The 119,225-nt window shown below is 38.3% G+C and overlaps 2 protein-coding genes across 2 annotated transcripts; both read left to right on the forward strand.

Moving 5' to 3' along the window:
- The first annotated feature begins 2,043 nt into the window (after window positions 1-2,043).
- On the forward strand, window positions 2,044-60,888 carry NIBAN1 (niban apoptosis regulator 1). The gene is made up of 14 exons (XM_063298420.1): window positions 2,044-2,253; window positions 29,536-29,666; window positions 30,990-31,121; window positions 33,588-33,702; window positions 34,377-34,544; window positions 48,861-48,976; window positions 49,460-49,564; window positions 50,154-50,316; window positions 53,449-53,636; window positions 54,296-54,457; window positions 55,333-55,443; window positions 56,487-56,594; window positions 57,774-57,885; window positions 58,309-60,888. Exons 1-14 carry the CDS (start codon window positions 2,199-2,201, stop codon window positions 59,628-59,630), a joined length of 2,988 nt encoding a protein of 995 aa, XP_063154490.1. The 5' UTR covers window positions 2,044-2,198; the 3' UTR covers window positions 59,631-60,888.
- Window positions 60,889-68,181: 7,293 nt separating this feature from the next.
- Window positions 68,182-110,168, forward strand: EDEM3 (ER degradation enhancing alpha-mannosidase like protein 3). The gene is made up of 20 exons (XM_063298421.1): window positions 68,182-68,515; window positions 71,470-71,515; window positions 75,822-75,922; window positions 80,358-80,397; window positions 81,115-81,227; window positions 81,664-81,817; window positions 82,423-82,557; window positions 88,121-88,226; window positions 88,821-88,918; window positions 90,053-90,178; window positions 91,199-91,282; window positions 92,706-92,789; window positions 93,782-93,906; window positions 94,496-94,661; window positions 94,955-95,109; window positions 96,368-96,521; window positions 96,994-97,188; window positions 99,853-100,018; window positions 100,982-101,167; window positions 106,360-110,168. The coding sequence occupies exons 1-20, from the start codon at window positions 68,352-68,354 to the stop codon at window positions 106,734-106,736; spliced, it is 2,775 nt and encodes a 924-aa protein (XP_063154491.1). The 5' UTR covers window positions 68,182-68,351; the 3' UTR covers window positions 106,737-110,168.
- The last annotated feature ends 9,057 nt before the right edge of the window (window positions 110,169-119,225 follow it).

Consider the following 119,225-nt stretch of genomic DNA (forward strand, 5'->3'; position numbering starts at 1 on the left):
AATATGAAGTTATTTCTGATATTGGTGCGTATTCTACTTCGGGTCTTATTTTGTTAAATAAATAAATCCAAAAAACTATAAAAATTGTACTGCCAAATTTAGTGGCATGATGGTGGGGATTCTGAGGGCTACAGAAACAGACCTGAGGGTCCCATGAAGCCCAGAAGTTACCCACCATAGATCTAATCCATAACATCATCCTACTATAGGTTGAACTGGGCTTGTGTTTTCACTCAGTATTAACTCACTTTGTAACCCACCAACAAATGGACTTGGCTAAACAACTGCCTCAAAATAAATAAGTAAATCCACAAAAGTATTCTTTGGGAAGTCTTACTCATTTATTTAAAACATTTATGTCACAGAATGTAAAAGTTGGAAGGAACCTGAGATATCATCAAGTCCAACCTTCTGCCCACAGCAGGAATGCACTACTAGAGTATCTCCAACAGAAGCTCATCCAGTCTATTTAATGGCTTCCATTGTAAGAAAATCCTCTTTCACTCCAAGCTGTCAATGTCCTTCCTAAAATGCCCAGAACTGTTTGCAATATTTTGCAGGATAGAAAGAATGATGGATTCTGTTGAACTAGGCACTATGCTTCTCTTGACGCAGCCACAGATTGAATCTGTTGGGGTTTTTTCCCAACTGTATTGCATCCATACATCTTATAGCCCTCAAGAAGATAATCAACTAAGCAAAAATGTGGTATCATAACATGTACTATATGGCTACGTACCTATTCTCTGCCAGAAGGCTTGCATAAGCGTGCCAGGCAACACTGCACAAGAGCATTTCTAGTGGAAAAACATTACGAAGCGGTATCAGCAATGCTGCTGCCGTAGCCAGAATACAGGGCTGAGATGTTAGACTCCAAAGAGCACCTGTTAAGTAAGTTTAAAAGCTGGACAATGTGGTCTTATAATTAGTCACTTATGGGTAGTCTCTTTTTAAAAACGTATTACTTCTCAGTAAATTTCAAGTATTAAAATTAAAAAGTTGGTTTAGAATGAAATCAACTCTTTCAGTGGTTTTTGTAACCACCCTTTCGTTGGTACCATTGCTTGTAAGAGTTAACTGATACACAGTGCTTCTGGGGCTGAGATGAGGACATCGTTTGAAGTGGCCACCCGATGATATTGGAACAGAAATGGCTATCTTCAAAGCAGAAACAGGCCCTGCCACGTGAGCTTTATTTTCTCAGTTCTAGTGGAAGGTCAGCAAATAATCTGCTTCACGAACTGTTGTTGAACTTACTGCCCATCCCTTCTCTTATTCCACATCAGCAGAGAAACACTGGCTGTGTTCATGTGACATGCTTGCCCATCTCACAGGGGTGACTCTGAGTGGTGTACAAGGACCCAAACACAAAACCCATAGCATACAACCCACAGCAGTTACAGTACCACGGTTGACTCAATCAGCCCAACTTTTGGGGTGGACTCCATAAAACAACTGACACATTGTTCAGTGTTGTGCAAACAACTCCATGCTTAGTAGGACATGGGCCAAGCTATCTTAGGAGACCAAATGACCAGTGATGAACTCCACTGTCATCTCCCAGTGACAGTTGCTTTAAGTAGGCAAGCCCTGGCAGAAGAGTTTTTCTGACGCACATTAGAGACGAGATTTGAACCAGGGAGTTGATCTTCCTGAATAGAGCTCAGGTGATCAGCGGACATATGCTCCATCACCACACCAGCCTTCCTTTCTTTAACTGCAACTAAGACAAGCAGCTCCTGTTTATTTTTCGCTGGCTGGCGATGAAGTAATAAAAGCCCTCTCCCCGCCCATCTCTCAGGAGGGCTCTGAATTTAGTTCAGCAATTTGCAGAAGAAGGCAAAGAAGAGGGAGTTGGAATCAGGAATCCAGAAGAAAGCTCGCTTCTGTGCTTCGTTTGCTCTGAGCGAGGATTCGTCGCTCGGAGCCGGACGCTTTCGGCGGCCTGATCCTTTGCCAGGAGGAGCGGGGAAGGAGGTGCCTGAACGGGCGGTGCCCTGTGGCTGGAGGAAGTTTTGCAGTTGGGCAGATTTAGAAAGAGGAGCGCCTGAGGGTGAGTAGCTGCTTGCGAGAGCGGCGCAAGGAGAGGAAGGGTCGAACACGAAATCCTCTGTCCAGCTCCTGGCGATACCTCCACCTACCCGCGCATCGGTTCCTCCCTTCACCGGCCCGTCGCTGTCGCCCCGATCGCCGGCACGATGGGCGGATCAGGCTCCAGTTTGCTGGACGAGAGCAAATGCACCTACATCCGAGGTACAGTGTCAAGCGTCCCTTAACTCGGCGCGCGTTGCACGGGCGAGTTCGGATGCCGAAGCTGGGGCAGAAGGAACCTTGCCAGGCTGTCGGGAAAGGGGCGGACGCGCTCGTGGAGTGCCTGCTTCGGGGAGCGAGGGGTTACGCGCGGGGAAATTTTGCGAAACTGTCGCTCCGTGCTTGGGAACAGGGCCCGGTGCCGACGTTGGGCGCCTGCGAACTTGCGAAGCGCTTTCAAACGCCTTAACTGCACTCCGAGCAGAACGCGTGTATGCCTGAACAGCTCCTATTGTCACCGTGAGGGAACGGTGTCGTAGATCACCTGCAATTCAACCAAACAGCTGCTGCCCTTCGATTTCATATGCGAAAGACGCGAAAACTGGAATCAGGCACTACACGTGGCGGCTGAGCTGTAACTCGGCGCGTGAAGTTGAGAATAATCCTCTTTGGATTCCGTGGGACTGGTTTCAAGTCACCACAGACAGGATGGGGCCTGGGTTGTTGAAGGGCTGACGTGCCCTTCAGCAACACGTCCGTTGCATATTAGAATGGAATGCCCTTGTAAGCTACTGGGTAGTTTTGTACTCGTAGTAACAATGGTCACACATGTCTTTAAAGGATTTGCGCAGTTAGAAGGATAAAAGGTAGAGTTGGTTGCCTGGAAAAGGGCTGCTGGTTTTACTGGAAACTGCTGAGTGGGAAATAATATTTAGGTGGCTGCAGCAGCTGGGGAAGAACAGGAGAATGGGAGTTGTGCTACACGTGGGGGGGGGGTATATGTAGCCCTTACTTGTCATGTTCTCCCTAAGACGGAAGAGTAGCTCCTGGTTCCCTGACAGAACGAATGGGCTGTTGCTCAGCCATACGATAAAGTTCCCAAACTTTTCAAAGGCGATTTTAGAAACTTTTGTCAGGGTTCCAAATTTATAGGGCTGTTTTGTTGATTATTCAGTTAGATGAATCTGCTCCTTCTGTTGCTATCATCTAAAAAGATATCCCATAGGCTGTTAAAAACATAATACAGTATACATAAAAACATTGGGAGAAGCAAAAAGGATTGGGTGGAGGAAAAGACAGGTCTTAAGTGGCTCTGGATGCAGGAATACCACCACAGCCCTCGGAGTTGCTCTTTGAGTGAGATGGGCGGTGACTAAATTTGAAATGTAAATAAAATAAATATGCTCCCAGTTGCAGCCAATCAGCCAAGGAGTTTGAGTAAAGTGGTAACTTTAGAAAAAATGTCAGAAGTGGCAAAAATGCCATTGCTCCATGATTTCTATCCTGTGACTTTATTGGAACTGATCAAGTACATGCAGCGGTTATAATTAGTATTAGATTTTATGCGGTTCAAACCCTTCTACTGGGAATTGAGCTTGTAGGTATATTGTGCTTTATACAATGCACCTAGCTTTATGAGTATTGTGTAAACCCACAGAATATACTAAAAGTGTCCACCTCCCAGGGAGGTGGAAACATGCAACCTCTAGTATGAGCGCATGGCATAACATAATAGCTCTATATCTCTACTGTAGTCTGAGAGCTCAAATGAAGATGGTGTATAACACTCAGATTATTCTATGACATAACAGTATCAGAGTTGGAGTCTCTGATAGATACTAAAATACAGGAGACTGAATGAATGAATCCCACTGATTGATTTGCTGAAACTCAGATCATTTTAAAGAACTGAACTTCTCATAATTTACAGTATGTCTCATAGGTCTAGTCCATAAAGAGCCTTAGAGTAGGGATTTGAGATATAACATCAACAAAATAAATTCTGTTACAAAGCAGATACCTGCAGAGCATACTAAACTCAACAAAGCACTTAAAACTATTATTGCAAAATTAGTTCTAGACAGAGATACCCAAACTAGTTTTCTAAGATTAATGACAGTCCGGAAGACCTCCTTTGGCAAGGGCCTTCCATAAAACAGCTGTTACCAAACAACAGTTTATTTTTGTTCTATGCCTAGCTACTGAGAGAGATCTTTGAATCTGTGGAGATGCATATGTGAAAGATAACACTCCTTTTATTTGTACATTTTAGAATTACTGTAATTTCAGTGCACACACTGCTTGAAAAACTTATTTACAGCTGTCCTTTAAATTTGACCAGATTGAAGGTAAGTCTTCTTAAGAGACCCAGAAAGGTCCATGCCATGGGTATTAAATCTGGTTTTGGGGTGACTAGCCAGGGGCTGCACTGCAAAACATAGGGGATCAGACAGAAACAATGTTATTTCATTTTTCATAATTAATTGACTGTCATAGGTAAACAGGAGTGTGGTCAGGCTTGTGAATGATAGTGATGGTTCCCCTGGCTCAAAACTGCCAAAGGATTTGGGGTGAGACTTTAAAAGCACGCCAGCTATTCAATGCAGAATAAGTAAATGATTTAAATTGCAAGGCTGGAATCCTAATGTTACTTATACGTTTGCCAGGTCTGAACTCCTAGGAAAAAGATTTTGACTCTGAGCACCTTGTTAAAAAAAAATATATCAGAATATCTTTGATAAAAGATAAATTCCATGCAAGAGACTATGAAGAGCAGGGTTGAAAAAAATAAAACCTTCATATAAAATGACTGAAATACACAATTTCAATCTGTGCTTCTATTTGGAGCATTGTGTACAATAGCTGGTTGTTCCAAGATGAAGGGTGTCCTGCAATTGGAAAAAGACAATTAAAATTATGAGTTTCCTCCATAGAAAACAAAACAAACTAGTATTTCAGGCTTCTTAGTTCAGGGAAGGGAAAAAAGGAGATGAAGAGGAATTATATGAAATGATGAATGGTGTGAAGAAAGGGAAGACAAGTTTTTAACCCTTCCATAATCACAATGGGAGGCCACCCAATTAAACTCAGAAGATTCAAGATTACAAAGTCTTTTTTTTTCCCTTTATACAAGCAAATAAACATGTACAATTATTTGCCACAAGATGTGGTGGTGATCCTTAAATTGGGTAGATTTAGAAAAGAATCCAACAAATGTACTGGTAATATTTCTACTGCCAGTAATTATCCACGCTAGCTATGGAAAGGCTCCATATTTGGAAGTAGCATCCCATTTCTTGTCAGCTGCTTGGAGAAGCTGTGAAGGGAAATGGTGTAAGAATGTTAAATAGGTTCTAGACTGTTGGGTTCATGGTGTTGTCTGAGCTTGCCTTTCTGTTTTGCAGATGTTTCATGACGAGGGTAGGAGCATCTGATGATGCACTAATGATGTTCCCTGAAGCAAGCTCAGACAACACCAAGAACCCAACAATTCAATCCCGAGTTACATATATTCACCACTATTAGAGATGTCTGGCGGAAGACTCTGGAAGACTGCTGGATACAATAGGGCTTTTCAGCTTTCCTTGCATGCTCTTCTTTATGCTATCAATTATGCCACTTGTATCAGTTATGTGAAAAGGGCAGATCTGAATAATTTGTTATTTTGCATAGTTCTGCTTATACTGCTTTGGGGGGAATCATTGGAGGGGCATGTACCATTCAGGACAATGAAATATTATTTGGCAATTATTGGTAATGTTTCAGGATTCTGAGATCTCATTTCCAAGCATTATTTTATAATCATAGGGTGTCAAAGTTTGATTTGTAAAAAGAAAGGAAGTGCTTCCCCCAAACCTGCATTTTGTATTCGGTATCTTTGTCCTAGACAAAGACTTTTTGGACTGCTAGTGCTTTAGGCTGGCAAACAGGATTTTTAGGGACTAACCTGGAGTCTTCCTTTTAGTATTTTATTGTATCCTTCTGTTCCTATTCTGATATTTATAGGGCAGCGATACAAATGTGTAGGCCCAGATGTCAGTACAGGGGAAAGACAAGCTCTTGCACAGGGAAGATAATAGATCATATGCGGTAACCAGTCCATCATGTGATTTTTGGCAGCTCTAAAGACATAGTCTTAGGGACAATTTTTTTACAGCTATTTAAATCTCTCCCTGAGTTTGAGGTCCCATTGAGTTGACTCCTACTTCACCGCAATCTCTTTGAATCCAGTAGATTTAAATAGGACTGATAACCCTGTGCTTCTCTCAGCAAAAAACTGCTCAACTTTTCCTGAATTATGCCCTTCTACTTGCTAGCCATTATTAAATTAATGGACAGTGATACTTGCCAGTCTGACCTTTTCCTAACTCTGTGTGGTGTAACATCAACAATTAGATGTTTTCAGCTACTAATTGGCAGACGTAGTTGAACCTCAAGTCATTTCTTAAGAGCTACAGTGAAGCCATAGTAAGAATAGTTTTTCCTCATATTTAACACTGTTCTGAATAGGTTCTGTAATACATAGATTTGTGATTAAAACATGTCAATTCACTCAATAGCCATGCTCCCTGCACTGAAGAGTACACAATACTAGCTGAGGCATTTGATATTTATGCCTTGCGTAGATCAGAATCCCACAATGCAGAGAATGCTTAAATGTGTTTTCCCCTTTACACATCTAAGCTTCATATGCTGTGACTGAGAAAATAAAGGAGGCCCCAGTGAAGTATATTCTGGCATCCAGGACTACCAGGTTGTTACCAAGTTAGGCTATCTGTTTCTTTAAATTGTCTATAGCACTGCTTAGATGAGTTCCAGGTTATTTTGCCCTTAAGCAAAGGGATGTGATGTTACATAATCTTGGCAAAGATACAAAGCTGATCATTGTTTGAAAGAAATGTCAACTATTTTGGCCATCAAAAGCAGAGCTCTGTTGTCTGTAAACCCAATATGGCGGAGATACTTATCAGAAATCTGGAGAAAGTATCCATCAGTATGACCTACCATGTGTGTAGAAGTCAATCACACACAATTTGGATTTGCTCTTAAATGGGTGCTTAGAATAGTACCTGAAATTAGTACCACTTCATTCTGAGTAAATCCATTTATATTCATGTGAGAAAGAATGCTTCCCAGAACATCGAGTATGGTAAATTAACTCTTGAGCCATAGTTTTTGTGATTGTTGTATCATTCCTATGGTGAAAATCCATGCAGAGTACTGCTGGGGGAAACAAAACCTTTTCAATCTGTTGCCTAAATTCTTTCTAGTCTTAGGAAGCAAAGCTCTGCAACTGAAAATATTTTGAACCCAAGATCTTTCTGCCTTCTGATGTGTAACACATTATACCTTTTCAGCTTTGATTGAGGGCTGAGTTTGTTTTGGCATTCTGAGTTTCAGAGATGAATATATTTGACAGTGAAGAATAATGTATAATATTAGGTCTTTTTTTTAAAATCCGTTCAATCGTGTCCGATTCTTGGAGACTGCCTGGACGAGTCCTTGCAGTTTTCTTGGAAGGTTTTTCAGGAGTGGTGTGCCATGGCTCCTTCCTAGGGCTGAGAGAAAGTGACTGGCCCAAGGTCACCCAGCTGGCTTTGTGCCTAAGGTGGGACTAGAACTCAGTTTCCTGGTTTCTAGGCTGGTACCTTCACCACTACACCAAACTGGCTTTCTTAGATCCTTAAGTATTTGCAAAAGCAGAAAAATAAAAAATGGTGGAAATGCCCTATTACCACAAACATGCTGGTGGAAATAGAGTTTTTACCCCCACATCCATCTAATGCAAAACTCATTCTTACCTTGAGTCACCTCTCAGGTGTCCCCCCTATTTGGCTTTACTGTATTGCTACCTTTCAGCTCATTTCTCCTTTAGCCAGCCCTTCCTCCACAGGTGCTGCTTGTATTTGCTGGAAAGGAAAGTGAGGCATACTTCCATGGATGGTGTGAGCAGTCATCTCTCAACAGGTGGTGCCTGAAATCCTGTTTCCACAAAGGCTGGGTTCGCACATGGAGCTAAGCCATTGTTTAACCATCACTTATTAACCTATGATTGACAGGTTCACAGAGCATACTAAGACAGATTGTTTCATAGACCACAGTGGTTTGATCTGCACAAAATGCTAAGCCAAAACTGCACAGATTGCACCACGGCTTAGAGCAGTACCTGAATGAAGTCAAAGATTACTCTGTGCGACACTGAGTTCCATTCCACTGCTGAAACTATTCATAGAGTTGCATTGCAGAACTCTGATTGGTTTTCATTTGAAGCCTTGAATCAACAGGGAATTTAGAGAAAACAGTATGTACTATCTTTAATCGTGTCAGTTCTTTTTTAAAATAATTGTTGTCAATCTCTCCTGAACAGAAAAATCAATCCTGCTCTAGGAGCCAGGAGCCTGTACTGGTCTCTGCTATGATATTGGGATTTGTGACTGTGACGTGTCTCTCTGCTTGAAACACAAAGGCTGACTTGGTCTCCAAGCAGATTGTCCCATCACAGTGAGGGCTATTCTAATTTTTAAAAATTATACCAGAAATGTTCTGTTTTAGTAGATCTTTATATTGCAGATAGGAGAAGAAGTTTGTTGCTGAAAGAAAAAAGAACAATGTACCTGATCTTATTAATGCATTATCAGAAAACTTAATGCTTTCTGGAGCAAGCTATAACTCTCCTGTAATATAGACTTTGGAGGAAACCACAATCCTTAAATTATAACAGCAGATAAAATGTTAGGGTAGGGAGAAGCACTTTTCTGCTCTTTTAAGGTGCATCTCTCCTGAGTGTTGTATCTGTAGAAAATTCTCAGAAAAAATTACATCTAGCAGAAAGAGCTAGCTTTATTCCATTTTTACTTCTGTTGCCAAATTTTAGCAAAAAGTACTTTTTCTGGATAAATACTGGACAAGAAGTAGAAGCAAAGGGCTGCACCTTCTCTTTTAATTGTTAGTATTCCATGGTGGTTCATGTAAAAAAAATCGACCTGATTGATGGATCATTAAATAAAATTTCCAAAGACTTTTTTTTAATGCAGTTTGAAAATTAGGGGTTATAGGATGCATCTGGGATGATGGGGAAGAAATTTGCAAACCAAAGTTTTTCTTCCCATGGGCAATTTTAACTTGCAGCCTCATTTATTTTAGAAATCGTGCATTGAGGCTATCCCTGGGATTGTCAACTACTTATTGAAATGGCCTATAAGACTAAAGAAGTAAATGAATAATTAAATTATTCTGAAGAAGGCAAAAGTAATTCAAGATAGAATTATGAGAGCTGTGGGGCTTGGTTTGCTCTGAAATCTTAATACAAGGACTGCAGTTTTCTTGAGGAAGTCAGGACTATAATTAGATGTATCCATAATACTGAATGGGTGTGACTCCAAATAAATTCATGTAGATTAGTATATTGAAGTTGTGAAATAACTGAATTAACATATTCAGCAAAATGAACAAAAAAGGCTGACTATTGGGAAAAACAACATTGGCAAATTGACCTAAAAATATCAGAAGAATGGAATAAACTTTTTGCAGCTTGAAACATGTTATATTGAAGTAGAGTTTTACAAAAACATAACTGTGCATTGGAAGAAGTGGAAAAATGATTGGATTTACAAGAATATTTAACGTTAATTTGTGTAGGGTGTTTTGGACTGAGAGGTTGGTCGGCATTATGCAGCCTCACAAACCCATCATTAAAAATATATTTAGGAGTGGTCTATTCTCACGTTAACATTGAGACAGATGTTGCTCAACTTTTGTTAACTTCTGTGGCTATCCCATTGACAGCCACTCTGTAAATTATGATCAGAATCATTACTGCTGAGATTCAGAATTCAGAGAACTGGGCTGAAGCTCTGAACTCAGACTACAAATAGCAGGTTCACCTCCAAATGATAGATGTATTGAGAGCAGTGTATTAAAACCCAAGTCCTAAACAGAGCAGTTCAAGAATAATTGACTTGCTGTTTGTCTGCATACAAAATGAGACCATTTTATATAGTTTGCTTACCATGAAGTCTGCCCTCAGGCCATGGATCAAATTATGTTTAAGAAAGAACATCTTGGACAGAATTGATAATCATGGAGGTGGTAGTGGATGTAGGTCTGGTTACTTTTAACTATGGTGTAGTTTTTCTCAACCTTGGCAACTTTAAGATGTGTGGACTTCAACTCCCAGAATTCCCCAGCCAGGAATTCTGGGAGTTGAAGTCCACACATCTTGAAGTTGCCAAGGTTGAGAAACACTGGTCTAGCATGTCATCCAAACCCAAACTAAGGCTCACTTAAAGCTATGCATCTACTACTCCTTCCCCCAACAGAAGTAAGGGTAGCCCCAAGAGGATCTGTTTCTGCAGCTGTGTTTCCATTGCTTGTGCCTTGCTTTCCCACCCTACTTGTGATGATGCTGGTGGTGGTTGCTTGCAAAATAATAACAATAGTACAGGAAGAGCCAGCTGGTGCAAACACAGCAGGGATAGCTGGCTTAGAACCTTTTGAAATGGGTTGGTTCTAAGGATCCAGCATGTTAACTCATTCTCTCAAATGGGTCTCAGACTCAGCATTAGAAGTTAATATTTCAAATTGTGGAGCCCCTCATGCTCCTCATAGTTGCAGCTGGTACCTTCAGAATTCTGTGTCTAGTCTTAATGGTTATGGCCAGGACATTATGTGCAAAACAGAAAATAAAAAGTAACCCCATTATGTGGAATCTCTCCCTCTTCCATAGCTTGTTTTCTTCACCTCTCATCCAAGTAGATGTCTTGCCTTCATCACATTTAGTTGGTTGTCAGGAGACTGAGAAAATTGCCCTATAGGTCAGAAGTTGTCCATCTTCCATATAGAAGAGTATTTTTAAAGAGCCATACACAATATTGTTTTCTACAATTATATTCAGATTTGCAAAATAGCATGCAGAACTAATTATAGATAACTGAAAGCATGGTTTACTTACTTAGTCTACCGATTTGCAGTGAGTTTAAGACCTTTAGTAGATTCATGGACCCTTCTTGACTGCAGTGCACTATATAGAGAGGGTAATAGTATGCCTGCACACATTCACACATGCAGAACTATTCTGCTTTAAGTGAATAGGGTCCCTTGTCTTGAAGAAGCATGCAATCTTTTTAAATTAATGTCTTAATAAATCAGTGTGTAAGGAGTAATGGTTAAGAAATTAGATTAAAAATAGGTAGACCCAACTTCAAGTCTGCTTTCAGTTACAGAAGCTTACTGTGACCAGTCACTCTCAACCTACTTTACAAGATTGATTTTGTGGGAACTAAAAGAAGGGAAACCCCAGTATAAGCTGCCTTGTGTTACTAGAGTAAGATGGGATAGAACTCTAACAAATAAATACACCCTTCCATGGCAAATGCTGTCTGTCTGTAATCATTGAATGTGATAATATTACAGGAACAATTCCAGGAGATAACAGAATTTCATATAACCTATTTATTGATTGGGCATTCATGTCCACTAGAAATCAAATTAGATGGAATTCAGCCTATTGATTTCACTGGGATCTCTTCTGTTCCACACAACTTGTGAATAACTCCTGGTGAAAACTGCAAAAATTTGAATTGATTTGACAAACATTTTGAGAATTATGGTTGAATGCAGCACAGTTATCATGGCCTGATTTTAACCAGCTCCTGCAATAATATTTACTGTAATTAAATGATGACGTTATACAGACTACATAAATTGCTGTGGATGTTGCAAAATTAACAGATGTGTAAAATTATGGTAAAATTCATGTAACTATAACTATCTTTTTCAGATCCCTTGAGGGGAAACAGATTTGTCCATTATTTTAGGTGAATGACCAAATGGGAAATTGGTACATTGCATTCCAAGTCCCCTAAATTGGGAACTGAAAGGCTGGATTAAGACATCATGCTAAGCAATGAGCTGTCCTAACCCTGGTTTGTTAAATAAGAAAGTGGTTAGGTTTACATTTTACTGTAAGCCATAATATGTACTAGAAAACCCCTAAATTAAGTTCATTTTCACTAGAGCTCCCATTGTGCAGATACAGAAAGCCTGAAGATCTGCATGTCTACACATTGCATGGAAATAATTTGAGACCTGGCATTCTTTTCCCTGACCTTGGAAACTCTGGAGGGCACACATTTTACATACAGTAGCACACCTGTTTGTTGCAGTGCATGAACATTTTCTATAGCAAACACTGGGGAATGGATTGTGATTTCAACAGGGCAGATCTGTTAAAATATGTGGTTCTACACCTTGTTCCAGCTCATGCAGTATAAGTAAAAGACATGTAGCCTTAAACACCCAAACTCACTGGGACTCTTGATTAGGTTAGTGAACCTTGAAGCCTTTAGCTTATAGGTCTTTACTGATGAAAGGTGCCTGTCCCCACATTAATACGTACTGAGGTTCACAACTTTTTACGAACCATCTTCATGGTGTTGGCTCTGGTGGCCAGCTGGTAGCCAATAGGTTCTTAGAATTCAAAGACAGTAGGCTCAGACTAGGGTGAAATGCAAAAAAGAACTTTATTGAATAAATATTATGGAGAAAAACATATACCAATACATGTCCTTTCAGCTTGCCTGGAAGCCCAAAGTAATGTCAGTGGACAGAGCCCCTTGAGTCAGGTGACAGTTGCATGTTTTCTTCCTGGGTCTTTAGGTCTACCCCAGGACTCCTCTTTAACTTACTGTTATAAGTAGCAATGCAGATAAAGGGCTCAGAGGCAAGAGGGATTCACAATACGATGCAATACACAGAGTTTGTTAAGTAACTATTTCTAAGGAATTTACAATACAAAGCTTGCTAAATTAAACTTAATTTGCAATAGTTTTTTAGATTATTTATATTCTCTGGGCAGAAGGAGAATGTGGACCACACTGCTAGCTAAATAAAAATCACCTGAATTTTCAGGTTATCATAAAATGTTACGAGATTTCAGTGAAAAGTGGCATTCTAATGTGAACTGTCATGCAGGAATGGTGAACTCTTCTGTGATTTATCAGCTTCTTAAGATTTTAGCTTATTTTTAAGTTAATTTTTATTTAATTTGGAGAGCTAGTGGGGATTGCCTAGGAGTGTCCTGGGTTCCGTGTTGATGATCTCTGATACAAAAGAACCAACGTAAGACTAAGCACTTCCATTCCACAGCAAACAGAATGGCTTCATAAAGTATGGAGATCCTGAATCTGTTCTCTACTTATATATTCCTCTTATAATGTTGTTTTCTTCCTGTTTCTTTTTGTTGCCTAGCTGTGTAAGGGGAAATGTGAAGTGTTTTCATATATGCTCTAACCATATCAACCATGATTCATTTCAAAAACTGTGCTTGGATACAAGTTGGTTTCCAAACGTACCCCCGCATGAGTTAAAGTTGTTATTCAGTAACTTGCATTTTTAGATCTTGTGGCCTAAAAATTATTAAGGTCTTCTTGCTTTCTTCTTTGCATGCCTTATATTTTAGTAACAGGAAATGTGGTCAACTGAAACATTCTGTTTTTCCTGTAAGATTCAACATTAGCAGGTGTTAGTTATATTGATATAAAGGCATCCAACTGCTTAACAAAGGCTATACCCTAAGGAATGGTACTAATTCGATGATAGTATTTTCAGATTCAAAAGTGCTTTTGATCCCATCTTTCTGCACTGAAATTTATTACAGAGCAACCAAATGAAAGCCATCCAGTATAACCAGGTCACTAAAAACCACTCTAGAAGTTATCCTAGAAAATGTATGCAGTACCAATCTCATATTTGCAAAATTAAAGGAATGTGCATGCATATATTCTTAGCCCTAGATCCAAAACAAACAAATGCCTAGTGTGGCCAAGCCACTAAAGCTTTGGACACTTACATTATTGTATAGCAGTACAAGAGCTAAACTAGGTATGATGCTGAATGCATCTTCTGATTTAATATGGAATGTGTATAAGTTGCTGTATCGGTCAGCATGATAATTAGGGTAAGCCATTGGGACCATTGGAAGCTTTTGTGCCAAAGCAAATGATGATGCCAAAAGAAAGAATGACTGGAGGAAAAGAAGAATATCTGACTTGATAGAACAGTTTAGTGGATCCTTCAATCTGGTTATGCTATGCTTTAAATTACCCCCACATTATATTCTTTTAGAAAATAGTGATAACCCAATACTGACACACTGAGCTGCCACTTTGGTAGTTTTTTTCCTCTCTAATTATGAAACAAATCAGGTTGTAATTGCTAAAAGAAATTTGAGAGGACATAAAAACACTCACGACCCTTACATTGTTTATTTGGCCTTCATTTTCCTGACATAGGATTATTTACATTTCAGACTTATTCTTTGGACGAGTGCTTTCAGAATCCATGCTCTGTGGCTGGTTTTCAATTTCTGTTATAAAAGTGAGCACGACAGTGAACTGTTCTTTAGCTGATATTATATCAACTTGGATCTAATTTCCATTTCCTAAGATGCTTTACCGGGCATGTTTTTAGAGTTATGGATGTGAAATCCAGATTTATGAGTTAAGGCTTTATCTGTGATCACCATTTAATTTACTTATATGAGAATGGAAATGTGCAAACCAGTATAGTTCTCCCTGAAAACAAAACAAAAAACCCCCACAACCCAATGACTTTTCCAGCTGTTTTGGCTAAGGCTGTTTTCCTGTTACAATAACAGTGGAATGTGAAGAGTCTAAAACTGTATCATTATGGTTATTAGAATTTTTTTCCTTAGTACATTTTGTTATGTGAAATATCTAGAATGTTGGAAATAAGAGCATAAGAAAACAGGCTGCCACAGAGTTCCTCCAATGAGGATATGAGACATGGTTTAAATAGTAAGATTTATTAAGCACTATTTGTAGCTGTGTTACAATAGATTTTAGCAGTGCTGTTGCTGCTTTTCCTTGATTATCACTGCTGATGAATGTTTCTTGCTTAGTGTATTGAAAGAACCTAAAGCAAGCAGCAAGCAATCATTAAGGTTTTTCAGCTCATGTGGCCACTTTTGGAGAGTGTCACAATAACCCAGAGTCCTTGAGAATCTAAGCATAGAGAACAAAGCTGAGAACAAAGGAGCTACAGACTCTAGATTGCCAGAAGAACAAACTAGGGAACCAGGCTCATATGTTACACTAAGCAAACCAGAGATGGGCAGTCCTCATTTCTTTACCTGCCCAAATGCACATGTTTCCTCAGTACTGCCTATCAGAGCTAAACTGTCAGAGTTAACTTCATCTCTGCCTTCTGTGGTCAACGATATGAACTATCTCTAATAGGGCAAACCAAATTAAGAAATGTACAGCACAATTTTAATGCAAGTTTGCTCAGAGTTAAATGTCAGTCATTTGGGCTCAACCTTTATAAAGGCTGGGGAGTGAACTAAAATTCTAAAAAAAGACAGTAGTAGTTAAGATCAGCTAAATCACCCACATGTATTTTCTTCTCTTATCCTCATTTGTACTTGCTGAAGACCCAAGATCTCATTTTAATCACAGCATTGATTCAGAATTTGCCTGACATAAAACTCTGGTCCAACTATGTGATGCTATTATGCAGAAATTAGAAATGTTTTCCTAGATCTATGAAATAAAGTTGACGAGAGACCACTTTATACGTGATTTGACAGATTGCAGTGAATGGAATAATTAAAACACTTTTGAGTTGTTCTGAGATAAGGTGACAGTATAGGCTTATTCTTTTTGGAGTTCTGAACTATAATGACTCATTGACACATAGAATTCATTGCTAATCATGCCTATGGTTCTTACAGTAAATGATTTCTGAGTACTCAACTTAGAGCATAATGTCTGCTGTTGCCAATACCAGAAATGATGCTTCAAAGTGAGTGCACATGGAGTAAAATAACAGTGACAGATCATACCAAAGGCCCGTACAATATTTCTCAATATTACTGATGGTGTGGAACTCTGCTGCTTTTCTCTTATGTCAGGGTGTCTCATATCCCATCCCAGGAAATACCATTGTGGCAATACAGTCACAAGTGTTGCCCAGTTGTCAATTCTGTTTTCATGAACCACTGACCAAAAGGGAAGGAAATCTGAATTGGGTTTTACTGTTTTTTTACAAGCTCTTTCACCATTTGCTTTCGTTTTATATTTCAGTTGGTCTGTAACTACAACAAAGTAATAAATACTAATTTTTAAAAAATGAGTTGAATTGGCCTGCCAATTAGCTGTGGCAGAATTTATTTATTTACTTATTTATTTGCACTCTAGGTGGTTCACAGTTAAAAAAGACAGAAAACAATAAAACAATACAATAGATTGGACAATGGATAAAAGTCAAATAATTTTACACTCACACTGACATCCTAAATTGTAATTAATATTGATACAATACCTCTTTCTTTTTTTATCCTCAACAGTCTAAGTTATCTAGACATTAGAGGGTTAATCATCTTCAATCAATACCATAGAAAAATCACTTTATCAAAAAAATACAATGCATTAAGATTTACAACAACATAATTAAAAACAATAGTAAAAACAAGGTGCAAAAGATGGCAAAAAGTGGGCAACAAGAAGCAACCCCACACTACCTGGAAGGGAGCTTCAATCCCCTTCACCAAAGACCCTCTGAAACACCAACATTAATAAATGAAAAGAATGGGTGGGAAAACCTAAAGTAGCATTTATTTCATTTTGGAGAACGAAAGAATGTCAAAATTAACCCTAGTGCTGCAACAGATTCATTTCTATATGGTGTTTTTCCCCCCACTTACCATGGATTCTAATCTAATTCCCATGCGTTATATATTATTCTACACCTCTTTTTCACCTTTTTAGCTGTAAATAGATGCCTCTTATAGAGTCAATTCAGTTGGTCCATGGCTGCTAAGGGTCATTTTGCCTATATAACAGTATTGCCTGTGTAACAGTAATGAGGACAATTTTTGTCACCTCAGCAATAGATGGGTGGTGCTAGATGATGCTGTAAATGTAGTGGGGAATGATCAGATCCTATCCCAAGATCCTAGGTGAAGGTTTTTCCAAACCTTCAAGAAAATCTCAGTGGTTGAAACTGAAGGCACCATGGATTTAACTTACATTTGCAAATCAACATGCCACTGATCTGTAGCTTCTGCCCTGTTTCTCTTGAATGTAAATTCTTAGTTTTTTTAATTTATTGAGCAGAAACAAATGATCAAAAACCAAGGTAAGAACTTGTACTGTACCACTTCAAGCTGCTGATGTGGAATTGAATAGTTCTTTATACTTGATTTGAACACTTCCTTACATATGCTGAACCACCACTCCCAGTTTGTTTGTAATTGTTGCTATCTCAGAAAAGTTAACCTTTCTTTATTTTACTAGACACTGACTGTATATAAGCAGAGGCAGATTTGCTGGTGTTAATTGCCTCACTTTGCTTCAGCTGAAACTATGCTATTGTTATTTTTGCAGAGCTATATTTATACAAGTCTTGTCCTGTGTGTGCATTTCTCATTATTTGGCAAATAGACGACCAATCTGCCTTCCATAATACAAGGAAATGCAGATGGCATGAGACAAGGGTGTTTTGCACACATAAGGAGCTCCTGTGGCTAGGAGGAACTTGGAAGCTGTTGAAGTCATTTGGACAAATTCAGAATGGAAGACTCCATCTGGAGATGATGTTGGCCCATTCTCCAAAAAGGAAAACGTCTCCATGAAAGTATAAGTCACAGTTTTACCCAGTCTTGGACAGCTAGATTGTTTTTTAATTTACCCAATCTGTGTATGGGGTGGAAGAGAGGCTGAATGTTAGCACAAAAAGATTGGATTCCCATCTAAGTCATTTTAGAATATTGAAACTGAAAAGCTAGAAAAGGCATGTATCAGTGCATCATGTGATAAAATTGTTCCTGCTAGATGTGTCCTGCTCAGTCTATGAGGCACCCAGACAGAATTATTATCAAAACACTTTATTTAAAGCAACTATTTACAACAGTAAAGTCCTGGTGAATAAATGTCAGGGTCAGCCTCGCTCCGAATAAGACACGAACTCACTTAATAGGGATTAAGGATTTCCGGTTTATTGAAACGGTTCTGACAGAAAGAAAAACGGGAATGGGGGTGCGGTGGTGAGGTGCCCTGTTTATACCCCCTTGCGGGGTCCTGTGCTCCTCCACCCTTCATTGTCCCCATTCCCCTTGATGGGTTTCGTGATGGCTGTGTGGGCGTTTTCCCGGTTGCTGTCCTTGTCCTCTTGGTTCAGGTGTGTCCTCCAGGGCACCAGGTGCGATTTATCGCTGCTTATCTGAAGTCCTTCTATTCAGCTGCATATGATTCCATGGGTGTGGGTGCTTTGGGTGCTTGGTTTAAGCGCTGATTTAATTATCTCCTTCCTCTTTTTCTTAATGATCATGATCCACGTTGTGAGGCTCTTTGTGCCTTGCAACGGGGTCATGACAATAAGGCAAAGCGATTCCAATCAAGACCACTCAGGCAATGATGGATGAACAGACAAGGCTGCAGGATCAGACTGTGGCAGAACAGCAAGGCAGAATTTGGCTAACTCTCTGATCGAAGCTGTCAGGCTTGGTGAAGCTAGGGTGCGTGGTGTCCTGTTCAGACTATGAGGCAGCCAGGCAGGTTTATTATCAAAAAACACTCTTTATTAAATTAGTTACAATAAATAAGTCCTTTTGGTCAAGAGATAGGCTGGTTCTGATCAAGACCAACTGGGTAATAACTAGGGAACCGGCAGGAGGAGACTGTAGTAAAACAGCGGAGCAGGATTCACAGATGGAGGCTGGAAGGCTGGGAGAAGCGAGGGCTCATGGCACTACTGAAACTGGGAATGAATGCCCACGATCTGGAACACCACTCAAACTAGGCTGGCACCGGGAAGCTGGGTGAGGCTGAACTGGACCCACTGGACAAGTCTTGGCTCTAGCGACAGGACTGGACTGGATACTCGGAACTGGAGGCTCAGAACAAGGCTGAGAAGTTGAAGCAAGGCTGGACTCGACTGAAGATTCTGGACTGGGCTGGAGTCTAGGCACACGACTAGGCTGGACTGGAGGTTCTGGACTAGGCAAAGGGCTTGCAACACGATCAGACTGGACCACAGGTTCTAGGCAAGGTTGCAAACCCAATTCACAACAAGATAGATGTGAAGTTCCTGAGCAATGTCAGGCAACCAGGGCACGGCTAGGCTGGGCTGGGGATACAAGGCAAGGCTGAAGGTCAAAAGCACAATGAAGCTATACTGGAGACTTTAGACAAGGCTGGGAGCTAGACAAGGCTGAACTGGAGATTCAAGGCAAGGCTGAGGACTTGAGGCACAACGAGGCTGGACTGGAGACTCTGGACATGGCTGGGAACTTGAAGCAAGGCTGGAAGCATGTCTGGAACGCACACAAGGACGATGAAGAGCTATACAGAACTATAAGCACTTATGTACAAACAGAAAACATGTTCTTACAAATGCAAATAATTGCAATTGCTCTAGTAAGTAACAGATTAAGCTTATATATCCAGCTGTTAGCACAATACCCATTCCAGTTTCTTAGTTCTGTTTACTTTTACTGAGATCTTCAGCCAAGATTTGAAACATGAATTAAACATTTCAATATTTCACTGATTGCAAGAACAGTCTTCCAGCTTACTAACAAATTTGAGGTATCATGCCAAATGGATTTTAAAAAGTGGGTATTAGCAGTTCCCAAACAGATCAAACCTCCTTTTTGTTGTTCTGTTCTCTAATTTATTTGACATATAAAATGATAAATGAATATGAGTGTTGATACCTCCATCCCGTGAGTAAAATTAATAATTCAGTTAGGATAACTGCCAATGGTGGACTTTGAAGAACAAAGTAGGAACACTGTCAAAATTAGCTCCTGCTTTGTTCGTGCAAGTCCATAGTCAGCTTGTAAAAGTAAAGCAGAGAGCAAAGTCCAGAGCAAATAAATTTAATTTTATAAAACAAAATTAAAAATAAAGTTTTAGAATTTTTAAAATTAAAAACAAACTTGTAAGATTTCACATGAGAGTTTGGCCATTTTTTTTACAATAGGGCATCTCTGGGTACCATCTAGTGCTGATGAAGGCACCATGGTTTCTCTGGGCTCTGGATTTGTGACAGCCATTATAGGGAGTGGTTTGAAAGCAATCTTCGTACAGTATCCATTATATGTGCATTGGTGAAATAATGCTGTGTACTGTTATGCCATCTGCACATAATGCTATGGGTGAATGGTTGCCACAACAATAAAACATCATTGCTAATGTTGCAAAGACTTAAATTTAGCAGTAGAGCAAATAATCGCCATGCAAATGTTTAAGTTCAAGGACCTAGGCTTTCTTTTAAGTACTCTATCAAACAAAATCATCATTTGCTTTGCCCAAAGGTTTCAAGTCCCTACAAAATTTAGTAAGACATTCAAAACTGAACAAACACTGCAGAAACCTTATAGGCTTGAAATCATTCAAAGTACTTCTTCACCCTTCCCATTTTGCTGGGATAGTCTGTAGATCAGTGTTTCTCAACCTCAGCAATTTTAAGCTGTGTGGACTTCAACTCCCAGAATTCCCCAGCCGGCATGGGGGGGCTGGGGAATTCTGGGAGTTGAAGTCCACACAGCTTAAAATTGCTGAGGTTGAGAAACACTGCTGTAGATACAGTATTTCTGAGGTCTGTAATTTTGGTGTTTGCTGTTAAAAGCCTTGAAAAATGCAAGGAAATCTGGATGCTAGCTGGATGCTAATATTCTCACTGAACTCATGGCTGCAAAATTAGCTCTTTCATCTGCTCAGGGAAGCAACATTTTTCACTCTTGTGAGACATTCCTAAACATGGAGAGTTTCCAGTCTAGTGTGCACGACAAAACTGAAAGGGTGGTGAGTTTGCATTTAACAGAAATCAGAGTCCAGAAATGTGTTTCATTGATATCCTATTGAGTCAGTGGAAATCAGGGAGTCAGTTTAGAATTTCAGTATAGTGTGCGGCACTGAACATAGCAAGCAACTGGAACCTCTTGTTTTAAATGACTGATCGACTAAGCTGTGGCTTGGGTAACCATGATTCACTGAATAAACTGCAATGGCTGTGGTTTATTCTGTAACTTGATTCACGAAAAGCAAACAAAGCTGTTTATGGCTTAACGCGCACAATGAATCTAGCTACTTTCTTGCTTTTCATTTGAATAACCATTCTTTTAAAAGTTCAAAAAAAATGGCTTGGAATGAGCAGGGCACTTTGTTCCAGGGTTTTCAGAAGAGCCAATGGATTTTGTTCAGTGCCAGAAAGTACAGAATGTATGTATCTCAGCTTATATGCATTGTTTTAAGATTAGGAAAAAATAGCAGGAAGCAATTGGATTAGCTTTATGATATTTCCAAGGAATGGAACTTTTCAAATGTAAACCCCAGGAAGGGCCTCACACTCTCACAGTGACCAGACGGTAAGATATTTAGTAGATATTTTGTGTATGCATATGCATATGCCTACACACACACACACACACACACACACACACACACATGTTGTTTATTTGTTTAGTCGCTTCCGACTCTTCGTGACTTCATGGACCAGCCCACGCCAGAGCTTCCTGTCGGTCGTCAACACCCCCAGCTCCCCCAGGGACGAGTCCGTCACCTCTAGAATATCATCCATCCATCTTGCCCTTGGTCGGGCATGGACCAGCCCACGCCAGAGCTTCCTGTCGGTCGTCAACACCCCCAGCTCCCCCAGGGACGAGTCCGTCACCTCTAGAATATCATCCATCCATCTTGCCCTTGGTCGGCCCCTCTTCCTTTTGCCTTCCCCTCTTCCTTTTGCCTTCCACTCATCAGCATCTTCTCCAGGGTGTCCTGTCTTCTCATTATGTGGCCAAAGTATTTCAGTTTTGCCTTTAATATTGTTCCCTCAAGTGATCAGTCTGGCTTTATTTCCTGGAGGATGGACTGGTTTGATCTTCTTGCAGTCCAAGGCACTCTCAGAATTTTCCTCCAACACCACAGTTCAAAAGCATCGATCTTCCTTCTCTCAGCCTTCCTTATGGTCCAGCTCTTGCAGCCATATGTTACTACAGGGAACACCATCGCTTTAACTATGCAGACCTTTGTTGTCAGTGTGATGTCTCTGCTCTTAACTATTTTATCGAGATTTGTCATTGCTCTTCTCCCAAGGATTAAGCGTCTTCTGATTTCCTGACTGCAGTCAGCATCTACAGTAATCTTCGCACCTAGAAATACAAAGTCTTTCACTGCTTCTACATTTTCTCCCTCTATTTGCCAGTTCTCAATCAAGCTGGTTGCCATAATCTTGGTTTTTTTGAGGTTTAGCTGCAAGCCAGCTTTTGCACTTTCTTCTTTCACCTTCATCATAAGGCTCCTCAGTTCCTCTTCGCTTTCAGCCATCAAAGTGGTATCATCTGCATATCTGAGATTGTTAATGTTTCTTCCAACGATTTTAACTCCAGCCTTGGATTCCTCAAGCCCAGCATGTCGCATGATGTGTTCTGCGTACAAGTTGAATAGGTAGGGTGAGAGTATACAGCCCTGCCATATTCCTTTCCCAATCTTAAACCAGTCCATTGTTCCGTGGTCTGTTCTTACTGTTGCTACTTGGTCGTTACACAGATTCTTCAGGAGGCAGACAAGATGACTTGGTATCCCCATACCACTAAGAACTTGCCACAATTTGTTATGGTCCACACAGTCAAAGGCTTTAGAATAGTCAATAAAACAGAAATAGATGTTTTTCTGAAACTCCTTGGCTTTTTCCATGATCCAGCGGATATTGGCAATTTGGTCCCTAGTTCCTCTGCCTTTTCTAAACCCACCTTGTACATCTGGCAATTCTCGCTCCATGAATTGCTGAAGTCTACCTTGCAGGATCTTGAGCATTACCTTACTGGCATGTGAAATGAGTGCCACTGTTCGATAGTTTGAACATTCTTTAGTGTTTCCCTTTTTTGGTATGGGGATATAAGTTGATTTTTTCCACTCTGATGGCCATTCTTGTGTTTTCCAAATTTGCTGGCATATAGCATGCATTACCTTGACAGCATCATCTTGCAAGATTTTGAACAGTTCAGCTGGGATGCTGTCGTCTCCTGCTGCCTTGTTATTAGCAATGCTTCTTAAGGCCCATTCAACCTCACTCTTCAGGATGTCTGACTCTAGCTCACTGACCACACTGTCAAAGCTATCCCCGATATTGTTATCCTTCCTATTCAGGTCTTCTGTATATTCTTGCCACCTTTTCTTGATCTCTTCTTCTTCTGTCAGGTCCTTGCCATCTTTGTTTTTGATCATACCCATTTTTGCCTGGAATTTACCTCCGATGTTTCTAATTTTCTGGAAGGGGTCTCTTGTCCTTCCTATTCTATTGTCTTCTTCCACTTCCGCACATTGCTTGTTTAAAAATAATTCCTTGTGTCTTCTAGCTAACCTCTGGAATTTTGCATTTAATTGGGCATATCTCCCCCTATCACTGTTGCCTTTTGCTTTCCTTCTTTCTTGGGCTACTTCTAGTGTCTCAGCAGACAGCCACTTTGCCTTCTTGGTTTTCTCTTTCTTTGGGATGTATTTTGTTGCCGCCTCCTGAACAATGTTGCGAACTTCTGTCCATAGTTCTTCCGGGACCCTATCTACTAAGTCCAGTCCCTTAAATCTATTCTTCACCTCCACTGCATATTCCTTAGGAATATTAGTGAGCTCATATCTAGCTGATCTGTGGGTCTTCCCTAATCTCTTGAGTCTGATCCTAAATTGTGCAATAAGAAGTTCGTGATCTGAACTACAGTCAGCTCCAGGTCTTGTTTTTACTGACTGTATAGATGTCCGCCACCTTTGGCTGCAAAGGATGTAGTCAATCTGATTTCGGTGTTGTCCATCTGGTGAAGTCCATGTATAAAGCCGTCTCTTAGGTTGTTGGAAGAGAGTGTTTGTTATGCAGGGTGAGTTGTCTTGGCAAAATTCTATCAGCCTATGTCCTGCTTCATTTTGTTCTCCCAGGCCATGCTTACCTGTAATTCCAGGTGTCATCTGACTGCCCACCTTAGCATTCCAGTCTCCTGTGATGAAAATAACATCTCTTTTAGGCGTGTTGTCCAGTGGGTGCTGCAGATCCTCATAGAACTGCTCTACTTCAGCTTCTTCAGCATCTGTGGTTGGGGCGTATATTTGGATCACTGTGATGTTAGATGGCTTGCCCTGAATTCGAATTGAGATCATTCTATCGTTTTTTGGATTGTATCCAAGCACTGCTTTAGCCACTTTACAATTAATTATGAAGGCTACTCCATTTCTTCTGTGGTCCTCTTGTCCACAGTAGTAGATCCGGTGGTCATTTGATGTGAAGGGGCCCATTCCAGTCCATTCCATTGCAGTCCACATACATACATACATAATAATTGTTATACAGATATACACGCTTTTACATGCTGATGCTCACTCATCACTTATAGTTGGACTTGATGCATTTTCTGTGATTCAGAAAATGGATCAAGGATTACTGCACTGGGATCATAACGTACAGGTTATCATGGTCACAATGCAATAATCCTTTATAGCCCCCTTGTTCATCTCTGGAAGCTTTCTGACGACCTATAGTTGGCCACTGATGGATATTGAATGCTCAGTGCGTTGGACCATCAGCCAAAACCAGCAGGGCTCTTCTTATGTTATTATGGGTAGAAGTGGGGAGGCAGTCTGGTCCTTTACCACAAGCAGTAAAATTCTGTCTGCGTCTTAGACCTTACCCTCTTGGTATTTTGCAATGCTTTGGGATACGGTAATGTTTGAGACGCTTCTTGGGAAATTGAACAATATGAGGGAAAGGATTCCATAGATGTATACCTTGTAGAACAATAATTGTTCTACCATTTGGGAAAGTTCTTGTTTGAGATACTAAAAACCATGGCAAGTGTATTCAGTTGCATCTGGGGCTGACAGTCTGGACCCTGTCTTTGGGAGTCCTGTCATGCTTCTCCAGATCTTTGCCCCCTTTAGCTGTTGGCTCTGCTTTCACTTCCCAGGCTGGGGATAGGGCAGAGAAGTTAAGCAAATCAACTGAAAAACTTGGCTGCAGTTCACCTTAAACAACTGTAATGTGCATGCCAGAGAGTCAAGACTAAATTTGGAAATGTGCTAGTGGGTGGGTGGGGAGAGCTCATTTCTCAAAACTTTTGAAATATATAGGGATTTGAAAGATGGTTTCTTTGGATTTTGCTTCTCAGACATTTGTGCATGAGATATTCTGGTTTAACAAACCCTTAATGGGCTATTAGGTCCTGCTGTATTTACACAGATCAAGGACAGTCAGTCCATGCATAGAAATGCACATATTCTCAAGACATGGAGAGTCCTCATAATGTTATTTCCTTAGGTGCTCCTCGCTTAGAAATCTGACAGATTACAGTAGTAGGAAATCAGATCTGAGAGATTAGTAGGAAATATTTCAACTGCAACACAGCAGGTCAATCATACGGTTGCCTCTGTCCATTGTAGAAATTCCATGTCCTTGGTCTGTGACAAGGAGATTCAGCTCCTATCTATCTATCTATCTATCTATCTATCTATCTATCTATCTATCTATCATCAAATTTCTCCGCCACCCATCACATACACAACGACTCTGGGAGGCTATATATATATTTACATGTACCCTGTTAGTCCTGGAGGGAATGATATTAAAGGTAAAACTGAAGTACTTTGGCCACATAATGAGAAGACAGGACACCCTGGAGAAGATGCTGATGCTAGGGAGAGTGGAAGGCAAAAGAAAGAGGGGCCGACTAAGGGCAAGGTGGATGGATGATATTCTAGAGGTGACAGACTTGTCCTTGGGGGAGCTGGGGGTGTTGACGACCGACAGGAAGCTCTGGCGTGGGCTGGTCCATGAAGTCACAAAGAGTCAGAAGCGACTGAACGAATAAACAACATCCTGTTAGTCATTATACTATACTAGCTGTTGCAATTTTCTGTTTGGCTATTTTTTGCTTTGGCATACAGGACTTTGTGATCATTTATCATCACAATCTTATGTCTGCTAGAGCTATACCTGTTGAGTTCAATAGGGGTTACTCCTAGATAAGTGGGATACAGGAGGACATTCTAAATAGAAGATTGCTTGAAGCCTCAGTGGGGCACTTCAGTGTGATCATAACCTCCATCCAAGAGTGGGTGGCATGGGAAGCTGAGTCTTAGGGAAGCAGTAGCTTTGCTGGGCTTCTGTGTGTGTGTTTGCTGGCCAGCACTTCCAAAGCAACAACTCAGAAGACTGAAGCAGTCCAGCTTCATTGGAGGTGTTGAAGTAGAACACTTAATTTCTTTGGGTTGAGGCACAGCCTTGAAGGGGATCATTCTGCTTCACCCAGGCCTATCTTATAGAGACAAGTTTTAAAAACATGGTTTGTAGGTGTGTAGTTTATTAAATGACATAAAAATGAAATACCTTTTGGAGAGGTGACCATCAAAGCTTATAGGTATATTTCTTCAGAATGGCATCATTCTGAATGGTTGTTGATGGATTTGGGGTTTGGGGAAATACTGAATCCCCTTGGGCCCCATAAGTAAATTATCACTGACAGATACAAATTTACAGAGATATTTGTGGTTTCATCATGTTAAGCTATAATATGGTATGTTGGTATTTTAAGATGCAGTATGTTCATGGGGGGAGGTGGGTCCAAAAAAGACAAGATGGTAGTTGTGACCGTGCAATCAAAGCCCTGCCCCTTGTTACATGTGTGTGAAGTCAACACACACACAAAAGGGGTAGGACTTCAATCATGCAGTTGCGATCACCATTTTGAGTTTTTTTATCTCCTCCTGTGGACCCCCTGATGAGATGGTTGTTATAGGTGATTTATAATTCACAGTATATAGTTTAGGTTATGTGAGAATCTGGCCATTGTGATCTATCCAACAAACCATGATTTAGCATAATGCATGAACCCAGCAGTCAGATTTATATGCTCGTCTTGTATTTCTGAGCCTTGACTTGCCTTTTTAGTTCTTTATGTTGTAAAGCTAGATGCTCGTTTGCAGCCTTCATAGGATCACACCCAAAGTACTAAGCTATAACCTGTATGTGCTACTAAGGCCAGCCAATGGATATTCTATTCTTGTGGGACCTCAGAATGAACTGTGAACTTAGATAATTTGGAATCTTTCCTCTTGTCCCCACTGCCCAACACTATGAGCCTAGAATACCCTAAAGCGATGGTCAGGGTGTAATAACTATCTATCTATCTATCCATCCATCCATCCATCCATCCTCTCTCTCTCTCTCTCTCTCTCTCTCTTGTCAGTGTTTCTCAACCTTGGCAACTTTAAGATGTGTGGACTTCAACTCCCAGAATTCCCCGGTCTTAAAGTTGCCAAGGTTCAGAAACACTGCTCTTGGTGATGGAATCACTGGGGCATTGTAGGATCTTTTGAAGATGAACTGAGAATGTGGTGGAGGTTGTGGGGATGATTGGTAGCTCTGAAGGCTTTCGTTTAGGAGAGGGCCTATTCAAAGGATAGCTATGGCTTTTGCTGGCCCCATTTTGCATATTCCCAATGGGTGGTCTTGTTGGAGCAATGGGGCCTTTGGCTGGCTTCCTGGCAAGCTGAACAGCTGGGACTATTAGAACTGGTGCTGGAAAGCAGAATGGCAAGAAGAGGCAGTGGCAGCAGAGCAGCTTGAGCTGACAATTGGCTGCTAGTCATCGCCATCAACTGTTCAGCAGCGTGCCCATTGTGGCAGCATCGGAGAAGGCCTGTCTTCTGGTGATGGTGGGGATGATGACTCTGTGTTTACTCTGTCTTTGCCATTGGTGTTCTGGAGGGCTGATAGATTTGTGACATCAAACCTTGGCAGGAATGGGAGCTAGAGAACCATCCTGCAGCTGAGATGAGATGCCTAGGAGGACAGTGGCCATCTTCCCTTTGTTGTGACCCGATGCCTGGAAGGGGAAAACAGCCATTTCATTTGCCTTAAACCACAAAGGAATTGGAGAGTGTCAGAGCAGCCATAGCAGGCACTGAATTTAATATCTTATGGGTTCTTTAAGGTTTTTAGACCTGGCCTCTGGGAGATTCAGGTGGAGATTGAATAGATTTTGGGGTGGAAGGTCTTAGTCCTCACTGGATTTGGTGTGGGTGGTCTCTTAGCAGCTGGGATTTTGGCTACCTATTCCCCTCTTGGTGGAAAGCAAAAGAGGAGTAGGGTTTTGCCTTAACTTTGGGGTTGTTGGCTGGTTTGTTTTGCAGAGGGTGGGGTGGTTTATGCTAAAGATGCTGACTTCAAGCCAGAAGTGTTCCGGTGGTGATCAAACTACCTGGGAGAGACTTCCAATAGACTTCGGTGTGCAATTCAAGGTGCTGGTTATACCAACATAGTATGTACGTGATGGATGGATGATAGAGATAGATAGATAGATAAATAGATAGATAGATGATAGATATAGACAGATAGATGATATACAGTACATATGGCCAACATATTACAGGACCAAATTATTTGTGGAATTGCCTTCTCCCAACGGTATCTGCTGTCCCACACATTCTCATAGGGTGGTCATGCTCTGGGTCCCCTCCTTGGAAAAATCTCATCTTATGAGACCTAGGAGGTAGGTAGGTAGGTAGGTATTTATTTGCTTATCAAAGTTATATAGCCACGCATGTCACCAAAAGCAACTCTGGGTAGCATACAACAATCAAAGTATGGTGTTTCTGCCCCATGGAATGATCCTTCTCCCCCCACACCTGACCAAAAAAAGGATAATTGGCCCTGAACTTGCAAGCCTTTAGAAAGACAGTGAAAATTCGGCTCTTTCCTTTAGGTCATGATGACTAGAGTTCCTGTATAGAGGAGGAGGATAAATTTGAGTCCCTGATTGTTGGTTGTTATATTTGTTTGTAGCTGGTGTTATTTTGTTCAGGGGCATTTTTGCTTATCAATATACTGCATGCTACTCAGTGTTGCATTGTTTGAGTGGGGCAACTATAAATGCTTGAAATAAATGAATAACCATTCTGTGAGGGAGGCTGGACTGAGAGAGAATGTGACTGGCCCCAAGTTCCCCAAAGGGTTTCTGTGGCTAAGGGTGGATTTGAACTGGGTTTCCCCAGTTTTAGTCCCAAATCTTAACCACTATAGCACACAGGCTCTCAATAGCTACAGTATTCTCCTTTTAGAAACAGGAGGGGAATAGATTTGCAACTCTGGGTCACCTGGAATCAGATATGTAAAAGTGTTATGCTTGAGGACGTTATCTACCTCTGGAGCTCATCAAATAGGCTGGAACAAGAACAAGGAGATTTCTGTAGGTGACAAGATATCCTGTCTCATTATGTGTTTTAAGGCCAGGACCAGGATTAGGTCAGATAAAACAAAAGCCTATTTGGTCAGGGAGCATTAACATTCATAATAGAAGCTTCCATTTCTCTCAGTTCAGATACATGCAGTTCTATAGCCCTTTTGCAGAAAATGTTTTCTAAAATAAATTTGGGAGTCATGTACTTGTAAAGCTTAAGCAAAATGGAGTCCAAATGTAATATATTTAACATGCCTTTTCAGGAAAGACCGAAGCAGTGATCAAAAACTTCAGCCCACACTATAAGCGCCAATATGCTGTGTCCTTTTGCAAACACATCCAGAATGAGCTGGAACAAAATAGAGATCTGCAGTCCCAATTCTTAAAAACAAAGGTAACAAGAAGTATTTATTATTATCTTTTTATGTTTCCACCCCATGTTTTAAACCCCAGTTTTAGGCTGTTGGTGTCAGCCTTGCTAGGTAGACCAGACAGGAAACAACCAGATGAGCTAATTCTATTTTATTGTAAGGTTACATTAACAGAATCTTGCAAGTCTGAAAGTACATTTCTCCCCCCGCCCCAGTCCCCTTTACAGTCCAAGAAACTAGGGAGGGTCTCTTCTGAGCTGCTTGCCCTGCCCACATTCCTGCTGTGGGCTAAGCTGTCTTTTATCTGACCATTCCTTTGGCTGTATATCTTTGCCCTGTCTCCCAAGATCATTCCCACATGCCATTATAGTTGGGGTCATATTTCAGTTGTGCATGTTCCAGTTATCTCCCTGTCTTCAGATGCACCAGTTCCTTCCTGATTCAGACTGTTTTTATTGGTTGTTATATCACAATCTGGCAAACTGTGTTTGAAGGTTTCGGTCAGCTGTGAGGGTTATTGGCTGATCATGTCCTCAGCTGTGGTCTGATTCACACATCAAGCTATGCCAGCATGTGATTTTGTTTGGTTTTACCTTTGTGCATTATGCAAATGAAACTATTTTAGTGTGTAAATCATGATTTATGCCTTAGCCTAGATGCCAGTTTAGTCAGTTACAGTTTATTTAGTCAACCAATATTGAGGAAACCATGATTTAATGTAATGTATGAATACAGATATCCTCTTTCAGTTGCAGCTTTCTCACAAGAGCCTAAAATACTAAATTTGATCTACTTCACACACAAACACACGCACATGTTATGCTTCCCAAGAACCTTGTTGAAACACAAATGGTGAAAATACCTATATTCCTATGCAAAAAGTATGCATGTGCTTCAGAATGGAGAAAACTAAAACATTTAGAAACAGGCTTCATTGTGAAACAGTCTAGTTTTCCCCCTTTTAAATTTTGCTGGTCATTGACCAAATAAATATTATTGATTGATTGTCCAAGTGTCCATTGGAGTAGGGTGCTAATAAATTTAACCAGCTGGCTAAATAGATAAATACCGTAAGTAGGTTTTCTTTCCAACCCTGATTCCTTTCAAGTGAATGCTTAAAGCAGAAAACTCAGGTCTCAGTTTAAAGCTGAATTTGAGGGCACAGGCCTCAGATACGGGTCTGATCTTGTCGTAGTAGCACAACAAGACTCATATATCCATGTCAGTGCCTTGAAGTTCTATACCAATTTTTCCAAGATGCTAGACCCTTTCTCCCTCTTTACAAAAGAAAGGAGCAGAATGCTTTCAAGAAGTTCGTTCTATTTTTCTGTATCATTTTTCTATAGCCACCTGGATTATCCAGCATGGTCCTTTATGAAGGAGAAGTGTCACATTTTGCTGAAGACTTGAAGAAATGGAAAGACAGATACGTAGTAATTAAAAATAATTATGCTGTGGAAAGCTTTGAAAGCAAAGAGGTAAAATGTCGATTTATTAAGTGCTGAGGCAGGCATGATGTTTAGCACTGGTGATCTGTTGGGTTCAATTATGAAATGCAAAACTAGTGAATGACTATACTTTCTGGGCCAGTGGGCACATTTGGAATCTTTAGAGCATGTTATGAGCACTTGTATAAAATGGAGTACTAGTTGACCCATTCACAAAATGGGAATTGAGCTGCTTTGCCCACTCATTCCTGAAGTCCACCCTGGAGATTCTCTGTCAACCCAAATTTATGTTTGTTTTTTCTCTGGGAAGTTGGGCATACTTCCCCCAAAAGCTCTGGGCACCCATGATTTCTATTCAAGAGCATTCATAGACATCCTTAAAAATAAGGAGCATAAAAAAGGAGGCAGTTTGTAATTTGTTATTTTCCAATAAAAAGTTTAAGAAAATTTTGGAACTTTTTTTTCTTTTTAAATCAGATTGGGGAGCGGTTCTGGCAAATGCTAACCATTTCAAATATATCTGGCATGCTAAAGTGGTTGTCTTTTTATCCACACCTAAAATTACTCTGTTTCGGTGCTTCAAGGACATATATGTGAATATTGCCATTCTCCAAATACTCCTTTTGGCATGTCGGATTTCCTTTGTGCCTTTGAGAAATCAACACATCCAAAAGACATCAGTCTTTTCCACCATCTATCCCGTTTGTCTGCATTCATTTCTGCTATGTAGCTTGATGTATTCTCAGTATGTGATTAGAGACAGATGTTTACAATGTCAAAATCTCAAATTATACCTGAAAGTAAGCTTTTTACAATCTTTTGTTGGAAGTCAGGAAGTCATCATCAGTTATTAGCAGACCTTTGTGCCCATCCTGAGATGCCTAGGTATTTAAAGCCTTGATGGTGTCAGTTTGATTATTGTTGAATTTCTAATTATATGCATAATTAATGTGGCACTTGATGAATATAACCACCTTCATTTTGGAATGGTTATTTTCCAGCTTTTCATCTTGGAAATATGATACTAATGCACATGGCCTTCACCTCAAGACTATTTATTTATTTACTGAATTTATATGCCCCCCCCCCATCTAAAGTACATGAATCTGGGCAGCTAACAATAGTTAAAAACAGAATAAAAACAATATAACAAAATTATAAATAGCATAAATAGCAGCTGGGGAAAAACAACCAACAGCAGCAGTGAATAATCATTCACAACAGTTAATACAACCAAGAGACGGGCTCACTCACACCATCAGGACCCCAGGCTCAGTGATAAAACCAAGTCTTCAAGTTTTTACAAAAGGCCAGCAGGGTCAGGGTGAATCTGATCTCCATGGGAATGATGTTCCAGAGGGCAGGGGCCACAACAGAAAAGACTCCCTTTCTGGATCTCATCAGATGACACTCCCTAAAAGACAGGACCAGGAACATTCCTCTCCTGTTGGATCTAACAGAACAGGTAGATACAGCTGGGGAGAAACAGTCCCATAAATAATCCAGTCCCAAGCCATGAAGGCCAGCATCTTGAATTGAACCTGGAAGCATACTGGCAACCAATGCAGCTCACACAGCAGAGATGTCACATGTGCCAAACAATAGGCACCCATAACTGTCTGCACCACTGCATTTTGCACCAGCTGAAGCTTCTGAATACTGTTCAAGGGTAGCCCCATGTAGAGCATATTGCAGAAATCCAGTTGGGACACTGATCTGGGACACCAATAACATGCAGCATCATCAGCAGATGAAGATTGGTTTGTGGGCCAAGGAACGTTGGTGGGGGAATGATAGAAATTTCATTTAGTGAGACCTGAACAATATAATTAATTATTCAATTTCCCTAGAGAAAATCAGCCTTATTTATTGATGGTCTCCTCTTCCAGCTGATAATAATGCTATACAAGAATACCTTTATGCATCTGAAATGCTTGCACAATGACAACCTGATGAACCCTAATCCCACTTTTCAAAGCATCAAGCAGGGTTGCATTCTGGCCCCATCACTGTCTAGCTTTTAAACTAATGATATTGATCAGGAGATGGTGTTAGAATATAACATCTTGAGATGCCCTTAATCATCATTTACTTTTAAGGAAAAAATCTATACCATACCAAAAAAAAAAGCTGATTTCTATTACCTGATTCCATATCTAACATATAATGATTATGTTATACATACTATTTGTGTAATCTATTTTATTTTATATATATTATATTCATTTGTACAGTAATATTAATGTTTTGTAAATGATCCTGGAATCCTATTGAAAGACAAAATGCAAGTTAAAAAAAACCCAGATAAATGGAACTAAATCAGGATGGGGCAAAGGAGCTATGTGGTTACTTAGAACATTTATTTATCTCCTATTCTGGATTCTGAAATTTAAGTGTAGCCCATATTCCCGCTTATAGGAGCTATTTCATAAGTTTAAGGTGTTTTTTTGTTTTTTTGTTTTTAAAAAAAGCTTTACTACTTTTTCTTAACCCTAGGCATTCCAGAAAGGAGTAAGTTCAAAAAGTTGCATTCACCCTGTTGGAGGCAAAGTGCTAACTACAGAGGAAGAATATAACTCACTATCTGATAAATATTTTCCAGAACCTAATGGTAAGGTATGGCCCATAAGTTAAGATATTAACTTAGAGATAGAGTTTGCTTTGGGGTAAAATATGTATCTAAAAATCACATGAAAATTATTGTACTTTGCATATAATTCATGTTCTCTTACAAGTGTTGCATTGTCTTTATAAACATTTACATGCATGATTTAAAGGCATGCATTTAATAAGCTTGCCTATCTTATGCTATAAAGTGCTATCTCATGATTCTCCTGAAATATGCATAATGCCAGAGCAACAATGGAGGCTCAAGAGAAGCAAAGCAAGTGAAAGACGGAGACATAATCAAAGTCAAGCAAAGACTAAAATTAAAGAAAACAGGTGAAGAGGCAGCATCCTGATGCCAGAGACAAATTGCTCAGATTGGGGACTTTGTTTATATATCAAATTTATATAGCTGCCCATCTAATGCACATGACTTATACATTCTGAATCTGGGGAATTGTGAGTCTGGACTAGGGAATCTGCTGACTGAATGCTCAGATAGGCTGATGCTACGACCTAGGTGGTGCCTAGAGCACGGCCTCTTAGGGTTGCAGTGGAAACTAAGCACTGGTTGCACAAATGCTAAGGCAAGATTACCTGCCTACTGGAACCCTTGTATATAATTATATGTAAACCTGATGGCATGTTTAAAAACATAAATGTGTATATCTTTTAAAGGTTCCAGTGAAAAGGAGAATACCCAGGCCTTTGTTGTGCCTCCAAAGGAATTTCTGGTCTATCTGTGGCAGCCTTTCCTTAGACACAGTTATTACTGTTTTCTGGATTCAGAGGCTCAGAAGCGATTCAGCACCATGTTGAATGATTGCATCAGGCACTTAAACCATGGTGAGTATAGCAGACTTAATCTGATAACTTTGCTATTGTTCTGCATTTCAGGAAAAGACCAGTTCAATGTGATTCTTTAGCAAAATTAAATCTAGCTCTCTTGCATTACTCTGGTAAGTAATGACATGATTAGACTGGAGCCAACAGTTTATACATTAGAGAGATATGTCTTCATGTTATATATGTCATTATCTCTTTAAGCATCAGCTAGTGGGTGGTGGGTGGAGAAACCAACTATGTAGCAAAATCATCCTATATATAGTGGGGAGAATTGGGCTGGTAATTCAGTCAGGCATGGGGAAGGCAGAAACTGGGTTGGCAATCCTATTATATATTTCCTTACCCTGTCATTCTGTCTAGCCATACAGGAAAGAGGGTAGTAGAGGAGCTGCCAAGAGTGTAGTTTGAAGCTCCAAAGGTCTACTCTGACAAACTGAATTCAGCTAATTTTGTTACCATTACAGAAAGCTCTTTTTCCTTTCTTATTTATTGGTTGTTCAGAGCATAAAACTTGCCTGAAAGAGATGATACTAGAGAAGAATGTAAGGGATAGCACTTGCATTGTGACATCACAGTGCACGTTTTGTCATTCTGATGAGATCTCTGGATTCTGTGGCTACTTCTGAACATAAATGTTGAAATGTAGAATATTCTTATTCAGAGAGCCAGATATGCTTTTAATTTCCTATTAAACTACATACATACATCACAAAAGAGCAGAAAGGAAAGAAAAAATTCAACTATTGTTCTTTAACAATATTCATATGCATTTGAAACCTGCATAACAATTATATGTTAAGTCTCCCCAGAAAAAGCCTGCTGTTTCAGAGAATACATGACCCATGCAGAGAATGGGTCTCATGCAGAGAAATTAGCCATCTCTCTCCAAAAATGCCTGACCTGGCTTGTTCTCTGGCCATTCTGCTCTGAAGAAAGTTTTTTCAATCTTCTGCAGGATGATTTGCAGAATAATCTTCAGTGTGGGTTAAGCCATTTGACTAAATGTCTCCCCTTTTGCCTGTGTAGGCAAAGGGGGAGCAAGTTGAAATCGCTAAACCCACACCCCTCTAGGCAAAAGGAATATGTGTGTTTAGCCATTTCAATTCGCTTCTCTTTAGCTTGCAGAAGCCTGTTAGTTTGTAGGCAAACGGGGAATAAGTGGTGGCAAATGGCTAAACACGCTTCTTTCCAGGACTTTTTAAAAACCAGCTGGGACACCCAGACTGGAGCATAAAACTGGGATGATCTCAGTCAAAGTGTGATATCAATGTATGACAGAAAGGGTAAAGCACACATGTTTCAGTGTTGAGATGGTTTCACATTCAGTACATGATTTCATTTGTATTTTGAAATGTCAAATGTTGACTGATTTTCAAAACTTTACAATTGTGGAAGGAACCAGTCATGTAAGGAGTAACCCTTGCTTCATGGTCAGTGTAAGGATCTAAAACCTGCTTTAGAGACCCTGAGGCCTGAAATTCAGAAGGGGTTACCGGAGTATTTTCCTTTATCACTTTTACTTTCCTTCTTCATGAACAAGACCCGTTCCTTCCTCCCAAGTTATAGCTTTGTAAGCAGAACTGTGGATATACAGTGTATTTGGCACCGAAACTTTAAGATAGATTAACTCAAAGCCTACATATGGTGCTGCAAATCCCGTGGGAGGAACACATGATCTGGTATTTTGCAGACCCTTGAATCTGTAAGCTTTAGGGAACATGCTTGCTAAAGCAGCCAGCTGAAGTCAATTTCCTGTAAAGCATTCTTAAAGGGAAAGTTTTCCTTTTCATGGTTTATAATTCCATTATTCTTTTCTCAAAACTGTGGTAATAAAGTCATCTGTGTGAAGCCTAATACCTTTTGTTTTGTACTGGGCAAGTAATAGAAGAGGTCAGTTTTTCCTGGCACATTGTGAATCTTCTATGACTCCAAATCTTCAGTAATGCTTTAGTTTTCTCAAAAGGCAGAACTGTTTCCAGACGTGCAATCCTCTTGGCAGTTTCTGTTTTTAACTGAATTTCAAACCACCACTTTGGAGGAGAGTGGTGTGCTAGCAAAATGAACAAAGAAGTGTTTTCCGTTTTTAACATTTTTTTTCTGGGATAGGTGTTTTGTTTTGCTTTTTATGGTATACTTGTTGCACAAACTGACATTTCAGCATGCCTAATCATGTGTTTTTTTTAGAGGAAGGAAGTACGTTGCAATACGTATTGACTGAACGTTAGTATAGAATTTAGCAACAAGATGGCAGTGTCTTGACTGATTTCCTCATCTTGTATCTTGTCTGTTCCATGGCCTCAGGGTGGCTATGTAATGGTATGTGGGAATGACCTTGGGAGACAGGGCAAAGAGACGCAGCCAGGGGAATGGTCAGATAAAAGGCAGCTGAGCCCGCAGCAGGAATACGGACAAGGCAAGAGACTCAGAAGATACCATCCCTAGTATTTGGGCTGTAAAGGAGATGGGCAGGGGGGGAGAAATGTACTTTCAGACTTGCAAGACTCTGTTAATGTAGCTTTACAGTAAAGTAGAATTAGCTCATCTGGTCATGTTTCCTGTCTGATCTACCTAGTAAGGCTGACATGCTACCCCAATAAAATAATTTGCACTATTAAAATCCTAAAACACACTTACAATCTAAACAGTCATTGTCAGCAAGTATAGCCAAACTACAATTAACACCCCCCAGCCGCCTGTGGTAGCATCATTATGTTTGGTGTTCCTTTGAGAGATCTTGTGGTGTCTTACGTCAATCTGATAATTCTAAGCAAGTTAAAATTGATACGATTTGATAAGAACAAGATTGGAATTTGTTAAAGCTGTGGGAGGATTAGGCTGAAGGACAGCTCAGCTTTTGCTTCAAACATTCCCATCATGGCTCAGTCATGATTCATATAAATGTTGTAATGTTTCTGCAAAGTGAAAGGTGAAAATGTCCTTCACAGTAGGGCAAGGTTAGATTCCCTCCCAGACCTGCTTCTTATTAATGTATTGGCTGAAGTGTTTGAAATTGTACCCAGAATTCAGTATGCCAAGGATCTGTGATACTCTTTTCCCAGAAAAATGGGAGGTGCATATAACATCGCATGGATTGGTCATATGGAGTCAATGGACTTGAACTGGTCATTACGTGGAGATGAAGGTTTAATATATCATCTATACTTGGCATGTAGAGTTATTGTTCCTAAATAGGTTAAGGTTGTACCTCAGCAACCATGTGATCTGGCTAAGATCTCCAAAGTCAGATCCCCAAATAAGGTCTCAATTTTTGGTTAATTCTGTCCACTTGCATGAATGGAGGAGCAAAGTGGGAACAAACAGATTATGTGCAGTAGCATGGTCCTGGGTCACAATAAATCAGACTGGGCTATGAATCCTTGTCTTATGTGCAAGGGTGGCTAATGTTGATAGAAACCTCCAGTATCCATGGCTATCATTCTTTGTGCTTACTTCTCATTTTCAAAAAAGTATTAGAAGTTCATTTATAAGCAGATCTCCGTTGCATATGCAGAAGAAGCAGATTTTGTATGTGTTCTGTAAGTAGGCATTACTTTAGCATGGAATTTCTGTTTACCTGATGAATTCAGCTGACGTCTTACTCAAGTAGTTCTGCCAAGTACTGCAGTATCTTACATGTGATACTACACATAACTACTGACTTTTTGTGAATATTAATTTGAGAGCTAGCATGGTGCAGTTGAACTAGGACTGGAGAGACCAAACTTCAAGTCCACCTTCAGCTCTCAGAGCTCACTGGATGACTTTAGACTGGTTACTCTCTCTCAGACCAACCTACATCTGACAGTTGTTTTCGTGAGAAAAAATTGAGAGTGCTCTCTCTATCTCCTTGAGCACTTGAGGAAAGCAGGATATAAATCTAACACATAAATAAAATAATCTGTTAGATATGTTATTATTAAAATTTCTGCAGCATTTTAAGGATACTATACCAAGTAACTGGAGGTAAAAGCTATTAATGGGAGTATTCCTCTCTTGAGAAATTTTGCTAACCTTCTCTTTCATCTTCACTAAACCTCCTCAGATGCTTTGCCTGAAGAGAAAACAGTGGAGTATTCACTTCAGGATTTACAGTATTCTTGGTGACATTTCTATGGCACATTTGGCTGTCACCATCCTTGAGTCATTGAAATTGGGGAAACTAGAAATTTAAATACCTAAAATACATATTTATTACCTCACCCTAGGCCTTAATGCTCTGTGCACCAAGCTTTTGGAAATTCTAGGATAGCAATTAGGCAGCACTTACTGCAAATTATTAGGAAGTATTGAGACAAATACCAAATCCTGTAACATTTGAATTCAACAAATATGTAACTCTGTATATGAAGTATGCAAGTTTTTGTGGCTATAAATACAGCATATGATTGCAGGCCTGTATCCTGTTTGGGAGTGACTTCATCTAGTTTCTGTTGGTGGTTAGCAGCTTTTCTACCATGTGATCTGGCTAAGGAAGCCTCTGAGTCTTGGTTCTTTGCAAACTTAAGCAAGCCAGCTCTTCTTACAATAGATGATACTCAGTGAAGCTTCTCTAAAAAAAAATCCAAGCTCTCCAAAAATCTGCTCTTAATCAGTCTTCCAGGTTTACAAACTATAGTCAAATGTTGAATCACAAAGCTGCTATTATCCAAAATTAAAAACTCAGAACACTATAGAGTTCTCCTGCATTAAAAAAGTAAAAAGGAGAGGAAATGATTGCAGCCAAGGATTCTTATAATGCAGCTGGATCCTCAACCACAGTCATCTTTTGTAAAAAGTTAAGTTTCCATGTACGAGACTATACATAACTGAAGTTTGGATCCTATGGAGAAATACTCCATAGTTTCTCCTCTTCTTTTTTCACATTTCTCTCTACAAGAGTGAAAAGTTGATTATTTTTTAACATGGCGTTTGGGATTCCCAGTTTTCTTAACAGGACTCTTTAGAGTCCAGAAGTGCTTAATATTTCTAATAATTCTCCCTAATATAATTGCACAGGGCAAATTAGGCTTCTCATTTTCTCTCTGGAAAGATCAGATCATGTCTTTAACTTACAAAGCTTAACAACATGGATACTGACCTATAACTTAAAAGCTATATGAGGCGCAAGAAAAGTTCATGGCTTCATACATGGAAGCAAAAAGGCCTGTGGGCCATGGCTATAAAATAGAATTAGTCCTCTTGTCTCCTCTATTATAGCTCATGGATCTGGTCTAAATGACTTAACAAGAAAAGAGCTAATTACCAAAGCCTGAATGAAAATAAAAAAATAAAACTGTATAAAGGGCTGGTATAGCATGGGGATTAAGCTCCAAATGAGAAGCACCTTAATCCAAATTTTGCCTCTGCTCTCAATTTACTAAATGCTATTAAGCAGCTAAATCTGTTTCCACTTTTTATCTACAGCAGTGTTTCTCAACCTCTGTAACTTTAAGCTGTGTGGACTTAATTCCCAGAATTCCTCCTGCCAGCATGGTCTACGGTATGAAAATCATAACAGATATTTTAAGTGTCTATTGAAAATATCACTAGATAGTCCATGGGAAGTGCATTGGACTTTATAAAATAGTATTTAAAAGATAATAATTATTTAATAGGAGAGCCAGTTTGGGGTAGTGGTTAAGGCACCGGGCTAGAAACTGGGAGACTGAGTTCTAGTCCTGCTTTAGGCACAAAGCCAGCTGGGTGACCATGGGTCAGTCATTCTCTCTCAGCCCTAGGAAGGAGGCAATGGCAAATCACTTCTGACAAACCTTGCCAAGAAAACTGCAAGGACTTGCAGGCAGTCTCTGAGAATCGGACATGATTGAATGGATTAAATATACATATATACATATACGTATATATAGGGGAGCACTGACACTGCTGCAAGAACTTCAGTGGAGAAAGGAAGGGATGGCTGTCCCACTGTGTAGTTGGGGTACTTCACCTCCTTTTTGCTGTAGCAATTTTATGAATTGGTAAGTCTCACACAGCAGCCATTTTATGATCGCCCCTACCATATGCTCTAAAAATTTCCAAATCTCCTCCTTTTGCAAATAAGTGGATTATCCCTAATTACTGCTATGACCCCCACAGACTACTGTATTGAAGGTGATAACTAGTAAGGAACCAGTTCCTGTTTCTCTAGATTTCCTGGGAGCCAGGAGTGTGGAAATTGATACATTTTTACTGGGCATCCTGATTCTTGTTCAGAGGAAACTAGTAATAAAGGATGGTGAGGTGGGGAGTGAGGAACAGGTGTGAAGGAGCGACAGGAGACAACTGCTTTTTCAGTCAACCTTTGCAAGACTGGCATGGTTTGCTGAGAAGCAAAGAAGGCTAACAGACTGTTGTATGTGTAAGTGCCAGCTCATAGCTCATTTCTCGGCTATGCTCCAGAATTATGGGAGTAACTTCATGCACCCAGAAACACTGCCTCCCCTCCTGTTTCAGGAAACTCTGAGTTTTGCAATGGTGTTTCTGTATATGGTGGAGGAAATAATGTTCTCACAACTGCAGGAGTGCAATTATTGGACTGTGACTGGTGACTAGAGCCCTAATCCAGTCCTTTCTTCTCTTGTAGCATTTTGGAGGTTTGGGAGGTTAAAGAGCAGGAAAAAAGGGTATGCACACCCACAGTCTGTCATCAAGATTTCCATCTGACAAGTAAAACAGGGCAGAGCAAGGCTTATTGTTTTAGACCTGGGCTTATTATTTAACATGGTGGTTCACCTGTGGAGGAGAGATCTAGACAGCCCAGTGTTTTCTGTGTCTATTTGTCTAAGCATCTGGGTTTAGGTTACGCAGATGTGGGTTAAAGTCTTCCTTCTTACTTGCAAGTTGTCCAACAGGTTGTACTGTTACTTCCTCTGTGATATTCGTATTCTGAGAGTTGTAAAGCTGGAAAACATACTTGGTTGTCTTGCCATTTATTTTTAAGGGTTTATGGTTAATGCTTTTAGTGTTGGTTGATCAAGCGATTAAAAATGAAATCCAGCCTCTGAAAGACTAAGCAGTTAACAGACTCAAGAAAGTAAACTTGACTATATCTTGAGTATCATGTAGAGCTAAGATGAAGTCAAGACCAAAAGGAAGATCTGATTTTTGAATGTTCTGTGAATCAGAACAGAGAAAGTGAATGAGAAGAGCAGGGCTTTGGAGGGGAAATGATGCTGCAGTGGATCATGTTTCTCTCCACTGACCAGTCTGGTTTCAGGGCAGAATGGAGACTCTACTGGTCTTCCACTAATCAAGCTGTTCCCTTTCTGAACAAACCAGAGTGATCTTGGAAATAGGAAGGGATTCTCCTGACTTGTTGTGTTGGAGAGAAATAAACATATATGGAACACATTGTGGCAATTACAGATCTAATCCATTTGTTAACTGGTCCTACTCATTCAACAGAGTGCATGCTGAGTATGGTTTTCTGTACTAAATGGTAGAGCAAGGTTTTGGGTATAGATAGGCTCAGTACCTGGCGTGGTTTAGATCTACTGAAACTTAGAAACTTTGCTAAAATGGAGGATATTAATCTCTAATAGATTGATGCATCTGAAGGATTTTTAAAAAATAATTTTTGGTGATTTTTCCAGTCATCTCTACAGGTGATTGTTTTGAATTCTTGATCTTCCTCTGAAAAGGAAGATAATGGAATTGCTTCTGATAGTCCCTTCATGATGTGTAGGACCAAGCAAGCTCCCCAATTTGTGCTTGAGCAATTCTAAGGATTGATGAAATAACTATCATGAAGGCTAGAACAAGGTTGGAGGAAAATTCAGAACAAGCCTGACAAAGTATGAATGACAACCTATTTAAGTGTACTCCTTCGTGGTCATGGCAGCAAAGAACATGCTTAAATAAATTTGCACAGTCATTCAGTAGAGTTTTCAGGTGCTCCTTCTCACCCATAGAAAAGAAATGAAGACTAATTGCTTATTATGACCGAGTGCCACATAAAAATCACTTGCATCTAGACTCCAGGCTTTCTAGAGCAGGCAAATGTATCTAAATTCATTTCAGCTTGACTTCTACAACTAGATAGGACAGGGATGGCTTTAGTTACATTGATTTACTCTAGGAATTGGCCACTGGGGATGTTCCTCTGAATTTTTTTTTTTTGATAACCTTTAGTACTGTTGGCTATAATTACTTTTGAATTATCAGGTTGTAATGGGATTTGGAGATACTGTTTTGTGGAAAGTCTAGGTCCTTACAGAGGAACAGTTTCAGAAGTTGATGCTAGAAGACGCCTGTTCAACTTAGGTCCATTGACCCTTCAAGATATTCTCTGGTGTCCCATGCTATTGAAGATAAAGTCATTGGGAGAGGGCAGTCTGGAACTGGGCAAGATTAGTATCACCAGGATGCTGAAGACACCCACTCTATCTCTTATTTCTACTTCAAGAAAACTGTTTTAAATAAATGTTCAATACTGGTGATAAACTGGTTAAGGAAAAGCAGGTTTTTAAACCAGGTAAGACAAAAGTGTTCCTGGTCAGTTTATTTAACCTATGTTGAATATTAGGTATTACCAAAATTGAACATTTGAAACTACAGTTTGGTTATACTTCTGGGATTACATCCTTACCATGGATGCCCAGATTTTTGTGTTAAATTGGAGTGCTCAGCAAAGGCTAGTGCACCAGTTGCATCTATTTCTGGAGTTGTTCGATAGAGTCATAAAGATATTGCCTTAGTTGCCTTAATACTATATTATACTCAACACAGTGTTGCCTTTGGGAACTATTTGGAAATGACATCTGGACTGTAATGTTACAGCCAGGCCCACTGCTCATGGGTGGTTAAAGAATGCCTATGGTTTCCTTATTATTAGAACTTCAATGGCTATTAATTTCCAGTACAGTACAGTTTAAAATGTTATGACCTCTGCTGACCTTGGGGAGGGCTACTTTAAAGACTGGTCTCTCATATAAACTTGTCCAGGATTTAAAATCCTTGAGAGAGGCCCTTTTCTATCCTTCCGTTATAGGAGGCACATTTAGTGAGCATATAAGAAAAAAGCCACCTTCGTGGCTGTTCCTATGGTCTGGAATTTCCTCCTACGGCATCTGGAGTAGCTTCACAGTCCTGGTTTGGAGGTTCATTTGCATGGCTCCTTTGTCTACAAACAGTTGACTAGATGCAAAATGCAGTGTCCTCAGTATAACTGCAGTTGGTAGTTAGCAGATCAGATCCAGTTTGAAAAAAATATTCTACGTAGCAATAACCTGGGGGTTTAAAGTGTTTTGTCACACATCAGAGAATCCACTGTGCTTCCACTTTCTCCAGCTTATTCACTTCTGATGGAAAGATATGAATGCTAATTTCTTTTTAATTGCTGAAACAGTGAATACATGATTCTGGTTTAAGGTTCAGATTTTTATTTTCAGCTTCAAATCTATTTTCTTTCTTAGATAATTGAAAAATAAGAAAATAACCAAATGATAATTTTCTTAAGTTTGCTTTGTTTATCTATTATTTCTTGTGTGTTTGGCTGTATTCTGAAGATAAGAACTCATGATTCTCTTCCACATCTGTATATGTACATGTGAAAATGGTCTCCAAGAAAGATTTTGTAACACAAAAGCATTGCTCGTAACTATCTACATCGTATATGCTACAGCAATCACTTCTCACAGATCTGTGAGAGAATTAGATTTATTTTAGATACCTGGAATATATTTGTGCATGTTTGAATGTAGGCATGTTTCTAAATTCAATTGCCCAGGAATTCCAGGGCTGTAGGCTAGACTGGAAAGTCAAAAACGTGCCAGAAGAACCCAGTGGCAATCACTTCTATAAAGCTGGCAAGAAAAGTTCATAGATGCAGTCACCAAGGTTGAGCTTGATTCAAGGGCATCTTTACCCTTATCGCAGCAAGTGGCAGCATCTAGACCACTTTGGTTGACTTTAAAAAATAGCTAAGCAGGACATGGTTGGTACCTGGATATTACCAGCAAATGCCAGGGCTTTAGACCAGAATGGAAAGTAAAACAACAACAAAAACAACCACCACCACAGAAGTAGTTAGATGTAAACCCCTTCAGTATTGTTGCAAAGAAAACTTCATGAAGATGTCAGTCAGTTGAGCTTGATTTTAAGGAGACTTTATCCTTTTAAGAATTTTCCTATATTATGAAGAAAGATCCCTTGTTTACCCATATGGATTTTGTACAGGAAGAACATTACTGTACTTCCAGAAACAAATAGAAGAAGCTTAGTGTCTCTAAGAGAATCTCATTAATGCATCAGTTGACTACCTGTGTTTGATGAGCCATCACAAGAAAATCCCCTTGAGAACCTTCACATTGTCTAAAAGATCCTGCTTTTCAACAGAGACTGTTCAAACATGCAGCAGAATTGTCAGTTAATCAGAACTAGATATGCAGTCATACTAAATCATGGGCGAACAAGTTTGGAAATGCTACTTTGGGGTCACAGTATCTCTCAAGTCATAAGTTGAAACAAACTCTGATAACCAGCTGTAATACCAGGATCCTCTATTTTCTCAATAGCTCAATGTTTTCATTAATAATTGCCATTCCTGCCCCACCCCACATTTAAATTGAATAGAGGGGTAACATTAACAACATATTGCACAAAACTAAGTTCTTGAGAACCTTTTTTTCTTATTCCATTTACAGGATAAATAAATAGGAACAGAAAAGCATTCTGTGCAGATAGTGTGTTTAGTTCTGGTTTAGATACCACAACTCACAAAATATTCTCATTTTTGCTAGTAGTGTACTATATCAAGCTAATACTTTGCTCCCCAAAGAGAAAAAGAGTAATTGTCTCAGCCCTGTGGAATGTTGACATCATTGTGTTGGGCTTTGGAGCAGGCAAAGCTGTCTCATAAATTTTAGTAGCTCCCTAGTTATTAGAATGAACTAATGAAACAACAAATAACCATGTTTTATTATTCTAATGTTTAGTCTTAGGATCTTTTTTTCCATCTTCAGAACAGGTAGGGAATAAGATTACAGAAAGTTGATTGGATTAAACTCAGTGGTGACAGAATGAATTCTCAATTGGTAAGAGTTATTTCAAATATACTACATTGCCAAGTGCTTGCTTCAGTGTTGCCTGTTTTTTACAGAATTACTAAAACAGAACAGTCCCTACTTTAATGGTATAGTAATGGGCATTTTGAATGCCTTTATCCATTCTGATTCCCCAGAGTTGCACTATCAAGTGAATCTAGTGACTGATAATTCTATCCTAGACATTTTGGCCTTTGAGGCTATGAGCCTCACATTTCAAACCAGTCTGTTTCCTTTGTGACCTTTGGAAAGAAAGAACAGTCTTTGGCTGTGCTAGTATTTGAGAATCTGCCATAACTACTCAGACAGCAAAACAGTGATATCCACTAACTAAACTATTTTTCTTTAAGCCATGCCCACTGCCATTTTAGGATTCAGGGAGGGTGCTACTCCTGTCTCTGAAAGCATGTGGATGTGAGAGAGGACCCATGACCAATGAAAGTGGCTAGGGCAGAAGGGATGGACACACTGTATTTTCCTTGCATTCAAATGCCAGCACCCTTCTAGCTGGTCCGTTTGCCCCTTACTGGTTAGGAAGGAGCACCACTGTTAAATTTGAAAGTATGCGACTGAGTCCTACTATTGCAATGATTAAAACTTCTGTGTCTTTATCTGACTTCTCTCCTGGTTTTGGTGGAAGCTTCCAGCAGGTGGCCCTCTGGTGGTTCAGATGTGTGTGTGTGTGTATAAAATGCTCTGTGGATAGAAAAGTGGGCTGTATCCGCTTTAGAACCATTCCATTCCACAGCATCAAACACGAAATGTTTGCTATGTCTGTATAATAATGCAGAGTCCAGAAATAAAACTTAGGTCTTGTATTTGCTTAACAGTCCCACTGACCTTATAGTGGGAGCCATGTGGAGCATCCCTGTTCTTTCCCATAGCTACTTGGACAGTTGATGATGCCAAGGGTGGGACAGTTCTCTCCCACCAGCTAAGAAAAACATTCCAATATCAGACCAAATGCTCATCCGGTTGAGCATTCCATGTCATAGAGTGGCCAACTGGATATACTTGGGAAACTCACAAGACTGGACTAGTGTGATGGAATATCTAGCAGGCCCTGGGAACATGTGGGTGGGAATTGAATCATTGCAAAAAAGACATCTCAACCCAGGGAGAAGAAAAATGTGAGAAAAAGACTCAGAGTAACTCTGGATTAATTATGCTAGGTATAAATTAATCTAAGAATTACTACAGCAGGCTGTCAAAGTTCTGCACTTTACCCTACTAGCAGTAAAGATCTTCTCAGAAATCCATATAGTTCTTTTTTGTGAATTTGTCTGCCTTGCAGGGCTTGACAACTGGGTATGATAGCCCTCTCCTACTTTCTTTTTATAGTATTCAAGGCACACTGCCTATGGCGGGAGAGGTAACAAACAGCTATCAGAATTAGTAGCCATTTTGGCCTCATTCTTCACAAATCTGTCCAGGACCCTTTTAAAACCATCCAAATTGTCTGCTGTTACCACAACTGTTGGTACCAAATTCCAGACATTTAACTGGGCACCCTGGTTTCTTTCTACCAGTCCTGAATGTCCCTGCAATACATTTCAGTGCATGAACTGGAGTTCTAACACAGTGAGAGAACACACAATGTTCTTTAGTTACATTTTCTTCCTCTTGCATGTTTTTATATCCCTTTATCAGGTCTTCCCTTATCCTCCTCCATGCTAAGTGAAAGAATCTTTCTTCTTGCAAAGGAGCTGCAACTCCTTAATAATTTTGATTGCCCTTTTGTGTATATGTCTACCGTATATGGGCATGTATGCATAGGTATGTTTTAAGTTCAGTTACACAATATGCCCAATTGTTTTTCTCACCATAGATTTGTATAGCTGTGTTTCAGTCCCCTTCTTAAGGCTTCCAAGCATGAAATCCTTGAGCTGTCCACTTTGACCCCAAGATCCTTTTCTAGGGGCTGATCTGTACCTCCTGCTTGCCCCAGCATGAGCTCTATTTACTGTTTGGGGAGTGGAGGGACAGATGACAGTCATCCTCAGCCCACTCCTATTCTTCTGGGAAGGTAATAGTCATCTGAATTTTCTGGTTCCGCAACAAAACTAGTTCTTTTCCTCCTCTGCGTGTTCAAGTGGGGCAATCCAGTCTACCTGCTGAACCTCATTCCATCCTCAACAAAGGCCTCATTTCGAATTGCCTGGTGTGTGCTGTGGGAGGCTCACCTTCCAGTCCCCACTTTCTGCTTTTGATGGCCATTTTGTGCTGGACTAACTGCTCTGAAAGGCAGGATCTTTTCCCCCTTCATTTTTACAGGTTTAGTAGTGGATCAGTGAAACAGCTGTTATTTTATTTTTTTAAAGAGGTCAGCAGAGAAAGGGTGGCTTCTTTTTTTAAAAAATGAAAAACATTGGGTGAAATTGACCAGAGTTCTGCCACCTTTCTCCTTCTAGCCTAAGTTCCAGGAAGAACTAGAACCTTTGTGGTTAAAGCACAGACTGGACAGGATATCAAGCCATTACCAAAATATCACCAAAATAGAGGAAGGGGTTGAAATCCAGAAAGTTATTCGTTAAACTGACTTCATTTGCAGCTGGTTTATGTGTGGGAGACAAGCAGTTAAAGACTGCAGTGTGGAAAAGCACCTGGTCACTCACTGCCAGCTTAGATCCCATTAATAAGTGAAGTTTGGATTTTTGTGCCAACTTGCATCAATTTACACTTGTTTACACTGAACTGTACTTGCTGTTTAGAACTTATTCGCTTTGCAGAGAACTTTTTGGAGGTTAACAGCTAGACAGTGGCCAAATTAAAGATATCTATGTGCATTTCTAGTCCAGGTAGTCAGAAAGGCATTTTCATGTATCTGGATTTCTCAAGCTTCGTAGTCTTTATCAGGGCAATTCCTTTTGGGGCAATCAATGTAATAAATTTCAAGTATAATAAAAGTGGCATTAACATCAGGATCCTTTTGTTCTTGGCTGCTGTGAGGCTTTTGCTCATGAAGCTTTTCCTAGAACGAAGTATGTCTTCAGGAAGTTGCTAGAGTGGTGCAAGAGGCAAGCTAAACGTGAGCGCAAGATGTCAAGGCTGAGCTTTCCCATAACAGTGATCATGGTGCATTACTTAGTCTGGTTTGTTTCATAAGAGACTTTGCCTAGCAAAATTATTTCATACCTGCCAACTGAAAGAAAAGGTAACTGCAAAAAACTCCAGACATTCAGAATGAATAGATGAATAAACATTCAGGTTTTTTGTCTTTACACAGTATGGGAAAGAAAACCAGTATCAAATTCATTTGTCCAAATCAGTTGTTACTGTTTCTTGTGTCTTTCAGATTCTTTCAAACAGCCTTCCTTTGAAGCTCAAGCATTTTTAGAAGCTGTCCAGTTTTTCCGTCAGGAGAAAGGCCATTACGGGCTGTCGGAAATGATTACAGGAAATGAAATTCAGGTATTTACTTTGGGGTATAAGGCCAACCAGAATAAGTATGTGCAGACTTGGAGGTGTCTTGGAAGTTCATGGCAACCATGCACCTGACCCAAGCTATCTCTGAACCAACTCACAGTGAGGGTTGCACATTAGATTTAATTTTTATCTTGAGACAGTGGTGACATGATGTGGAATTGGGGAAAAGTTAATTTGTGGGCTGCCTTGTCTATTTGTAAGATGAGAAGGATTTATCTGAATCTCTGCTACATTATAGAACATTCATTCTCTAAAGTTATTATTGGTTTTATCATTTGGATGAATGGGAAATTGTAGTTAATGGAAGAAAGAATGGTTGGTTTGCTTGTTCAGTGAAGGGAGGGCAAAGAAACTGCAGGCACATGCACAAGACTTTACGAAAAAAGTGTTCATCTGAACCATCCTCCAGTCTTCATTTCTGTGCTTTTGAGGCTAAATAGAAAATTATTACATTTTATCACTTTCCAGATTCTTAGCAACCTTGTGATGGAGGAGCTCCTACCTAGCCTGCAGAGCATGGTGCTCCCTAAAATGAAAGGGAAGAGGAATGACCGAAAGCGGGCATGGTTTGGTGTAAGTACCATATTGTATTTCCTGATCAGAAAGTTTTTAAAAAAATATATCCCAGAAGAAGGTGATAACAACCACTTCTGCTTTGTTGTCAAGAAAGCCACCTGGATGTGTCTATGAAGTTAATAAGTCTTGGGCTAAAACAAAAGGAGACTATTTTCCATATGTTTCTGAGAAGTAGAAAATTTCAGAGTACCTTTTTAAAAAAGCAATATTAAATTTCAAATTTAACCAGCTTATTTATAAATGTAGTTAGCTAAAACTAGCATTGAAACCATCAGTCCCCTAAGATGTTTCTTGCTAGCAAATGTCAAAACTCAGACTTCTTTTCGCTAAATATTTCTGAACCACTTGTTCCTTCTTTAATCTAGGAAGTTAGTATCTTTCAAGTGGTGTGGTGGCTGAAAGTAGCCACCAAAGTCAAAGACTATTAACCAAACACTGTGAGCAGACCACTTATATAAAAGTTACATTTTAATTGCAAGGGCATACAGTACGTTAACTCCATGGTTAATTCATGAAGCTGGTCTGGAGCAAACTGGTTTGCCTGGCAGTTGGCAAATAGTTTCATTCATGCTTTTTGTTATTATAGATTCTAGAAGAAACATACCACTTGGTCCATGATCAGGTGTCAGATGGTTTAGGTGCTCTGAAAGAAGAATGCAAAGAGGTCACTCTAGGACTAGAAGGAACTATTCGCTCAAACATGGACCAAATTGTGACTTCGAAAGACTTTTTAGCTGGGAAAATAAAAGGTAAGTTGAATGTTACACAATCAGCATTTTTCCACCTCTCCTTTTACCTCTAATAGTCATAGAAATAATGTCTAGTATCAGTTGACAATCCTAAATTGCACTCTGGCTAAAAGAAAATTAGTCCAGATTTCTTTATGTTTGCATCTTTTATGTAGTATGGGCCTAGGTTTATTTCATAATATGCTTGCATTGCATGGGGCTTTTTTTCTTTGAGTTGGAAAGTACAGTATATAGCCCTGTTAAAGTGGATGCAACAAATGTATTATTAATATTGTAGGTGATCTAATTCTATTTTGTTAAAAAGAAGTGTAAATTGTACAGTACAAATGAAGATGGTCAATAGTACTTTCAGTTTTGGCCTGCAGTTCTGTGCACATTTATCAGGAATAAGCCTTGTTGAACAATTAGGGCTTCTTATAAATTGGGTTGCATGTCAGAATATTGGAAAATCTCATAGTATCAGAATGAGCAAATCAGTTCCATCACTGAGCAAATTTTATTCACTTAAATTAGAAATAATTAATTCTTACCACAATTGTAATATCATTAAAAGGGTCATAAATGTTGGTTTTTAGTTACCTACTCTGGAGGATCCATAAGGTGACTGAAAGCCAACATTTATGGCCCTTTTAATTGTATTATGATACGGTCAAGAAATATTCCACAAACTAGCACTTGGTAGAGCAGCCATGTAGGCCTTGGAAAAGATGCTCAAATGCTATGATGTGTCTATACCTACAAAGATCAGAATTGTGCAAGCCATGGTATTCCCTGTGACACTCTATAGAAGCAAAAGTTGGACTTTAAAGAAGCAGGCTAGGAAGAGTATTGACACCTTTGAACTTTGGTGCTGGAGAAAACTCTTGAGAATACTGTGGACAGCCAAGAAAACAAACCGATGAATCATCGAACAAATAAACCCAGAGTTCTCACTCGAGGCAAGATGACCAGGCTCAAATTATCTGACTTCAGACACATTATGTGAAGACTCAGCTCTCTGGAAAAGGCTTTAATGCTGGAAAACATGGAAGGAAAGAGAAGAAGAGGACAACTAGCAGCAAGATGGATGGACTCAGTTACAGTGGCAATGAGTGCACCATTGGGAAACCTGAAAGAGCAGGTTAGGGATAGATCATCATGGAGAAAATCTATCTAAGCTGCTAGGAGTTGAAAATGACTTTATGGCTCATGATCAATCAATCAAACAAGAATTAATTATTTCTAATTCAAATGAATAAATTTTACTCAGTGATGGAACTGATTTGCAGATTCTATCAGATTTTTCAATATTCTGATACGACATGTAACCTAGGGTTATCCTGATGCAAATTATTCATTATAGGTATCTGTTGAAGTGACCATCTGCAAAACTGGCGTTCAGCTTTCCAGGGAAAAGATTATCTTGTATTTTCTTAACTCTGAAATTTAGTTGCATAGTTAGGGTGACATCACTCCATTAACCAAATTTAAGCTGGTGGTTTTATCCTTGTGTTCTGGAACAGCGGAATAGCTCTAGCATTGTTTTTCAATTAAGGATTTGCTATTCAAGTATGTCAAATGCAGCACCTTATAAATTTTGCATTTCCAGAATATGATGTCTGTGTGCATTTAAATTTAGCATTCCCAGTCCTGCAGCCAATTGACGATTGGTGTTGGTTGTGTTCTTTTTGATAATAAAAATTGAGTGTGACCTCACCCTTATAGTTCCCTTAAATATTTCCTTTTTGGGCAATTTGGATAACTTGAACTATGTTTGAACTGTAACCCATCATGTGGCCCAGAATGTCCCTTGCTTTCATAGCAGATTTGATATGTGTGGGGTTTTTTTGTCGTTGTTGTTGTTATGATCACCAGTGTTTATGAGGGCTTGATTCAGGCCTTTAAACCTCGCAAAAGCCTATGGAAATTGAACTGACCCAACAGTAGATAATAGCAGCAATCTAAAAATCAATTTTCCAAGTGAAAAAAGTTAATGAGATTTATTTATTTGATTTATAAACCACCTTACTCCATCCCAATTCTTTGCTTGCTTGGTAAAGCTCCAGAGGGAATTTTAGAGTGTACCTGGTACTATTATCACTAACAGGCTTCACATTTTTGCTAACAGGCTTTTCAGAAGTTTATATATTATTACTCTGTTGTTTTCCTTTTCCTTCACATGTTATTAATGAACTGTCATGTAAAAGAGGTATAAGTAAAAAAATCTGGGGCTATTTGCAAATTTTTCCCTTTCTCTGCCAAGGCATATGGAAGGAGGGTCTTCTAGAATACATTAGTGAAATCCTCAAAATTTAGATGGGCAGAATTTGTAGGAAGAACCTGGGTATTATGAGTGGGTGTAAAGTATTAATATATTCCTTGCACCTGGATGGTGCCACTTCCATTGGGAAAGAGCTAAAGCTCCCTTTGTTGGTGGTACTAATCTCTGGAAGAATCAGGTTTCAACTGTACTTTGGTTGTAGCTTCTTTACTTTGTCCCACAACACTCAGTGAGAACCAGTGAGAATTAAGCCAGTTTCTGTTTGCACTGCCTCATCTCTTTGCTTGCACATGCTTACTTTTGCTATCCACCCTTTATATGGGTGTTAGGGGATGTCACTACAGGTAGTCCTCACTTACTGATCACAATTGGGACTGGCAACTCCATCACTAAGCGATGTGGTCATAAAATGAAACATCACGTAACTGTGCCCGACTTACGACATCAGTTCCTGCTGCAGTTGTGAAGCAAATCACCTGTGGTCCTTAAGTATGATTTCACGGGACCATGACCTGCAGCTTCCTGCTGGCTTCCCCACTGACTTTGCTCATTGGAAACCAGCAGTGAAGGTCAGAAGTGGTGATCATCTGACCGCAGGACACTGTGACCATCATAAATGCATGCTGGTTGCCAAGTGCCTGAATCATGATCACAAGACCACAAGGACACTGCAACGGCCACAGGTTTGAGGACTGGTCATAAATCTCCTTTTTCACTGCTGTTGTAACTTCAAATGGTAGCCGAATGAGCAGTCGGTAAGTGAGGACTACCTGTTATAAATTATATAAGATGGCAGTTTTTGTTCAAACTCTTCTATTCGTCTTTAGAGACTCCTTCTTAGAGATCAACTCAGGTTTATCTTAAATCTTCAGGGAGCATAGCTGAACCTATCCAGATCTGTTGTGGCGAAAGTATTCAGCCCTTTTTAGCTTCTGTACTAGAGGAACTCATGGGGCCAGTGAGCTCTGGATTCACCGAAGTCTGTCTGCTGTTTGAAAAGGAGGTCAATGCGATCAGCCAAACCTTTCAAGGAACAAATGATGTCGCAATACTAAATGAGGTAAGGTAGCCTTGTTGCTAAATGGTTTGCCATCTGCATGGATGGGAGTCACTTGGGTCAGCAGCCTTCAATTTCTTCTCTGGAGCATATTAGATTATCTTGGTCAGTTGGTTTCCAAGTCTGACTGAGGTCTTATACTGTTGCCTTTGGCAAATCATTATCTCTTGCTCTTAGTCTCTATCTGTACATTAAAAATAAGAGAAACCTGTCTCACCTGAAATGTATAAAGCAGGATTATAAAAGTTGGTAAGCTATATTACATATCCTGGACTTGTCATATATTTTTTTATTATTAGACAATCCAATTCCCCTGAAACTCTCAGAAACAACATGTTTCTATGGAAAAAACACTATTGTACAAAATAGCCTATAGAAATTGACCTTAGCACTCAGCTGCAGCACAAGACATGGGTCAACCGTGTGACTTGAGGATCCAATTCAGGGATTGCCTTCTTTCCTTTCCTTTTTCTTCCATGAGTAGCTAATTCATTCCTCTTCACTGAGGAATGCCAGCAGAACTCCAAAAATGTTTGTCACGTACTGTAACACTCAAGGGCTACTGAGTTTGACCAGGTTACACAACCTTCTAATTTTTGAATGGATGGTATATGTATCGCTACTGGAAAATCTATTTCCTTCCCAATCTGTGTTTCTGACAGAACGTGAATCACCTGATGAATCTGCCATACAACTCTGTCAAAATGGAGCCTTGCTATCTAAAAGTCAACTTTCTTCAAGAGCAACTCCAGGACCTCAAGAGCCGCTTCAAATTCCACAACATTAACTTGGTTATCCAGAGGACACATAATGTAATGCAGGAGGTATGGTAGGAGTCATGTATACTTTGACCATCAGTGATATGCAGGCTGATCTTCTGAGGAGCTTAATATCTGTTTGGATTACTTGCCAACCTTTACTGGGCCACTCCTTCCTTGATTTCTAATGATTTGGATTCCCAAATGCAAGCTAGAAGTCCTTTGGAGATATGATCAAGTAACCTCAAATCAAATCTCTGAATCACATAGTCATAAAGGTAGATGTCACTCCCATCTGATAAGATTCCTGATATAAACTGTAAGTGGTTCGTGGATCATGCAAAGCCATGGTTTCTTGAATATGGTTTAAAAGCTTTAATACCTGGGTTCACACAACATGCTAAACATACACCAAAAACCTGCATTATGATTTCATGTACAAATCAATTCATACAGTAATTCACAAAGACAAGTATGTCTGCAATAAGAAGAAAACAACATTGCCAACATGCCTTGTAAATAAATTTTTCTATGTACATATAAAGTATACAGCCTCGTGTGGCGCAGAGTGGAAGGTGGCAGTATTGCAACTGAAACTCTCCACACGACCCGAGTTCGATCCCAGCGGAAGCTGAATTCTCTCTCAGGTAGCCGGCTCAGGTTGACCCAGCCTTCCATCCTTCCGAGGTCGGTAAAATGAGCACCCAGCTTGCTGGGGAAGGTGACGACTGGGAAAGGCAATGGCAAACCACCCCGCTATAGTCTGCCAAGAAAACGTCGCGAAAGCAGCATCCCCACAATGGGTCAGACATGACTCAGTGCTTGCACAGGGGACCTTTCACCTTTCACCTCACATATAAAGTACACTAGATGTTGACAAACTGATTGATGGACTTCTGCAAGAAAATAAATAAGGCAACTATTTTTCAATCTGTTTCTAGCTTCTGGAAAATGCAGTATATACATTTGAGCAGCTATTGGGTTTAAATCACTCCAGAGACATAGCCAAAACAGCAACAGCCATTGAAAAAGTCAAACTTCGTGTCCTTAAGGTAAAGCATGTGTTTATTTCCTTTGTTTGTTCTCAGCAGTAGGAATGTAGGGTTATAATGTTCATTATAAAATCCAAAGAAGGATTTTCTGTATTTCTGTTGTTCTGTATTTTCAACATCAATCCAATTTGAGCTGGTGTAGAAAGTAAAAAGGATGGACCTGAGGGAGAGAGGAGAAAAACATTACTGAAGAGACAAGTAGGAAAACATAGATGATGTCTGGGATATGTAGAAAGTGTGCACAAACAACTCAGAGACCTCCCTAAATCGTAGTTATAGAAGAAAGAGAAGAGGGAGCACAATCAGACTTCCAATATTGTATTACTACAGTATAGCCAATCTAAATAAAAGTAATCTTTAGTCTTCCATTGAGTTACTCCTTGGTCTGGTCTGCCTTGTAGGGCTGACAGTTCCCCAACATGATGTATTTAGATGTGCTGGGATTTCTGGGAACTGTAACCCAGACACTATGGAGGGATATCCTGGAAGGATGATGTAAAAAGCATGTGTGTATTTCTTTGTTGATACAAGGCTATATATCTAGTTGCATCTAATGTTGGGAATAAATAAATGAATAAATGAACAAATGAACACACCAAGAATCAATAAATGGTCAACTTTTAGGGATAGCACTCATGTATTTCTGGTAACATCAAGTCTGTTACAAAGAAGTGGCTTCCGATCTTCTTAGGATCTTTGTAACCTTTGTAACCCTTTCTTTTCTTTCTTTTCTACTTCTCTCTTTTTATTTCTTCTTCACTTATTATTTTTCTTTATTCTTCTTACTTTCAACTTAAAATTTGTACTGTTTTTATTCTGTTGAAAACCACCTTAATAAAAATTATAAATACATACTTACATATATAAAGATAACATCAAGTTTGTCTTTGGTCCCCCAGACAAATCATGAAGGAATAGAGATAGTTACTGATTCTGTGCACTGATTTTAGTGGATGTACTTTAGTGAGGGAGGAAGATGGGAAGTAGGTGTTTGGCTCTCCAAAAACTCATGCCTGATCCTTCTTTTTACACAAAATTGGCAGCAATATGATTATGACAGCAGTACTATCCGGAAGAGGATATTTCAGGATGCCTTGGTCCAGATCACTTTGCCCACACTGCAGCGGACACTGGCTTCAACGTGTAAACCAGTAGGTTACTATACTGAAGTATCTGAATCAAAAGGAGAGTAAGATTTGCAAACCAAAAATATCAAAACTAAAATGCTAATAATGTCAACAGACAATGGTACTTTAGTTTTAAAGACTGCGGAAGTGAAGAAATGATGGAGACAAGACAGCGACAGTGGGTTGGATTCGCACTTAGTCATTCTTAGAGACAATGCATTGAAATTGGTACGATTTAAATTACTTATGGTTAACTTAAATCCCATTGATTTTCACTGGTCTAGATTACATGTGATGAAGGTTTGCTTAAACCCTATCACCCTTACTAAAATCCTCAAGGTTGTTGTAAAAAATTAGTCTTTTCTTTCTTTGATTCAAGCCAAAGGAATATGTTGGGTGCCAGATACTTGGGAAGGAGCAGCAGCTCTGCAATCCACCACACTTCCTTATGTTAGAGCAAGTCGCAGAATTTAAGCATTGAAAGGGACCTTGAAAAGTCAATTGGGTTAGGGTTAGGGTTATTAAAGGATCTGTATTTGTCCGAAATATTTATTTAAAGATAATTAAAAGTCATTTTGGGCAAACTGATAAGACGTTGCAAAGGACCCTTTGCATATTTTACTTACAGAAATGGGTTAGAAGAACTTACACAATCCTGTGTATAAAGCATGCATTATGTTTACTTGAAAAACAATTCATACAGTACCTCTTTATGGACTTCCTGGCAGTGCTGATTCTTAGAAGAATATTAAGAAACAGAAATATGTAGGAGTGAGGTGTTTTCAAAACAGATAGTGAAACATAAAAAATGTAACCAGAGTTTGTTGGCATCTTCATGCAATGGGCTCTCAGAGCCTGAGAAAGAGGAGGCCGGTTTGCAAAATACTGCAAGTGCAAAAAAACTGCATGCTCTTCCTTTATCAGGAAAATGGCTAGCCACTTTCCTGGTGCATTAATGAGTGGTTAGCAAAAGGATTAAGAATGTGCAGATATTCTGTGCTCATAATATTTTTGCAAACCGCATCCTCTGAGAAGCCCATTGCACTTAACTTGTTGCTGTTCCCAGTGAAATTTGTCTTGGTGCAGAGATGGATTTAGACACCTTCACTCTCAGATGTTCTAATAAGCCTAATTTGTATTGGACTTCATTATTTTTTGTAAATGTATTATTCTTACTATTTTAAATTGTGTCTTGTTCTGTAGGTGCTTCAGGAGTATGAGCAATACATCTTTGCTGAATATAACAGTGTGATACAAGTTGAAAATGTCTATGAAGAGATTCTGTTTCAAACATTGCTTGATGAATCCCTAAAAGGTAACTTTGCTCCTTGTGAGACACATATTAATCTGTCTTGGGAAGTAAAAAAATGGACTGATAGATTCAGTAAGATGGCAGTTTTACATTGATCTTTTTCATTTAGCAGTCTTTGGATTCTTCTAATAGCCAATAGTTTTTTTTAAACAGGGCTGAAAAATAAAAATATATTATCTTCACTCTGTACCTTCATTTTCACTGGGCATTGTCAGAGTTGTAGACTAATACATCTGGGGGTACCGGACTGAGGAAGGTGCTTTATTGATTAAAGAAGAGGAACGTTATGGATGATTTGGGAAGAGACCATTCTCTCCAACTAGTTCTTCTAAGACAGTATTGCCTTATTCTCAGCATCTTTCTTTGCTCCTATCCCATGGCTGATTTTTCTCTCTCTCTCTGTGTTTGTGTCCATCTCCTGCTTAGTGATAAAAGAAGCTGTCCATCTGAAGAAACATAACCTTTATGAGGAAATAAACTTGCCTTCTGAAAGCGTATCCAGTTTGAGTGATCTAAAAACCCCTGTAGAATCAGCACAGGCTAGCCCAGCTAGAGTGCCAGCCACCAACTTGATGGACGAATCAGATGGTGGCCTTGAAAGTAATGACGTCTTTTTAACAGAAAAACTTCCTCAAGAAGAGGAATGTGATGAGGCTAGGAAGACAGTGGACAATAAAGAAGGCATTTCAGCTGCTGAAGCTAGTAGTCCTGCTGATACAAAAGAAGAGGGGATAATAACTTCAGATCTTGGTGGCAGCGAATTTTGTCCAAAGATACTTACTGTTGTAAAGGGAGCCCTTCCAATCACAAATGATTGTGAAAACACAATAAAACAAAATAAAGGATCAGCAGAAGAGGAAGAACATCCAGTTCCTGATGGTGTGAATGAAATTAGAAATTTGATGACCTGGACTGTTGAACTGCAAGAATATGATCAGCCTAGGAACAAAGAACAAGTTTTACAGGAATGTGAAATGTCAGACCCAAAGGAAGAAGCAGAAGCAAAGAGTAAAAAGGGTAACATGAATGCAGAGGAATTTCAAACATGTGAGTTGCAGAAGCCTTCCAACATGCCTTTGCCCACTGTAAAAGCAGATGATACAAATATTGGAAGTATCTCTTGGGAAGGAAGCACCATAATTCATCAGGATGCTTCTGAGAAGTCTGAAGAACAGAGTCTCAGTGATGTCTCAAGGGCAGAGTTGAACACAGAGCCAAACATAGCACATTCAGATGATAAGAATGATAATACCCCTGACCAGCCTGAAATAAAGCCATCTACTGAAAGTGGACAGTCTGACCAGAGCAAAGTAGGCCTTTCACCTCATAATGTTGTGTCTGCAGAACAGAAGTCACAAACAGAGCATGGTGAAGGTGAACAACCTGATCAGATAAGAGAAGGATTTTCTTCTCTCCATTCTTTCCCAAAGGAAGACCATTCCCAAATGGGACAGTGTATTAAAACAGATTTTCAGGAAGCAGAGCTGTCCCTTCTGCAGTCTGTCCTGAGGGAAACAGAGATATCATCCTTCTTGAGCTGTCCTGCTGAAACTCAAGAATGCCTGTTGAATACAGGATCTTTAAACAATGAACCACCAAATCTGCCAGTTTCCTTAGAAATAAAAGAAACTGAGGCTAGCAATCTGGTGGGCATGGACTCCAAAAATGTCACTTTTGATCGAGGGGATGATTCTGAGCAAGGAGGTGTGTCCTTGCTGGATGCAGATGCTACAGATATAATTAAGTGATGAAAGATTAAAAAATACTGAGGGCAACTGTTCTGATTCACAGTTTGAAAAATAGAAAAACACTATTTTGGAAATTTAAAGCCTGAGCCCCGAGTTATGATTAGTCTCCTTAAAATTAGATTGGAGAGATTTATTCAAATTCCCAAACTATTTGAGAGCCATCTTTTAATTTGAACCTGTGGCTTTCTGAAAATCTGTACTATTCGAATAATACTCTTCTGTCAGTTGCTGCTGCTTGTCATTTACTCATTCAGAAGTGAATCATCAAAGAATCATTGCTAAAGTGGTGAAGAGTTTTGCAACTACCAGTTATAAATTGACAGAACATTTAGCCTTTCCTATTTTTTGAAAACACAATTCATTGGGAATATTCATTGCCACTGTTGACAATGAGCAATCTGTTTGTGGATGAGATTTCAGTGATTGTCAGTAGAATTTAGAAGGAAGTGCTAAAATCAGGTGTTACGAAGAGAGAGAAAGTATTGCATGATATGTAGTAAAGAAAAAAGGAAGGCAAACCTTCAACAGAAGTAATAAAATTTCCTTACTGGAGTCTTATACAACACGTTTTGAACTTTCATAGCTATATCGTTGTTTTTGTACTTAAAAGCTTTGCCAGATATTTTGAGAATGGAGAGAGCCGATTCCTCTCCTCTTACCATTGTTGCTATATTTAAAAATTGCCATAATAATTGGAGCAGATTTCTCTATCCTATTTTTCTACACCTTCTGCAGAGCACTTTATACTACTCTTTTCAAGGGAATGACAAATGTTTACAGTGACTTGTACTATACACAAAAATGAAACAAAAGCCAACAAGCCAACAATTAATAATTGAGAGCTCAGTATCATGGCAGTCCATTTTCCAAATGTTGAATTCTACCCCTGTATACGTTATGCCTATGTAAGATGAGTTCCATATTACTTATTTGACACCATTTATTCTGATTCTGCTAATTAAGGAGACAAGAAGCCAATGGTAGAAGGCCATTGGCTGGAAAGCAAGATCTGTCTTTAATACTTCATGTGCAATGTAGTAGAAGATTGCCTGCTGATATTTTCTCTTTTATCCCTATAAACAAGAGGGTTCCAGATATTCAGTGACTCTTTTAGAGTAGGAGAGGGCATTTATAACTCCATTCCTCTGACTCACAACTTGAGAACAGCCTTCTAAGGCCTATATTCAACCCTTGTTCACATGCCTAGAATTACTTTTTCTGTCCTCATCTCTTAGTATTCTATAGAATGAAGGGAAATCCGTTGCAGTAAGGCTGGTTGTACTCCTAGCAAATAGCCACAAAGTATTTTAAAATTAATAGCAAGGGCAGATAAGCTGATTCATTTATTAAAAGCAAGTGCTGCAAATGTAGTCAATCTAAATAACTAATAACATGCTGTAAAACAATTTAAAATGTTTGTAATTAGTTGCATTAACAGATTCCAGAGGAGCTACAGATAGTATTAGCCACAAAACAATAAATATCATTGCTTCTCACCATGATGCTAATATGAGCAATTTTAGGCTGATCATATTTGTCAATTTAACTATAGATCTTTACATATGTTGAAAGGTATATTCAACCTTTCCAAATAAATAAATAAATAAACCAGTTAGTAATTGCTGTACTGCATTAGCAGCTAACCTGAGTTGCCACTGGCACAAATGGGCATTCGTGTATGGGCTGGAACAGAACTTTCCAGCTAGAGCTGAGAATCATGGCTATGCTTTTGGCTGCTTGAAAATGATCCCACAAAATTACTATTTTAATTTACTAACTCATTGCTCATATTTCAGCATCCAGTTTTCTAACTTTTGTTCACAACCCTGAGAATTAAAATTCTTTTAGATTATGATTCTTTGAACTCTGAACTGCACAAATAACTTTTAAGTGTGTACGCCTACAGATTTGATGTTGCAATCATTACTCTGATGATAAGCCATCATTCTACTACTTCAATTCAGTGCAGGAAACAAAAAAGAAAGCATTAAATAAGTTTGCATTGCATCATAATTATAGATCTCATTTTTAACATGTTGGAATAATTTATAGCATACTAAGATAGTCATGGGTGTAGCATTCCATATTCTAGAGGTGTTATGAGCTGAAAAGATTATAGCTACATTTCTCTATTTCCTATATATCCAGAACAGTAAAACATGTCCCTTTGCTGTTAGTCACGCAACAGAAATAACAGATTTAGGATTTGATCTGTACAACAGTTTCACTGTGCATGCTGGAAAAACTGAATGATGGCAGATTAGCATAATTATAGAAACAATTAGTCACTAATTAGCTATACACTTGTCACAGCCAGCACTTCCCACACCCAACCAACTTGCCATTATTTGACAACTGGGAAAAGGCAAAGGGGGCAGATTTAGCCCTAAAGTCTCTAGTTGCTAATCTCTGTCATAGTTATATTACAATATGTGAATTAATTTGAGATTTTAAATATTTAATTCTTACTGTTGCTTCAGAAATAATGTCTGCCAAACATCAGGGGCATTCATAGTGATAGCCACTGCTTCACAATGGAGAAGAGGTACAATTAGGCGATCAAAGACCTGCCTTTTTCTACATGTAGGCAGTGCAACACAATATTAAAAAGGGGTAAGACTTTCATTGGCTGCTTGTACTTGCCATTTTTAAGTAAGTGACTGTCACTACAGACACCCCTCTCAGGTATGGTCTTTTTAGTTCTCACAGTATAAATTAAAAAATTAAAAGGTACTATGCAGCAAAATATTCTGGCTGAATTGTTATCTATACATAAAACTAGTTATCTCCTGTCTCTTTGCAAGATAATATAATATATACCTTTGTTCCAGTGTTTTAGTATTTGTGCTTGAATAGAAAAGATATCCTCCCATCTAGATATTCAAGTCCTTTTTAATTGCTTGTTTTTAAAAAAAACATCCTTAGACTGAATATAACCTGAGATGTTATGTTGGAAATAAACATCTGATCAAAGCATTAGAATTAGGATAAGGACCCTAGTAAATGTCAGCATTGTGGACTATAATTCCCATCAGTAATCAGGGATTACAAGATTTATTGTCCAAAATGTTTGGAGATCACTGCCTAACAACATCTGAAGATTCTTGACATCTATATTAACCATGCATGCTGAAAATGATTTGGAAGAAATGCAGGTCCTCTCTGCTCCTACTTAAAGCTTTCATATCTTTTTTCAGATTTCTGAAAGTCTGAAAAAAGGCATCACTGCTTTAACAGTCATATGAGTTGGCTCATTAAAGCAGCTGCATCTTTTTTTAGGCTTAAAAAAAGGAGTGGTGGCTGTAATTAATAGTAGAGTGGTGCTGTGAAACATTTGTTCTGAAATGTTTTCAAAGTTTGCACAGCTCTAGCCTGTATGTGGTAAACCAGTCATAAATAACCTGAAATTTTAGAAATGGCTCTTGGCATGAGTATCATTTCAGAAGTAGAGCTTCTTTATGATGTTATAAGAAACTTGGCATTGATACTGAAAATAATCTATGTTGTGTTCCTAATCTCACAATAAGATTTCATAATATCAAGTTTTCTAACCTGCACTCTATAGAATTTGATGTGGGAGCAGGCCTTTGTTTACTGAATATAACCTGAGATCTTAAGAAAGATGTATAGGATGCTAGAGCTGTGTATATTTAAAAAATGACTTGGAACAGGTACAATGGAGCATGCACAGGTATAGCACTCCTTTCAAGCAGCCAACATTTTTTTTCAAACTTCCATATGAAACTAAAAAAAACAATTTAGCTGTTTTAAAGCAATGTTGTGCTTATGCTCCCTTATCTACCAAAATATATCTCTTCTGCATTATTTTCAAAGCCTAATAATATCCTACTAGATGTCATGAAAGGGAGATAAAATTAATGCAAGTCTATCACTTTCATTGGTAAAAATCAAGTATAATGGTTGTGATTTATAATATATAATTGTTTCCTCAAACAAGAGGTCTAAGTATTTACTTATAACTGAATCTGAACTATTTTTGTTTGGTAACAGATCCAATTGCTTGAGATAGAGCTTTAAGGAAATATATTTAGGATTGTAGTCTTAAAAAAAGCAAATTCCTGTTTTTCTTTTCATTTTGAAGATTTGAGTATTTAATCAGAAATTATCTTTAAAGTTTCTTCTCTTGAGACTTCTTTTAAAGCTGATATACTCCAACTTCATATGTAGATTATTTCTTTCTTATGCACAGAATGTTCCAGGTATCACTTAACATTCTTTATATGTACATATTTCATTTGAATAATCAGCTTGAGTAAAAAAAAAAAAATTACAAAACACAATGTAATGTGGTTAACTTTTCTCAAGTGCATGTTCCCAAATAAAATATTAATCTCTCGCATTGTGCATTTCTTCAAAAGTGATTTGGTACTTAATGTGGAGTTTGCTAGGTATTTACAGAATCCCAGTGAAGATCACATATGCCTACTACAGTGGCAACCCACTGTATAATAAGGACAGATATTCAGACTGTAAATACAAAGTTTATTTTTCTGTTCCACCAACAGCTAATTTTGAGATAATGAATACAGAGCAGTACTGAAGCTATGGAAGAAAATAGTGGAAATATTTTGAAGACAAAAAGAGAAAATAATTTAGGAAATGTGTTCCACATACTGTAATGATTGCCTATTCTAAAGTATCATCAGAGTCACAGGCAGAAATTCAAGGATATCTGATTTAATGAAGAACAGCATGCAAGATCACAAAGAAAGCTGAGAATACTAAAAGCGCAGGCAAATTCAAACTAAGAACCCTCGGTGAAAATGAAATCCCTCCCCATTTGAATCTTCTCAAGTCCATATCCACAGATGCTCCTAACGGTTACTGATGGTCTGCGGGAAAAGTCCTTGAACAGGCAAGATAACCCAAACACATTCCATTCCCCTGATTCCACATACAGAGCTTGGTACAAGGTTTCAAAGCAGCTCCCTCCCAAACAAACACGCGTCAGTGCCATGGCATGGGAAACGTTATGATGTTTAAGATACATTGAAACAGTGAACATGACACATACAAACCTAATTTTTTAGCTTTTAAATTGGGGAAGAGTTGAGGGATTCCTATTTATTCACCAATCCCTGAAGATTTTGTTTAAAAAAATGGCTAGAATGGATGCTGGCTAGTAATGAGAGGAGGGGGTACACCCATGCCTCTCAACATTACAACATACACACCTTCCTGATGTGATTATTTGATTTAGCTCTAAGATAATGGCAGATGAAGCATAAGAGAACTTGTATCTTGATGCTTTCCTGGATGATGTTAACATATTGGGAGGAAGGTGAGTGGACTTTATACCAGCATTGCTAAGGGTGGCTAAAGGTTGCCTCCTTTCTGGATTGCTGAGAGAAAAAGAACACCATGGGAACAAAGCAAAAAAAAAAATGGTTTGCTTGATTGTGCCATGCTAAGAAATATGTAGAGAGGGGCCATGTGTTGTGTTATTTAAATCATTTGACAATGATCAGGAATCTTATATGGAACTAGTCTAATGCTGTGAATTGCTCCTTCTGTATTTTACCAAGTATTGGGCTTTATTCAAGTAAGTAAACAGACTTTTTTCAAGATTTGCAAATCACACATCTAAGCATCTCTTAAGGTGATGTACTGTATGTGGGAACATGGATGAAGCAATATTTGAATTGGCCAGCTTTCACATTTTTTACAGCATATTGTTGCAGAAGCATGTTGAGGACTGCTAGAATAAACTGATCAACAGATATAAATATAAGCTTCATTCCTTATGTCAAGCTCTACATTGGTGTGCCAGAGGCAGTGCTTGGCCCTTGGACAGGGCTACCGCCTTTCCAATTTTGACCAGAGACTCTGGGCTTTAGTTTCTTATGTCTGGGCTCCAACACATCTGCATGTAAGTGAAAATGATTTCTCTAACTTCTGAAGTCATGTTGAACTCGATAAATACACTTTCTTTTTTTACATCTACAGTAAACCATCTCTGAATGCAGTTGCTTGTTACTGCTAGATGCTACCGTGATAGATTTTTGCCTACAGGCCCTTTATCTTTCCAAAGCCTGGAGAAGCCTAAAGAGGATCAAGCCCAGATGATCTTGGAGACAAATCTGGGAGAAAGACTTCCTTTCTTTTCTCCATTCCCTTCCCTCCTCCCACCTCAACAACAACAACAAAAAAAACCCAAGTCCATGTCAATTTTCTTTTGGTTGCTTTTCCAGATAGCTGGCATGGTAAAGATGGTAACCTTGCTTTGAATGGCATGCCTGAAGCACTGAGACCTAGATTAGATATATTATACGAGTGGTCTGGTAGTTTTCCAGGTATTAATCCTCTAAACTAGAAATAGTGCTTGGTTCCAGAACAGGTCTGTTTTGTCGAAAACATCACAAGAAATGGGACACAAGTAGCATAGATAAAAAACTAAATTAGATTTCATTTTTATTTTATTAAAAGTTGCTTAACCCTAACCCCCATCATATATTCAGTTTTATTTTTTTCTGATTGCTTTAATCACAATTTGGAATCAATTTCTGGAGATCTTTGAGACACTGCGCCCAAAGCTTTTGTTGATTTCCTTCAGCCCTGGGACCCCAAGTTATGGTCCTCTGTTTTACAACAACAGAAATTGCTGCTGTGGCCATTGGTACTCTTCATGCTCAAATGCAAGACTGTTACATTATGCTTTCACCTAAAGGTTATCCTGTTTAAACTAAAATCCTGACAATCTCAGAAACAAAAAACAGATTTCCTTCCACTTGCAGAAGACTAACAGAACTTGACTTACGATTACTTAATGTGATTAAACCTTGGATATAGGAAGAGTAGTAGACAATACAACACAATGTTTGTTTCTATGACCTGTAATCTCTCTGGTACACATTTAAAATCTTACTTTTAGAACATGATTCCTTTTTTTCAGATATATACATTTATTTGAAAAAAAGATCACCGGTTTTGTTCAAGGATTGTCTTGAGGTTAAGAAGCTGTCAAGGTTAAGAAGCTGTCCCTCACATACTTCTATTTATAAAATTAAATCACTGCTTGTGCTGGAAAAAAAAAAGCATTACTCATTCCCTGTTTCTGAAAAAGAATCATCTATGCCAGGAATTATTACTACATTTTACCTGCTAGTCGAACGGTCTGATAGTGGAGGCCAGCCAGTGAGTTTTGTAGTATTTTTATTAAATTCTCATTACCAGAACTATCACTTGTCACCGATACAACTGTTTTATATCCATAATTTCCAACACCCTGCCACTACTTTAGATTATTTTTGTGGGGGAGGAGACGCTGGGAAAACTATAGAGCAAGTTGTAAGTACTTGCTAATTCATGTTACAGAAACTATAATTCCCAGCATTCCTGGGCAATAGCCAGAACTGCCAATGGAAAGAATAGACAATAGCGTTGTGACTGAGTATCAGGTATCTTTCTCTCATCCATCCAAACACAGGAATTCACACTTAGTGTTAATTTGAAATGAAAGAGTTGATACAAACTATCAACTTCTATCAACTCTTTACTGTATATGCAGCTTGCAATATGCGAATGAGGGACAATGACTAAAAGCGAAGCTCCAGCTCTTTTTTTAAAAATTAAAATCAATATTAAGACCAGAGTAGGAAGCAAGTATTTCTCCATTGACTTCTGGTGGAAGTCACGCCCGTCGGTTGCAGCAAATACAACGAAGAGCCTTCAAGACTAACAAATACGTTCAAGACCAACAATATCTGGGCATCCGTTTAAGACTCGTTCCTTTCATCCGATTCGCAAAGTGTCAGTTTCAGCTGCAGATACGGAGGAGTGGGGAAAAAAATCTGGGGTCCTAGAAAAAGAAAATGTAGAAAGCGAAACAATTCCGTTAGACGCACGAGTTTTCTTAGCTTGTTTTTTTTTTTAATTTGGAGGTGTGTCATTAGTCGCATAGAATCGCCGAGAATCGGACACGATTGAACCGATAGCACCACCACCATTACCCGCCTGGGCAACAACTTCACTGGTATGATCCCGAACCACTCCGTTCTCCAAGATGATAGCCCTGAAAATGTGACGTAGGTGAGTAATGGAACGTCTGCTCAGGGAATTCCTACAACCCAACATTCCACTCAGAGCTGCACAGATTCTCTACAATCGCATTCGCCCTTCCGAGGCTAACTGGCGTCCATCAAGCCGCGTTGCTCAGAACATCTACGTGAAATCGTCGCGTTTCCAATCTCCCCAAGCCTCACTCTTTTCCCGCCCCCACCGCCTGGTCAGGATATTATGAACACGTCTACTGTAACAAAAGCGCCAGTGTTTCGGGAGCAGGAAACCCTTGGCTTAATTTTTCAAACATGGCTTGGTCCAAGATGAAGCCGGAAATTACGTATTTCGACCGAGAGACCGGTTACTAGAGCAAATTCTTATCTCTGAGTGCGACAGCCACGTCCAAGTTGGGAGGCGCCCGCCTGTTCGTTCCACGTATCACTGTATCCGGGAGCGCGTAACGTAAGGTCAGGTGATACAAGACTTTGGCCTTATTGGGCCGCGGACAGCGGTTGTGTCACATGATCGGAAGAGAACCCGGAAGCAGCCTAGCGGCAAGATTCCGGTTTCCTTGGCTACGCCAGAGGAGGGAGGGTAATTGAAGAGAGAGAAGCCGAGCGAAGGGCTGGTCCCTCGTCTTGTGTGGCGGCCGTGCTGTTGAAGGGATGGGACAGAGCCGGGCCTAGCGGGGCAGCTGCCGCTATGAGCGGAGCAGCAGCTGGTGGTGAGGGAAGGAGCGGCAACTCCCTGGCAGGCCGTTGGTCTGGCTGGAAACTGCTGGCTTTGGGCCTCCTCTCCGCTTCCTCGGTGTTAGCGGCAGCGCCGGCTGTGCAGGCTATGAGCAGGGAGGAGAAGCGTCAACTCGGGTAAGAGCGCTTTTTCCCAGCGTTTTTTTTTTCGGTGCAGCAGCTGAGTCTAGGCAGGCCGCCTTGGTTGGGTTCACACCACATGCTCGGCGAGGATGTCATTGGCTCTGTGCGTTGCGCGAACCGTGGTTTGATGAAACATAGGGTGAGCATATTGAGTCATGCCCGAGGAAGGAGTGATCTTGCCTTCTTTAACCTGACACACTGATAGCTGACTTCAAGCTGTCCCTGTGGCAGAACGAGAAGGATATCCAAGCTCATTGTTTAGTCAGTTCTTAAATTAAATGTAAAGCTGGACAATAAATACGTTACTCTTAAAGTCTGTGTCCTATTTCATTAGATTTTCCCCCCTGCCCTCAGAAAATTTTCTCCACCCACCATATTTTTTGTGAAGCTCCCCTGTCTAGAATGATTCTTGTTACAGATTATTTGCAAGGCAAGGATGTAAGAAATTAGGTTAGTCAAAGTGAGAAATGCAGCATCTGTTTTGTATTGATTGTTAATAACTGTTCAGAACAAAATCTGTCATTGAGAAAGAACAGAAAAATGGAAGGGTTTTTTTTAGCTGAAGAATACAGTCCCCCAGTTTAGAGCATGCTATCAGGATCATAAACAAAGGGCAACTTTTTTGGGCTGTTTGGCTTTTGGAGAGGAGATGGTTATATATTTACAAAACTAAGTATGACTACACCATCAATGAGGCTGACCAAAAAACAAGCATGAGTAAATATCACATATGTTCAAAAAGGTAAACTGATAACCCAGAATGTTGTTTTGTCTGAATTAATAAACATACTAATGTACATGTTAATTAATGCAACTTTATCTACTTATTCTACTTACACAATTACAGTTTTGTGCAACAAAATGGTATCTAGGAATAACCCTAGATTCATATTTGTACCTAGTCAATATTTCATTCTGAGCGGAAAGAATATATAATTATATTTGAGTACATATGGATGTTATTCTAGACAATTATGTTCTTACAATATGAAGCTCAGTTGTATACGTTCTGTGAACTTTTCTTCCTGGTTAGTATATTGTTGCATTTTGTAGGTGAGTTGGAGCATCTTTCCTTGTTCATTTTGGTATTTCAAGGAAAAGTAAGTTTTGCTGGTCACTTTTCAGTGAGACATGCTTCCACATGTGTTTATCATGTAGTAGTATGATGGTTGTTCTAATATTTCAAGAGGAAGGCACAAATGTATTTCATATAGAATTTTATATACAGTATTTGGTCTAACAGATTGGCAAAGAGGACTGAATCTCTCCCACAGTTGAAAGAAACTTTGGAACTTGCTTTTCAAAGAAATGTATTTTATCTCTTTGCTGTTGACCTCCTTTGAGGATAGTTGAGGGCCCTGTAAACTGTAATGCTATCTGGACAATATAATTGCTTCTAATGTTTGGATATTTTGCTATTAACGGATAATCTTGTTAGCTGTACTAATGTAAGTGTTTTGTTTCGAAAGACTGGATATTTTAAAAAAATAATGACAAACACTGAGCCAACTTAGAAATATAATGCAAGTCAGATGCTGGTATTTCCTAGAGTAAAACCAAAAAGTGTACATGTTCCACATAAGTGTACCAGAATCTAAGGAACCTGAGTAGAGCAAATATCTTCAGTGTATGTATCTACTAATAATCAAGAATGCATGTGCATTTATAGAGTTTGCACATTTCAGGTTTTTTTTTAAACAGTCATAATGTTACATTTAGCCTATGGCAGAAAATAATTTCATTTCAGTTTTTGAGAGCAACAATAGGAGAAGACTGTTGTCTTCATGCTTGCAGATTTCCTGGAAACCTCTGGCCTTTATGGAAAACAAAACTTGGATTAATTCGGTGGGGGGGCTAAATTAGGAATGTCCTAGTTCAAAGCTTGGTCACTTGACTATTATGCTAACTGCAGTATTCTAATGAAGTCAGTCTTTAGTATGAAAATGCATCTGTGTTCATCCTAAGATTTAAAGAACCTTATTTTATTTTATACCACTTCCTCTTGGAGGAGCTATGTTATGATGACATGCAATTCTATACATATTTATTCAAAAGCAAATGACTCCTTTTTATTGGGATTTGTTCCTATGTAAGTATGTATAAGATTGCAGTCTGAGGCATAATCCTGATTTTCTCCCGAATAATCATGCATTATGTGTAGAATATAAATTGATTGACATATTGCTATATATACTCATATAGATACAGTGAGCCTTGTAACAAATTCAATACTTGTATTCAATTGGCACTTTTTTTTTGTAATAACTTAAAGCAGAGTTAGCAATGCACATATGAATTTGGATTACAACTCATGATTTCATGGAAATGACCATATAATTTTCTTGGCAACTATACAGAAATGATTTGCCTTCTTCCAGGATATTTCTGATTTCCCAATCTAGCCTACTGTCCTGCAGTTTCCTTATACTGTAGTTCCCCTTCTAAATGCTAACCATATCTGACTTTTCTTAGCTTTTTGAGAGCAGCTAAAGTGAACCAAGTATTGTCATCTAACTGAGCATAGAAGTTATATTAGCATTGAAGCTATCTGCTTGGAAAGCACAATAGATACATGAACCTCTCTTTTTGGAACTGGGAGAGCTTATACATTCATACAGTCACTTTGAATTTCTGTTAGGTTAAAAAGCAGGTGTTTTTTAAAATTCATAAAGTGTTCCTCTCTTGGTAATGTAATAATTAATAAATAATAATAAATGGTTAAATAGCCTAGGATTGCAAAAGTAAATGTTTATAAAATTGGTATAGTGTGTAGATTTTTGCTTTATATAAGCCCTCAATAGTACTGTTTGTCGCATCTTACTGTAAAATTCCCAAAAGTTCATCAAACTGTTTGGAAAGTCTGTGCAGATTAAAACAAGGTTGCTAGTAAATCTTTCACTCAGAGGAGAATGAGCAATTAAATAATTCTGGTTTTATCTCTTTTTCAGAAATCAAGTACTGGAAATGTTTGATCATGCCTATAGTAATTACATGGTTAGTACAATGTTTACATTATTTTAACATTAGATAACAGCTGATGTTCTGAGACTTTTTTTTTACATAAACTATATCTTGTGAACTCTTGCTAGTATTTTTAGTTAATCGTGGTTTAAAGCAAAGTTGGGCAGCCCATCACCTGCAGACAGTAGTAGACATGACAGTGATGTATTTCATACTGATACTATGTTTTTGGAATTTGGTTTTTGTTTCTTTCCTTTGTGTATCAAGCCTAAGAGAAAGCTTATATGTCCTTCTAATATATTTTTTCCCTGCCAAACAATGCGGTGGGGGGGGGGGGGAGATCATACTTCCATTCCTTGATAGTTTGACTAACAAAATTTGGCAAGCCTCCAAAAAGGAATTTGGGGTCCACAAATGATTGGCAGGCTATCGGCTGCTCGTTCTTGCACTAAAATACAATTAAGAGATCATAATTATGGTTTGGTGTAATATGCTGAATCATGCTATCATCAACTGAAAAACTGGTTTGGAGTGGATTGTGCTAATGTATGGTTTGGCATAATGTATTATTACAGTGAATTACACTGCAGTTCTCACTTGTCTAATTGTTAGGCTGTCTTACATGTTGAGACTTAATCTATTTAACACTGGCTTTTTGTCCTAAACCAAAAATGTGACTACTTTTTCTCACTCCTTAACTTTGCCGAATTGAAAAACATGGTCTACAATATGGGAGGGAGTTTCAGATTGTTATCATGACTAAAGCTCTCCAGGATCAGGGACTCCAATCCATTGAAACAATGCTACTTAGATCAGGTAGAGCTGTTCAGAGTTACTTGCACATTTTTTTGTATTAACTCTTAAAAAAAATGAAATAATGCTTACTATCAATACCAAAATAAAAATAGTAGATTCTTCGACATGCTAGAAATTCTATAATTTGTCCCCTAGAAACTATTGAAATAAAGATATGTGCATTTTATACAGGTGCTAACTGAATTAGGGCAAACCATTTTTATACTTACCAACCCAACAAAAATGCTTAAGCTATAATACACACTAGGTGTAGCTTTGATGTCTAAGATCCAAGATAGAAGCCAAGAAGTGTTTCATTAAAATCTCACTACTTACAGATCCACAAGTTGCTTGGCAAACCATTCTTTATATTATATCACAATTAGCTGAGATGAATGCTTGTTGCATAATTTCATGATAAACATTTTTATTAAGAATTTTAGTGAATACAAATAACATGAATATCTTGCAGAGAATAACACTGAAACTATTTATGAATATGGACTAATTTTGACCTGTAAAATATTCAACTGTGACTCACTATTTTCTTGATTTTCAATCTGTTATGTTTATTTCATAGGACAGAACCAGCACTTTTATGCCCCACTGTATTCATAAGTATGGTACTTGGACCTGCAAATAAAATAAACATAAATTGTATATATTTTATATGGTGGGCAGAATCTAAACCTAAGATATTGCCCTTCATTTCATTTATTGTAAGAACATTTATAAGATGGCAAAGAATTTCCCTTCTTTTCTATGCTTATTTGGATTATAAGGAAGTGTAACTTGGCACATCCTGGAAGCTTTTATGTCAAAAGGATATTTATTTAGCATGTGTGCTAGAGCCTTAAGCAAATGGAATTTGTGAGTGTATTGAACTTGGCAAGCAAGATAAAGAATTTAAACTTTTTTTGACAATAAGATAGCGAAATTCTGTGCTAGAAATATAGACTTTATTACTTTTTTTGAAGTTAATTGAAAATGTGGTTTTCTATATTTAAAAAGGGAACATTCATGAAGTCATGCTTTATTCAATATCATATATTTCTTCAATGAAAAGTAGCTTTTTTCACAGAGTTTTGTAAAGAATTACACAACTCATAGTTACAAACGCTGCTCCTTCAGTTTTGTTGTTATTGTTCTTAGTGGTAAGGAGAGAGTTGCTTAGATAAGAATTAGAAACCATACAAACTAGTTGATGACTTGCCCCACCTCCTTTTGCCCTTGCCTTTTAAAAGCCTAGTGTGATACTCCTGTACCAGGTTATTTGTTGACAATTCTGCAATCCTGTATACTTTGCAAAATCTTTTTAAGCAACATCTAGTGCAACTTCCTACCTTGAGGCTTCTAACATTTCAAAGGAATGTAGAATCCTTATGTTACTTGTGTCATTTTCCTTCTTTTTCCATCAGTTTATTAGCTAGCAACAGAAACTAGCTACCTTGCAAATAATGAGAGAGTAAAGGTCAAAGAAATATAAAAATTATCTTTAGAGCTAGTAAAAAGAGCTGAATCATCATCTTTATAAATATGAGAATGTGGTCGTTCAAGATTAAATGTGTTTCTTAAAGAGGGTATTACTAAATTTACCATCTAACAAAGCAAATGGTGGGCATTAAAATGTATTCTGGAGAATGCTTTTTTAGTATTTTGGAATAGTTAAAGTAATAAGTTATTTGGTTTTATATGTATGTACATACAGCAAAAATTGATATTAAAGGCAAAACTGAAATACTTTGGCCACATAATGAGAAGACAGGACACCCTGGAGAAGATGCTGATGCTAGGGAGAGTGGAGGGCAAAAGGAAGAGGGGCCGACCAAGGGCAAGGTGGATGGATGATATTCTAGAGGTGACGGACTCGTCCCTGGGGGAGCTGGGGGTGTTGACGACCGACAGAAAGCTCTGGCGTGGGCTGGTCCATGAAGTCACGAAGAGTCGGAAGCAACTTAACGAATAAACAACAACACAGCAAAAATGGAGACAAGATGGTTTCTAAACACACATAGGAAGATGAAAAACTATCTGTTAGCACTTTTGCTAAAGGCAAAGTTTGAATCCTGGTTTGGAAATGAAATTCTGCCAAACGGATATCCTTAAAAGTTTTAAATACTTTCTGAATCTGTTTTGGCCATTCTAGAAGTGTTCTGAGCTCAAACTGGCCCTATCTCAAGCTCAAAATTCATGTTTCAGACTGGACATTTCTGAAATGGGTAGCACAACCTGTATGAAGCAGTGTTTGAACTTGAAGTGTTTCAAGCTCAAAACCCTTCAAATTTCAAACATTTTACACATCCCTGTTAGGGACATTAGTGACAATACAACATACCATGTTAAGGGCCTTGGTTTAGAAAAACTGTGCTGACCACTAAATATATTTGTCAATGTATTGACGTTCTCAAATTCATTACCTTGAATGTAAATCCTTTTTTATTCCCAACAGATGATTCAGTCTGATTAAGTTAAGTGCTATGCTTTTCTGAGGATGGAGGCAGAAGCGATAGTGATCCAGGATCCAAATTGCAAGGATGTCTTCCCGATTGTCTTTAAATGAAAAGTGCATAAGAGACTTTCAGGCATAACCTGTTCTAGATGGCAAACCTATCATGCATATTTATTACATTTCTGAGTTATATTAATTATCTCTCTTAAAAATTTGAATTAATTCAGAACAAGTTGCTGACAAAAGGATTCTTACGTACAGTATGTGCAACAATACTGCACTGAGCCATGAGTTTAGCAGCTTGAGATGTGCTTAATAAGAGAACTTTCAAAGCCATTATTGCAAATGCAAAAGTTAGTGCTCCACCAGCATGTAACTATTCACTTTTTGACTCTTGAAAGTTACAAAAAGCAACTTACAGTGTTGAAAGGTTTTTAAGGAGGTTTTTGAAGATGATAGGCTGGACTTGTTTCAGCCAATTTGGGAGTGGCAAATAAGTGCTTATGTATACATTTTTTCAGTGTTCAATAAAGACAGTATTCTGTGAAATGCCACCTTGAGGGTAGTGAGCTGGTTATGTTTGTGATGCATCTTATTCTGAATAATGGCAGATAAAAGGCTAAGCGGAATGCAACAAAAATAATTTCTGAACCATGTTGAGCCGGAGAATGTTGTTCCAGACTGTACCCTGAGTAAATAAGGACCCAGCCCAGAACCATAAAACAAACAAAAAATCCCCCCTACTTTCTACAGTTGAGAAAACCATTGGAGTAATTATGGCTTTTGTCTTGCAAACTTTCTTCCCTATGGTACTAACTGCATGAATGTGTTTCTGTGGGAAAAAGTATTATTGCAGTTCATGAAAAATGTTAATTTAGTCCTGTGTAAGAGAACTGTATATCATTTGGAGCTTTCTGCATTATTTACTTTCTGTAAAAACATACTCCCATGAATATAGAAATTGTGTTCCTTTGTTATTTCCTGCATTTGTAAGAGTAGATGACAAAACTTGATCTAACTGCTATTGTACCATGCATTTCAACCTCATTAGTTTATTCTTTTGTTTTGTTTTTCATTTCCTTTTTTCCCCAACAGGAACATGCTTACCCAGCTGATGAGCTCATGCCTTTAACTTGCCGTGGAAGAATTCGGGGTCAAGAACCAAGTCGTGGGGATGTGGATGATGCCTTGGGAAAGTTAGTATTTTGAAATAATTATATTTATTTGAAGCATCAGTATTTAGTTTTAAATGCAATGCTGTTGATCCATTATTACAAATCACATAAAACAGAATCTGAATTTGGAATGAATAACCATAAAAAGAACAGGAATATATACCAAAATGGAGAAAAACAAAAACAAAATCTGACTAATAGTTGTATGATACATGAATACTATTATATTTGTTTAAAATATTTTTTAACCTGGGCATTGTCTGGAGAATCTTGTAGCAGGTTATAGGGTTTAAGTAATGTAAAACAGTAAAACCAAATAAAATAAATAGTATCTTTCTTATTTATTCACTTATTCATTCAATTTATATAGCTGCCCATCCCAAACCAGTGACTCTGGGCAGCTAGCAATCATAAAAACAGTTAAACAATTAAAACAATACAAAACAAATATTAAATACAAATATAGCAGCCAAGCGATATTAAAATCCGTTGGTGTCAGCACAACCAGGAAACAGGGTCCTTCACACACTCGGGACCCCAGGCCTGGGCACACAGCCAGGTCTTCAGGACCTTCCGAAAAGCCAGTAGAGTTGGGGCCATCCTAATCTCAGGAGGGATGAGAGGCACTACGGCAGAAAAGGTGCATCTACTGGCCCCCGCCAGCTGGCATTCCTTCACGATTTCTCTGTGAATATCTTCTAGAAGATTCAAAACCCGTTATCACTTGTGCAGTAGCCAATTTCTGTGTTGCCACAATGAAAATAAGGCATAACTGGGTACAGAAATAATCATTTCTTTTTATTTATCACTTTAGGTTTAATACATGCTAACTATCTTGTTTTTAGATGATATATATTTTACTTCATAGATAATATTTTAGATTTACACTTGAGCAGGTAATTAATGCACCATTATAGTAGTGTATGTCACATTTTTATATTATTTAATATTTTTTATTTTATTTTTTATTTTTATCCTGCCTTTATTATTATATTTTTTATAAATAACTCCAGGCAGCAAACACACCTAATACTCCTTTCTCCTCCTATTTTCCACACAACAACAATCCTGTGAGGTGAGTTGGGCTGAGAGAGAGTGACTGGCCCAAGGTCACCCAGCCAGCTTTCATGCCTAAGGCAGGACTAGAACTCACAGACTCCTGGTTTCTAGCCCATTGCCTTAAAATAATAAAATCATTTTATCTTGTTATGCTAGTATTTTATCTTTTATTTAGTTTGGCATATTTTTTTTAAGTTTTGCTGGTCATTGACCGAATAAACAGTAATTTATTTCAAGTTATCCCAAGGGTGCTTGTGCTCCCTCTCAGCTGCTCTTTGCAAAATATTATTCACATCTTTAAAGTCACATTAGGCTTAGTCCAGTCTTGTAAAAGCTTCTGGGCCTAATTATTTGTAATAAGTACAAAATACCTGTAAGCATCTTGAAACCTATTTGTACTGTATATGTGTGTGTTACTTTACAAATGAATAACACAAGAGTGAGTGAATTCACAAATTTACTATCTTTTGGCCTACGGAAAATGTATAGTTATTTCCTTATATTTTGCTGATATGATGGATTCTACAACCCTCTGCCTAAATCTTTGTGTACTTTTGTTTCATGCTGTAGGGCTCATTGTCCCTAGAGGATAAAGAAATGGGTTGCTACTTTTAATGGGAAAAAGTCAGATTCGCTGTTCATGAGACAATTAACTATACTGATTCAATTTAGAGAATTGCTTATTTATTTAACCAGATTTAGAGAGCTACCCAACAGGGTGGCTTACAAAAAAACAACAACAAATTAAAAAGTCAGTAGGAAGGCATGACCTGATAAAGCTAATAAAAACTAGCCCACCCACAACTAGGCCTGGTAATACAAGACAATTAAAGAAAACCACTCCTTATCCCAGGGTTTGGGGAAGGAGCCAGGGCTGTAAGGTTCAGTTAAAAGGTTGGGGCAGTACCATTCTGGAAGGCAGGCTCCTTGGCAGAGAAGATATGGTTTTGGGGACCCGTTAGATGACATTCTTTCTAGTACGGGACCTGGAGCATGCCTGCTCTGCCAGACCTTACAGGTCTGGCAGAAACAATGGGACAAAAATGACCCTCAGGTAACCTGGCCCTATGCCATGAAGAGCTTTATAGGTCACAATCAGCACTGAACTGAAACTGGAAGCTCACTGGTAACTACTGCAGCTTGTACCAAAGCACACTCATCATTGTCTCTGTGGCTGCATTCTGGACCAGTTATAGCTTCTGAGTGCCCTTCAGGGGCAGCCCCACATATAACATATTGCAATAATCCAAATGTGAGGTGATTAAAGTGTGGGTGATGGTGAGAAGGGAATCCTGATCCAGCTAAGGGTATGATCTCAGCAAAGGCCCTCTTGACCACAGTTGCCACCTGCTCCTTGAGCAGAATCTGAGGATACACAAGAACCTCCAAATTTCACATGACTTTTGTTTGGGGAAGCGCAACTATGTCTAGAACTATGAAAAATCTCATACCAGGAGAACTGAAAATCTGTAGCTACTCTGTCTTGTCAGGATTGAGTTTAAGACTGTTCCTCCCCATCTAAATCTTCACAATCTCCAAGCATCGAGACATGACCTTTGTAGCATCACTTGGTCAGTCCAGTGCCTAGATACACAACTGGGCATCATCAGCATACTGATGGCATTTGGCTCCGTGTTGGCAGGTCACCTCACCCAGCAATTTCATGTACAGATAGTCCTTGACTTATGGCCATTTGTTCAGTGACTGTTCGAAGTTAGCATGGCGTTGAACAAATGGTGGTTATGGCCAGTTCTTGGAATTCCAGCTGTCCCAGCATCCCTGCAGTCACATGATCGTGATCTGGGTGCTTGGCAACTGGCTCACATGACCGGTTGCAGTGCCCTGCAATCATGTGATCGCCATTTGTGACCTTCCCTGTCAGCTTCCCCAGAAAGTCATTGGGCCCCCATTGCAAGCTGCTGGTGTAAGTCTCCCCCACCCATGCACACTCCCCAGCCCCTCTGCTCTTGTGCCACGATGGCCATGTGGACACCCCCATGCATCCTCCTGACCCATGCGGCACCCCCGTGCACTCTCCCTGACCCATGCGGCACCCCCACACACCCTCCCTGATCCATGTGGTGCCTCTTGTGCACCTCCTCATTCCCTCCCCCCTCATTCCCTCCCCCATCCAGCAGCAGCCGCTTATCTGCCTGCTGGCCTGGGACTTGCAACTTCCTGCCGGCTTCCCCACTAACTTTGGTTGTGGGAAGCTGGCAGGAAGTTGCCTCGCCTAATGACTGTGGGATTCAGTTAACGACAGCAACCAGGACTGCAGGGATTGCTGTCGCCAAGCGATGCAGTCGCACTTTACAATCTCATCTCTTAGCGATGGAAATTCCGTTCCCAATTGTCATAAGTTGAGGACTGCCTGTAGTACTAAGTATGAATACTTTTGTGTATTTTAGTATTAGTATATTTAGTGCTTATGTACTAAATATATTGTATATACTTGCACTATAATATATATATTTTAAATAAAATAAAAACAGTCCTAACTTTTGCATGGCAACAGAGTGAAGATTTTGATTTGCATTCGGCTCAAGAACCCACTCACAACTATTCTTACTTTTGTGATAATTGCACCCTTTCTTTCAGTGGAAGTATTGTATTATATTTGGAAAAGATTTATATATGTAGGGCCTTGGTTTACGTTGAGAATAGAATTTTCTATGCTAGTAAAAGTCCCTTTTGTATAACCTATACTTCATAACACTTTAATTTTTTAATTGTCACTTCCTGTTTCTTCTGGCTCTGTTGCCTGACAGCTGGGTGGAATAAGAATCGGTTATTTCTTTTGGCTTCCTTACTTTTGTTAGTCTGTATATTTAATGGACAGTAAGCTCTGTGTTGAGTTGTATATTTGGTCATACCTAAAAGGTGTATAGAGAGCCAGTTTGGTGTAGTGGTTAAGGCATCAGACTAGAAACTGGGAGACAGTAAGTTCTAGTCCCGCCTTAGGCGTGAAAGCTGCCTGGGTGACCTTGGGCCAGTCACTTTCTCTCAGCCCTAGGAAGGAGGCGATGGCAAACCACTTCTGAAAAACCTTGCCAAGAAAACTGCAGGGACTTGTCCAGGCAGTATCTGAGAATCAGACACGATTGAGGTGTATATTCAGAACTGGAATTTTGCATAAAAGGAAGAAAATTTGCAAGTTTTATGGTATGGCCTTGAAAAAATTCAAAGAAATACTAAGGGTTTCAAATAGCATTTCGAATAGCTATGAAACCTAGAAAAGTGCTGACATTATGCATCAAATCCTTAGTTTTCTTTGGCTCACAGCTTCTTCTTTCACATTAACGTACTTTTTTTGTTTAATAATAAACAAACATTTAATAAATTATTTATTGCATCTGATAAAATCCTATTTTTTAATCTTTCCCCCTTTCCCATCCAGGTTTTCGCTGACACTAATTGATACTTTGGACACTCTTGTGGTAGGTTTAATTTCTCCTATTATGTATTTAGATTTGAGGTTCCAGCTTTACAATATTGAGTAGAACTTAATAATTATCCTTAACAAAATACTTTACTTATTTAAATTATAATCCTCTGCAAGATGGATTAGGGATATAAAGTGGCCTACATAGTGCTCCCTCCTCCCATTTTCCTCACAGTAATAGCCCTGTGAAGTACATAGCTTGGGCGGAGAGAGAGAGACTAGCCCAAAGTCATCCTGTGAGCTTCTGTGGCTTAGGGTGAACCAGCACCTGGTTCTCCCTGTTCCTAGACCAGCACCTTTACCACTATACCACACCAACTCACTCTCACTACATACTCACTTTAGTATGTTAGGTTGGTTGGTTTGTTTTTAATTTTAATACATTTTTTGCTATTAGCTTGCTTATGGGGAATCCTGAAGTGTTTCTCCAGCGGATTTACAGATTGCGTGCATGTAATGAGGTTCCAGATTTCTCCAGTGCTCATTGTTCAGCCATACCTCCTTCACCCTTTCTTAAGAAAGGAGAAACTAAACAAACATGAGAACCTTCATCCATTCAGAGCTTTGCCTCTGAAATGGGATCTTTGGCTTGTTGCTGACCTAAGATGACAGAATCTGATATTCTTTATTTTTTTTTTATTAAAATGAAACTTTTAGTTAAGAAAAATTAGCTTCTTAAGAGGGAATTAGATTGTTTACCCTTGTTTTGCAGGTGTTAAATAAAACCAAGGAGTTTGAAGATGCTGTTAAAAAAGTAATTAGAGATGTTAATTTAGACAACGACATTGTGGTATCAGTGTTTGAAACGAACATAAGAGTACTTGGGTAAGTTTTATACCAGGAGAAAAAGCATCAGATTTGCAAATCTGCCAAGTGATGATCTGTATACATTTTGTGGTCTGAAGTTAAATACACTTATTTCTTAAGTTTTTAAGCATAATAGAATTCATAGTTTGTAATTTGTAAATCTATTCTTGTTTGTAAACTCTGAGTTTTCTGCATTGTTATCAAAAGGGTTTACAGGTTTTCATTTGTACACACTTCTTTAAAAGTAAAGAGCATTTAAAAGCTCTCAGTTCCTCAGCGCTTGCATTATGCTTAAGGCTGGTATAACTGTAATTACTAAACATTGCTTAGAGACTGGAAGCAATTTGGAGAATGACATTCTCTTCTCCTCTGCTTCCCCACTGTTCAGTTCTCTTCTGGGTCAGCATTCACTAAGCTAATAAACTTCCTGAATTCTCCCATTCATTTTGTCTAGAGGTCTTTTAGGTGGGCACTCAGTAGCAATCATGCTGAAAGAGAAAGGTGAAGTCATGCAGTGGTACAATGGAGAACTTCTGCACATGGCAAAACAATTAGGCTACAAACTTTTGCCAGCTTTTAACACCACAAGTGGTCTCCCGTATCCAAGAGTAAGTAAAATGTGAGCTAAGACTGATGTTGATGGTATGCCACATGTTATTTGTTCTTCTAGTATGGGAAAATTACATGCTGAGTCAGAGAGAGTTATCAGTGATATTACGGGTTAAAAGTATCTGATCGTTATAATACTCTTAGAGTCTTAACTCTTCAGCTAATAGCATGGCTTATGCTTATATTTATTTATTTGTGTGCTTTACTACATTTTCAAATGCCATGGACCAAAAAAACTGTATGCGTTTGATTATGAAAACAAGGACTATTTTCTCCATAGCAGGTGCAGTGCTCAGAGACAGCTTCATTTAAAGTCAAAGCACCAGTGGGTTTAGCATTGGAATTTAAACCATGCATTAAGTTTGCATAAATTTGGCCATATTCAAATGCTGTTGACCACTACTTACTTTTTATGGTGCTGTATGTTCTCTGCTTCTAGCTCAACTACAACTTAGTTAGTTTTTCCAGCTTTTCTGCAATACCGTACAATCTTAAATTCTATTTATCGTGTTTTGTTTGAAACAACCAATCTACTTTATTTTCCTAAGTTCTTAAGAAATATCATCACTACAGTAAAAGATTTTAGTACTTTTTTTTCTTCTAGATTAATTTAAAATTTGGTCTAAGAAGTCCAGAAGCCCGGACAGGAACAGAGACTGACACTTGTACAGCTTGTGCTGGTACTTTGATCTTAGAGTTTGCTGCTCTGAGTCGTTTCACAGGAGCGTCAATATTTGAGGTTTGCTAAATGATTCATTATTTTTGTGTAACTTCTAACTTTTGATCTTTTTTGTATGTTTACTTGATAGCACTAATTTCAGCTGTGATCTGTTGCTTATCTATTTATATTTTGAGAAACTGTTTTAAATATCTGTCAAGGTTCTGTCCCAGTGCCTGGAGGTCGTGTAGGTTTGGATAGGGAGGAACCATCTCTGACTCAATCTTACAAGACTGAGTAGCTGTGGGTGTTTGGGCCACTCAGATCTAGGATTATTCCATCTTTGATCTTGGATGGGGTAGCACTTCCCTGTTGAAGGCTGATATGCAATTTGGGGGTCTTCCTAGACTCACAGCTCCTGCTAATAGAGCAGAGCAGGTGTCAGCCTGTGGCCAGGAAGGCCTTTGTACCACTCCATCTGGTGTACCAGTTGCACCCTTTCCTAGATTGGGGGCCCTGCAGACAGTCACTCATGCCCTAGTCACCTTGTGGCTTGACTACTACAACATGCTCTACAAGCTTCAAGTGGCCCAGAATGTGGTGGCGTGAGCAGTGAACACCTCTGCTTTGCAAGCTGTACTGGTTTCTGGTTTGCTTCCAGGTATGATTCAAGGTGCTGGTTGTTACCCATAAAGCCCTACATGGCATAGGGCCTATTTATTTGAGGGACCACCTGTCTCCCATAACTTCTGCCCTGCTGATTTGATCCTGCATGGTTGGCACGCTCTGGATTGCTTGGATTATAGAATGTCCTCTCTCAGGACCCTAGAAGCACACCTTTCTGTAACACCACCTGCCCTGTGGAATAAGGTTCCCCCCCACCCAAGATCCAGATGGCCCCACTCTGCTATTTTTTAGAAGAGCTGTGAAGACCTGGCTCATCACCCAAGTCTTTGGTGAGGGAGAGTGAGACCCCTTGCTTCATCGCTCCTGCCATATTTTATCTTTCTGTCTGTCTGTCTGTCTATATAGCTTTTATTGTAATTCCTTTGATTGTTGTGAGCTGCCCAGATCTGTTGAGAGTCAGGTGGTGTAAATGTTTAATAAATAATAACCATTATAAAATGTAAATATAAAATACCCCAATGTAATAATACAATATTGTATTAAATTTTGTAATTATGACAAAAATTGAAAAGGGTAACTTAGAGCAATATAAGCATATAGATGATGTTCCCTCAATAAATTAGGTAATTCATTAGGTATTTTATCTGTGTCTGGTGCTTTACTGTTAGACACTTTTGACTGTTCTGTCTATTCTCTAACTCCTTAGTTTATCTTATGCATAAGGAAAGCATACTGATTCTGTCTTTATATTGATTCTTATTTTTGGACTGTATGTCCTTCAAGTCAAATCTTTTTGGGGCAAGTGCATGCTTTGATTAAACTTGTATATTTGACATTAATAATTTATGGTCTGCTACACAGTCTACACATGGAAAATTTTGGCTGCCCAGATTCCATCTTATATTCAATTTCGTATGACATAGTCAGTTTGATTCTGAAGCTGCATATTTAAAGACATCCAATACAGAGTCTGCATTTATAGTAGGGGTTGTCAATAAACAATTCTTTTCTTAAAACTCTATTGACTTATCCCCTGCATTATTGCATTTATCCAGTCCAGTTCTTCCTGTAAATCCAGGTACTTCCATTTCTACAGTATTTCCATTCCAGTCATCCCTTAGCAGTACCACATCTTTTCTTGAAGTTATATTTAGGACCTCCTGCAATTTGCCGTAGATAGTATTGCATCAAAGTCAGTATATACATTTGAGTAACATTGATGTTGAGCTTGGGATATCCTTTTGAGTATCATCACTCATATACTTTTTTGTATATACTTATGCCTTGAATAACTTATCATGTAATCATCTAAATTAAATTAAATAATTTAAATTGGCCCTTTCTGGTCCATCTAAATTCATTTATCTCTGAAACATCCAGTTTAATAGGCTTTATTTCTGTTGTGATAATTTTAAGTTTTTCTTCTTTCATGCTTCTCATATTCTAGGTTCAGCAGCATGTGCCCTTGTAAACAAGGACATTTTCTTTCCATATTGGCACCATCAGTGATCATATTTCCTTCAGCTTTGGTCTTGCCATGTCATCATCTTCAGATTTAGTTAAGAAAGCTTGGCATTCTTTCCCAGGAAGTACAGGAATATCTTTTGACTTTGGAAGGAAGTCCCATCCATTGTTAATTTTTTTTTAAATAATAATTTTATTGAAGGTTACAAATACAAAGATAAAAAACTAATACAAACTAAGAAGAATATAAAAAGTAAAAAATAAAAAATAAAAAAAATAAAAAGTACAGAGAAAAAAGAAATAATAATAATAATAAGATATACAAAGAAATGACTTCCCCTTCCATCAAGAGAAGTACAAACGTCTTCAGTAACTTATCACCTTTTCTGATATTTCAACAAAAGATCTCTTCTTTCCATATCTCATCTCTTATCAATAAACAAATTATAAAGCCTTGTCTTTCAGTACTAATCAGCAAAAGTCCATTAAAAGTTACCAGAAGTAATAACATATATATTTTAACCGTAATCAAATAAATCATTTTATACTTCTTTACTTTTAATACAGTAACTTATCACTTTCTCTAAAAATACAGCAAAAAATCTGTTCTTCCCGTATCTTATCTATAAATAAATCTTTAAAGCCTCGTCATTTGGTACTAGTCAAAAAAAGTCCATTAAGACCTACAAGAAACAACAACATATATATTTCAACCTTGATCAAATAAACCTACTTTGTATTCCATTTACTTTTAAGAATCTTGATGTTTATCCCTTCAAATAGTGTCCCCCAAGTTGTTTTCTTACCATTATCTCTTTGTCTCCTCTCAGAAACTCCTTCACAAGTTTAAGATGCCTCTATTATAAATCCAGGATAAGAAATCTGTCCAAGTCACTCTTCTGATTTATTATTTGTATGTCCCCTTTAATTATTAAGACATCAGCTGGTTTCATTTGTAAAGCTAGTGTAACATTGTTTTCCACATCATTCTTGTAGCCTGACATTTTAAAATCTATTTTCAGATCCACATTCAAATCAGCCTCAGTCTGTTTTATCCAATAAAATTTGTTCCTCTTCCATAACTTCTTTTGAATCCATTTTTATAACAGCAGAAAATCTTAAGAGTAATTTCTGAGTGCATTGTTCCCAAATATCCTTGAATTCTTCCACAGTCGAATAATATTGCTCCATTCTGTATTAATGGGTCTCTTCTCCTTTAATTATAATTAGATAATTATATGTAATTATATAATTAAAGAGAGCCAGTTTGGTCTAGTGGTTAGGGCAATGGTCTAGAAACCAGGAGGCTGTGAGTTCTAGTCCCGCCTGAGGCATGAAAGCCGGCTGGGTGACCTTGGGCCAGTCACTTTCTCTCAGCCCAGCTCACCTCACAGGGTGGTGGTTGTGGGGAAAACAGGAGGAGGAAGGCACATTAGGCGTGTTCCGTGCCTTGAGTTATTTATAAAAGTAATAAAGGCAGGATAGAAATTAAATAAATAAATATCTTTAGTTCTCTCTGATTCCCTCTAGTCAACCTTCAAAGTCCCGTCTTACTGTGTTTTTTTTTTCCCTACTCAGCAACCTTTCCCATGGGAAGGTTTCTTACAGTTAGTTTCAAAATCTTCATCTGTATTTTCTGTAAAATTTCAAACAACCCACAGGAAGTATTCTTGTAATTAATTTCAAAAACTTCTTTCAAATTCATCTGGCCACTTAATCTGTTTATAATTTTCTAGAATCAATGTTCTAGTCACCCTTTTGCTGTTTATTTAAAAATATATTTTTCTTCTTTCACCAAAGATAGAAGGAAACTCACCTGGTGTAATGAACCTTGCCCTTCTGAAGGTTCTTAACATCCCAAAAGCCATTAATAACCAATTTCCTAAAGTGGTTAAGAAAGGAAGTATGCGGACCCAGCGTCCTTTCGAAGGCGCCAAACTGCAGCTTTGGCGAGATGGCTTTCCCCTGGCTCCCAGAGTGCTAAAGTCCACTGAAACTGCTGTTGTACAGTCTCCTCACGGGGAGCCACTGTACGGAGCGCTTGCTCTGGACAGGAATTCTAGGGAGCTGATCCATTCACCGGCCTCTACTTCCGCCACGGTCATCGGCTCCACTCTTGCAGAGCCGTCTTCAGGCCACCATTGCTTCCCCAGAAGCCTCATCCATTGTTAAACCTCTAGTATTGTAGGAAGTTAAGATGTAGTAAATAAAAAATTTCCAGTTCAGATTTTTACTTCAGAAATACCAAAGTGGCTTCAAGCTACTGTCTCTTTCTCCATTTCCTGCTGTAAGATGGGCAGCCATGTGAACCATTTAAATAACTATAAATACTCATATTACTTACATTAGTTATATTGGTTATTAATAATTTGTCTGTGGACTTACTGCCAGTAGTATGTAAATTGAAAGCGAATCCTACAACAGCTTTATTTAGTTGCCAGTAACCCTTATTTAGTTGCGATAAGAAATAATAATTTACACGGAAACCAGCTGGCATTTCCAATCTTAAAATAAACCTGCAGTTTCAGTTTTAATGGGAATCATTTCCCTTTACTATTCCATTAACCTGCAATACTATTCAAGCTAATTTTTAGAAACTTTACTGATAGAAATGGAGTCAGCATTTAATCCTTTATTGCAAAGGTAAACAAGCTCTTTTGGAACTTGGCTGTGCTACCTGAGGCTGTTGGAAATTGAATTTTAATATATGGTGTCATGAATTACCAACCATCTGTTACTTGATGCAAAGAATGGGGTGTTTTTTTTTAATTAGTGGACTGCTTTTGTTTATTAAAAATCAACATGGTATTCATAAGTATTCTCCTAGACCTTAATATTGGTATATAATATTATTTCCTGATTTTCTTTATTGTGTCTAATAATGAAAAAAGGAAATTATGATAAATTTTTGATTTGATGGATTTAATTTAATAGACTTTGGATTTGGATTTAATGTACAATGTAAGTTGGATCTGTGTTTTGTCTGAATTTCAGTCAATAGCAGGCTTTATCCCAAATGCAGGTTCTAGTCTGAATCAGTCTGAACAGTATTTGTTACATTTCAAAATAGGCATTTGCTATTATTAGTGAAGAGGTTTTTTGATGTATCGACGTGTATAGCACAGAGTTATCCTTCCAATGTTGTATGATCATTCTTTTGGGCTATTCCCCATGCATAGTTATTGATGTTAGATTTTAAACGGCTAGGGATACAGCCAAGCAGATCATATGCATTCTTAACAACCATGATCAATCTAACATATTAATGATCTCTCTGAGTCCAAACTGTAGCAATAGTAGGAGAAGTCCAGACTATATGAGTTGGTTCCAATTTTTCTGATGCATTTCTGGCAACAGTGTAGTTGAATCCAACACTTTTTAATCCTTCTCTGAGATGTCCAGTATATACAAAATAGAATTTACTGCTGTACCAACTTGTGTAAGTTTAAAAGTAGAATAACTGAATGAATTAATTGCTTGGATCAATTTCCTGGCTACTACATTGCACTTAAAGCTGTATTTAATTAGAAAATGTTAATTTTGTTTTCTGTAGGAATATGCACGGAAGGCACTCGATTTCCTTTGGGAGAAAAGGCAACGCAGCAGCAATTTAGTGGGAGTTACTATTAACATTCATACGGGTGACTGGGTCCGTAAAGGTATGAAACTATGTTCCCTCTCACTTACAGAGAAAACCTATGCAATTCAAGGAAAGGAAATTCAAGTAAGAATGAGATTAGAGGTTAGCTCAGCCTTTCTCAACTTTTTGACTCTGGAGGAACCCTTGAAATATTTTTCAGGCCTTGGGGAACCCCTGCACATTCAGGCTCAAATATAGGCCAGAAGTCACAAAATTATTTGTTTCATGTGTAGGCCTGTATATATGCATTAACGATGTTCTTAAACTGAAAATAAAGAATGAAACTTACCTCTTTAATGTGCAGTTGCCCAAATTTGAAATAATTTTTTAAATAAATTGTGATCCCCCAGGGAGCCCCTAGTGACCTCTCTCGGAACTCTGGGGTTCCATGGAACCCTGGTTGAGACACCCTGGCTTAGAGGTTTTATGCAGAGGACTTGAACTACATGTCAGAAAATTGTATCTTGCTTTATGCTTAGTCTCATCCCAAAGCCCTTTTTATTTGTTTCTTGGTTACACTTAAATAAAATGTTTTATAATAATAGGAACTTATTTTGTGGAACTGAAAACTAGGTATGAAATTAATTGTAATAACATTTTTATCTTGTTCTAGATAGTGGAGTTGGAGCAGGAATAGATTCATATTATGAGTATTTATTAAAGGCCTATGTCTTGCTTGGAGATGACAGTTTTTTAGAAAGATTTAACACGGTAAGTACAGATGGTATTTCTCTCTCCTTGAGCTATAGAACTTTGTAGTACACTTATGATGCATAACGTTAGGCATTGTTGCATCTGTTCCTCTGTAGTTAGTGTGTTATTACACCACCAGAAATAATTATATGATGATGTTTCTTTCCTCTCCTTCACAAGTTGTCCTTTTTCATTGTTCCATTTAGCATCTACTTCCAAACATTGGTATATCTGTAATACAAATACTCAAATTAGTAAATAGAAATTCTCAATCTAAAGTGGCCTATTAGTGAGGCATCAGCCATATTTAGGATTCTTAAGTGTTAGAAGTAAAATGGGTAATTAATAAGTGGATCAGTAGATTTGCTAATGTTAACATGCTGTTGGATTTAGCGGTCTAATTATCATTTAGAGAAAAAAATGTTTGGCAGCTAAAATGTTGTGTACATCAACTCATAATGAATGTAGCATATTTCAACATCTGTCCTGAAGCAAGTTAATGGCATGCTGTGTATGCAATGCTAGCGCTTTACTGTGATTAAGGTAGAGGTGAGAAAAATAATAGGGTAAAGAAAAAATGATTTTGGGGACAGATTGTAATTCTTTAATTGCTTATTCTGCTTTTCTATGGAACTTAAATAAAATGAAGTGTTCAACTAATGTAAGACAGTAGCAAATTATTTAAATCTTATTCCTGGGTGTATTAATTCTGTCTTTAGTAAGTTAGTTGAGGAGATGGCTGTTTTCATTTTTAAATAAAAACTATAGATGGCTGATGTTTGGCTTGCAGCCTCTAAATCTCAGCATTATTGTTTAGTGTGCTTATCTGCTTTAAAGCAGCTTTTATTTATTTTATTTAATTTATTTATTTTCTATCCCGCCTTTATTATTTTTATAAATAACTCAAGATGGTGAGCATACCAAATACTCCTCCATCCTCCTATTTTCCCCACAACAACAACCCTGTGAGGTGAGTTGGGCTGAGAGAGAGGGACTGACCCAAGGTCACCCAGCCGGCTTTCATGCCTCAGGCGGGACTAGAACTCTCAGTCTCCTGGTTTCTAGCCCATTGCCTTAACCACTAGACCAAACTTTTACAAACAGGTTGAGTATTCAGAGTGAATAAACTCACCAAATTCTGATGTTTTCTAGCATTATGATGCCATAATGAGATACATTAGCCAGCCGCCTCTCTTGCTTGATGTGCACATACACAAGCCAATGCTCAATGCTCGGACTTGGATGGACTCACTACTAGCCTTTTTTCCTGGTTTGCAAGTAAGTTTGCATGTGTGAAAACATTTTCATCCATTGGATTTCTAGGCTACTGAACTCCAAAGCCCCTCTGGATGGCTTCACAAGGTAGAACAACAACAATATATAAAAAAACAACCAACATCCAAGGGACAACATAATCTCTAACTGCATCACCCTCAACTCAGTTGATGTAATTAATTTCCACAATGTCCTTTGTTTTTGCACGGGGTCATCTTTCTAAATTCTAAATTTATTACTGTGATTAAGAATGTGTTTAAAATCATTAGATACTCCACATTTATCTTGTTAATGCAGCATTTCTCAAGCAATTTCAACTGGTGCACTTCAGTATCCTTCAATAATGTGTATTTATTATCAATGATAGTATAATAGGCTACTTTATACTTTTTACAAGATTGCCATGAAGGATGGGCAAATTTGAAATGCCCCAATTTGAACTTAAAACAGTTGCTTTGCATTTGATACAGTCTGTTTTAATCATATAGGTGATATTATTTCAAATATGAAATTTATTTTAATTAATTAATCAATTAATTAGATTTCTATAGCTGCCCATCTCAGCAAGTGACTCTGGGCGGCTTACAACAATAAAATACTGCCAAAATGTTTAAAACAGCTTATATCAAATACAAAAGAACTGTGGCAAACCTGGAACAGTGTTCCAAACTTGCCATGGGCTAGTGTGAATTTAAAATGGTTCTGATTTGACACCTTCTGAGCATCACTAACCACTACATTCTCACAGCAAAATGTATGTTTTTAGTTAGAGGACGTAAATAGGGGTGTCTTCTTTGACACATCAAGTCCATTGCTTTTAATCAGTAACTTGCCTCTTTAAAAGTAAATGTCTCATATAAAATTAATTCTGTTTCTATTAGTTTATCGTTATCTTGCAGTCTTATACGTTTTTGCCTTATGCCCTGTACTGTGGATTGGAAAAGAATATATCATTATCTCACAGGATACCCTTTTATCTGAAAGGATGTGATGTATATTTTGCCTTTTTTGTTTGGGTTCTAGGTATTGAAAGGTGATATTCGACCTGCTATAGAAACTCATGAAATGCTATATCAGGTGATAAAAAAGCATAATTTCCTTCCTGAGGTAAGGCAATGAGCATGTATTATGAATTCATTATTCAGGGTATATAAATTTCAGGTATTAGAGGAAAAATATTATGTCAGACTTGGTGAATTTAGCTTTAATAGTGAGCTTGAGTCCATGAGTGTTAGGAATATTTAACAGTATTCATCTAGTACTTTTAGACAGTTTTTATTTTGTTGTGATTTTGCATTACTAATCCTTCTGTCACTTTTCAAAGGGCCATTCTTAGGCAGTCTCTCCTAAATAAAAGGAAGCTTCTAATTTTGACTAAAAAAATAAATCCTTAAAAGCGCACGTATGGAAATATATGTGAAAATAAATGATATTTACATAATATATTTAATATGGTACTTGATTATTTATGGTAGCTCTCTCTATTTCTATAAATTTGTTCATCTCATTTTTACCACTAATTGCCTTATTTTGAAGTTGAAAATGGAATATTTGGACGGCCTCCATGAAAATATTAAAAAAACTTCTAGTAACGTTGAAGAGTACGCTTATCCAACTATCAAAATCAGTGTTGTTCTTACAGTATGGTGGGTTGCTGTGTATTTATTACATTTATATTGGAAGAGATTTTTGGATGAAAATGAATCAAATGTGAACTTGTTACTCTATCCCTAACACCATCCTGAACTGCTGTACGTGTTGAAAATGTCTTCTGAGTCTCTTCTGACACCTTTCTGCCAAAAACATCTGTGTGTCCTGTACTGTTCCACTTGAGAGTTTATGGTCCAGTAGGTTTGTTTATTGAGCATATGGCATACAATGCCAGGGAGTCCACACAGTAGATGTTCTGGCGCCGATAGTTGCTAGTTCTCTGTTGCACCGGTGCACCACAACAGGGCGAGCCAGCTTCGCACCGGCTGGCCAGCAGAGTTCCTAGGGAAGGTGGCTCGTCCGGGGCTTTTTCTCCACCGGTCCTCCGGCGATCGTGTCCAGGCAGATCCAGCACCGGTTCCTGCTCCCGCGCAGAGTGTCACCAGTAGAAGCAGACTGGGAGGCATCATTGTAGCACCTGCAGCGCCACCTGATGACATCTGTCGACCAATTTTTAAAAAGAAATTTAATGGTCAAAATTTTAAAAGATAAGCCAGGTTTCAGAAGATTTCCGTTTCTTTGCAGGACATTATAGGAAATTTGGGACATTTTAATTTCTCCAAAAAATGTTTTTAATGCTTATAAAAAGATATTTGGGGACACCAGTGGTACAGGTTGCAATTGCAGTGTGGTTACTCCTACCTGAAAACATTGCTGACCACTGATGATCTGAGATGGGAGTTCTTACATTAATGGTAGATTCGCTGTATTATCTTGAAGGAGACACACATGCTGCATAGTTAGAATATAAGTATGCTGGAAGTTACTCCTTCAAAGCAGAATACTTCAGTATTTTTACCTTTCCTCTTGTTTTGTTCAGGCATTCACAACAGACTTTCGGGTTCATTGGGCTCAGCATCCTTTACGGCCAGAATTTGCAGAAAGCACCTATTTCTTGTATAAAGTAAGACTTTCAAATTCAAGACGTGTTACATTCTAAAAATAGCAGGAAACAGAAATAAAACCCAAATGTATTTTATTAGCACTCTGTGAATCTGTGATGCAGCTACATAAAAACACCCTGAATGAATCTGGTTGCTTCATATCAAAACATTTAAGATTGGGAAGAGCCATTCTTTGCTCAAGAATTTGGAGTATCTTCCCTTTGCAGAACTTCTTTTGCCTCATGTCATGTCATTGAGCAAAACTGCCTGGTGGTTCAGGTCTGACCAATGAAAATATTTCTGTGAAATTTGCTATCGTGGAAGATGGCAGTAGCTTTAATTTACACGGTTCAGAAAAAACAGCTGCTCTGGTTTATTTTGAGTTGTGCTATGTAAGTGTAATTGCTACACAGGAAAGCAGAAGAACTTTTCTTCTTTTAGCAGATGCTAGGACAGCAGGATGAATGGTTATCTTTATTTCATCATTCCTTAAGCACTGGGGTGCCTCTATTTGGTGGAAGTTCTAGATTTCTGGAATCCTTAATTTTAGCCTACAGTAGGTGGCAGATTATGATTTTGGGTCTGAGAGAGTTAAGACATTTGTAACTTGTGACCAGCACAATATTTAAACAAAATAAATTGATTGACTGAATGCAAGAAATAATTCTGGAATATACTATTAGTTTTTGTTGGAAGACAAAATCTGTATTTTAAAAGCCTATTGGAATTAAGCTAATTAGCATGCATTATTTATGCACACCATATCCTGCAAAACATCATCACTATTGAGATGTTGTGATATTTCACAGCAAAAGTATTTTTGATTTAGGGTTTTCTTTTAAGATAAGGAAGCTGCCTTGAACTATGGTCTTTTACAGGCTAAAACTCCTCCTAATATGTTTTAGAACGCTATAACTTCAGATCAAAGACTTAAAATGGCTCAGAGATCAAATATCAGAGTAATAGCATGTTAGTGTAATATATTAATACAAATTATTTCCCTTAAAAATAGGCTACTGGAGATCCCTATTACCTAGAAGTAGGAAAAACACTAATTGAAAACTTAAATAAATATGCACGAGTACCTTGTGGATTTGCAGCTATGAAGGATGTTCGCACTGGAAGCCATGAGGACAGGTAACTGAACTCTTTCAAAAATCTTGAGACAAAGGTCTGTAAAATTCAGCTTAAAAATGCTGATGTTCATTTGCCTGTCAAACAACATTGGGGAAAATAGGATTGGATGCTAATAGGATTTTTTCTTTTTAATGTTGCTATTTTATTATTTAAGCTTATGTAAAATAACATTCAATTTTTCTCTTAGGAAAATATTTGCATAGAGGAACCTCCAAGGCAGCTAATGATAATTTAAAAATAAAAATAATTCAATTAAGACTATATAATAGAAACTGGAAAAATATGAAGTCCGTGGCTAGGGACCATAGCACCAAGAGTGGAAATACGTGTGCAATTCTGTAAACACTTTTGCATGCTAGAAAATTTCTTGCGCTATATATACATTGTTTAAATATATACATTGCTTAATTAAATGTATTGGTATGTTGCAGTTTTGAAACTGTAGTTAACACAGTCTGGATGATATTATAGCTGTCATTAGTAGCTGTTCTTCAGCTACTTTATTTAGAAGAAAGAACTGTAGGAAAATGAAAACATCAAAAAGAAGTAATATATATGCAAATGCATTTTCTCCTTTTTCTCTTTGTAGGATGGATTCTTTCTTTCTAGCTGAAATGTTCAAATATTTATACCTGCTCTTTGCTGATAAAGAAGATCTAACTTTTGATATTGAAGACTATGTTTTTACTACAGAGGCTCATTTGCTACCTCTTTGGCTATCAACTACAAACCAAACGGCCCTTGTAAAAAATATTGTAAGTGCTGTATTGAAAATCTTTTAGTCTAATTAAATCAATCATTTGCTCTAAGGTGTTCTTTTTAATCTTACGGTGTGCAGAGAGTAAGCAGGGTTGCTCAGAGTATGATTATGAATATGATTATGAAATTTGGACATAAAATCCTAATCAGTTGGAAGGAGAATCTGCTTCTGTCTACATGTTGGTTTTTTATGCATTTGGATGTTCTATTTCCTAAAATAATTTGATGGTTTATAGTAATAAAACTTAGCTCTAAACTTAGCAGAGTGTATCTACCTTTTTTTCTACAGACTACAGAATACACGGAGCTGGATGATAGTAATTTTGATTGGACTTGTCCTAACACCCAAATCCTGTTTCCCAATGACCCTATGTATGCTCAGAGCATAAGGGAACCCCTGAAAAATGTGGTGGACAAGAGCTGCCCTAGGAGTATTTCCAGAATGTAAGATTTGTTTATATTTTCCTTATTTTGGTGTTTTTAAAGGAAGGTATATAAAAATGATTATTTATTTTATTTTATTATTTATTAAATTTATACACCACCCATCTCACTGTATGAGTCTAGGTGGCTTACAAGTAAAAAAATTACGGTAATCCACCAGGGTTTGTTTGTTTTGCTAAATTAAGTCCCATTATTAATATTTTATTACTCATTTTTGCTAGGCTGCCCAATTGTATAAATGTAATTATCTTATAGAGCTTGTCTCCCTAAGATCTAATTTTTGGTTTATCAAAAGCATAATTTTTATTAAAATATTTTCCCCAATCCCTATAATTTCTTCAGCACGTAACTCCTTGAAACACACGCACAAATTTCTTAGTCAGCAAAGTGAGAAATGGAAAGGAACAAGAGAATAAAATGGGCAAAAGAAGAAACAATCTGTAATTTAAAATGGTTGTGCATGCAAAGATATGTTTATCAATTATATGTATCACAGGTTTTCTCTCCCCACCCCCTGATGCTGCTGTTGTCCTCAGGAAGGAGACAAAAGAAAATGACTCTTGTATGTCTTCTTCTCCTATGCAATTGGGCTTCTGGCAGTTTGCTAGCCGTCTGCCATGTGATTAGCAAACGTGCCCAGGTCTTCCTTGGCGTGTTTTCTCCAGTGTATTTGCAATGGCACAAAGGTAGGAGTTTAGAGAACCAACTGTGTGCATATGGACATTAGTAGGCATGTTATGTCCCCTGCAGGGTTGAAAAAAGTTCCCCTTCCCTGCCTTTGAGGAAGGAGCAAGAGCCATGGCAAGGAATTCACTTATTGACAATGCAGAGGGAAAAGAACATTTAAGTCTCCATTTATCTAATAGCACCAAAGGAAATAATGGGAGACTTTAATAGGACTTTAAGGCTGTCAGGAAGATGCTGAATATTTCTCAAGTCTTTTTTTATCCTATGAGCTTCTGCAAAGATTTTGTGTGTGTGTGTGTGTGTCTGTGTGCGCGCCTTCAAGTTAAGATTGACTCAGTCTTGGAAACATTTTTGGTAGTTACTTGCTATTGCCTTCTTTCTAGGGTGGAGAAAGTGACTGGCCCCAAATCACCAAGATGGCTCTCAGAAAACTTTTAACCAGTTTACTACTCAGTCACTCATTATTAATGGAAATCCATGATATGCTTCAGTCATGCACATCTGCTTTGTATTGGGACACACAGTTCATATCTTAAAATGTTGATAGTACCTGCTTGCTTGCTTTTTTCAGGGAGGAGAGTTTAGGCAGTGGACCAAAGCCTCCATTGAGAGCCAGGGATTTCATGGCCAGTAATCCTGAACATTTAGAGATACTGAAAAAGATGGGAGTCAGCTTGATTCATCTCAAAGATGGAAGAGTACAATTGGTGCAGCATGCTATTCAAGTAAGATCTTGCTTTGCCCTAACCCACAGTATGACTTTCTTTTCATTTATGTACCATAAGTCTTGGAAAGTAGTTTTTGGAATGCTTGCCCTAACTTCTGTGAAACATTTGGACAATAAATATTTCTTGATGCTATTCACCCTAGAAATAACAGGGGTTATAATCCATTTATTCATGCTTGGGTGTTATGGTACTGGTAGTTTCATGAGAGGCATGTTAAAATCGTAGGGAAATTGAAGCTAATATTTATTAGATTTGAAACCATGACCTGAGCCATCTTTATGGTGGTACCGATGACTCTGGAACTCCTCCTTAAGGTATAATTATTCTAAAACTCTCTTAGCCAACCATTAGGAGTTTAGATCAACTCAATTATAAAGATCTCTCAGCAAATATATGTTGTTTACTTTGTCTTTAGCAGTAGGGTCTGGAAAATGCTAATTGAAATGTTAATTTTCTTGATTTTTATTAGGCAGCAAGTTCACTGGATGCTGAAGATGGCTTACGGTTCATGCAAGAAATGATTGAGTTGTCCAATCAACAACAAAAAGAGCAACAGCTACCTCCTCGTGCAGTTCAAATTGTTTCCCATCCATTCTTCGGCAGAGTAGTTTTGACAGCGGGACCTGCACAGTTTGGAATGGATCTGTCTAAACACAATTCTGGGGCATGTATTGTCTTCGCAGTTTTATTTAATCTATATCTTATATTTTGTGGCGTGTATACATGCAGAATGTGAAGTTGTTGACATGTACTTAAAATATCTTAGAGTTTTGCTACGAAGTGTTTTATTTAGAACAGAGACTAATTAACTTGCATAAAAGGAGTCCATATGATATTTCAGTTTTTCTAGCAGCTGGTGAACTATTCAGTTAATGCAAAAAGGACATTTTTAAAATGTATTTGATTTGGAGACTACCTGACTACAAAACACTCTGGGAGTCTTACAATACAGACCAAACACACAGACAATAAAAGTGCATCCAGAAAAGTAAAACAACCAAATATGCCTGAAACCAATAAAAAACTAACAAAGCCTCCACCCTAACCTCACATGGGTTTTTAATGACTCTGAAACAGCTGTAGGGTGGGAGCCATATGAAACTGCAGGGGGATGCTGTTCCAGGGGCTGGCACCACAACAGAGCAAGCACACTACCTAAGTCTCAACAGACGACACTCTTTAATTGACAACCACTGTGCTTAATCTTACTGGGCTGCCAGAAACTATTGGAGATAGATGGCCTCTAAGCTAATCGGCCCCATGAATACTATAGGCGATAACCAGCACCTTGAATTGCAACCCGAAGCAAAGTGGCAACCGGTACAGCTCATGAAGCAGGGATGACACATGCTTGTAACATGACATGCCCACCACTCAGATTAGTGATATAATGGCACAAAAAAACCCTGTAAGATTCTTATTTCCATGTTATGCAAGTATTAAACAATATGATCTGATAAGCATCAGCAAAATGTGGCGTATCTATAAGGAAACCAAAAGTTTGGAAAATAGTATCATAGACAAAAAAGAAGATTTGCCCAAACTACTTGAAAATCCTTGCTTCTATTAAGGATAGCACATGTAAGCAGTTCACTGCTGCAAGAACAATTTCTTTTTCTTTTTTGCATTTCCTGTTCTCCCTCCTCTCTTCTAGCAGGTTCTTGGAGATACCATTTGGAATCTCATTCGCTGTTGTTAGCAGTGTGCAAAGTATTTCAAGCTTGAAATGGGCTATTGAGATCCCTTTGCTCTGAGTTTGGAACACCTCCTGTGAAGTCAGAACAACTCATTTTGAGCATGAAATCATTTTCACAGTTCTGTTGTTGATCAAGCACATTTGATCGTTATGCAATATAATAAGTGCTGCAAATATATAGGGGACTTTGGTTTTTTAATCTAATTTAATTATAACTTAAGAGTAGACCTTTGAATCTTATTGTGATTTTATAGTACAGAATCTAGGAATAGAGTGGATTACTGGTCCCAGTTGAATAACGGCTTGGCAACAGTTCTATTTTATGTTTCGCTTTGGAACTCCAGAGGCTGGATTGGACTCAGGGAAACTTTCACCATAGTACTTGTGTACATAGAAAATTCAATCCAGTTTACAGTATAAATACTAAAAAATATTTTCATATCTGTATAGTCCTTAACTGAAGCAAGATAGATACTAGAATGCACATACATAACTTAAAACCTAGCATGCAAGTCTTCTTTGCTGGCAGACTTTGGCTACGGGCTTGTCTTGTATGTTTTCCTATTAAGTCTTGTGAAAAGTAAAATTAAGGGTTGATTTTTGGGTCATCTGATTCAAACCTTTGCATTCTAAACTGCCAGATCATACAACCAAGTTAGGGCCAAATTTTATCCATATGTTCCTTATCTTTTGGCCATCTATTATTGTTTGTTTAAACATACACATTGCATTTATACTGTACTTTCTCAGTTATGTGTTGTTAACTAAGTAGCAGTGATATGTAAAATAGGATGGAAGCCATTCCAATGCAAGAGTGTTCTTTTCCAGAAGAATATCACGCTCAACTGTATTGAGCAAAGGTGGGCACCCTGCTTTTGAGCTACAACTCCCAACATCTTCCACCACTGGCCATATTGTCTAAGAGTCCAAAAACATCTGGAGGCTATGCTCTATTCATCTTTTATACTAAAGATAGCTGAGACATTCAGGAAAATGAATATAGTCATGCCTTCCGTATCTCCTTCTGATCTTATTTATGCTGAATATGATTATCTCAGTTCCATAATGAGCTAGACAAGTGTTAACCTATCACAAGAAGCAGATTTTCATTGGTTATTTAAAATTCATGTAGGAATTCAAAATAAAAAAAGCTTACTAATTTGGATCGGAACTGTATGATTAAGTAACACCATATTAGGTATTTAATTTAAAATATTTAAAATATTCCTTTTGGTATATGATAGGTTTATAAAGTAAAACAGCTTCAAAATGTTACTAAGGTGATATATATCAACAATAGATAGATAGATAGATAACCACCCACCTACCTACTCTTTGAGTGAGATGGGTGGTGACAAAATTAGAAATATAAATAAATAAATAGTTATTCTTATTTAGCATAACATTATAAATGAAGAAAACACGTTTTGTATTGAGTGTTTGAGCTAGAATTTCTGGCTATGCTCCAGTGCAGTTTAAATTAATTGATTTCAGTGGATTTATATATATTGAATTTTGTGTTAGACTTGATAGATATATTTGCTAGGAAGCTGTTCTGATGTTTTGCTGGTAGAATGCAAATGTTCTACAGGCTTGAATATTGTATACTAAAGCTTCTAATCTCTTCCACAGACAAGAGGATTTGTTGCAGTCAGTAAACCATATAATGGATGCTCTGAAATTACCAATCCTGAAGCCCTGAAAGAAAAAATTGCTCTGATGCAAAGAGGGCAGTGCATGTTTGCTGAAAAGGCACGGAACATCCAGAAAGCTGGGGCCATAGGTGGCATTGTTATTGGTAAATTATTCAAAGTTATGCAGAGATACTGCAGTTTATTGTATATTTTCTGAATTGTTATGGGCAAGTATGCAACTTGCACTCTAGAAGATTATCTGAATGCTTTGGGTTATATAATGACCCATGTTCGACATTGAAACAGATAGGACTCCTTGAACAACTGCAATGAGTGGTTCAATGACTAAGATTGTGTTGATATCTGAACTGTATGCCAAGTAGAGAAGAGAAATAGATTGGCAAGGCACAAGATGGATTTGCCTCCTGTTTGGAAAGAAAGCCAAATGGCAGGCTGGTGCAGATGCAGTCAAGTTGACATAAGGGTGCAGTCCAGACAGTTGCCTAGGCTCTTTCCTGTGACTTGTGTTAGCTTAGTGCAATGTTAGCATTTCCTTTTGAGAATGGAATATTTCATATTGTACTGCTTTGCACTCCCTTTCCAAAGCATGTATTATGATTTGGGTGGTGGGATGAGAAGCTGTAGAGAAACCTAGGTTAAACACCCACGCTACTTTAGGTCTTGTTGCTTAGCTGTGCACGTACATATACGTGTATATGTGTTCAAAGTATATCAGTAGAAGCTCTTTATTGCTTTCAGTGTAATTTTTGATTGTGCATCCAGAATTTGGATTCTCTTCATGGCAGTTTACAGTACTAAGCATTTGATATTGCCCAGTGTCAGTTGTGACATTAGAAAACCAGCACCTGTCTGTAACACCTGTAAAGATATCTTTAAAATGTCTTTTAAAACTTGGTATGTATTTATACTTCATAGATTACACAGGATATGTCCCTATTTCTGTTAAAATAATTTTCTAAAGATTATTTCAGGTTGCTGCCATGAAAATTACATCACTTAGGTCTATTACTGCACTTATAAAATGCTCAATAAAAATGTGGATGTAGTGGAAATGATGGAAATTTCCACTGGAAATTTTGATGGAAAAACTTATGTTTGCTACCTAGATGATAATGAAGGAAGTAGCAGTGATACAGCTCCCCTCTTTCAAATGGCGGGTGATGGCAAGAATACAGATGACATCACTATCCCTATGCTGTTTCTTTTCAACAAGGAAGGCAGTATCATTCTTGATGCCATTCAGTCATATGAAGTAGTAGAAGTGCTCCTTTCAGATAAAGCAAAAGACAGAGGTAAGGATAAAACTTCTGCTTTCTGATAAAGCAAAGGAGGTAAGAGTATAACTTGGCTAAGATTAAAAACAGTCGCTCCCAATGAGCTTATATAGATGGTCCTCATTTAACATCCACTCATTTAGCAACTGTTCAAACTTACGATGGTGCTGAATGAGTGGTAGTTACAACCAAGCCTTGGAGTTCTGGCTGCCACAGCATCCCCGTGGTCATGTGATTGCGATTTCTGACATTTCTTGTTGGCTTCCCACAAGCAAAGTCAATGGCAGGAATTTGGACCTTGTGGTCCCGTGAAGTCCTTGCTTAACGACCTGTGCATTTCTTGTTTAATGACGGCAACCAGGACTGCTGGAATTGTCACTAAGCGACAGCAACTCCAGTCCCCATTGCCGTTGTTAAGCAAGGACTACCTGTATGCTTAAATTTCAATTGTGAAGAATATAGGAAGAGAATGAGAAGGAAAACAGAAATAGATTGAAAGTGAAGTTAAAAAATGAGAATCTATTCCAGATTTTCTGAAATAGCATTATTTATTAAATTCTATGGCTGAATTTCTTTAAGTGAATCCTTACCTTGCATTGCAAAATAAATATATCTTTTAAACAGAACATTTCAGAAAAGCATTCACACTATAAGGTACAGTGCCTTACCCATGGTGGTTCATTGGGGAAATGTAGGAAAATGCCTGTTGTAAGTTTACCACTGCAACTCCAGGGATATTAAATCAATAGAGCACCTCCTCCAAGCTATGTATGTGGTGATACACTGCACTGTTTTCTAATTTTATGGCCCTCCATGGTACTGTGATGTGCGGCAATCAACTTCTTTGCTTGCCAGTTCAGGCCCACAGATAGATGTAAAGTAGGATTAGAGAAGAAAAATGTATTGCTGCCTCTCGATTTGAATGTGAATCTTGTAAAGTTCATCAGTGAATGTTCATTCCAGAATCTTCAAAATAGCATTTTAAAAAATTGTTAAATATTAAACATGAATTTATTTAGTGGATTTCTGCCCTACACAGCAAAATAAATCTGTACAACTTTCAAGCATCTAGAAAGATCAGATGGTCATAACTTGTAATGCAAACAAGCTTTGTTGCTGCAAATGCAACTTTGCTGATACCAAGAAACAGACCAAGAAACTTTCAGTGCTAGAGGACAGAAAAGCTTTCCTGTAGCTCATTCTCATCAAAATCCCTGCGGCGTTGATGTCTGAATTAACCAGCTGCAACTTCATGCATGCTGTTTTTTATTTGAACCTGAATGTTTTGTTATTTTTTTAAAAAAATATCTAATGCAAAGTATTGCAATGATGAACTTTTGGGAAAGTGTAGAAGTATAACTCAGGGTTCTTTTTCTTTGTTTTTCTTTCTAAGTCAGGTACATTTGGGTTGAATTATTTTTAATTTTTAAATAAATAAATGTTTAACCCAACAATTTTAATAGGAAGACTTTGGTCTTAATGAAATCTACTAAATACCTCTAGGGTCTAGAAAAATACTCTGCTGACCTTTGGAGAAAATTCTGAAATATGTATCATAGAAAATGGGTGTTTGGAGATTATAACAAACTATAGGTTAAATTTCAGATTTCACCATATATTTTGGCTGTATAAGCTACAGTTGTCCTCATTCTGCATCCTTACTTTTTTCTGGGAATAACTGGGTGCTATTTCAAACTATAGTTTCTGTCAGAGCAAGGCATTTAAAACAGTATTGGTGAATTCCCTTGCCCATATTCTCACACTGATACCTTGAATTGCAGACATTTTTTATTAATGATTTCCTCACCTGAAATTAAGCAGCAGTGTAAACATTTGTGCATAGTATCTGTACCATCTATTCAGCTTTTCTGATGCTATTTCTTATTTGTGGAAACCTTTGTTCTCCATTCTGTTTGAACCAAGCAAATCCTTCAAAGTATACTTTTGGTTCCACAGAGTCAGAGAAAAGTTTGGGGTAGAGAAAAAGCAGGGGGATATCTCTTTAACTGATTAGAAATTCTATTAAGATGGAGACTGTATTGCAAGTTAGCATATTGTTGCTTGCATCCTACCAGCTCAGGAGCGAACCTGCAATGTATTGACACATACTCATAGAGTACTTGAGAAAAGTGTTTATCTTTAAACTTTACACAATATGTAGTTTATATATACCATAGTATATTACATACAAATACTTTCTTCTTCAGATATATTTAAATAATTATATTAAAGTATATTTTTATAATATAAGTATGTTAAATGTATTAAAGCCTGGTACCTCCTCAGAGGAGTTTGAAAGTAATAACTAATACTTTGTATTTATTTGCAGTCCAAGAGCAGTCATAAAAGCAAAGTATAGCAAATACAGTGAATGAAGGAAAAATTAAATAAAATTACACAAAATTACATTAAAACCCCCCCCAGAAACAGTTCATAATGTGAAAAAGGTGCCAGGCAGTTTCTAAAAGCCATGGCTATCAATAGGAATTTTACAACCTCCTTTGAGGTTTCTGAGAATTGATCACATAGAAGAGTAGTTATCACATAATTACAAGGAGCAACAAAAATTTCTGACAATTGGGGCTATGCATTTTGATTGCTGTGGGTATATATCAGGCATTTAATAACAAGTAATCATAAAACACTGCTTTAAATAAGACTCAGGAGAAACTTCACCTTAATTCCTATTTAAGCTAAGGCAGTAGCAAGTATTAGATCTAGTTGTTAAGGATGAAAAGAATTCTGACAAGCTAAATTTAATCACTTCAAAATCCTTTTCATTTATGGGTATGTGTAAATGTTAAGAACGATCCTAATTTTTTCCTATTCTATTCTGTGGGAAATATAGTTTGTTATGAGATTGAAGCCTTGTCATATCCACTTCAGGATTCGAACATTGGGAGTGGGCAGCACTGTTTTGTGGTGGTTTTCCTTCTTGCTCGAGGGCCAGTTCCAGTCAGTGTTGGTGGGAGGGGAGTGGTTGAGCCCTAGGCTGTTACTTTGTGGGGTGCCTCAGTGCTCTATGCTCTCCCCCCTCCTTTTCAATATCTACATGAAGCCTCTGGGGGAGGTCATCTGTTAGTGTGGGGTGAGGTGTCATCAATCTGTGGATGATACCCAGTTATACATCTCTGTCTCCGGCTATCCAAGTGAAGCTGTTGAGGTTCTTTCCCAGTGTCTGGAGGTTGTGAGGGCCTGGATAGGGAAGAACGGGTCGCCCTCAACTCTGCCAACACTGAATAGTTATGGTTTTGGGTCTCCCTCCCCCCCAATTTGGGAGTTGGAGGGTTTCTATCTCTAGTTCTGAATGGGGTGGCCCTACCCTATTCAGGCTTAGTGCACAATCTGGAGATTCTCCTGGACTCACAGCTCCTGCTCAAAAAGCAGGTGGCAGCTCTGGCTAGGGGGGCCTTTGCACAACTGCTTTTTGGCTGTTAGTTGCACCCATTCCTGGACTGAGATGCCCTGCGCATGATCACTCACTTGTTAGTCACCTCCCAGTTGGACTACTGCAGTGTGGTCTACGTGAGGCTGCCCTTGAAGACCATCCGGAAGCTTCAGTTAGTCCAGAATCAGCAGTGAGGGTAGTTATGAGTGCATCTCAATATGCTCATTTAACATGACTACTCTGAGAACTGCACTGGCTTCCAGTAGGCTTCCAGGTGCGATTCAAGCCATATATGGCATAAGACTGGGTTACTTGAGGGACTATCTTCTCCCAAGAACATCAGCCCACCCCACATGTTCCCATGGGGAGGGTATGCTCCAAGTCTTTTCTTTAAATCCAAGTCCTTTCTTTAAATCTCTGTGGTTGCTCCTTCCTCTGGAACAATGTCATTTCCCCCCACCCCCCACCCCCAATATACAACAGGCCCCAACCCTGCTCATTTTTAGGAAAGCCATTAAGAACTGGCTTTTCCCCCAAGTATTAGGGGCCAGTTGAGTGGAGTCCCTTTTGGTTCTTGTTATGGTGCTTGGTTGCCATTTCTATATTTTGTATTTTATATTTATATACTGTACATGTTTTAATGTTACATGGTTCACGGGTGTTATTGTTTGTATGCATGCTGTATGCTGCCCAGAGTCACATTGTTTGAGTTGGGTGGCTTTTATAAATCTAGTTAATAAATAAATACACATATAAATAAATAGTTGCTTGAATCCTGTTGAGATCTATTTAGAGACCTTTTTTCTAAAGCAGCTGCTAAATAAACAAATGAATTTAATTGAAAGCTGGTGGGTTTGTGGATTTATGCACATGTACTTTTTCCCTTCTCCCTGTGCTACCTTTGGAATGTCAGCAACTATATTTAAAGATAAAATGATTCCAAACTACATTATTGATAGCAGTAAGTATCAAAAATATCTGTACACTTTTTGCCGAGAGAGAGAAAAAAGATACTTTGAGATGTTTCCTAATACTACAACTAAGAAGTGTAAATTAGTCAGAAGGACCTAGGCCTTGATTTAAGGATACTTTGTGCTTAAAAGTTATTGGGATGCTGCTGACATATTGATCCAAAAGAGATGTACAATATCTAGTTGTAGAAATATGCCTGGCTACATTGGGTTTTCCCATTAAGAAAACTATGATAGCTGAGAGGCCGGTTGATGTATTTTCTTTAATATCATCATTGTTTTGTCAGAATATGCCTCAGCATGAAAATTTGATCCATATTTTAGGTGCACATACTTTGTGAGAGGCAACAACTAGTTTCTTATACAAGCTTCAGGAATCTAGTACAGTGATCAAAGATTCCTTTCCAAATAATGCTGGAGGTTAGGATACTAACTGCACCCTAATGTTAGAATTTTCTGAAAATTACTGATTCAGACTCAAAACGGGTAAATTTTTATTGGACAAATTCTGCTATGCTGTGCTATTTATTTTAACACTTATATGTTCAGAAACAGTTGCTCGGTGTAAGAGGAAAAAGTTGGTCCCATGGAAATTTAGGTTGATCAGTCCCCTCAGGAGAAAATTAGCTAAGTTTTGGCAATCAAGCAAACAATTCATACTTATTTCTTTATAATACTTCTCTAACAGATGCAAACTTGAAGAACCTCAAAAGTGTGCATTTTGGAATTAACTTTAACACTATTAACCATAGTTAAGAAAAAGTAGATTGCTATTGCAGAGTCATATGGTACTTCTAGCTGGCAGTAAGCTAGAGATGTTTTAAAATACTGTTCTTTTTCTTACCTCTAAGATTTGGAAATGGAAAACATGGATCAGATGTCATCTGATAATGATTCTCATAACCAGAAAATGGAAGAGATTTCAGCAGATTTGAACTTGGTCACTCAAGATTCTGAAGGAGAAGGTGGTTTGAGCTCATTTGCAGAGTCACACAGCAGTAGTTTTTCTCAGACAGACCAAGATTCTTGTACCCCTGAATTCCAGGAAACTAGCAGTAGCAGTCAAGCATCAGAACAGGATAATCATCCTGAGGAACAATCAAAGATTGAGACAGATTCCAATCCCAGTAATAACTGGAGTAATAAAGACCAGTCTATGGAATCAATAATCGCTGATTGGAATGAAGACATAGAAGCATTTGAAATGATGGAAAAAGATGAACTATAACTTCAAATATTTTGCTTGTGAACTTCACGGAGGATATAATGGCCCTAATATCTGAAATTCAAAAAGAATTGTTCAGTATTGTGACAAGCAGCCAGGTTTTTATTGGCAAAAGCCAGCATGTGTTATAATTTGAACTTTTTTTGTTCGTTTGTTTATCCTGTTTTTAAAAATGGGAATGTGCAATCAACCCATTTGCAGAGTTCCTTTGCATGGTGCTGTAATGCAGGAAGTTCATTCAGGGAATGATACGGATTCTTCCTGGGTTCCAGATTCTTGTGGGTTAGCTTAAGGTGGTCTTAGGGAGGCAAAGAAATGACTGCAGTGGGATTAATGCACCAGTGAGCCTGAATGGCTAGTTGTAGTGTTACATCTTGGCCCATGAAGGCCATGAATTGGCAGGGGTGGCAATGCTGTTTCAAGATTCAATATGGTATCCCAAAGTCTCTCTTTTTTTTTTTTTTTGGAGACTTGGTGGAAATAGTTCGCTGTGCCTTTATGATGAAGGCAAAGCAATGGGCAGCTGTGATTGTTTTGTGCCACTTAATGTAGTAAGTGTGCTGTACCTCCTTATCACTTCTTCCATTTTATTCCTTTGAAGAATTACCAATTCACTTGGGTATTATTCTTCGTTCTTAGTTCAAGTCAAGATAGTTTATAAACCAAAGGCAATGTGTTCTATTATAAAAAGAAGAAAAAAAATCTGGATAATTCTTAAACATGTGGACAAAACCTCTCTACATTCCCATCCCTTTGGTTTTGAATGTTGTGCATTAAATGGCAAGTTCAAAATGAGCCAAAACTAGCATCCTTCCCAATTTCTGGAAAAGGTACGAAATCATCTTGTATTAGGATCTAATTTATTTTGTTCTGCAGTTTTTATATTTAAGTGGGCCTTACATCAAAACCATCCTATTCCTGTGTATATCTTAAAATCTGTATGTTTTCCTTCTGTGAAAAATGGCCAGTATCTTAACTAGAAACAATGCATCCTTAGCATAATATGAAGTCAAGCAAAAACTGGTATCATGTGTAAATTAGGGGTATGCAAAACCTTTTGAATTTGAAACCGTTTGACTTCCAGTTGGGTTGATCTGTGCTTATTAGAATGTGTCTTGACCATTCTGGAAATGTTCCCAGGTCATAGCAGGTATGTTGAGCTCAGAATAGGCCCGCTTTTTAATTCAGAACACTTCCGGAAAAGTCCTGTTCAAACTCTGAACAGAGTATTTTGAACTCAGAATGTTTTGAATTCAGAACATTTTGTGTGTCACTAGTGTTAGTTTTTTTTTATATTGTAGCAGAAATATTTCACAGCAATCATGTTTCACAAATGTCTTAAGTTTACATTTAGCATCCTTTCTAAAAACCCAAGTGTAGCAAACAAAGCAAATAAGACTGCCTAATATTATAATTACTTTCATTTTTATTTCACTTTTTTTTTTTACTTTTAGGAAGCAAAAAAGCCAAATAATTTTGACACAGCAATATTGCACTGTGCTCTACTTGGCCTTTTCATGTGTAACTGATTTGTTGCAAAATTTGACAAAGATCCTATGATCAAATGCAATATGTAGTAAGGGAATGCTTGTCATACTGCAAGTACACTTGGCCCAAGGGATGGACGGACTCTCTCTCTCTCTCTGCAGGCTCCTTATTACTGAAACCCGATCATCCAATATTGCACAGGATAGCAGATTTCTGGGGGCAACCAATGGCTATCCTCTAACGCAGCATTTTATTTCTCCATAAATCTGAGAGATAATAGTGGGTTTTTATAGGGGGAAAAGTCAAGTGCAATGGCATGAGAGTTCAACCAGCAATGCTTTATATTCTGACTGAGCCAGGAACTGAGGCTGGAACGAACTATTCTTTTGCTGTCATATGTCAGTTATTTCTTGATCACAAAGAATGATATACCGTAAATGATTAGAACCACCCTCTCATAGCACTTACGTATGTAAGTATATAGGACAAACTACTGAAAGGTCCTTGTACAAAAAACTTGCAGTGTGTAAGACAGCCTTTTAAACGTACACATCAGACTGTTTTTTGGAATCTGCTACTTGGGTAGGAAGACTTCTGCAGGAATTGGGTGAAAATGGTGGTGACTTTTACTGAATTAATAAAACAAGTGTCCTTTAACTTTTTTTTAATGTTTTATTTGCATATAAAGAACCCCAAATTGTGTTTAGATTTGAAGTTTGGTTTTTACATGGTAGGATATTCCTTCAGAGAACTTCAGTACAGAATTCTCTGAAGTGTCCTTTGATAGCTTAGGCTCTATGGTGGAGGAGAATGAGTTTTGAGCTTACAAAATACACTAAAAACACATGGAGTATACTGTATCTCTAGAATATGAACACCATTAGTAAAGGCTTTTAAAATATGTGTTCTGATTTAGAGTAACTTACCAAGCTGCTCTTTTCTTTAGCCCTGCAGCAGGACCTCATTTTGTTTCTGATAAAATAATTTAGTAGTAATATCTTCACAAAGCATTTTGGACAGATTTATATCTGTGTTGCACAGCAACCACTAAATTTTCACCACCTCTTACAGATAATTTATTAAGAGTTTGCACACCTGCTGTTCCCTATACATAGTTCATGCCATGGATGTTAGGTTATGCCTGCCATTAAATATCTGCAAATGCTTTGAGTTTTCCTCATTGATTCAGGGATTATTGAGATACTTGCTTGCCATTAGAAAGGAGCATCTGAAAGGTGGTTGTCTACCTCAGATATAGCTTGTCCTTTTTATATATCTAGTTCTTCATCACAGCCATAAACCTGCTCAACAATAAAAGGTTTACATATTAACTAGATTTGGAAATGGCTTTTTGGAGAGGAGTTACCTAATTAAGATCTTCATATCAGCTTTTTTGGACTGCCATTCCGGCACGTGCTGTGAGAAGCACGAAAGTCAGCCACTTGCATGCCTCTAGCCTAAGGAGAAGTGCAGAAGTTGGCATAATACTATTTCATCTCTAATTGAGCTCTTCTTTAACCTGCTTGTTTTGTCTCCATCTTTCCGTGTGGTTGTAGTGCAGGTGCAGGGAGATCCAAGGGATGATATTACCCAACAGTCAATACAATTGAGAGAAAACATTCTATGAATGCATACCATACATCCACATTTTGTAAGATTTTTACCAGCCCAATTTACAGCCATATATTTTCTTACGATGTAATTTATGAAAAAGTCTAAAGGGGTGCTGTTAACACTACTGTTGGATTTTTCAGTCTGGTGATTTTAAGCGTGTATAATATCCCTAAGGGCAACTGTGTACTGTGATGTAAAAGTCTGAGCTCAAACTGTACATAAACTTTGTATATAAAATTGTCTACTTGATTATAACTGCTGATTGTAAAGATTTAATAAAACATGTAAATATTCTGGTCAAAGTGCTGAAATAAATTGTTCATTGAGGCTTAATGATTTAAACAAAGTTGACGCTCCTCAAAATCTGTATTCTCTGTAAGTACGTGCATATTCCATTAAGTGCATACACACTAATCCAAATTACAAATATACATACTTCCTTCAAAAGATAGGTATCAACTCTGAGAGAAGGAGGGGAAAGCAATACTCTGTCAGATTGAAAATATGTTGGAAGGGTCCCTAGCAATCATGGAATGCACTAAAGTCTGTAGAGCCTTCCACTAAAGGAATTAAGTCACACGTCTTCCAATGCAAGTATATTCCCAATTGTGCATGACTGCAGGGACTCCCCAGTATTGAGACAACATAAACATCAGATATTCAAATGGGAATCTAGGATGAAATTGACAGAGTAAGGTTTTATTTTGTATGTGCTCAAGGCTTTCTTCAAAGCTCTGAGGACCCATCAACACCTTGTGGGCCAATCCAGCATTTCTTTGCTATCATTTCCTCTTCTGAATCCTCCTCATTTTACTTAAGCCTAATAACCCACTCCATTTTTTCTTTAAAAACTAAGATGTTTTGGGTGCCAATTTCTGTTTTTGGGAGATGTAATTTGGTAACATGTCTCAGAAAGCTTAGGGCTGTCAGATTGATTACCAAATACTGGACTGACTTGTGTTTCTTAACCAGCAGAAAGAGGAAGCTGTCTTCCTTTAGCCTTGCTTTTAAAATCCTGGTGGAGGGAGGAAAAGAAGGTGATGCAAGCCAAAAGCTAAAGTGCTGCAGCAGCCCAGGCTGCCTTAGTTGGGTGGGGCAGACTCCCATAATGGAGAGACCCCATGTGTGGCAATAAAGGGCATAATCCATCCCCCGGTCAGCCTATACAGCACACTTTGACATTTCTCCCCTAAAAGCACTATCAATGACTATCTTGCTATCTTTGTCAGAAAAGTTGGTGAGAGCTAATGAAGTCTGGTAAACTTCATTGAACAGGAAAATGTACATCAGAACCCAGCTTCTTACCATCATACCAAAAATTAACAATAGAAATCTGGTTTGAGAAATGTGGTTCTGGTGTTATATGTATATTCTGGTACCTTGGTAACACCTACTAAAAGAACTTTTATTTTGTTGGGTAGTTGGACCTAAATCCTTTCTGATACCTCCTCTATGTCCACAATGATCATTTTTTTAAAAAAGCGGTCCTCTTCTCTAGGAAGCGCAACTGCTAATTAAGAAATTCACAGAATTGAGCTAGAATACAGATACACTAAACGCTAGTTTTACCAAAAAAAAAAAAAAAAGCTTCTGAAAACATGAAAAAGATCCCTGTGAATAGGAATCTCTCTACCATCCACGGTCTAGACTGTAAATTAGCCTAGTCTATTATAAAAATAGTTCCAGTAAAACTGTCTGCCTAACTAGACCATCAATTCAGGCAGGGTGGGGAGGATTATGCAGCCTTTTCTGAGCCCATGCAATGCATTTCTTGGCTTTTGGAGTTTGTCTTAATAAGCTAAAGATCAGATACATTTTTAAAAACTAATTAGCATCCATGAGTTAGGCAAGCAATGTATTTTAACCAATGTCTTTACTGGATGATGAAGTTTCCACAATGTAGCGATAGATGGCACTAAAGATTAAGACCAAAATCAGGAATTTGATTAATATATAAACTGTTGGATAAGACTCAGATTCCCTAGTCTTGAATTTCCCTAGTCTAGAATGTTGTTTCTAGCAACAGCCACCCAATTATCTATGGAAATTCAAGAAAAGGAACAAGACATTTGTCCCTCCTTTCTGCAACAGATTAAGATTTTGAAGTATTCTTTGATGAGCTCTCCTCAGATAGTGGCACTGGGGCTAAATTATGTTGGGTATTTTGGGAGCCTAGGAATTGTAGCTTTTTTTCCCTATAAGATTAGGAGGTGGCTATTACTTACAGAATTGCTTGCATTAATGGAAAGAATCATTAAAGTAAAACTTGTTTGGATCCCGGGGAAGTTTTGTGTATTTCCTTTTATGAAATTAAAAGTATTTTGAAATATGTAGCTTTGGATCATTTTCCTCGATGAATAAATGAGCAAGTACAATGTTTTTGACTCATTTAATTGGGTTCTCTTTATCTGGATTTGGGACGTGTGGGGAACAGACCAGATTTTAGGTCATATTTATGCAGAAATATTGAAACTTCAAAAGGGCAACATAAAGCATATTTATGTTTGATGAGTTTCAAGAGGAGATATTTAAGCAGTAGACTGATGAAACACCCATATTCTATTCCTCATTCCATGTTGAAGGATGCACAGTGGGGTGCAACATCATCAATATGAAAAAAAAATCCCAGTGGTTTCTTCTTTCTATTTGGGCTCCAGTTCATTGAAACCTTTGGTTGCATTCTAGAAGTGAACACTTAAGGCAAAATGCTTTGGGTTGGTAGAACATGAGAATAACCATGCTAGATCAAGCCTAGGCACAACTGATCAGCATTCTCTCACACAGTGGCCTTACCAGATGCATCTAAGAAGCCCACAAACAGGAGACCAAGGAAGCCCTCTTCTCCCATTGATGTTCAAAATGAGAAAGCTTTTTTGCTTCATGGTTTATAGATCACATGCCCTTTCAAGGATCAGATTAGAATATGGGGACTGCTTCTGGCTTTGCTCCTTGATGGAACTCTTATGAGACATTTGGCTCTTAGTCTCTTCTTGTTTTCAGGTGTTTATGGCCATTTTTTTGTCCTCTAAATGTTTATAATGACCATATTCTTTTGACCAGACTGGCTGGGTATTATAGGCATTGTAGGACTACAACTTTCTATTCCTACATGTAATTGTAATAAATTGAAGGATCTTTGAAGACAGCTAAATTACCCTTTGGTTTTGAATTTTAGCAGATAATGGTAAAATGTAGCAGAAACTCCACTAAGCCCTGCACATTGCATTTTAAAAAGGAAGTTAATACTCTGCTTTCTGATAGAATGTATTATTCTCAGTTTTCTACACTTCTTCAATTTCTGCCTGCTTCTCAGCTACAAAACAAGGATTTTTTAATCATCTCATTTTTCCTATAAAGTCAGAACATGCAGCTCTGCTTGCTCAGGAGCAAAGAAAACAGAAATGTCCTTAATGCAAGTTTTATATATATATATATATTTAAATTTTCTGAGTCTTGCCAGATGAGCATTTTTCACCTCAGGATGGTGACTCCCTTTGTAGAAAGGTTTCAGTCTTGGAAGACCTCTCCAGAGGAATGAGCTAGATTGATCAGGAACAGCAAGATTGCCTCTCACCTCCCACCACCCCTAGCCAAAAAACCTAGAGAAAATTGGAACAGAAAAAGGCCCAAGTGGGAAGTTATTTATAACAATGCCAAACACACCAATACATTATTAGAGAGAATACATGGGTGGGGAAACATTTGCCAACAACCTGGAAATGCTGCTAAAAGTGTTGGACAAATTATTTTCCTTGTAAAATAAAAATCTGTTGAGACTTGTCTGACCAATGACATCTGGATCCTTGACTATAAATAGATCATAACTGACTGAAGCTATTTTGGCACCTTCGCCTCTCTGTATTTAAGAGTTGTTACAATCGCCTCATTTAATCTATAAATTTGTTACCTTACCCACCTTAGAAGAATCCTGTGAAAAATACAGAATTGCCTGAGACAGGAAACCCAGGGGAATATATACACAGGAGAGAGAGAGAGAGAGAATGAATGAATGAATGAATGAATGAATTTAGGCAAATTTCAGTTTGAACAAGCACTATCTGGCTGGTAATCAAGTAAATGTTTACATATATCCTCCTTTTATTTAGTCCAGATGAGCACTGCAAATGCCAGGTTTTTAGAGTTGAAAAGGGCAACCACTGTAAGTTCCTTTGTATGAAAAGTTTAACCATATTTCTTTGGTGTGTTCCCAAAGATAGTTCAGCTGTAGGACTCTGAACTTCTGGTTCCTATATGGTTAGGTTGACTGTGCCACTCCATGCCTCTGGAAAGTGGATTCCATCTTGAACTGTACTAGACATCAAACTCTAATCCTTACTAGTTTTTCTCCTAGAGTCCCCACCCCAACCCCCGCTCCAACTGTTCTTTGGAATAAAATTTTCCCCCACCCAAAGAATTTTCCACATATTTACAAGTAATAAAATGATAGAACCACCCAAGTTCCATTAAAATTTGTACAACATTTAGAAAACATGCTCCTTACTGCTAAATTGTGGAGAACAAGAAAATCTTTTCCTTTCTTTTTTTTGCTATTGCTTATTTTAGTATAGCCAATGAGAAACCTACAAGTCCAGATCTCAGTACTTCTTAAAAACCCATTTGGCTAGTTTTATATAAAAAATTGAACTAGGTAACAGAGTGAAAGATGATGGCAGTTATTTTCAAAGGGGTATCACATCAGTAAAGAGATGCTATGCTGGCCAAAAGTTAAAGTTTTATGTAAAATGAGGCCACTCTCCAAAAATTGTGGCCTGTCTCTAATTTCTAAATAACCTTAAGGTGGGCATTAAGACTGTGGATGTGAATGCAAGAAGAGAAATTTACCTTTTATACAGATATCGATTTTGCTAGGAAGAAATTTAAGGAAGCGCCATCCAAACATTTAGACCAGTGTTTCTCAACCTCAGCAACTTTAAAACATGTGGACTTCAGCTCCCAGAATTCCCCAGACAACATGAGGTTGAGAAACACTGATGTAGACAACTATTAGACATCAGTTGAAATGCTCAGAATATATTACTCTGAACAATGGAAATTGATGCTTCAGGATAGCAAGAATTCAAACATTGGGGGAGGAACTAAGCGTTTTCAAAGAACCTGGGGGAAAAATCAGCAAATTCAGATCATACAGGTACAGAAAATAAGGACATGTTCTACTAGAGAAAAACACTACTAACCCCACCCTCGTTATTATAGTTAACTTACTGCTAAATTCAGTCTTACAAAATTGAGGCCAACTTAAGAATATTAAACAAACATTTGTACAACCCTAGGCAAAGTCTGTTGGGTTTGTTTGTTTGTTTTCTCCATCAGGAAAATCCAGATCAAGGAGAAAAGCAAGTCCTTCAGCTCTGAAGCTGCAGTAGTATTGTTCGCTTTGAATCTATAAAGGTTGTGCTTTTACCAGCACAAATGCGAAAGATCGATCCGAGATCCACCTGGTCTAGGATTTAGTTCCCCCAGTTACCAACCAGATGCCAAAGGAAAGACACACATGCTAGGCATGGGTGCAGAAGCAGCTTCTCATTTGTGTTCCATCAACTCATAGTTAGACACGATCAGAAGTTTGTAAGGGCCTGAAAATCAAGGGCCAGGGAAAGACACACTGTAGAGGCTTTAAATATTATCTCCAAACTATAGAGGGAGGATTTAGGAAAGAAGAAAGGAAAAACCAATTTCCACCACTTCACCTCTCTAGAACTCTCTTTTGCCATGCCAGTAATCAGGCTAAGAGTTGGCCAACAGTCCCAAGGCTAAGTCTTTCCGAATAATAAAAGGGGAGAAGTTCTTTTTTGCACCTCTGCTTTCTGAAAAATTTTCTCCTTTCCAAAGCCCTCAAAAGCTCTGAAAGATTTCTATTCCTTGCTGCTAATAGATTGCTAACCAGCATTCCTCTATGTGAGTAAAGAAGCTGCCCTTATCCATGGCAAATCCTCATTTTTTTGGTGCATGTTACTGAGAATGTAAGCTCATGCAAAGAAAGATTTCTGGCACAGTGCCTACAGCCTTCTGGGGTTCAGGGAATTTACTGATCCGACACACAGTTCCCCACCTGGCCAAATCTTTCCAAATTTTAAAACTAAGACGGTGATTTCTAACAGGGGCTGTTTTATTTCTTTAAAATGGCATCACTTGAGAAATAAAGTCAACGTGAGAGAGGAGAACAGAAGCCTGTTTTAATTTAATTAATTTTAATCCTAGGAAAACTAAGATAAATTATACTTTGAATGAACAAGGTAAAGGAACCCAGAACAACATCCGGAGGTTCCAGTAATGGATACACTATTTTATAAATGATTTAACAAGTTATTTCTGAAGGCAGACGATGGAGATATCTAGCCCTCCAGACGTTGCTGAAGCACTTTTCCTTGAACTCCTCTGTTCAGAGTTTGGGGTTGACATCTACATGGCCCAGACTTCTGCACCTTGTTTATAGCAACCCCCAGTCCTTTTAAAAACTCTCAAATGAAAGATATGAAAGAATGAGAACTGGAAAAACCTTGAACTGAATATCAATTTGTGTAGCTTAATTTCCAGATATTAACTTTTAATTTATAAACCCCACAAATAAATACAGTATATAAATTTCTATTAGTATACTGGCTTGTTATTGCTATGTGACATTATTTCACATATTTGGCTTCCTTTTTACAGAAAGGAAGCTGGAGTCACACATCCTGTCCATCGTAACATATTCTTATTTGAATTAATCCTTCTACAAGAAAGAGGAATGTGCAACTTGCAATCTGAGACAGACAGGGCAAGCTGAGGAACTATGGGATAAAAACAAAGGAAATTAAGAATAGGAACCGAGATGCCAAAACTAAGAATGAAGGAAAAGTTAAAATAATTTCAGGGTTTATAAGGTTGAAATAATATGGCATATCAGGTGAACAAAATTCTTGTAAGAAGAAACCACAAAAACAACTGTAAAGGCATCTTAAAGAACTGGAAGATGGGGAGCCCGTCTATATCAGGCCAAGGGCCTATTTATTCCAGCACTTTGTGTCCCATGATGGCTAAACCATTTGCATTTAGAAAGCTCATGGACAGAAGGGCAAAAGCACCGATCCTCTCCTACTTTAAATAAAAGTAGAAACAGCCTGTGATTTAGGAGACAATATCCTACCATCTGGATTAATAGCTGGTGGTAGCTCAATCGTCCATCTATTTGTCTATCTCCTTTTAAAACTTTCTAACTTGATGATCATTACAGTTGATGGCAGCAAATTCCATAGTTTAAAATGTTGTTTGAATGAACAATTTCTTTCATTGGTCCTGAATCTCCCTGTATTTAGTTCCAATGGATGATCTAGATTTCTAATATTGTGAGAACAATTATTTTATCCTCATTCTTTTTACTATGCCTGATTTTATATACCTCTATCATGTGTGATTTTATATACACTGATCTTCCCACTCCTGCAGTTGTTCCCTGTAGGGAAGCTGCAGTGGTTGATTTTCTTTTTGACTGCCCTTTTTCTACACTTTTTCCAGATCTGCGGTATACTTTTTGAAACAGCATAGCATTCTAAGTGTGGTTCTGTCATAGATTTATAGGATGGCATTTTTATATTGGCGGATTTATTTTTTCCATATTTAAAAAAAACAAGTGCATGCTGGACTAATATTTTCATTCAGCTATTCTTTATGACTCCGTTTCCTGCTCAGTCACTGGCAACTCAGACCACATTCATATTTATATAAACTTTGGATTTTTAGAGCTAATACGCAAGACATGACAAGAAGATTAGAACAGCTGAGTGCTTATTTGCAACTGATGATTTGAGTGGTCATCTGGGCTTTTTCTTTGATTGTTGCAAGCAGCCCAAAGTCATTGAGATTTGGGTAGCATGCAAGTTTAATATACTATTATTATTATTATTATTATTAATTTAGTGTTCAAAAACATTCTCTTGAATGACAGAACCCTCATCTCTCCTACTTCCATAGCACTGCCCTATTATCCTCAATTCCTCATGGTCCCTATGCACAATAGTTGTAAAAGAGTAGTAAAGAATAGATGGCAGTGCATAAAAGACTCCAACTCACTGGTCCAATTTGAGAAGGAAAAAGTAAGATAATATCCTGTGAAATACGAACACTTGGCATGACTATTGGAACAAAGAAAATGCCTGGACAAAGGACAACTTTACCCCTGTGCCAAATCAGATCAAGATGATCATCCACAAGGCACAAAGTTCATTAGCCCTGTATACAGGGGAAACTGCTACTAGTAATGCTGTTTCAGAGTAAAAAGGTTCAGATGGCTAGAATGATTTTGACAATAACTTGGCTAACACTACAGAATCTCCACAAAGGCTTTTTGGCAGTGGTATGAAGGAAGCACAACTTTTAACTATTAACAATGAAAACTTTAAGGAAAAAGAAATAGGCAGATAAAACGTTGATGTAGCTACCAAATATAACGTCAAAGAGGAGATAGCAAAGTTGGAAGACACAAGCAGGGCAAGCCACGGTACATAAAGAGAGAGCAAGGCCCACTCCCTCTTCGCACTGAAGATGTTGCCTAGTCTGGCAATGAAACGTCTGCAAGAAAACAACAAGGCTCAGAGAGCACCAAGGACTCCAAAGTTAGAAGAATTTTATGCAATAAACACGTGAAGCAGCCCATGTTCCTGTGGCTGCAACGGGCCGCCTAACTTTAGCACTGCAGGAGCGCTAAGTGGAAGGTTAATGTCATGCCTCAAGAATCTGTTGGAATGACTGTGACAGGGTCTGTTGGGAGGGAATCATCATGGCATCAAAGTGATATACAGTATATTCAGTCAATGAATATTACTGCTTTTGTCAAATTGATGCCCCATGTTGTGAAGACTCTGGTGTTCAGTATCCATCTGCACCAGGTTGTAGATGTTCTGCTCAGGCAATCCAGGAAGGTGTTATTCTCACCAGAAAGGTTAACAGAATGATGCTGGAGGCACCAGCTCCAAAGATCTATGTTGAGACAAAATAAGGTTTCTCCCCTGCTTATGTAAAATACAATGGTAAGGGGGTCCAGTGTCACCTAAACCCCACAATATGCTGTCAGAGAAAGGAAGATCTTGAAGCTCTGGAGAATACCAGATGTCCACAGGTGTTGAAAGATTTTAGTCTGCCCATTGACAAGACTGGAGATCTGCCATGTATCACAGTGAGCCCTCTTGCCCAGCAGAGATGCATTTGTGATGACTATGGAATAATTTATGTTGGAAAAGCTCTCTGAAGTTTAAACTCCCATGGATTCACTAGAGTAACGATTTGGTGACAAGAGTTGGGAAACAGAAACCACTGTGTCCCAAACACAATGGCTGAGGAAGCTTTTCAATGGTCTGGGCAGTCAGGGGAAAGAAAACAGTTGCAGTTGATGCT

Source organism: Candoia aspera, chromosome 3 (genome assembly GCF_035149785.1).
Source record: "Candoia aspera isolate rCanAsp1 chromosome 3, rCanAsp1.hap2, whole genome shotgun sequence".
Lineage (NCBI taxonomy): Eukaryota > Metazoa > Chordata > Lepidosauria > Squamata > Boidae > Candoia > Candoia aspera.

Coding starts and splice junctions, on each gene's coding strand:
- EDEM3 (XM_063298421.1), top strand. CDS start 68,352: ATGAGCGGAGCAGCAGCTGGTGGTGAGGGAAGGAGCGGCAACTCCCTG. Junction 80,398..81,114: donor ATACTTTGGACACTCTTGTG/GTAGGTTTAATT, acceptor CTTGTTTTGCAG/GTGTTAAATAAAACCAAGGA. Junction 82,558..88,120: donor CAGGAGCGTCAATATTTGAG/GTTTGCTAAATG, acceptor TGTTTTCTGTAG/GAATATGCACGGAAGGCACT.
- NIBAN1 (XM_063298420.1), top strand. CDS start 2,199: ATGGGCGGATCAGGCTCCAGTTTGCTGGACGAGAGCAAATGCACCTAC. Junction 55,444..56,486: donor TCAAACTTCGTGTCCTTAAG/GTAAAGCATGTG, acceptor CAAAATTGGCAG/CAATATGATTATGACAGCAG. Junction 57,886..58,308: donor GCTTGATGAATCCCTAAAAG/GTAACTTTGCTC, acceptor TCTCCTGCTTAG/TGATAAAAGAAGCTGTCCAT.